This window comes from Nuphar pumila, chromosome 6 (assembly GCF_984573655.1).
Source record: "Nuphar pumila chromosome 6, dmNupPumi1.hap1.1, whole genome shotgun sequence".
NCBI classification, from domain to species: Eukaryota; Viridiplantae; Streptophyta; class Magnoliopsida; order Nymphaeales; family Nymphaeaceae; genus Nuphar; species Nuphar pumila.
This window is the reverse complement of record NC_143254.1, coordinates 105,543,398-105,687,576: the sequence shown is the minus strand read 5'-3', so window position 1 is coordinate 105,687,576 and position 144,179 is coordinate 105,543,398. Positions and strand designations below refer to the sequence as shown.

Sequence of the window (144,179 nt, the reverse complement as noted above, 5' to 3'; positions counted from 1 at the left end):
CAGACAAAACTTCACAGCTAGTACTCCTAAATCAGCTGAGTTTCTTTCCTTTCCCTTTTCAACTGATGAAAAACTTTTTCAGACAGTTCAAATGAAGCTTAAGAGAATATATACAATATTTCTGAAAACTTTGACTTTAGTATGCTAAGAGGTCTACTTCCAAATAAGTTCCAAGAGAGTATTTCACCACTAATTAATTTGTTGTGAAAGAGATGCATGGTTGGAAACAGTACTGCAAGAAGCCAAAAATGCAATGCAAGCATAATAGTTTTTTTCTTTAATATTGACACTTAGTATAAAGTCATTGATTAAGACTACTGTAGTCAAATGAACACTTATAAAAGAATTTCTATACATAAAATGACTTATGGTTTATTTACAAAAATATACACAGCAACACTATGGATTTGATATCAAAAGCATTGAATGCACATGGTCCAGCTAATAGCAAGCCTGAGCGTAACCCATATGGTCTTGAGAACGTCTAATATATGTATCTTTACAAAGAAAATGCAAGTCATAATTCATAACTCTAGTAAGACCATATCTGCCTAAGATAAAATTTCAATACCTGAGACAGACCATTAACAATTTAAGAGCAAACTTTGAGTCATAACCTAAGAAATGCTCAAATTCCAAAGACAGAGGATGCAACAACTAATAAACCCCCTTTTTATATAAGAAAAATAGAAATCTCACATCCCCTTCAGACAACGTACATATAAGATTAAGAGTGAAATCATACAGCCTGTGGTCCAGTTCTTGTATATATATATATATCTTAATCAACATTAATTATGCAAAAATCATAAAGAACGTCCAAATAGAAAACACAGATGGGGAATTTGCTCATGCAGTTCATCAAGAAACAGGGTAAAATTTAATATATTAATGCTAACAAAAACTGCAGACTCCAATTCCATTTGTTTCAATGGAGATTTGGTTTTAAGGCTTATCAAATTCAAATCAATGAAATGGGTACATGAAATATCACAGGATCAGTTTTGTATATACAATCTTTCAAACACCTATCCATAAACATCGGTTCACATGGAATCAACAATGCATGTGAATCATCTTAAAACAATCGATGCCTAGCATAAACCAACAACTCATAAAATTATTACCAATTTATTTCCTAAATAAAACTTAAGATTTCTGTAGCAAATAACGTTGAAACTGGGCATCCTGCTGAAACAAAAACTTAATTGAACCAAGATACAAATTCTTCCATATGGTTTAGCACCCAACATAAGCAAACTCCAATTTCCTCTTTCCCTTTAGTATCTAGGTTATTGGGTCCCAAAACAGAAATCCCCCAAAAATTGGGGTTATCCATTTCAAAGAATCGGAAACCCCACGAATGGGGCTAATTCGATACCACAGCCGAACCCCAAATCGTTTGGGCTAGGGATTTTTGAAATGTAGGGTTAGGTAAGAAAATCCCCAAATCGATTTGGGTTGGACTTTGTTTCAGTTTAGGGTTAGGTACAGTAAATCCCCAAATCGATTTGGGTTTTCGAAATGGGGAAACAACCTAATCCCCGAATCCTCCCCACAAACCCACGCATGGAATCGAACCCATGTTCGATCCCTAACCCGAAATCCAAGAGGCACCGTACCTGTTTCGCTGGTTTTCCGGCGATCTTTCCGGCGATCGGAGGCTGGAGACGTGCAGGCACGGTCGGCTGGTGTCGCTCCACGCTGCTACCGTGAAGAAGGGTGCTTGCTGGAGCTGCGGTGGCTGTCGCAACTTGTCGGCGATCTTCTACCTCCGGTGCGCGCACGCAGACAGGGAGAGAGACGAGGGAGAGAGAAGGACTGAGTGAAAAGGGAGAGGCGAGTGGAGAGGGCTTCCTCTCCACCTCCTTTTATCGACCCGGACTCCCCCTCCTCTGCCGAGATGGGCGCGGGGTCGTTACGCTCTGCGTAACCCCCTGCGCCCCCTTTTGCTTTCTGCTAGGGTTTCATCGGGCAACCCTTATCGGGTTGCCCTTTTCGTTTAACAGGGCTGAAGAATATGGGGTGGGGCTCGGGTCCGAACCCGAGACCCGCAACCCGACCCCAAGTCAAAATGGATCCACAAGTGGATCCAAATGGATCCACTGTGGATCCTCAGATAAATAAAAAAAAAACTTAAAAATTTTATTCATTTTAAATCTCGCATTTTATATAAAACCTTAACCCCCACCAAAAGGGATCCGCAAGTTGGATCCAAGTGGATCCAACTGTGGATCCTCGAATCCGCTTAATATATATATATATATATATTATTTCTATAGTATTACAAATATTAATATTATTTATTTATGATTATACACATATATATATATATTTAGATATATATAAATATATATATGCACATGAATCCAGTATATGGATCCCATACCCATCTACGCACCCCTATTGAATGATTATTCTCCGAATTATTTAGTTAATTACAAATTATTGTACTTATACGTACATATCAAATTTACGAGGTAAATGTATGCGAAAAACCACTTTATGGGTCCTGGATCTGTAATTTGGATCCAGGCCCAATTTGCAAAATTTTATAAAATTTTCGGGTTTTACAATACCTTATCCCTCGCGTTCCGAACTACTTTTTTAGCTTTCTTCTTTGCTATCATATACTTCAAATTCTCATTATCACGACTCTTACTTAGATTTCTATAACACTCTCTTTTAACCTTAATAGCTAATTTGACATCCTCGTTCTACCACGATGTATCCTTACCTAGCGGTGCACCGCCTTTAGACTCACTCAATACCTCCTTAGCCACCTTTCTCATGTCACCCGCTATCTTATTCCACATTGATTCTAAATCCTCCTCGAGACATCAATCAGCTTTCTTAACTACCTTCTCTACAAACATTCCTTTTTTAGCTCCTTTCAGTGCCCACCACTTAATTCTAGGATCTATCCTATGTTTATCCCTTTTGCGGCATTGTCTAATTCTAAGATCTAAAATTAAGACTCTATTGTATTCACTTAGGTAAACACAATAGCCGAAAATAGATCTCTCACCCAATCAACATCAAAATATGCCATTAACATTAACATATCCTTTCCTCATGATCTTTTATACACTAACCTGTCTCTTGTTGTGCCCTTCAAATACCTTAAAATCCTTTTTGTTGCCTCCATATGACCGACCTTTCGTACATGCATGAATTGAGATACTTGGTTCACAACATATACTATATCTAACCTAGTAAATGTGAGATATTGAAGCATACCTACTATACTTCTGTATTCAATTAGATCACCATGCAACTCTCCTTCTGTACCACTTAATCTTTGGCGTACCAGGCTTGGTATGGAGACAAGCTTACAATCTTTCATACCAGTTTTAGCAAGCAGATCCATAGTATATTTATGTTGTGTTAGAACAAGGTCAGCATTTTGAAACATACGTACTTCCACCCCCAGGAAATACTTCAACTTTTGTAGATCTTTCATTTGAAACTTCATGGCAAGAACAAACTTGATTTCTTTAATATGCTATTTTAAATTCTCAGTCACGATGATGTCATCAACATAAATAAGCAATAATGTCATCTTTTTTTTCTCCTTATAAATGAAAAAAGAGTGATCAAGTAGCGACCATTGAAAACCATGATTATGAATTTCTGAAGAAAAACTCTCGAACCAAGATCTGGAGCTCTATTTCAAACCATATATTGCCCTCTTCAACCTGCAAACATGTGTCCTCTGGTCTTCAATATTTTATCCCGCGGGTTGTTCCAAATGCACTTCTTCTTTCAGGCTCTCGTGTAGAAACACAATTTTCACATCCAACTGATTTAAAGACCAACCATAGTCTACAACAATAAAATCAATCTTATGGTACACAGTTTGACAACAGGGTTGAATGTCTCATCATAATCCAAGCCATACTTTTGTGTATAATCTTTTGCCACAAGTATGGCCTTGTACCTCTCTATTGATCGAGTTTATATTTTATCTTATAAACTCACTTTGAACCAACTACATTATTTTCATTAGGCATTGGTATGACTTCTCACATGTGACACTCATGAAGGGCCTTCATTTCTTCATTCATAGCCTCCACCCATCTTCGATTTCTTCATTCATAACCTCCACTGATCACTGATTTTTGGCAGCTTGATTATACTACTTGGGCTCATCATGCTTAGTTATCTCAGTTAAGAATAGTTAATGATCTATAGAAAAGTTGTCATAATTTACCCATCTCTCTATCAAATGTTGAATCCTCTCTGACCTTCTTGGTTCAATAATGTTTTCTTCTTGATGTTGAATCTCTTGGTTTGATGGTTAAGTTTTTGTAGTTTTGGATCTTTTATTTTACACCGCACCTTCTTTGTACCTGTGAAATTCAAGTGAGGGTTGGTTGATCAACAACTTCTTGTTATACATTGTCTTGCTCAACGTTCTCTGTGTGAGGTTCCATCTGTTCTACATTTATTTCAGGTGGCTTCCCGTTGCCCTTTTATAAGAACTCCCCAGAATCAGGACACAAAAATAATTATGCATTCTTCTTTACCATCAGATGGTTGTTTTTTATCATTGGTAGCATTTTAAAAAGTAGCTCATCAAACACAACATTCCGCAATATTGGAATACACTTTCCCAAATGATCATAACAACGATAACCCTTATAATCATCCGCATATCCAACAAATCTACACACACCCTTTGGTCAAATTTAGTTCTCAACAATTTATCTACATGAACATGTGCAGCCCTATGCTTTCAACTCTTTGTAATTCAGACGTTTCCCATATAACATAAAGAATGGTGACATGTTTTGTAGACCTTTCATTGGCAACCTGTTTATCACAAACACTACAGAATGGAAAGCTTTTGTCCACAAGAATAAAAACATATCACTTGCATAAATCATAGTCAAACTACTCTATAATATGGCGATGCTTTCTTGTTGCAACATCATTTTGTTGATGTGTATATGGGCAAGATATATTGTGATTAATCTCATTATCATGCAAAAAATCAATGAATTCCTTCAAACAAAACTCTTCACCCCCATCACATTGGAAATTAACAACAGGAAGAGAGAATTTATTCATAACAAAGGCATGAAACCGATGAAAGATAGCAAGAACTTTATACTTGTGTTTCATAAAATAAATTCATGAATAACGAGTAAAATCATCAACAAAGATAACATAATACTTGCTTTCATACAATGAATTTTTGAGTGTCGGACCCCAAATACCATAATGAATAATTTCAAACGGTCTTGAGGTGCCATTGTCAGATAAAGAAAAAGACAATACATTACTCTTGCAAACTTGACAACTGGAACATAAAGAACTTTCACTCATCCTTCCTAGACTAGACTCGAGAATCAAACGACTAGATACAAGTCTCTCAATAAAAGACCTACTACAACGGGTTAAGCGACTGGAAGGCACGTTCAATTTTGGCTTGACAGGCTTCACATGACTCTCCTTGAGGGCATACATATTCCTACACATTTTCCCTTCAACAAACATCTTCTTCGTGAGAAGATCTTTTACAGAATTAAGGGTAAATACGATGCTAGAATTAGTATCATCCACAAGTTTGGGAATAAAAATTAAGGTTTTCTTGATTTGAGGAACATTAAGAACATTGGACAAGGTGGGGTGTGGGTCATGGAATATGCGAATGAAACACCCTGTTGTAAACCTCCTGAAGCTCGACACTTAGCCTGGAGCATGCCGACAGTCTGCAGGTGCATCAAACCAGTCCATCGACTCTTACCCATGGATACGAAGGGTTACAATGGAGCAGGGCCTAATCAAGATTCATTTGACCCCTAAGGGGCATACGTGAAGCCTTAAAGTGCTGACAGTCGCAAAACGTACGTTGATGTTGTGGGAAGGAAACCTGATGAATCCATGGTTGCAACAATCACAGAAGAAGTCCATATCCCAAGCACGAAGGCTCGTAAAACCAGGTGGAAGGGGCCAAGAGGGAAGATGCTCAATTTCTAGTTGTTTAAGTGGGAATCTACAGCAAACATTGAAAAAAGAGTGGGTGGCTTGCACTAGCGCCAAACCGGCCGTGTTGGAGCTCGCCAGTCGAAATCCCAACAGTTTCTCTGGCCAGTTCTCAATCATTGTAGAGGAAAGAGGGGTGTGGGGTAATGTGCAGCCTCATAACCTAATTGGCCAAAATTCAAATTTGGTTAGGATTGCAAATCATAGCTCTCCCTGGGAGTCGATCTGTGTGGAGTCCCAAACAATATGCCCCTTCAATGCACAAATGAGATTGTTACATAAACCCATCAAAATAGACATTAAAGCAGGAGGAGTTACTTTACAGATTTGCATGGAGAGTGTTTGTGCCTCTGTGGGCCTGGGATGGCTAACACGTGGCGCCATCCTCTTGAATTCATTGTTTCAGCATCAAGCACAACCCCTCATCATGTCTTCTCTCAAAGAAAGGCATAATGACCCTCAAGTTATAGATCCTCCCTCCATTTTCATCCTGGATGAGAGTGGCCCACGTGTCACCCAACCACATTTAAAAGGCCCACCATCTATACAGCTAATCCTTATGGAGAACCGTATGGACATCAAAGACCAACATGGGGACTACAACATTTTGTAGAACGTTTTTGGGTATAGACAGGTATGCCAACTGGAGCTTCAGTACCAGATCCTGCAACGGATATGGATCGAACCATTACGGTGGAGGAGTTTGAGATCTGGATTAACCCAAGACCTATTGTAATGAGCCTAGACCATGAGGAAGGACGTCAGGCGCTGGAGCAGTCATCGACCCAAGCCACGAACAAAATCAAAGATGACCAGCCGCAGCCCGATTGCTCGAACCCTCATTGTCCCGCTGATTTTCGAGAGGGTGGTGTGTGTTCTCCCCGAAACACAAATTCGTGTGTTCTTGTGTATACGAAGGAATAGCTTGGGACCCGCAATAATTCATATGCCAATGTTGCCCATGATGACTTTATAATAAAATAACATATAAAAAATGTAGATATGCGTTTGACGGAAATGTCCTCCCGTAAGATAGATATGCGTTGGATGAAAATGTCCTTCCACTCCCCGTAAATAGATTTGCACGTTTCGCCTTTGTTTTTAGCTTGTGTTACAACACATGGCCGCCTTCTCATTCATGCCTGATGAGTTGTGGAGCATGATTCATAGTTTTTTCTCTTACAAAAAGAGGGGTCCGGGGGTTCCAACTACGCGGTCGGCGGGCGGGGGGCGCCCCTGGCTCGGGGGGGTCTCTGGGGGGCAGCGCCCACCAGAACAAAAAAAAAAGGGCTTATGTTTGAGACTCGGTTTCTTATTGATCAGACCCAACTTGTTTAGGTTTAGGGTTGTCGCCCTTGCCTTGTATAAATTCTTTTTTTTTTCTTTCTCTCTTGTAACTGTTGAAAAGAGCAATAAGATTTCTCTCTTAGCGGTCGTGGTTTTTTTATTCTCTCTTTGTTGAAAAAAGTGATTTACAGTATAAATTAAATCAGATAGTAGCGATTTACAGTAGAAATCAGATCAGATAGTAGCGATTTACAGTAGAAATCAGATCAGAGAGTAGGGATTTATAGTAGAAATCAAATAAGAGAGTAGCGATTTACAGTAGAAATCAGATAAGAGAGTAGCGATTTACAGTGGAAATCAAATCAGAGAGTAGCGATTTACAGTAAAAATCAGATAAGAGAGTAGTGATTTACAGTAAAAATCAAATCAGAGAGTAGCGATTTCCAATAGAAATCAGATCAGAGAGTAGCGATTTACAGTAGAAATCTGATTTGTACTGTAAATCGCTAATCTCTGATCTGATTTATACTGTAAATTGTTACTCTCTGATCTGATTTCTACTGTAAATCGCTACTCTCTGATTTGATTTTTATTGTAAATCGTTACTCGCTAATTTGATTTCTACTATAAATCGCTACTCTCTTATCTGATTTCTACTGTAAATCGCTACTCTCTTATTTGATTTTCACTGTAAATCGCTACTCTTTTATCTGATTTCTACTGTAAATCGTTACTCTCTTATCTGATTTTTATTGTAAATCGCTACTCTCTGAATTGATTTTTATTGTAAATCGCTACTCTCTTATCTGATTTCTATTGTAAATCGCTACTCTCTGAATTGATTTCTACTGTAAATCGCTACTCTCTTATCCGATTTCTATTATAAATCGCTACTCTACTCAGTTTGACGTTGTCACAATTATCTCTGTTGTAAATTGTTATTCTCTATCTACTCAGTTCGACGCTTGCACCCTAGTATCACAATGAACAATAGATAAAATACTGTTTTTTTTAGTAGTTTAACTATTTCTCACAAACAGACGACAACAAAGGCTGCTCCGGCGATAATAGACGACGACAGCAAAAGGTGCTCTGGCGGCAGCAGAAAGTGATAAAAGGTGCTCTGGCGGCAGCAGGCAACGGCAAAAGGTGCATCGTCAATCGGAGCTCCTATTACAGCAGATGGCGCATCGTCAAAGGGTGATCCGAAATGTTTAAGGCGACATATTGCGAGGAGCTCCTATTAAAGCAGAGGAGTTTACTCTTTAGGGCGAAAACGATAATGGTTTTAACCCTTTCTGGCGGGAGGACATTTTTGTCATTTCCTCGAAACGTCGTTTTATGACGCTAATAGAGGGAAAGGGTACTTAAGTCTTTGCAAACGCACCAGACTCCGATGTTAAGTGATGCTGACACACACGGGGAAACGAGCCCCACGTGATTACATGTGTGGTGCTCATTCAGACCCGAGAACACGCACCTGCGTGTTCCGAGGGGGAACATATAACCTGCTTCGCTGATTTTCGGTTCGATGAAGATTATACGCTGCGAACAGTCCAAGATGCGATCAGATTGAGACTCCCACCCACTTCGTGTTCAAAAATCAAACATGAATTGCAGCTGAAGCGAGGTAAGCTGAAGGAGGAAAGGAGGTTCATGCTTGACCAGTTATGTGGGGTGGTTCCATCGCACGGGTGTAAGGGCTAAAGTAGTAAGTGATGAAGATTGAGATGTGGAATGTGTGTGGTCTTGGCGACCACAACAAACAGAATTTTTGGACTTCTCCACGAAAATCTTTCGGAGTTGCCCATGCAAGGCTCCAAGTTCACATGGTCCAACAAGTGTGTGGCTCCTCTTTTGCACAAATTGGACTAGTTTCTTGTCACCTCCAGCATGTTGCAACAAGCTCATGATACGCACCCACATGGATTCTATTTCAGTTTCAGAGGGCTGACCAAAGGTGTAAAAGAAGGAAGGGTTTTCGTATGGAGATGTGGTGGTTGAGAGTCCCGGGATGGGCAAAACTTGTTCGGAAGTGGTGGGAAGGGGCAGCATTCCATGGAAGATAGGCAGTGCAAACGGTACTTGCCAAGCTTTCCCATGTGCAAAAATCTCATTGAATGGATCAAGTCAAAAAATGAGGCTAAATTCAAAGAGTTGCATGATTGAGAGGAGCAATTGAAGGACCTTCATCGTGTAGAAAAGAGTGAATGGAACGGGGTTGGTGCCTTGGAGGTGAAGGCTAGGCGCAAAGCATTGGTTAGAAATATTGGTGAGTGGAGGATTAGGGAAAAGATTAGGTGGAAGCAACGAGCCAAAGCACATTGGCTCCAATCCTTTCATATGTGTGCATCAACAAGGAGGAAGAACACAATTACTTCTTTGTACATTGAGGGTAGGCGTTGGGAATGGCCAGCTATTCTTTTTGAGGCATCCAAATATTTCAAAAACCGCTTTGAGAAGGTCGGTTCGATATCGCTTGACTTCTCGAGCTTCAATTTTACGAAGCTTAGCGAGGCTGGTCGCTCAAGCTTGGAAACCATTTTCTGCTTGGAGGATGTTAAGTGGGTGGTATAAACTCTCCCAAATGGTAAAACCAAAGTTACCGAAAATGACTAGCCAAGTGGAGAAGCGCGCTTCCCCGAAGCGCGTTTCAAAAGCATAAAATATCGCGCTTCCAAAACGCGCTGCGAAGCGCCAAAATTTTTTGGGAAGAGTGCTTCCCCCATTTTCTTTTTTTCTTTTTGTATTTTTTTTGTTTTTTTCTCTATTTTTTCGCTTTCCCTTCGCTTCCTAGGTCGCTTCCGATTCACTTCCTAGGTCGCTTCTGAGACGATTCTTGATTCACTTCTAAGTCGTCCCATGCTTCCCGCTTCCTAAAATTTTGAAAGTACCTCGCTTCCCGCTTCTGCTTCCCATATCGCTTCCCGCTCCCACTTCCTCGACTAGCGACTATGGGTAAAACACCTGGTTTAGATGGCTTTCCTATTGAATTTTTCAAATTTAATTGGGATTGCATTAAACAAGGCTTGTTGGACATGTTACTAGAATTTTACTCGAATGAGAAGGTGTTGGGTATTATAGGTAGATCAGCACTCATGCTTCTACCTAAGGAGCCACAAGTCGAGGAGATTAGTAGATTCCGGCCTATCTCTTTGGTGGGCACTTGTTTCAAGATTATTACAAAGTTCTTGGCCATGAGATTGAAGCACATGATAAATATAATTGTCTTCTCTACACAAAGTGCATGCATCCTGGGAAAGCGATTACATGAGAAATGCATCTTGATGCATGAAGTGCGGGCCCACTCCATCAAGTTATCGGGCAAGCCCTCTTTCATTTTGAAGGTCGATCTTGAAAAAGCATTGATTATTTAGATTGAAATTTTCTCTTATGTTGCTTGCAATGCATAGGTTTTGGGAAGAGATGGAACCATTGGATCGAAGGATTAATTCATGCTACATCGATTGTAGTTTCCATTAATGGTGAATAGGGGAAGCCTTTTAAACCTAAGAGGGTGTTGCATCAAGGGGATCCTCTCTCCCCGTTACTCTTTATTTTGGCAGAGGCTTTATCGGTAATGTTAAAGTTTGTCGTTGAAGGTGGCATTTTTCATGGATGTCGGGTCTCAAATAGCGTTTGCATCTCACTTATTTTTTACGGACGACATCATGGTGTTTGGGGAGGCTACTGAAACATGTTGGTGTTAAGGACCATTCTAAGATGTTTTGAGGAGATTTGGGGACTTCATGTCAATGGGGCAAAAAGTCATGTGGTCGTTATAAATGACCCTTCCGGGATAGTGCAAGTGAGGGCTGCAAGGATTTTTTAATGTGGATTGGGGCCCTTGCCACTTGACTACTTGGGTCTCCCACTTCACTTGAGAGTCATACGTGAAATGCATTGGAGTAAGGTGGAGGACCAGATGATACATGCCAAGGTTCAATCATGTGCGGCTCGGGTTTTATCTAGGGTTGGCCGCATTAATTTGGTGTGTCATAACATATCCACGATGGTGAATCACTTTTTGCAGACTTTTATCATTCCAAAAAAAGTGGAAAAAAGGCTGGTCACTATTTTCCAAAATTTCATATGGAATGGAATGTAGAAGGGGGTTTGAGGCCATTGGTGCATTGGGATGTCATTTGCCAATAGTTAGAGTTTGGTGGCCTCGGCATACATAACCTACATCATTTCAACAAGGACCTAATCTCGTGATGGTTACGGGTGATTTGTAAAAAAGAGGGTATGATATCCACTATTTTTTTAAAAAATTATGATTTGGCGAACTGGCCATGGAATTGGGTGTGGAAGGGGGTTCAGGTATTTGGAAGGGTTGTGTGCTGATTATTACCGAATTTTTTTGCTTTGTTAGGGTGAATATCACTGATGGGTACAACACCTTATTTTGGCATGAGGTTGGGAAGGGTGAGCAACCTTTGCGTGAGGCATCCCCTATTTGTACATCGCTACCCACAAAAAACACGATAGGGTGCATGAGTTTTGGTCATACTCTTCAAATGAATGGGACATTATCTTGAGATGGAACCCTACTGAGGTTACTTTCACTCAATGGATGCTCCTCATGGCTGATTTGGAGTCCACATCTTTGACAAAAGAACCTGACTGGTTGCATCGGACGCTAACTAATGACCAGGAATTCAATACATCGTCCCTCTACAAGGCATTGTCTATTACCTCGGTGCATTAGTTGCCCAAAATTTCGCTTTGGGGGATGGGCTTCCACTACGAGGTTCGTTGGTGGGTTGGCTCATTTTGCACGACAGAATCAAATCAGAAATCAGATTGAAAAGCGGTTGGGTTTTCAACTATGCAGAAAATGCACCCTTTGCCTTTGCAGCGAGGAATCGACTAAGCACTTGTTTTGGGAATGTTCATTTGTGTGTTACTTGTTACAGCAGGCCTGAGGGGACTTTCGTAACAGTCGGGAAACACTTTCGTTTCCTAGGTAGGTTCTTATAGCACAACATCTGCAAGCAAAGGGATGGAAGTGGAAGTTCTCATGGCATGCATAGGTGTTAATGGCCTGGCGTCTTACATGGTGGGAGTATAATCAACGCATTTTTCGCAACTCCACTTCCGTTAATATCATCCTCGAGCAACTGAGATGGGACCTGACCTACAGGGTGCATAGGAAATGGTCAAACCAACCAATGGACTGGATTGGTCACAATAGAATTTTTCACTTAATCTCTAACTCTTGTTTTGTCTTTATGGTTCAATGGTCGTTTACAGGGAGTTTAATTCGCTGCTATACTCTGTTTTTGTATGCCTTTAATCTGAAGTGTGATAACTCATCACACTCAATCCATTGTATTGTTTATCTTCTTATTTAATATGAATATGTTTCTATCAGAGAAAAAAAAAACATTAGACAAGGAAAGAGACTTAGAATTGGAAATAAGGATAGAAATTTGTCCAATATGTGATATGGAACGTCAAGTTTCATCACCAGTTTTAACATTGCTTTTACCATGATAAGGAATCAATTCAGAAAACTTACATCACCACTGATATGATTTGCTGCATCAAAATCAATATAGCATAAAGAGTGGTGTATATATATATATATATATATATATATATATATATATATATATTAAATGGTTGTAATAGGTAATACCCATTAAGGGTATTTTTGTCATTTCACATTTATGTAATAGATTGTGCTCATTAGGGTCACATTAGTCTTTTTGTATTTTCTTTGTTTTTTTTTGTAATTCCCTTTTAATATAGGGGCTTTATGGTCAAATGACCATAAAGTCATTGGGACTCCCCAACGGCTATAAATATAGTTGTTGGAAGCTCCCAACGACTATATGGGCTCCCTTGGCCCCTTTTGAGATGTATAAAAAGGGACATCTTGTCCTTATTTTTGTTAATGCTTTCCTAAGCATTCTAACTCAAACAAGATTTATTATTTTTATGTTTTGTGTTCTTTTCTACATGTCCATTGGTGGCTCTTGTGATCTTATGTATTTGTCACTGATTGGCTTGTGTATTGATTTGTCCCTTTCTATGTCACATGGGTGCGGGTGCGGGTGCGGCGCAATTTTAAATTTTTTGGACATGGGGACTCGGCTATATATATTATTTTTTAAAAAAGTGCACAGTCTGTGACTGCAGCACAGTGCACTGTGCACTGTGAACAGCACTGTGCACTGTGACTCTTTTTATATTTTTTAAAATCAAAAATATAAAAAAAAAATCATTTTTTAGGGACAAATGGACTTTTTTGGACTCGGTCAAAGTTGACCGAGTCCCAAATGTGGACGGACTCGGCCTCAACTCGTTGACCGAGTCTGACTCGGCGTTGACCGAGTCCAGGTCGAGTCCAAAGCCGCACCCGTGTCGGGGCGTGTCGACTCGAGTGCGGCACCTCCCTAGCCGAGCCCGTGTGACTTAGGTCCCTTTGTAGACTTGTGCTTGTGCACTCTCTTTTTATCATTGTATGTTCTTTGTGGCTCTTTTGTACTTCCCTTGCTTTCACTACATAAGTGATGTAGGCAATGAGTGTTTGATCCTTCTTCATCCAATTGATAAACTGGATTTCTAATCTGCCTAGATTCAACAATCTTTCTCTTCTAATCTTTGACTTCCCTTAAAACAAACTCTGGTGGAACCAAGACAGAGCCATCTAGGTGTTCGGATGGATCCTGACTCCTTATAAAAGGGGTAATTGCCTTTTCCAGATCAAAAATTTGAATTATTGAGTTTTTCTGAGACCAACTAAGGAAGAAAGTTGGATGACAGATTTGGAGAAAATTGGAACGTAGGATCCATGATTAACGTAATGAAGACAGAAATAAAGAAGAGTAACATAGGAATAATTCAAAAAAGGAAGAACAAGAAAGTTGAGAGATGAATGGGAAAACATAACCTACTCCACGTGAGCAATCTTTATACAAGCAATAAATGAGATCATAAATACTGAGGGTTTTTTTTTGCAGTACCAGAAATTCAGATCCCCTGCATTGACAACGTTGTTTCGATCAATATGATTGCAGCAACAAAATTTTTAACGCAGGTGGATGTAGGCTTCTTAAAGTTAAAGATACTACCAAGAAAGGGCCAAGGTTCACGCAAATTGTAAAAGGATTCAAATAGTGGACAGATCACAAGAAAAGTGCACGAAGATCTGATCTGATATACAATAATCAAAATCAAATCTGATACGCAAACTTCAAATTCAATCTTGAATAGAAAGAGAAAAAGAACCCTAACTTAAACAAGTTAGTGATATAATATGATAAACCAGCAAGAAAGAACGATAGGGAAACAAGTTAAAGAGTGACAAAAGAACGAATATAAGGAAGAAACAACACAAGGGAGAAACGTGGGGAAGAAGATAGATCTGAAAAACAGGATAGAAGAAGAGATCTGGAAAAGAAACAGGATATATAAGAACTCTCATTAATGGAACCCTGATATGATACCATAATAGACTTTGGTATTTTGTTGTTGATTCAGAGATGAGGAAGAAGAGAATAGAATTCTGGACAGATTTTGCAGTATTCATATTTCCCAATGCGGGAGCGTGTGGATCTCCTATTTTATATTTTCCCTTTTGTGACATTACAACATTACCCCATGATTATACAAAGGAAAACATAACTGATGGGGGTAATAAAGTAAACATACAAGACTAAATAAATGCATGTGGGCATAGTTTGAAAACTCGTCGGGTCAATCTGGTGACTCAGTTGACTCGGCCTAGATCGACCAAGTACTGGGTCAAAATCCAATACAACTCATTTGTGTACAAAACTCTCACGGCTGAGTCAGCCAAGTTTTAGCATGACTCGGCCAAGTTTTCCCATGACTCAGCCGAGTCATGCATATATATACATATATGATATATTTTGTATATAATTACATATATTATATGAAATATAATATAAATATCATGCGTATTATATATAAAAATATGATTATACATGCATTAATAATATTATACATTAAAATAATAAAATTATATAATATAATGCATATTATATATAATATATTGATAGCATACTATAAAATATACATAGTATATATATATATTATATAAAATATAAACTTAACATGACCCGGCCAAGTCACCAAGTTGACTCGGTCGAATCACAAGTCACTCAAGGACGAGCCGAGTGATGAGTCACCGGGTTTTAAAACCATGCATGTGGGTATACAGACTTCAGCACATTGGATCTGGATCTAGATCCAATCACATTACAATAACTCATATGTATGATGGGTATTTTATGTGAAACATAGCACCAAGATAATCCATATTTGGAGAATTATGATGCAGAAGGCCGTGTCAAACCAAATAGGGGTGTCAATGCAAATCATCGCTGAGTTATCATGGATGCAACATTTTTGTACGCCTATCCAAAAACACCCTAAAGAAGAGTGGTCAAGATTGGACACTTCCATATCCACGAATGGGCTTTCCTTACATGGGGAAGTTGCCAAAGCACATTATCAAAGTAATTCTTACTCACTTCAATTAATGCTACACAAATGTTTCTTGCTCAATTCTGTGATGTTCGCTCTAGTATTGGTTACTCTGCCAACTATGGCAACTATCATCAAGAACATGGGCATGAAACCTTTTGATTTCACTATTATCAAGAATATACAATGAAGTTTTATCCAGTACCATTGAAGATCCAACAAGAATGCAAATAATTGCATAAATTCTAGTGATTAAATAGCAACTAGTTGAAAAGGAGTTTATGTAGGGATATTTATAGCATTTTCCTTAGGGAACTAAATTCTAGAGTTTAGCAGCTCTCGAAGCATAATTCATCAACTAATGGATCTAGTAACTATGAATGGCACCTTAAGCCTGGTTGTAGAGGCATAAAGGAAACTTTGAAATGTATCTATTGTCCAAAGCTAGTATCAATTTTTTCATCAGACGGAACTAATCAGACATCAGTTAAATACTCTGCACAAAATTGGGATTAGAACAATCATGAAATCATGTTGCAACCAAACAAGTAAAATCAAGCTTCCACCATGATCTGAAACAACAGAACAACAATCATTGCAGTGTTTCCTTAGAATAGAAGTAAAAATTCAGGAATGGACTGTCTGTACAAAAGCATAATTTCATTAACTTAGTTTAAGGTGAATAACTCAAGGGAAAACCATTTTTTATGACAAAGCCTTAGAGAATCATTTTTCATGAAAAAGGATTCAAAATGTAGAACGGGCTTCTGTCAGCACAATTTCTTTCAAAATGTGATGGATCCTTGGTGCTCTTCTCTCATTAGCACTTAAAGAAAAGAAAAGAGCAAATGTATTCCCAAAAAGCCTTTACATATACATATATGTGTAAATGTGTCTGTCAACAGGTGGGTGTGGATGGGAGCATGGGTGTTAGTATGGATGTGTGTTCATATGTATACTTCTGTTTGTGTGTGTATTAGCATGAACATTTTCCTCACCAATATAATGAGTTTTGTACCTTTTAGGAGCAAAATACAGATTTATAGAGTGATTGAAACACATGGAGAGTGGCTGTGGATATTTCTTAAGATTCCACAAAGACGTCATAAGTTTTTAAGGCTATAGAAATTTGAGTCAACTTCTAGAAATAGTTTGGGATAGCTAAAAAGCTCTATGGAAGGTTTGCAACGATATTGAACTGCCTATGTGAAATTTATTTCAACAATCAAAATATTGCTTTAATAAAGAGAGATGATTTGTGTTATGCAGGAACTTGTGGAAAATGGAAATGCAACTATGCATACATAAAGCTCATGGTATTGTTTCACTAATTTTACAATTCAACAGCAACTCATTATAATGGTAGTCAACATTTCAAGCACCTCCATACCAATCATAAAAGAAACAGAATAATGGGAGGAAGAGTTTAACATCCTTTTAGCCATAGGGCAAACTGTGGAAACTGATAATCCAAACCATGATTGTCTAGTTTCCAAACATGAGACCAAAAATGCCTTGTGCAATATTTGTGAAACCCAGTCTAAACAACATCCAGAAATAAAACTTGCACATTCCTTAACAGTCAGACTCCACAAAAAAAAGGTTGGGATCAAACTGGGAAGGCCGTTCGTTTCATGCATAAGCAATGTCTCACAATGACTAGACACAACCAAATGTCTCAGCAAACACAACGCTGTGAGACTCGTAATTTCTATAACACATTACTCGCCAAGTTCTTGCTGGAGTGACAGGGCATATCAGCAATGAAATGCATCAAATATGCTTAAAGGCTGTGCACATGTACACAGATAATTGGCTACCAAGCTTTATTGAGGAACTTCCCATCTCAGTAGGAGCTTTCCAAAGAAATAGCTTAGTAGCCACATTAGCAGTGCTTGGGATGATTTTAGGTGTGGCATATTCCCTTGGAAACTCTCTTTTAGTTGCATTCAACATGAGTCAGAAAGCACATAGAAATGTTTTTTATAACTGTAAGACAAAAGGAAACTCAGCTTCAAGCAATTCCACGGCGTGAAAATCATTGACACACACACACACACACACACACACACACACACACACACACACACACACACACACACACAGAACCATCGAATTTCTATCAAAAAAGTAAGTTCATTGTTATTACAGCCAAAACCATGGACATGGAGCTATCTCAGAGAAACAGTGGCCCAAGTACTTGACCAAACAAAACTAAAATATTTCTCAGGAACTAGAACCTCTTTACACCTAAGAAAAAGAAGCTCCTGGTCTGCACCAAAAACGACTAGCAGCAAGCAAAAGATTTCTGAATGTAACAAGTCAATGAATCGTTCATTTTAACTTATTCATCAATGTTATGCAGAATAGCACATAGTTAACATAAACTGAAAGAAGTTACCAACTTACCACACATATTTGGTGCTCCGGGAAACAAATGCATTCTCCGCATACAGGAACCTTATGTACAAAACAGTAAAGCTTTGTTGCCTACATGCAGCAATACAAATGTTAGCAGTCTTATGAATGTTTATTAGACAAATAGATTTTCAGAAAGCAGCAACATCGGGAAAGTTTCAAAATCTTCACATAAAGAAGATATCCAATATCTAATGGAACTCACATATTGATGTGTACATAACTTGGGACAAATCTAGAAAACTATTAATAAGTTTAAGCTATTTTATCAACCAGCAGGTAAAAGGAGGGTATGAGAGCTACTGCCCCATTTTTCCCACAGATAGGATAAAGTTCTCGGTGAACAGCACTAAAATAGCTTTGAAGGAATGAAGAAAACCAATTATTATTCTTGTTATTATGTTTCTTATCATTATTTCAATAAAATGGTCTACTGAGCAATATTTGAGAGGAAATGTTATTATACCAATATTTGAGGGGAAACAAACAGAGACCTTGAAATAAAAGACACAATTAATAGAATTTGCAGCTAAGGAAACTCAGTAGTACTGTCAACCAACAGTAGAAGTCACTGAAGTAACAACATTATGAACCAAGAAAAAGTCAAGATAAGAAAAAACGCTTTTACATGCAAGCACGCATGTATACACACACACACACACACACACACATATATATATATATATATATATATATATATATATATATATATATATATATATATATATATATATCGTCTCTGCCTTCTGGAAAAGAAGACACCTATGATTTACCTTACAAACAGGGATATAGCCAAGCACATCCAAAAGCTCAGATGTTCAAGATCGGTCTGCAACACTCCATAACAAGCTTAAACTTAAGCAAAGCTTCAAGGTAAAACTAAGCCATATCATTTAAAAACTAATTATCTTTATTTTTCAACATATTATGGTTTGAACTTGCGAACCCAGATGCAAAAGCAACAGTATACCAGTATAACACCATATTATCATTGGCTTCTCTATGAAATACTTTATCCAAATGTTATACACTTAACTACGCATTTTAATTTTTGGGAAAGATCTTTCCCAAAAAAGAACCCAAGAAAATGAAAATTTTGAAGCCTTCCAAGTAATTTAATATATGATAGAAAATGCTGTCTTAACTTTTATTCTGCAGGCCCATCCCTCGAAAATAAAAAGGGAACAGCAGGTAGTAATCAATGTCCAGCAAACAAAGGATTGTTTCTACCATACGGAACTTCATCTTGATCACCAAAATCCGAGAATATAACAATAGTAGGAACGCGTTTCTTAGGAGTTAATTGATGAACATGACACAGTAGCCATCTTACATCGTCAGAACTTCTAACAACTTATCAATGTGAAGCTCAAGACACAAATTTTATTGATGTCCACTTCGTATCACCGAACCAATCATTAAGCATACAAATTGCAAAATATAAAGCATACTGAAGAAATTTAACCCGCTCAGGCTCCAATTACGCACGGAATCAAAGATCGATGCGTGAATTACGCGTCCAGAAAACTAATCTCGCGCGAGAAGCATAAGAAGCCACCGATTTAGACCAAAAAATTACAGATTATACGCGAATCAGGAACCACATTCCCGTATTCACTCCTCACATCATCACACGATTCGAGAAAAACAGAGACGAAATACCCAAAGATCCAAAAGTGGATAAAAATTTCACACAAATTCGCGAAAAAACAGAAACGAAATACCCAAAGATCCAAAACTGGATAAAAATTTAAGATATAAGATCGGAAGACCAGATCAACGAACAAACACAATCTACAACGGGACGACCCCCAAACTAGACAAAGATAAAACAGCAGGAATGAGCTCCCATCGATCCAATTACCGAAAGAAAGAAGCGAAATTACCTTTCGGCATTTACAAACGACCATCGCATCGACAGGCGGATTCGCACACACACACACACACACACAGATTATATATAGTACGAGAGAGAGAGATGGGATCTGTCGCCTCTCCTGTAAACCCTCCACCGGGAAGAAATTTTATTAAATGAGAACGAAAAATGAAAATTAAAAAATAGAAACGAAGAGGTACGTCGACGTGGGAATGCAAATGGATCGGGTTAGTTCAATCCAGATCCGACGTGTACTGTGGTGTATGGTGTGGGATCTGTGATCTTATATGTATCCGGTACCAAGTCGGGCGCAGAGCAAATAGGGATGGCAGTGGGGCGGGGCGGGGCGGGGGGCAAGGTTTCCACCCCCGCCCCGCCTCAAAATTTTATCCTCCACCCCCGCCCCGCCTCTGCGGCGGGGATGGATTTTATCCTCCACCCCCGCCTCCATCCCCGTTTCATACCCTTCATCTCCGGTCCAAACGGGAATGAGGCGGGGCGGAGCGGGGATATTGCGGGGAAAAGTGGTCGGGGCAGGGATGAGGCGGGGATCGTGGCGGGGACGGGGCGGGGCGGGGAAAAGTGCACGTCCACCCCCGCCCCGCCTCCGCGGAGGGGATGGATTTTATCCTCCACCCCCGCCTCCATCCCCGTTTCATACCCTTCATCCCCGATCCAAACGGGGCGAGGCGGGGCGGGGCCCCTCTTTCCCCCTGTCCACTGCCATCCCTAAGAGCAAATACAGCCCGTGCGGCCCAAGACCTGATGGGTGCTTAATGCACAATTTTTGTACAATTATATTGCACCCGATCCGGACTCTCTATAATCGAGGTTGGCAATAAAGGCCTCTTTGGAATCTTGGCGCTGGGATGGGCATTTATGCATTTGATGTTCCCAAGGTGAAATCTTGTTTGGAAATATGGGTGCCAGGATGGGCGTTTATGCATTTGGAATGGGAAGTGAAGCCCTTTTTCCTTTATATTTACACTAGAGGATGGATTTGGATGGATAAATTCCATAAACATCCATCCCAGATGTTCACGTCTCTGGCTACAATGGAGGTTAAATTTTGACTCCCGGTTACCATTAGGGTCTAGTTTGACTTCCCGATTACCCTTGAGAGTTTTACGTTGTCAATACTACGACAGTAAGTATGGCAGACAGAGTCAGCACAACTAGGTCTATGATATTAGGGTGGCTCAAAAAAAGATGTCAAGAAATTCCATAACATAATTATAAAGGTTAAAGATATCTCCAATGTTTAGAACCATTGTTGTATCATCCCTGGCCAATGATTCAGGTGAATTGGCCGGTACCGATTATTAAGTGAATCGTTTTGAATTGGCTACAAAATAATAACAAATATTGTGTCAATCATAATGTAACACGAGTTAAAACCATTAAAGCAAAATTAAAATAATATTAAAAAATTAATTTTAAGTATTTTGTACATTCATTAGAAAATAGTCTATTCAGGTTAGTATAGTATTGATTTACTATGTCGATATGATAGGTATCAGTCGCACCGATATAGGCAGCATCGTTTAAAACAATAGAAATTGAATGAAACTTTGTCTTCCCCATAAAACTGGAAAAAAAACTATTTATCTTACAACAACAACTACGCCTTCATCCCAAAAACAATTGGGGTCGGCGAAATGAACCAAAAAAGAAAATCATTCTGGGTCCTGCACATGAATCCTTCTCCTCCAATCATTTTTATCCAATGTCATGTCTTCGGTAAGGTTCAAAGCATTCATATCCTTTCCTATCATCTCCATCCAAGTCTTCTTAGGCCTACCTTGACCTCTTTTGACTAATATATTTTTCCATTTGTCCATCCTTCTAACTGGAGCATCATTAGGCCTTCGCTGAATATGTCCAAACCACCGTAAGTGATTTTATGTCATCTCATTTTCAATGGATGCAACGCCTACCATCTTACGTATCTCCTCGTTTCGAATCTTATCTTTTATTGTATTTCTACACATCCATCAAAGCATATGTATCTTAGCTACACTCATTTTTTGAATATGATGTCTCTTGGCAGCCCAGCATTTCGTACCATATAATAAAGTGGGCCTAATTGTCGTCCTATAAAACTTTCCCTTCAACTGCAATGGCATTTTACGATCACACAGCACTCCAGTTGCACTTTTTCATTTCATCCACCCAACCTTTATCTTATGGTTTACATCTCCATTGATTTCTCCATCATTTCGAATGATAGATCCAAAATATTTGAAACAGTCATTCACCGATATTTCTTGCTCACCAAGCTTCACTACACTCTCATCACTACTTCGTTGCTTACTAAACCGACATTTCATATATTATGTCTTACTCTTACTCAACGTAAAACTTCTTGCTTTCAATGTCTGTATCCATAATTCAAACTTAGCATTAACCTCAACGCTAGACTCATCAATCAAAACAATATCATCAGCAAACAACATACACCACGGCACATTTTCTTGAATTGATTTTGTAAGCTCATCCATCACTATAGCAAATAGGAAAGGGCGTAATGTAGATCCTTGATGTAACCCAACTGTTATAGGAAAATTGGTCGTCACCCCTTTACAAGTGCGGACAATGGTTACCACTCCTTCGTACATATCTTTAATTATACTAATGTACTTGAGAGAAACACCTTTCTTCATCATTGTCCACCAAAGAACATCCTTAGGTACTCTATCGTACGCCTTCTCTAAATCAATAAAAAACATATGCAAATCTTTGTTCCTCTCTATATATCTCTCAATAATTTGTCTAAGAAGATGTACAACTTCCACAGTTGATCTTCCAGACATAAAGCCAAATTGATTCTCTGATATCATGACAACCTTCATCAACCTATGCTCAATCACCATCTCCCAAAGTTTCATAGTATGACTCATAAGTTTTATACCACGATAGTTTGTGTAATCTTGTATGTCACTCTTATTCTTATATAGAGGCACCAAAGTACTCTTCCTCCACTCTTTAGGCATCTTATTTTTCTGCCAAATCTTGTTAAAAAGATTTGTCAACCATTCTAAACCATTCTCAACCAAGCATTTTCAAGCCTCAATAGGTATACCATCTGGTCCAACTGACTTTCTTGATTTTATTTTCTTTAACGCCTCTGAAATTTTTTTCTTTTGAATCTTGCGCATAAAGTCATGATTCATCTCATGAGAAGGAATGGAGAAGTCTCCAAGATTCTGAGCATGACTTCCATTAAAAAGCTTATCAAAATAATCTTTTTATCTCTCCTTAATCTCCTCATTTTGACTAAAACCCTTTGAGTTTCATCTTTGATGCATCTAACCATACCCAGATCCCTCGATTTCCTATCTCTCATCTTTGCAAGCCTATAAATATCTTTCTCTCCATCTTTGGTATCCAACTTGTCATAAACCTCCTTATATACCTTATCTCTCGTGTTTCGAGCTTCTTTCTTTGCTATCATATACTTTTCCAAATTCTCATTATCATGACTTTTACTTAGATTTCTATAACACTCTCTTTTAAGCTTAATAGCTAATTTTATATCTTTGTTCCACCATGATGTATCCTTACCTAACAGTGCATCGCCTTTAGACTCACCCAATACCTCCTTAGCCACCTTTCTCATGCAACCCACTATCTTATTCCACATTGATTTTGAATCTTCCTTGAAACACCAATCAACTTTTTTAACTACCTGCTCTACAAACATTCCTTGTTTAATGTCTTTCAGTGCCCACCACTTAATTCTAGGATCTATCTTATGTCTATCTCTTTTGCGGCATTTTCTAATTCTAAGATCTAAAATTAAGACTCTATGTTGTGTAGCTACACTTTCTCCTGGTATAACCTTACAATCGATGCAACAATCCTTATCTCTCTTTTTAAGTAAGAAAAAATTTATCTGACTCGTACTAACCCCACTTTTAAATGTTACTAGGTGAGACTCACTCTTTCTAAACCAAGTGTTGGCTAAGATCATATCATAGGACAAACCAAAATCTAAAATTTTTTCCCCACTTTCGTTTCTTTCTCCTATACCATAGCCTTCATGGATACTCTCAAATCCAACCCTACTAATGCCTACATGTCCATTAAGGTCACCGCCAATGAAAATCTTATCTCCAAGAGATAACCCTTATACTACTTCGTCTAAATCTTCCCAAAATTGACGCTTAATGGAATCATCTAAACCTACTTGAGGTGCATAGACACTAATAATATTAATGATATTCGTACCTAATACTAATTTAATAAGTAAAATCCTATCACCCTTCCTATGGACCTCAACTACATTATCTATAAACTCACGACTAATAACAATCCCTACTCCATTCCTATTACTATTTATTCCTTTATACCAAATCTTATATCCCCAAGGGTCTATCACTTTTGCCTTCTCACCTACCCATTTGGTCTCTTGTAAACATAAAATATCAATTTTTCTCTTACACATAACATCTACTAACTCTACCAACTTACCAGTTAAAGACCCTATGTTTCAAGTGGTTAACCTAATTTTATGGTCTTGAACTATCGCCTTTACCTTCACCCGTCCAACAAAGTGAGGGAACCCTTGCCTATTTGACACCACACTCGGGCACCGGTGTGACCCGACACTTCTGGGCGATGACCTAGCAACCCTTAGCCATTTATCACTGCCTTCCGGCCTATAGAGTACAACACGTCGCTCAGTAAGGAGCGCCCCAACTAGAGTTGGCAATCGTGTCGGGTTGGCGGGTCGACCCGACGGGTTGGCGGGTCAGCATACCTCAACCCGAACCCGACCCGTTTATTAAACGGGTCGGCTGTGGCAAACATGAACACGACCCGTTTAATAAATGGGTAACCTGACATGACCCGCCAACCCATTTAATAAATGGGTTGGGTCGGGTAAACGGGTTCTCAGGTTCGCGGGTCAGGTTGGCGGGTCGGGTTGACGGGTCGGGTTGGCGGGTCGACGGGTTGACCCGAAGGGTTTATTAAACGGGTCAGCCGAGTTGGCGGGTTGGCATACCCCCAACCCGAACCCGACCCGTTTAATAAACGGGTTAAGCGGGTCGACCCGTTTATTAAACGGGTTGGCTTAAGCCCAACCCGAACCCGCCTAAGAGGCGGGTTGGCGGGTCGTGTCAGGTTTTGCCACCCCTAGCCCCAACGAAATTCTCATATTGGTTCATATTCAAAACATGAAATTCATCTTAGAACATGAAATTTATATTTATAAACGTGTTTTTAAAAAAAATCAATTATGGATCCAATTTTAGCGGACCTCAAATTTAGATTGCTTTAACTCTTTAGTTTGAATTTGTGCTTCATATACACTAGCTTGATTTTCAAGGAAACATCTCATATATTCATCTTTTTTTATTTACCCACTTATATAAAATAAATACCAAATTAAATCTTATAAAATTGTTTGGTGATTTTTTTACTTTTTCTTTCATGTCATTTTTCCTTTATCTAGCTTTTCTAATGCAAAAGTTTTAAAGGGCATATTCAGTATTTAAACTTTATTTTTTCATGTTTTGCTACCTGTGTTCCGGATCAAACAAAAACATCCATGGGTCCCTATTGTTTGAGTCCCACACGCATAATGCAAATTGCAGACACACAAGACGCTTGAAACACCATGTCTCACGTGTTGGAGCGTTGATTTTTTTAACACTCGAATTGAGATATATAAACTTTGAACTTTATTTCGGGATCTCTTCATCTTTACAGTAGCCTCTGATTCCTGAAGCTTAGATTACAAATGAGAAGAAGAAAAGAGAGATATAAAAAGAGAAGACGATGAGGGTTTGTGAGTCAATCAGATCCTCGTGTCTTCTTGGGCTTCCTTGAATACATGTCACTTTGGCAATTTATTTTTTCCTTTTTTCTATCTTATTTTTTTCCTCTATGAACTTTCGTAACTTCTCTTTTTTATAGAGTTGTTCCCTTAAGTTTAGCATTCTATAATGAAAGTTATTTCATCATGAATAATGTTTTTGCTAGATGAATGTCATCTGTATTTGTAACCACCCCCATACTTTTTGTCTTCCTATTTTATAAGTATCAGCTACGACATGGGTAAATACTTGAGAGTTAGGGTGATACGTGATTGATTTACTACAACCAGCACAAGTTACCCTGTTTTACCATAACCAGCAAGCACAGTAAGGAAGGTTTACCATAACCTGCGTATTTATCCTGTTTGACTCAAAACTCTATAGTTCACAAATACCTAGCTAAGTGTGCTTATATTTCAAGAGTGTGCATGAAAATAACTTAGAACTTCACCAATATCTGACGACATGTGTGTATACATATGAAGTGCATGTACCAACATTTTAGAATTTCTAACTCAAAATAAGTGAAATTTTTTAACCATTTTTTTTTTTTGAAATTTAATCTAACTCGAATGAGAGGATCGATACACATCGAAAATAGTTTTGGTTTTTGAATTGGACAACCCTGGGCGGGTGACAAAAACTAACAACTCTAAATTGGACTGTATCAAATTCTTATTTAGACTTGGATCGATCCAAGTCTGTATACTAAAAGATTCCATCAAAAATCCAACTCCGCATAAATTGAAATAAAATACAATATCATTTCAACTTAAACAATAATGTATCAATAATCATTTGAACAAAAACATGTTCATACATAAGAGTCAAAATCATCTCAATCTAACTGAGATTCAAAAAAACAGGACATCATAGGATCGATAAAAGAATAGAAACATGGTTATTGGCTTTGCCTTTGTATCATGTCACGACATTGCAGATCATTTCTCACCTATAATCCCTATGAAATGGGGGCAGGCTTATGAAAGTCAGTAAGCTTATACCACTAACATCAAGGTTGTGTATGCTAGAACATTCACCATAAATATGATATTATATTTTAACAGATTAACATAATCTTGTTATAATTAAAGCAGAATATAGGAAACATATATCTCAGTGCCAATGCAAATATCAAACACATATATCTCACCATTAGAGAACAATTAACATTCACTATGACAATGCAAAGTCTTATTTTTCTTAACATCTTCGGGTACATAGGTATCTTCGTATCTGCTTAGGTCGCAATGAGTGTTTATTATGCTATATGAATCATTTTTTTTGAAGTACCTAACAGACCAGATATCCAAAGCGGGCGACCCATGGTCGAGAGATCTTCCGTAATGGCATGAACATTTAGTTAAGATGCATCCAAGTCTAACTACAGTAGTTTGGAGTATATCACCTCGGACACTTGGATATCTTTGGACTCCCTAAGTTCAAGTGATTGAAGGCTAAAAGGAACGTCATTGCTTCTCTAAATGTATTGGTATCACTCAAGGTTGTACCACCTACTTTTTCAAAGGTAGTTCATCAGTGCGAATGAGTTATAAGGTTTTTTCTTAATTAAATGTTTTATCATTTTACGTACATCATTTCACGAGGCAAATCAGACCTCAAAAGCCCAAGTACCATTCTAAAGCAAAAATCACAATATGATGTTGGAATGTATACCCAAACTCATTTTGTGTTGCTCTATCACCTTTAACCCATATGAGCACTCTGCCAATAAAGATCGGTATAACAAGTCAAGGGTGTAGATGTTATGCATGTATTATTCGAGTATGGTGCTTTCTTGCATACCTCATGAGTTTTTATCAGACTCGAGCTTATACACGAGCTATCAAGCAGACAAACATAGTTCACATACATCATAGTATTAAATGCACAACAATACTATACACACAATTGTGCTCAATTGCACTGCAAAGGTTCCTTGAATCGTTTGCTCAATCACATGCAATAATCATTCATCTTATACATAGAACGTCATACATTTCATGACATACACCATCATTGCATATACTTAGTTCAAAATTGCACGTCATGGTTTCAAAACCATTTGCACATAGCTTGAAGCTATATGTATATAATATATATACTTTTGAACTGCACAAACACATATATACATATATATACATATTTGAAACCACATACATACATATATTTTAAAATTATATATATACATATGTAAATATATATATTCTTGTTGAAACTATATATATATATATATTTTAAATACGGTTTAGATTTGAATACACATGGTTCAAATCTGGATACACACACATAGATCGGGATGCATAGATGTTTCTAAAGCATACATATATATACTTTTAAAACTATATTTTATTTTAAAACTGCGTGCTTGACTTGGTTCAGATTTTAACACGCACACTCATACACTTATGCATATGCATATTGCACACATGCACATATGAATGCATATACATAATACGCACATGCATATACTTATATGCATGCATTTGCATATAATTGTACACATGCACATACATGTTCACACACGCATGCATATACTTATTCTACATACACATATAAGGACATATATGTATAATATACTTATTTACTTTTTGCTTGAAACTTTCCTTCACATTTCAGATTCTAGAATATTTGGTTGTTTTTTAGATTTGAAACCACACATAGTTTGTCATCGAATCTGAAAAATATATGTATATATATATATATATATATATATATATATATATATATATATATATATTGAAACTTTTTTTTAAGAACCAATTTTTGTGAAAGACATCAACACTTATAAGATGTATTTAGATAAAATAAATCTCTACATATGCATCTACACGAAATACATATGCATCTACATATGAATGAACTTTTACATAAAATAAATCTCTACATATGCATCTACATAAAATATATATGCATCTACATAAAAACAAATCTCTACATATGCATCTATATAGAAATGAGTCTCTATTTATCCATCTACATAAAATATATATGCATCTACATAAAAACAAATCTCTATATATGTATCTACATAAAATACTTATGCATATACATAAGAACAAGTTTTTACATATGCATCTATATAAAAACAAGTCTCTACATATGCATCTATATAAGAACAAGTTTTCACATATGCATCTACATCAAATACATGTGCATCTACATCAAAACAAGTCTCTACATATACATCTATATTAAAATAAATATCTACATATGCATCTACATAAAAATAAGTCTCTACATATGCATATGCATAATCTAACTATGTTTTTGACAAGTTTTTCCTCAAGTTATATTTTAAGAATAAAAAAATATATTTTTGTAGCTATTGGAAAAAATGTATATGAAAATCTATATCGGTTGCTATTGCATAAAGTATTCACAAACTGGTTTTATATTACTGTTCTATGAACTAAACTTTTAGTAGCTCCTTTTTGTGTTCCTAAGTGCTTACAAATCTGATTTTTGTATATGAGAAATAAACATAAATTTTTGTGGTCCATCCCATTGCAATGTGTATTTGAGAATTTGGTTTAGTACCCAATAGATGAATTAAAATTCTTTTTTAACTTGATGGTAGTTATCAAGAATATTTTATTTGAAATCAAGATTATTGTTTTTAAGGAAAACCCATGTTTTAAAGATAAAATTTTTAGAAACTAAATGTGTAGCAGATTCAATGTGAGAATGGATGTTTGTGCGTATTTCTTGGTTTTATATGCTTCTAGTGGTGTCGATACTTTGGCTTTCGGGTAAAAGTTGACTGAAAATGATATGTATTTGCTTTAAGAATGAAATCAGTTTGAAACTTTGTTAAAGATAAAATCTTGGGTTGAAATATGCATATATGCTAGTTAGAGTAGCCCAAGTTCGTATTCATGTTATGTCTGTTTAAAGTATTGTTCTATGCTTCGAATTTCCTGAATCATATATGTTGTGATTGTTCACGTTTGATGCTTTGCATGTTTGAATTGTGCTTGTTCGGGTAAAACTGCGGTTTCTGTTGGAGCTACCCTATTATACAAAAAGGTAAGAGTCGACCCCTGTTGTTTGCAAAAGGTTGGGCAGACCCAAGGGTCGACTACTACTTCTGGGTGTCAACTCCTCTCTCTTTTGGACAAGATCAACCCATGTTTTTATAACAAGAGTTTACTCTTATTTTTAAAAAATTGACCCATTTCCAAACGAGTCGACCACTTTTTGAAGGACTTGACTCTTGTCTTGGAGAGTCAACTCCTTTCAAAAGGAGAGTCAAACCATATTTCTATTTGAGCCGACTCTTTTTCAAAAGAGTTGACTCTTGCTCACTACAGAGTCAACCCTTTATAGTAGTAGAATCTGCTTTATGTAAAGAATTGACCCCTATAACCTATGAGTTGACTCCTAAAACAAAGAGAGTCGACTCATGAGTGTGATTTAGGTTCTCTTATGCATGAGAGTTGACTCTTGAAACCAAGAGAGTCGACTCACGAGGAGACCTGAGTTTTGTTTGGCCTGTGAGTCAGCTCAAGTTGTGAACTATAGAGTTTTGAGTTAAACAGGATGTGCACACCTAATTTTATGCATACTCCTGATATATAATTACACTTATCCAGGTATTTGCAAACTAAGAATATGCACACTTAATTTTATGAGTACTCCTAATATATAAGCGCACTTATCTAGGCATTTGTGAACCATAGATTAAATAGGATGTGGACACCTAATTATATGCACTCCTCGTATATAAGCACACTTAGGTATTTGCAATGTTTTATAGATTTTGAGTTAAACATGATATGCACACCTATTTTTATGTGACCTAATATATAAACACACTGACGCATTTACTATGTACAGAGAGGTTTGAGTTTGACACGATGTTCACAAATATTATTACCTGAACTTCGTGAAGTGCACGAAAAAAAATGTGCAAACAACATTTTAAGTATCTGTTTGCACCCAAGGAAACACATGAAAGCATCCGTACAGGACGTTTATTTTCCGTTAATTAAGTGTATGACTCATTAGTGGCCAAATGACAAGCACACGTTTTTTTTACAGTAACCATCTAAGAATGCATAAGTATTGATCTTTCAATTGCACTGAAAGTTTTAAACCTTCAAATGCAGTTATGCGTGAAGACGCTTAATTAGACACACAGGTCTTAATTAGATCCGATACTCAGTTTTGATCGTAATCCATCTTCTGAAGAAAATATGGAAGAAAAATTACTCCGACACTCAAAATCATTTGGTGAATGATTAGACTTTCTTTGCTTTGCACACCATGAAAGATGAAAAGACAGAAATTAAAGATAAAGAAATGCAGTGTCAAAAATAATTACAGAAAAAGAAGAGGTGCAGATAAATGTATATATCGTATATGCAAGCTAGCGGCAATGGCGAACAAATCCTGAGATATTGGTTGCTAAGACTATGCGGAGTAGAGTTTGTAGCAACGGCTGCAGGAACAAACGAGGTAAGAGGGCGTGACCTCCTTCCCGACGACTTGGTGATGTTCCCTAGATGATGCCTGCGGTGGTGTTGCCCTAGTGGTATGATGATCCGAAGAAGAAGGAGAAGGCTGCCCTTCTGCGTGACCATCGTTCTTGACTGTCAGTTGCTCCATCATCTGTCCCAGTTTGTGGAGCTTCCCTTCCAGCTCTCTAAGCAACGCACACGCACGCTGCACACGCAGAAAAGAGTCTTTAATCTTAAATGCAGGGACTTCCTCTTGACAACTCAATATATCAGTAGTTAGATTTTAATCATATTTTCATTTCACATGTTTTTTTTTTTTTTATTTATCACACCAAGAAACCGCTCTGGGCTCAAAGACCTGGCTGCGTTGGCTCAGCCTACCATACCTAATTTGAGAGACGCCTGCACACTGTGTGTAGGAAAATTAGCAGCTCCTAAACAGTTTTATGTCATAGAGACTCTAAACACTTGTAAAAGACACAGTTGCAGTTGTTTTTCTGCTTAATTCAAGTTTGTAAATATATTTATTATTGTTTAGTTACTAAAAACCATACTTGGAATTGAATTAGTTTAATGAGAAAATTTGATTTTATTTCATCAAGTTTTTTTGTGGAATATGAGCCGCAGCGACACACTAAATGTGATGACACCTTATCTTTTTACCGTTATAGAGCATGCATTTATAAGTTGAAACTGAGCTGTCGCTCAAAAGTTTGTCCCAGCTGGGTGATTCCAACTCCAAACACACCTTAACCCAAAACGGTGCAACTCCTTCTAAGTCTATGGCCAGGTTGGGTCCACTTTACCCAAGATGCAAACGGGCCAAGCCCACTCAAGTTCTGAACCGGGTTGGGTCTTGAAAACTTAACCCGAGCACACAATGGGCCTGTCTGGATTGGAAAAACCCGAGGCACCATTTCTTGTTATACCTTAACGTAATCCTTGTCCGACTTCTCGCCGGAAATTCCAGACTCCGATGCCGCCTGTGCCGAATCGTCGTCGATCCTCCGTCCTTCAACAGCAAGCCTGCTTCTGCCTCTCATTTCGCCGGTGTTATTATCCGGCGTCTCTACGAAAAAACCGGCCGGAGAGCTCATCCTTTCCGGCGACCTCGTCCTCCTCGCCACCTATAAAATACCAACAAAAGAAATGTAAGCAACCAAAAAAACACCAACCAGAACTCTCTCTCTCTCTTCACCGTTTTGTCGCCGGAAACTTGGAGTGACGTTGCCACCACCGGCGTCGCTCCTTTCATCGGACCATCGTCTCCATTCTCATCTCTCTTCTGAATCTCCTCTTTCTTTTCGGAAGGTTGTGAACTGTCTCTGTCTTCTTCCTTCTTCTTTGCCGCTACCTCTTCCATCCACAGCCTTCTTCTCGTTCTTGACGTTCTCACCTTCCTCCGACACATCTTCGTCTCCCTCGCCGTCTCATTCTTCTGCAGATAAAACCATTTGAACGATGCAAAAAGAAAAGGAACAAAGAAAAGAACAAGTCATTCAAGCGAAGAAACGACTCTGTTACTCCCTCACCTCTTTCTTGACGTGAACGTCCGGCGTCGTTCCGACCTCCGGAGAGGCTGTTTCTCTCTTGCTGTCTTTCCCGTCGAAGACGTGTCTCAAACCGCTCAAGACGTCATTCACTCGTGCAACCGTGAGAAGATCGCTGTGCGTCCTTAAGATGGCCGGATTTTTTTCCGGAGTCGTGGCGCCGAAGATGGGAAACGAGAGCGATCTCTGCAGGGAAGTCTCCGGCTGGTGTGGGATCGCCGGAAAGGGGATGAGGTGGAGCTTCTTGCGCTGCCCGCAGCAAGCATGGAGGCAATGGCGCTTCTTGGTGGCGCAGCGGACGCACGGCTCGGTGAAGCAGATGTTGTCGACGCCGAGGACGCCTGAATCTTCAGCTGCGGCGGGGTTTCCTTGCCGGAATCTCGAAGGGGGCGTCGCCATTCTCTCTCTCTCTCTCTCTCTCTCTAATACTCTTGCAGGGGCGGAGCCAGGAATTTAAATAAAAAAATCATGAAACAAAATAAAAAAACCCTTAAATTATATTAAAAACAAAAATTAAAACTGATGATTAATGCTAATTGAAACACATGGAAGAAAACACTAAATTTTTAAAAGAAATTAAATATAAAATGATTATTATTTCTAATAGAAAAGAAAAAATAGAGAAAATGATCAAAACCCTAATTAAACATTTATATAATTTAAAAGAATGCAAATAAAAAACCTAAATCCTAACAAAAATTATAGATCTTTCATCTATGCAAATTGATAAAAATAACACAAATATTTTAAACAAAATCAAACATTCGTTATTTATGAATTCATGCTTAATATTAATTACAAAAATAAAAATACTTAAAAATCCTAAAACCATAATTAAATTCATGCTCCTTTTACTCCAAGACCATTTTTTTAAGGAAATAAATAAAATAATATATATATATATATATATATATATATATATATATATATATATATATATATATATATATATATATATATATATATATATATATATATATATATGATAATGAAAACCTCCCAAATAAAAAAAATTGGTGTTTTTTTTTCAAAATTTTGATCATACAAATGTGTTTAGCATGATTTATTTAATATAAATCGACACTTGAATCATGAATTTTGGATTAAAATATTGTATTTGAAGCCTCAAAAAATTTATGAAAATTGTATACCTTGATTTTAAAACTTATAAAAACCTATCCATGCATGAAATCAAATGCTCTAAGAACTGATTCCTATAAAAGCAAGCATATAAATCACATCTATATAGTAAAAAATTAGAAGAAATTACCAAAATCCAATAAAACGCCCATTGAAAAGGTTTGGGAGGGTTTTTTATTGGGATGGTTTTCATTTCCCTATATATATATAGAGAGAGAGAGAAAAACCCTTAAGTGCACAGCTACTAGCAGCAGGGTCGCCCATCACAACCTTGATGGATGACATTAAAAAAAAGCAAAAAATGCATAAAAATATTGTTTTTGTGTGTTTTGACAGCCACTAAAGGTCGCAATGAAAAAACTGGGACCTTCAGCGATAGTAAAAAATCTGTCGTTAAAGGACTCAGGCCCTAATTTTCACTAGGGTCTTTAATAACAGACTTATGACCACTCTAATCATAATAAATTAAATACATACATTTTTTTCATTTTTCTTTTGTGGCCGTCCATCATGCCTATGATAGACGGAAAAACGAGTTTCACTCGTGGCTGCACACCTCAGGGTTGCGCACTACACATCATACTCTCTCTCTCTCTCTCTTTTTAGAATCTTTTGGGACTGTGTTAAATCAGACGTGGTGAGTATGTTTGATGAGTTTCACCGTAACTCCAGACTGCCTTATCATTTGCATGTTGCTATTATTTCGCTCATTCCGAAAGATGATGAGGCCAATGATATTTCTCGATTCCGACCTATCTCAGTTATGAGTGCTCTCTATCGGATGTTTGCTAAAGTTTTGGCGAATAGGCTGAAATCGGTGGCTAACCAGATTTTTTCAGACTCTCAGTTCGCCTTTATCCATAATAAGAGGGTCCAACACTCGTTCATCATGGCGTCCGAGGTGGTCCATTCCTTGCAGCATAGCGGTCAACCTTACTTTGTCCTTAAATTGGACTTTCATAAAGCTTTTGACTCTGTGCATTGACCATTCTTATTTCAAATGTTAGCAAATTTCGGTATTGGTCGTCGTTTTTCTGGTTGAGTGAGAGAGCTGGTCTCAAATGCCCAGACCATGTTAAATATCAATGGTATTAGAGGAGACCGGTTCAAGCTAGGGCGGGGTTTGCGGCAAGGGTGCCCCCTATCACCTTTGTTGTTTAATGCAGTTGCTGAGGGTCTTGTGGTCTTGCTTAAGTGAGCTGTTGTATCGGGTTTCATTGATCCTTTGCAGGTTTCCGACTTCCCAGGTCATATTTTTACTTATGCTGATGATATAATCATTTTTTGTCGTGCAAATGTTCAACAGATGCTTAGGTTCAAGCTTATCATTCAGTTCTTTCTCTCCATGTTCGGGCTTTCTCTAAATGAGACCAAATACTCTATTACCATGTTCAATGTTAATGCCAATATGCTTGCAGCTGGAAAGAGAATTTTTAATTGCACTACTTCTGACTTGCCTATTATGTACCTTGGCTTGCTGTTACAAGTGAAGCCTCTATCTTCAGCGGCTTGGGCTCTGACGCTTCAAAAAGTGAAGCGCAAATTGCTTTCGTGACAGTCATCTTATCTCTCTAGCGCTGGATGTCTAACCTTAGTCAGACATGTTCTTTCAACTATTCCAAAATTTTTCATGTCTCTGTTTGTGATGCCTGGGGGAGTAGAGAAGCAGCTGACGCGCTTGCTGGCAGGCTTTCTTTGGTCTGGGTTGTAAACTCACAGGTAAGCGTCACTTGATTGGTTGTCGTTCGGTGGTTCTACCTCGGCGTATGGGTGGTTTAGGCATCCTGGTGCCCAGACTGCGAAGCATTGTTCTTGTCGCCAAGCAATGTTGGTTGGCCCACCAACCGGATAACCCTTGTGCTAGTTTTCTTCTTGCTAAATATGGGGATCCAACTCTTATTCCGATTCGTCTGGGAACCCAAGGTTTGGCGCTCTCGCACTTGCGTAAATCATGGTTGAGGGCTTTAGCCTGCTTTAGAGACCATTTTGAGGTCTCCAGAAATTTTGGTCAGTGGTTGCAGTGGGCGTTGGCACCAAGCGAAGAGTTTCTCACCAAAAAAGTCTATAGATCGTTGCTACCACCAGGGGCTGATTGGTTGCCCGAGGATGTGCTTTGGGCGAAGGGTCCTTCCCCCCGTTCGCGAGTTCTGGCTTGGTTAATTTTGCACGATAGAATCCAGACCCACAGTAATTTAAAGAAGTGGAGCATTCAACTCCCGAGTTGGTGCGTGCTTTGTCAAGCTTCAGAAGAATCTACGTTTCACTTGTTCTGGTCTTGCCCAATATTTATGGAAATCTTTAGTAGGACCTGGAGGCATCTAGAAGTATTTGTTAAGGAGGAGTCCTTTGCGCTAGATCTGATCTTGGGGCCGGTTTGTATTAGGCGCAGCAAGAGGTGGAGGTTCATCTAGCGGATGTGGTTGCTTACCTCTTGGTGGTTTGTTTGGATGGCGCGAAACAATGCTCATTTTCGTCATATTCCAGTTAACATTCAAAACCTGGTGCATAAATTTTTGGTAGATGTTTATGTGATCTTGCGTATGCATCTTAGTGATCTTCCACTCCCTCCTGCTGATGCTACCTATCCTTTGTCACAATCTGGGCAAGCGGCGTGAGCCCATTTTTATCTGTCTAATGTTCTTTTCTCTTGTGCTTTCTTTATTTATTTTGGCTTTTGTTCTTGTTCAGTTCATGGGTTCAACATTTTGTTGATCTTCATGAGTGGTAATGTTGAATTACTTTAGTCTCTCTCTCTCTCTCTCTCTATATATATATATATATATATATATATATATATATATATATATATATTGCATACCTTTTAGCCATATCCATGTCACAGACCACACAGGCAAACGTTTCTCATTCAAATATGCCCGACTATGATCCCAAGCAATGTTATCAATATCAGTGTCTTATTGGCCTATCGACAGAATTTCGTTTTAGTGTTGATTCAGCTATTTTTTAATAAATATAAAAAGTACAAAATATTTTAATATTATTTAAATTTATTTTAATAATTTTAACATGTGTCTATGATTGACACATAATAATTTATTATTATTTTTAGGCCGATACAGAATGATTCAGCTGAGTATCGATATCGATCAATATAGCTGAATCGACATCCCAACAATTGAGGGTCGATACATGTACAGAAAACATTGACCAGGACAACCAACAAAAGAAAAAATATGTGGAATAAAAAAAAAAACCATCTAAAGGCAACCAACCTATGGGCAAATGTACATCCCAAATCTTATTTTCCACCCAAATCTTATTTTCCAAATGTGAAGTTACATGTAGGCTACAAGGAAGCTCAAGGGTGTAAAATGTAATGCAAACAAAAATAGCTTCTAATTGACATTTTATATGCCATCCATCTTCTTGGACCTAACACACAAGCACTTTTTAGTTGACTAAATCTTCCAAGACAATGAACTGTGCTCTAAAGTCACTCAAGTAATCCAACAAAGAGCACAAAAAGATGAAACTTCTTGTCTTACACGTGCATTTTTTTGTTATTCTTGGTTCTCCACATGTCATTTTGCATTCTCTAGACCATCTCAATATGTTTATATATGCTCCATCAGTTTCAACTAAATGACTTCTCATTCATGGATTATTGATTGCCATTTAACAATTTAATTTTGGAGATTTCACATCTCTTAATTCTTTAATAAATATTTTTTCTTATTAATGTTATTCTTTTTCCTATTTTGTTTTGAAAAATAAAGAAAAGATGGTATTTACCAGTTCATTAAAAACTTATTTTTACAGTTCTTATTCTTCTACTTGCTGCTTTCACTAATTAATCTTTTGCTTTCTAAAACTTGATGGGTGTTTTATAAAGTGCTTTTGTTCTACAACTGAAACAAAATAAATGAAGGATGGCAACTCAATGCAACGTTCATCAGACAACCAACACAACATTTCCATTAAAGAAATTTATTTTTAGCCAAAAATGCAGAATCTAATACACAATAATTAGTAAAACTTGCAATATTCAGAAGAAAATAAAGAATATCAATGAATGACGAAATTCTTTCAGCTTCTGAACCATCACAAAAATGTGCAAGAGAAATGATGGGATGTAAGAAAAAAATTCAAGAATAAAAACAATATCTGATGATATAGTAGCCAAAAATGGGACCTTGTTCTTGAAACTAATAAAGATTAATATACAGAATAATTTGAATGACAAAGTACAAATGAATAAAAATAAAAATAATTTTCAATGACAGGGCAGAATTAGCAGTTATTCTCATTCAAAATATATAAAAACATAATAGCCCTTGAAGCCAAGAATCAAAAGCAAGTTGCATATGAACATGAAAAAAGAAACAGGGAACGAGATGATTTTAATATAGAAAACACCAAATCAAGACGCACAGTCGAACGTAAGATACGAAACAAAAAGCACAAAATCAATATGGGTTCTTCATTGAGTAACCAAACAAAGAACACACCATTTCTGGCATCAGAATTTATCTAGCCGGCAAGAAAACCAAAAAAACTCCTTCAAATCTCCTAGGATCTCTCGTATCACTGAAAAAATCATTGAATGGAGATGAATTTGAAAAAGGGAAGGGTCAGGGCGAGCAGGATGGACACTGCCCACGTTTTCTGCGGGTCAGGGTGGCACTGCCCACCCTGATCCATGCCTCTTTGGGGGATTTTTGTGGGTCAGGGTGAGAACGTGTCCACCCTCCCCTTAATGTGACTCTGCCCCTTATCACATCTATAATATAACATAAAAAAAAAACTTTACTTTTCTAAGTTGATGGTGAATAGAATCAATTTTAGCAAATATTAACCGGAGTTAAAATGCAATCATGGACCTACTGCATTGACTGCCATTAGTTTTTAGAGGTCCTACTTTTCTATATTTATTTGACATTTTTTTAATGAACATACCTTGACTACTGAATTGATATCTGTATGCACTTCAGTTGTATCAACTAGGGTTGCAAATGGGTCGGATCAAGGAAGAGGAATTTGTAAAATTTGAGTGTTTGGGATTCGAACTGATCCAACTTCCCAATGTATTTTGGGATCTGGAACCCCCGTTTGCATCCCTAGTATCAACAATTTGCATGTCTAACTTGGTTCACCATCAGCCATGCAATCATGCACTGTGGACCATGCAGGCATACTTGAGTGGGTCAAGTCATCTACTAAAAGACGCACAACAACAATATGATAGAAGCATCGCATACTTGAGTAGATCAAGACATCTAAAAAAAGCACAATAGTGATCAGATATTTTTAGGTAGATTTTCTTTTTCCTTTGTGATCTGGTAGGTGTGTGCCTCACCCCAGAAAGATAAAGATCTAGTAAATATTTCTTCTCAATAAAAAAATTCTCCAATAAGAAATCCTAAAAAGTATGATCAATATTAAGTGATGTTGAAATAAAACATCAACCATGTTTGATTTATAAAGAAAGCAAGTTAGCTGACAAGAAACAATAACATATTAAGCAACACAGTAGGTAGAATAATTAATTTGGATATTTATCCTAATACATAGGGATTTGATATTTCAAGGAAAACAGAATATTGTCATGGTTCATTGTTACAGAAACTTTGAACAAGATCATGAAAACTTTAGTGGAGAAAAGAATTGTGTTTTTTTCTGAATTAAGGCCCTTGGGTTATTCGCTTTTTATTACCAACTCCCTTCACAATACTTTGGTGACTCCAGTCTTGGTTAGATATGGGTAGGGATGTAAATGGCTTGGGTTCAGGTCTGATTTCTGACCGAATCCCAATCAGTTTAGTCAGATTCGGTAGCCAAAGACTGATCTGATTAATAGTCGGGTCCGGACTAGTTATTGAGTTTTGCATCTGAATATGAGTAAAATCTGGATCTGAATAAAATGAGTACTAGCATCCAGATATGATTGTAACTGATCGCCATCTGACTCTGAATCTGAATCTAGATCCGATTAGGTCGGACTCGGTAATGACTAGATCTGAACTGAGTCCAACCCATTTACACCCTAGATCTGGGTACAAGCAATACAGACCCAGATGTTGAAGCCTCACACCGTAACGTGTTTGAGCCCCTTGACACAAAGTGAGCAATCTTGATCTTAAGTCAGGATACTAACAGATTCAAATAAATGACAACATTTATTGCCCCATTTGGGCATTACGAATGGAATGTAATGTCATTAGGTTTAAAAAAATGCTCCATCTGAATTTCAGAATATCATGAATGATATTTTTAATCCATACTCAATATATTTTAACCTACAAAGACGATGTATTAATATTTTGGTCAGGTGACTTGGTTCAAATATCCGAACATTGGGCCAACTCAGTCCAGTCATTTGCGGCCCATGTTTGGTTGATCCCGCTAATATTTAGCAATGGTTAAGCCATTTTTAAGTAAATAAATGAAAATGTTACGACAACAAGGCATTATAACCCACTAAACCACATTAAAATTTGATTTCCCCACATTTGTCCAAACATCCTTCTTGCCCCATTTTTCTGTTCTTATTGTTTTATGGTTTTTTTTTCTTTTTTATAACTTTCTGATAACCATCTCTTTCAACTTTATGCTCACTCTGCTAGCGTGCCATAGACTACGGTTGCAACTTGCTAGGTGTTCCCCCCATGAAAAACCATGAGTTATAATTTGATTCATTGGGGTGTCAACGGGTTGGATCCTCACCAAAATGGCTGGGTCCAGACCCGGATCTAAGTAAGAGGTGCTAGTATCGGGTTTGGATTTTGGCTTGATCGGATCTTTTATAAGAAAAACTATACTCAGATCTAATAAGAATTATGTAAACCAGACACAATCCATACTAGGTAAAATAATATATTTTAAGATTTTTTGAAATTGAATAATTATGGATTTTAATCGAAACTTATGTCAGATCTGAGATTGGTGTAAAATGTTGCTCTCTCTCTCTCTTCCCAACTATTACACGCACACACAAATACGTGCTAGCGCTTTGGAAAACCCATACGGGAAAGGAAGTGCTTAACGTGCATAATTCCTAAACACACTGATCAGAGAGGACTCGAAAGAATCCCCATACTTTCTGGATTTCTTTCTCTACCGCGCTCGCTCGGTTGAGTAAAAGCTCTCTCTCTCTCTCTCTCTCTCTCTCTCTGTTTTACTTTGTTTTATTTTTTCTCATGAAATTAGGATAAAGTGCTCCAATGCAATGATCAAGAGAAATCCAAGCCCAAGGTCTCTTATGAGCTACTTGTAAAGCCGTCAAAAGGGATTTTTGTTCTCTGTAGAGGGTCTAAAATCAAAGTTTAACAGGGCGTATAGTGCTTTTTGGCTGCACACTAACTGTTTGGTAGTATGCCCCAATGAACACTTAGATGAGTCTAAGAAATGAACCGGGTGTGGTGTTTATATGGTGCACACCAGCTGTTCGAAATAACTCAACCACCCGGTCGAGGGCCAAGAAAAGGAAACACAGTATATGTGTGTGTTAAGATGCCTCAAAGAGTCTTGCCTTTGTTCGCTAAAACAATCCTGGTTCTGTTGCAGTGTCAGGGGGTAGCTCAAATCGGATTGAGAGCAGGCACTTGAAACAGGATTGTCAAGATGTCCAGTAGACGCACAAGAGCAGTGAGATCAACTGCGCAGCAGGTCGAACACGAGAGCCCCAAAATCAGAAAAGCAGCAAATCGATAGGGCGCATACTGCAAAGGATTCGTGTGTAAGGAAGGTGCGGTTGGTCTGGTCGAGGATGGTTTATGTCTGCTGCGATACCAATGATAAACCTATTACTAATGGAGTCCTTGAGCAATGAAGGAGAGAGAGAGAGGTACCGTGAGACGGGATTCCCAATGAAAATCGGGGTAATTCCTCATATCTTAGAATTGTTTGGATTCTCTTGCCTATTTTTGTATATATTTTCCATACCTAGACTATTATTTACAGAGCTGGATTTTCGCATGCCAAACGTTCACTAGGAAAACCTTCTCTCTCATTCAATCCTTGACTACCTTAACTATCATTTTGAAAAGTTTTTACAAAATTGAGCTTTTGAAAGGGGTCTTAAACAGCTATTTTTGGTAATTAAGGTGGCCTTGACACGTTATGGAAGGGGCCCTCCTTTCATAACGTGCTCTTCATGGGCACAACATCTCCCCCTTGCCTATGAAAACAAATTTATTGCCACTATTTGCTGCATTCCTGTCATGAGGTTTTTCACGCTCCCAGCGGCTATTCCATAGCGAGAGAGGTGTGCCCTTATGTGCATTGGGGTCAAGAATATCTTTCCCACTCAGTTTAACTGTATGGATGTGATATGCATATTTTTTTAGCAATCATAAAAATTTTGGAACATCGTGTGCTTTTTTATTTTTGATGACCTTGAAAATCCTTCTTACACATTGCAATGATATGATCCAAAACCTGTTTTTTTGATAAGTTACCACTTACCAACATCTCTCACTTGCCTATGAAAACAATTTTATTTCCACTGTTTGTGGCATTCTCGTCTTAGGGGTATTCACGCTCCCAGTAGCTATTCCATAGTGAGAGAGATGTGCCCTTATGTGCATTGGGGTCAAGAATAACCCTCACTCAATTTAACCATATGTATGTGGTAATCATAGTTTATTTGCTAGGAATCATCTCTTGGACCTTATTTTTTCAAAATAAAATCGTGAAATTTTGGTACATGGCGTGCCGTTGATTTTTAACGATATTGAAAATCCTTTTTACACATCACAATAATATAATCTAAAACCGTTTTTTTTTATTACACAAATTGTGTAGATCACATCTATGGGGTTTTTTTGACCATTCGATCATTGATTGGATGGTTTAATATAAGTGTTTATCTACCATTAAACTCATTATATTTGATGTTAGCTGTGTTCAACTGAATGAATTTGCCAAACAACATGAGGGCAGTGGCATTTATGAAACTTTCAAGGTTGATTTAGAGGGTTAAAGAAGATAATTGCTTTTAGGTAGGAGAAAATGTTTTGGATGCGTGAAATGATACCTATTGGTTTATTTTGCAATTTTGAAGGGTATCTTGTGGATACCTAATCATTGGGACTTAATTTCTTTGAACCATTGCAGTAATTCGTTAGAGGGTTAAAGAAGATAATTGCTTTTAGGTAGGAGAAAATGTTTTGGATGCGTGAAATGATACCTATTGGTTTATTTTGCAATTTTGAAGGGTATCTTGTGGATACCTAATCATTGGGACTTAATTTCTTTGAACCATTGCAGTAATTCGATGATTTCTTTGAAGGGATTCTAGAGGGTTGCGGTTCAAAATTTGGGAGATCTCTGGTGCTTTTGAACCTCGATTACAGATTTGTCCTCACACAAGATCCTCACCATTGTCATCTCAGAAAAAAAAGGGTTCCATCGCCTCCAAAAATACTGCCTTAACCATAGTAAAAGAGAATGAAGGCTGTGCCCTTCATATTGTTTCTCAACAGATCTCTCTTCACCAGCAACCCCAAACTATTATTCTTCAGAGTATGTGAGTACCCATTTCTCTTTTCCTCTCATTCTTCACTCTACACTAAGACTACAAAACCCTCGACTCTTCCCACACCATCTCACTCAAAACTCTACAAGAAACACCCATATGCCAAAACATCTCAAAACTCACCTCCAGATTTGTCGCAGCTTCACAAATCCATATCCCAGCTGCCCCCAAGATTCACCGCTCAAGATTTAACATACACTCTTTCTCTTCAGAGCAATCCTCAAGTATGCCTTCAGCTCTTCAATTGGGCTTCCCAGCAACCAAGGTTCAAACACGATGTTTTTACATACCATATCGCCATAAAGAAGCTTGGATCTTCTAAGCTATATGATAGCATGGATATCCTTGTTGATCAAGTGTTGGCTAACTCATGCCTCCATAGCGAGCCTCTTTTTAACACCATCATTTATTTCTATTGTGAAGGCAGAAAGTTAAGTAAGGCTGTTCGTGTCTTTAAGCACATGAAGAACTCTAAGCACTTGGGCTGTAAGCCTTCTTTGAGGACATACAATCTCTTGTTCAATGCAATGCTGAGCAAGGGGAGCAACTCCTACATTAGCCATATGTATATGCAGACCATGAGGTGCCTGTTTAGGCAAATGGTCGATGATGGTGTTAGGCCTGATATCTTCACCTTGAATTTCATGATTAGAGGTTATGTTTCCTCGATGCATTTGAATGATGCATTGAGGATCTTCCACCAGATGGAGGGCGTTTATGATTGTAGGCCAAATGCACATACATATGATCATCTCATACATGGTTTGTGTGCGCAAGGCCGATCAATGAATGCCAAGACAATATACGGGGAGATGATATCTAGGGGCTGCACCCCTAGTAGTAAGGCTTATAATTCACTTGTTAATTGCTTGGCAATTGGTGGGGAGGTTGAGGATGCTGTGAGATTTATGAGGGAGATGATTGAGAGGGGTAGATTGCCAGATTCTATTACATGTCGAACCGTCTTGGATGAGGTTTGCCGGCTAGGGGAAGTTAAAGAAGCTAAGAAGATGCTGTGGGAGTTGAAGGAGAAGGGCATCTTTGATGGTCTCACATTTAGGAATCTCTTTCACCATTTAGAAGATAGTTTTGGTCCAAGTGGATGATCATTGTGTTGCCATAAGCTTCAAATGTACAACAATTGTTGGTCTTTTGTTAATGTAACTTTTTTCTCTGTAATTAAATTTGATGATAGGTTGGAATATCAAAGATCACATATATTTTTTTCTCTTGTTTTTTGTTTTTCTTTTTATATTCCAGATTTTGTGAAGTTTCAAATTTATCAATCTTGTTTGTGGCATGGGGAGAGTGGAAAATGCGAAACAATAAACATACATATAGGAAACTCCTGCACTTCCAGTGGGCAGTAGTGATGTGTGTGTGTGCACGTGCACTGGCACGTGTTTAATCCTTAATTGTGGATGTGCATACCACTTTTGGTGTCAATAAGTATGATTATTTATATATTTTGCAGATCAAACCATTTGGACAGATTTATCATGAATCATTTTCTGGAACACGTTCGATCAATAATTTCACATGTTAAGTTATATTTTATAAAAGGGTGTAATTCCAGATGCATTCTATACAAGAAAAAGAAATCGATCAGCTAGATTGCATCAAAGTGCAGCTGTTAGGGAAAAGTCCCTTCGCACGTGTATTCTATAGAAGAAAAAATATTGATCAGCTAGATTGCATCAAAGTGCCCCTGTAAGGAAACAGACCCTTTGCATCAAAGTCCTTAGGTTTTGGTTAGACTTTGTTCATTTTTTTTTTTGTTTTTACAATTAATAAGAAAGTTTTTCGAGGTCTACATAAAAAGAATAACAATCTACTGCAGAGGCAGATTAGAATCGAAAGTATGTGGTCTTCAACTTGCTTGAAAAAAAATGTTGGCAGCAACATTAATAAGTATAAACACAAAATAGAAACTTTAGAGAGAGCTCTCACTATTGGACGAACCTGTGAGTAAATGGGCCTTCATCTTTGTTAGATACTCAATTATCCCAAACTTTAATCCTTGTAAACCAATTCATATAAACAAATAGATGCAGGTGTACAAGAAACCATAAAGGAAAGTTGGCAATTCAGGTCTTTGCAAAATCCCTTGTTTAACGAGTGTTGGTTCCTGTTTGAATGCCTAAGCACATGGGTAAGCTAACATCATGGATTTTTTTTTTCAAAGGTGCCGAGGTAAAGAAGTAGAATATGATAACAAAGATTCACACACGAGAAAACTGAAAAACATGTGATTAAGGGATAAAATAGGGAGAGAGGAAAAATCAACTATTTCATGGTGAAAGCTATAAGCTTCCAAATCCAAGCTACAATGATTCTATTTAGCTAAAACTCTCTAGACCATAAATTTTTTTTGGGTTTTCTCAAATAATGAGCAGAATCCTTACAAAAAGAAGTTGAGAGTACATTAACCACTTTAGTATACCCTTACATTGACTAATTTGATACCAAAAAATGCATATTGCTTTTGGCAGATCGCTTGCTACTAGGCTGGATCGGATGGCAACCAACGGAGGCATCATTCTTATTACGAAAAATAATCGTACTGTACGGAAAATATGATCTGTTTTAAAAAATGCCTTGCAATTTTTGCTATTCTCCCAATGTCCACAATCGCAAATACCCAACTTCACTATAACCTTTTTAACCCTCGCATATGCAGAACTAGCGAAATTCACGCGATATATCACTCTGCTCTTCGGGTAACACAAACAATCACTTAAAAAAGAGTTTCACATGTTTTTTCTTATAGACAGCATGAAGGTCGCATAAAATTTATGTGTAAACTTCCTGTTAATCTTGAACTTCAGAACATCTCACATCTCATGAAGTTCACAAATAATTTTATGTGTGAACTTTACTCAAACTTTGAAACATCGCACATATTTCATGAAGTTCGCACATATTTCATGAAGCGCCCAAAAAATTTATCTGTGAACGTCATGAGTATAAAAACCGAAACACCACAACCCAGAATTTTTAGGATTATTTGTGGTTTCCAACCAACAGTTCCCAACTAGTGGTCCCCATCCTGCTTCCTTGCATGGAAGCTTTTTTGGCAACTATTCTGGTGGGACTTCTTCTTCAAGTATTCTAGAATCTTCGACAATATTTTTTTCAGTAAGCACATATTTAACTGTTGAACCAGTTAATTTTTTTAAACACAATTTTTTTGAAACATGATTTAACGATGACATGTTGTGGATGTTTACATGCATATAATTATTTGTGTTTGGTTGTTATTGATCTTTTTTTTAGATTTTTTTGTATTTACTGTTTAGGGTTTACTATGTTTATGGTTTATATATATAGAGACATCCTTTTCTCATATGCTAGTTTTTGAAAATAAATGATATATATTATGTGGTTGTTATAAGCATGTAACGATTGACCTCTGAAAGGATTAAAATATACTACTATATCGATGATCGCCCTACTTGGAGATCTATAACAGTCTTTAAAATTAGTAGTTACAAAGAATTTATAGCTTTGATGTCTCTTAAAATCGAAGAGTCAATTAGCCTTTAGTATAGGGGAGATGCCAAATTAGATGGCCAACATTTATTGATAGATATCTTGGATGATGACGACATAGAAACCATGTTATTTAGTGGAAATATTTACGTAGTTGCTCATAAAATTGAACAAAAAGTTATTGTTTTGGGAGTTAAACAAGAAACGGTTAATGAATGGAATGATGGGGATCCTTTGGAGAACGTACATCTATCTCAGGCACCATCGATTGAGCTCAGTCCTTTGAAAAATGTGAATCTTTGAGATGTAGGCAATGAAGAACGAACAATTGATGTTGTGCATGATAAAAAGATCACTGCAGAAGATAGAGAACCGTGTCGACAAATAAGTGTCAGTGATAAAGCTAAGTATAAGTTTTAATTTATGCTTGAGATACATGTATAATTATTATATTTTTGCATATATGCTTAATCTTGAATGTTAGAAATACAAGAATATTGAATTCATGGATGGTTTGGAAGTGATAGATACGATGAATCTTGGCTTAGTTTGTGCAATCAAATAGTTAATTAGTGGTAGTATTAGAGAGTCAAATGATATCGATAATGATTATTAATGGGAGATGAAGATAATGATGACATGGGACAAATAAAGACATATGAAAGTGATGCACACATGATATTTGAGAAGTTGAAGCCTTAGTTTGTTGTAAAAGTTACATGAATATTTATTGGCACAAGAACTATTTTATCTTTTTACACTAATGAGACATTTTTGGATAAGTTCTTGTTCAATGGATTTTCATACAATGAAGAGCAATTAAAAATCATTGAAGTAGAAACATCTTATTTATATGAGCAATTGCATAACGAACCACTTAATGATTGTGAACAATTTCAATAGCTAACAACAAGCTCGAACGATTGAGAAATTGTTATCAGCAAAAGGTTTAATGATTTTTAGCATTGTCGCAAGTTTTTGAAAGGTCATGTCATTAGAAATAACTATAAAACAAATTTCTTAAAGAACAACAATAACAGAGTCGTTGTCGTATGCATAAGACCAAACCTGTATACTACAGTTGTTTGCCCATGGAAGATCCAATGCACAAAGGTGTGTGAAGCATAGTCCTTTCAAGTAAAAAAGTATCAAAGTCAGCATACATGCAGTGGATCATTGGGCAACCTTGTGGTGAAAAAAGTGTCCTCCAAATGGATTTCAGATGTTATTCATGAAGGCATACATGATAATTTGAAGATAAGTTCAAGAGAAATTATGAATGATATCAATTACGAGGAAGGAGTGAATGTCACTTACAAACAAGCATGATGTGGATGGGAACAAACTAAGGAGGTGCTTAATAGTTCATTCGAAGAGTCCTTCAAGATGATTCTCGTCCATTTGGATCATTTGATGAAAGCTAACCTAGGATCGATAGGGTACATTCAGACCGATCAAAAAAATTGATTTTAGTACATGTTCTTATCCTGTCATCCAAGCATTGATGAATTTTTGAAAGGATGCCTTGCGGTTTCCTAAAAAGAAGATACATTGGTATATTGTTGTCAGCACATGGTATTGGTCATTGTGGTGAGATGTTTTCAGTAGTATTTGCAATTATTGATAAGAAGTCAAAGGATTCATGAACATGATTTTTGAAGCATGTAAAAGAACTTATATGCTACAATGAATATAAAGAGAGATTAGAGCTTACAATTATCTTTGATAGACATGAAGGTCTAAAGTATGGTGCCCCCACACATGGCTTACATATCATATCGGATATTGCATGAAGTACTTGACAAAAAACGTTTTTAAGAAATTTGGTTTATCACTCAGTGCATTTTGGTGGAGTGCAACTCGAGTAGCCACGACACAACAATTCACTTATTTTCTTTAAAAAAATTGGGAGCAAGATGAAGTCACATACACTTATATTTCCACTAGCGTGCACTCAAAACATTTCATTAACAGTCACTTTCCAGTGAAAATATATGAGTGTTTAACGTCTAATATAAAAAAGAGCTTCAATGCATATATTTTTGTCATTTGTGATAAGTCTCTAATTCCTCTTATTGGTAAACAATATTTCTTTTACAATGAATGATCACAACTGCAGGGCAGCAAAATGGGGCAATTGTGTGCTTGAAAAGAAATGACTTGTATCAATTCTTTGATGCTGACAACGTATTTGTTCGACAACTTTGCATAATTTCATAATACACAATAACCTTAAACTAGATTTATGTTGCAGGTCTTAATTCCTATCATCTGGGGCAACTACCACTGGGTTTTATGGGGAAATGGACATGCATGAGAATGTGTTCAAGTTGTACAATTTCACTGGGTCTACAGACTGTGTAGATATTAACATCATATAACTGGTATGTTTTTTTGTCGTATGTTATTTGTTTTTGCTCTATGTTGCATAAGTTTGTTAATTTGCTTGTATGTTGTGTGTTTTTTGAATGTTATGTTTTTTGCTTCATAGTTTGGCGTGAACTATTACAGTGATTGGACAGTTGAGGTCATGGATGATATTCCTCAGCAGAAAAAATATGTAATTTCTTTTCATATCTGTTAACTTTTATTGTGTGTTGTTCTTGACTTTGTATATGACTGTTACAAGATTGATTGAGGTATATTCGTCCTCACGTAAATGAAGTATATATCTAAAAACTAGGCATTGAAGTTCACACATGTATGTGTTTATATGCCATGTTGTCTTTATTTCTCTAAGATATAATCTACAACTAGCCTTTTTCTTATAAAATCATGAGAGTCTCAACGACGTATGATAAAATTCTATCAACACCTAAAGAATACTGAGGTACCGCAATAGAACGGAGATGGTACAATCAATGAGGCACTGCAATAGAATGAAGATGATATGAAAAGTGAGGTACCCATTCGTGAGGTCACGAAAGCTAGGTTGTGGACACTAGCATCGTTGTTATTTTGAATTGATAATGAAGAACTGTAATTTGTATTAATAGTCTGTAAATTTCATAGTTGATTTTACATGAATTTTAATTTGATATGATCTATAATTCAAATATGTTAATATCTATTCACAAATTTGATGATATGTTCTAAAAATATGGTAGATATTGTATAAATTCTTAGCAATTTTGTTTCTATATTCTAAGTTTTGATTCTGAAAAAATGAAGTCCGTAATAAATTTATGTAAAATCAGAAAGTCTGCAACAAATATATGCAAAATCAGGAAGTCCACAATAAATTTGTCTCAAATAAAAAAAGTTTGCAACAAAATATATGAAAAAACAAGAAGTCTGTAAACAAATATATGCGAAATTAGAAAGTCTGCAAACAACTTTATCATGAATAGAACAAAGTTCGTAACAACATATATTTTGTTTGTGGACTTGTTCTATTTGCAATAAATTTGTTTGCGGACTTCCTAATTTCACATATATTTGTTTGTAGACTTCTTATTTCATATATATTTTGTTGTAGACTTCCTGATTTCACATAAATTTGTTGCAAACTTCATTTTTTTATAATCAAAACTAAGAAAATAGAAACAAAACTGCTCAAAATTTATAGAATATTCAATATATTTATAGAACATATCATTAAAAGTACGAATATATATATATATAATAAAATCAACTCTTAATTTATATTTAGAATTTGAATTTATGCAAAATCAAAACCTACTCAAAAGCATATATCATTTACAGAATAAACTTTGAATTTATAAAACATTTAACATATCATAGAATTTATAGATCATATCAAATTGTGAATTTATATAAATAATACATGAATATCAATATTGTTTGTATAGAAACATATAATTTACACTAAAAAATATAAAACAATAAAAAAATCCATAATCATTGTTGTTGTAGATACCTTATATGTGCTTGTAGTTCCTCGTTGACCTTATTTGCATTTTTGCAAAGGCTAGATTGAGTTTGTAACATCTCCTTCATCATGCTGATTTCTTCTAGTGTAAGAGTTAACTAAGAATCCACTATAGAATCAGTCTTTCTCTGCTTCACATCATTTTCTTTCTCCTCAATGGCGCTCTTTGCGAAGGGATTGGCTGAAACCTACTGAGATACATCAGGTACATCCTCATCATCGGTCACATATACCATAGATAATAAATCGATGTATTTTTTATCATTGTGACACTCTTCAATTTCGATCAGGAATAAAGTGAGTTAACGTTTCGTCTGATCCTTCGTTTGCAATGAAACAAATTTGGATATTGTGCAAAGGAGACAGGGTTGCTAAGCAAACTTAAATTATTGGGCGACTTGCCTGGCCATTTAATGTTAAACTTCATTCATGTTATGCAACCAAATGTATGTCATCACGATGTCCTTCGCCCCCTCAATGACATTGGCATTCTCCTCCTCTACCATCACATTTTCATAGAGGCATCACTTTACCTACATAAGCTTAAAAAAATCATGGTTAGTCATATATCACATTATGTTTCAAAAAGTAGAAAAAATCATCAACAAAACTTACATCTACCCTACTCGGCTTGCACAATAATTTTATAATTTGGCCACGTGATAAGTGATAACTCATCAATCTTCGACCAGTCATCTCTTCGCTACGTGATCAACAAAATATTGCAACATGTGAAAATTCATGTATATAATCATGCATTAGAGGCCTTGTAATTGTTATGTACTCCCATATCCAAACCTGCTAGGATTAATACACAATATAGTAATCAACAATTTAAAATAATGTTTGATTAATACACAGAAATAAATATTTTCAACAACACCAACATCCCAGTTGTACTTTTCCTTTCACTCCTTGCGCTACTCAAACTTGCATACAAGTATGCAAGTGAGACTGCTCCTCATGCATATTTATCGATGTGATCCAAGTCTTGTAAAAACTGCATGTATAATGCATAGATCGAATTTCCATCGGTGTCAATAAAAACACATGTCCCAAAGAAGCAGAGTAAAAATGCTCTCACTACGTCCTTCAACATGATGGACATTCCAAAATCTTTGAAATGGAATGTGTTGGTTGCCAGATTTCAAAACTACACAACGGACTCTAAGAGGGGTCGACCAATCTTTCATGGTGTGATCTCAAAAAAAATATCAAAAATGCATCCCATGTAGTCACTCATTTTCTTCCTCTATTAGTTTTATCTACCATTGGTATGCTTAGAACTAGTAGAACCATTGAAAGTGAGACAATAAATCTTTTGAATATTTTGGTTGTGGAACCTGCAATCATAATTGATTTTATTAGAATCATCCAAATGAATCATTTTACGGAATATATATAGCAGTTTATATATTGTACTGCAAAAATCAAACTAGTTATTCTAACATGTTTCACATATACATGAATCAACGAGAAAATAATAATTCATGATTCACACACACACAAATATATACATATAACATTTTAAACATTGAATCAAATTAGAAGATAAATATATAATTGATACATGTCCAAGAGCACCAGACCTTGTTCCTCACTGCAACATATTCTTTGGAGCTTGCACTTTCTCATCTAGGATCAGATGCTCTGACTCATGAGGTTAATCCCTCTTACGATCATTTAGTGCACTTTTCATCTTAGCCTGATCATCATCGTCAGCATCCAAAATAACCATGGGACCTTGAGATACATCTACTTCCTGAAACTCAACCTTGGGTTTCTCATCATCCACTTGGTGAGGCACCACCATCCTAATCTCTCCACTATCATAGTAGCTAACCACATCTACAACCTTATCTATTTGGGCATTCAGGTCTGCAACAACATCAGAGCGAGCTAATGGGCCACTCTTCTTTACCACTGAGTGACCCTCCTGCTCATTACATATTTTTGGGATGAGTGATAAGATTGTGGTCACAAACTCTTCAACTTTTTCTACACATTCTATCTTAAATATTGACCACTGTGAAACAACTAGCTGTTGTTTGGCCAACTTGCTTTTCATTTCCTGCTTAGTGTTTGAGCACCATTTTTTTAGTTTACAATTGGTGTTTTCTTCCATGAAAATTGTCAGATACCCAAACTCTTGACATTGGATGTAGCTCCTTCTCTATCCATGCATCAAGCAAGCTGTTTGTTTCATAGTGCCATTCATGAGTCAATTTATATTTTTTTTGTGCACTAACAGTAAAAGATTATCCGAGTGTAGAACCCTCTCACATAATCCTCTCAGTTTTCATATTGTATTAAATAAATTGAGAATTTTCTATAATATCAAGACATGGAATATAGGTAAACAGACGTGCAACAGATATATGTCAACGAAAAACCCAAAACGTTAAGGAAACAAAAAAAATCGTTGTGCCAACATACCATGTTTATTGTATGAGATCCACAAAATATAAATAACAAAACTAGATAATGGAATAGAAGCATACGAATCATCGAAACAAATGAAAAAAAAATATGTTTAAAAAAATTGGTTCAGCAGTTAAATATATGCTTACTTAAAAAAAATGTCGTCGAAGATTTCAGAATACTTGAGGATGAAGTCCTACCGAAATAGTTGCCAAAAAAGTCACCATCGAGAAGCAAGTTGGGGACTACAGATAACCCTAAAAAATTCTACAAAAAGATTTTGGGTTGTGGTGTTTCGATTTTTATAATCACGACGTTCGCACATAAATTATCTGTGAACTTCATGAAATATGTTCAAACTTAGTGAAATATGTATGATGTTCCGAAGTTTGAGCAAAGTTCACACATAAATTATTTGAGAACTTAGTGAAATATGTGCGAACTTTGTGAAATATGTGTGATGTTTCGAAGTTTGAGCAAAGTTGGCAGATAAAATTATTTGCAAACTTCGTGACATGTGTGATGTTCCAAAGTTCGAGATTAACAGGAAGTTCTCCCATAAATTTTATGTGACCTTCATGATGTCCACAAGAAAAAATGTATGAAACTTCTTTTAAATGGTTGTTTGTGTTACCCAAAGAGCAGAGCGATATATCGCACGATGTTCGCCAGTTTCACATATGCAAGGGTTAAAAAGGTTATAATGAAGTTGAGTATTTATGATTTTGGACATCGAGAATAGTTAAAATTAAAGGGCATTTATGAAAACAGGTCATATTCACTACAAGAAAAACATGGAATAGCGACAAACATTTGCGACAGATTTTTTTCGTCGCAAATGTGCGACAAATTAGCGAGAGAAAACTATTTGTCCCTAACATTTAAAATATTTGCAAAATTAGTGATGAAAATATCTTCCTCGTAATTTTGTCGCTAATGAGCGACGAAAGTTTTCCATCGCCAAACACTACAAGAAAAAATGGTAATTAGTGAGGGAATTATTCAATAGCTAATCTGTCGCTAATTAGTGAGGGAGTTTTTATGTAGCTAATCTGTCGCTAATTAGCGACGGATTAGCAACGGAAAAATTCCCTCGCTAATTTTTTATTTAAACCACCTCATCTGAGGCGTACAATTTTCTCTCTCTCCTCATTCAAATTTTTTTGATTTACACCGTCTCCCACCACTCCCCCTGCGAGGTCCTCCGCTCCTTCAAGGAGCTTCGTCGACTCTGCATCGAACTCCCTGGTGGAAAGCTCGGCATCGACGGTGTCGACGGCAACGCCCTCCTCAAGTGGAAGACCGAGTTCGGAAGCTCACTCGAGAGTTGCGCCATCCTCGTTGCCCCCTCCTTCTGTCGGTGGCTCACTGTTGGCTATGATCTCCCCATTGATCCTACCATTAAAGCTGAGAGAGACCCCAATTGTGGCTCTGAGGACCAAGGAGGCATCCCGGAGTCATTTTACATGAACGGCGGACTGAAGCTGTGTGTCATCTGGACGATCACCTTGCTGATCGTCGCCTCAGCCGGAGAGCGTGCTAGAGAGCACGCTGGAGAGCATGTCGGTTCTGTGCAAAAGACCCCGCAGTGGCGGGCCGGGCCGCTCGAGTGCAATGCATGTGTGGTGTGGTACAAGTCTGGCCTATTGTTGTCGGAATACCGCCCGACAGGGAGCATTTTTTATTTTTTATTTTAAATTAGCGACGGATATTATCCATCACTAATTTAAAATAGCGACGAACTCATGACAGATAATATTTGTCGCTAATTTAAAATAATGATGTACTCGCGACAGATCATGTCTGTCACTAATCTGTCGCAAATTAGCGACGAACGTAGCGACATATAAGTTCTATCGCTAATTAGCGACTAGGATTATGCGCCGAACGTTATCCATCGTTAATCTGTTGCCAATTCATCGCTAAACTGTTTAGCAATGGATTAGAGATGGATTAGCGATGGATAGTGTCCCTCGCTAATCCTCATCTTTCTTGTAGTGTTTTTTCATGCAATATAATCAATTTTTGTTCTTATTATTGAACAAATTTCTTCAATGTTTTCTTTTTGTTTTTCCAATTAGTACACCGACACAAAACTTTTCCATGCCTCTCTTTTTTATAGATTTGCCAACAATGGAATGCAACAAAGCTTGACCAAGCATGTTGGATGCCCATCATTTGGCAAATCCTTCCCTCTCGATGCCAAAAAGCAAAGTATGAGGATGCTAGAAAACCTTAACTTTTAGAAAAGGCCATTTGATTTTTATTTGGGCATACTAGCTCACATGTTCTATGAAAACATTTATCATCAGAAGTACACATCCAAATTAACATCATGCTCAATCTTAAAGCTTGTAGTTCACAAAAATCAGCAGGTTAACAAAACACAATTACGTGATATTGTCAAATTTTTTCTTTAAAGCACATGAAGCCCACCTCATGCATTTGAAGCAAAGGTCAACATAAATCATGTTTATCTGTCTCCCTAAGGAGGATGGTCAAACAGGCTTAAGATTGATATTTTGGTTAAGTCAAAGTCCTCAAACCCACAGCCAGGATATGATCCAAGCAAGATCAAGTCTTTTTGAAGTCACCCTATAAAAACAATGCATGAACACACTTGGCATGGATTCAAATGGTTCAGTTACAGTCTTTAAGACTTGAGTCCTTCAAAGTTGTTGGACTAAGCTAAGTCCAAGAGTCCACCCTAACACTATCGAGCCAAAACCAGCCCAGGCTCATTGGCCTTTGTTAGCCATTTAGGAGTTGTGTCCTAGGAACACGCCATTTCGACCACGTGTCATTGGTGCCATTGATACAGAGGCAGACACGTATAACTATTATTTTAATACATTGCATAATTTTATTACTTTTTAATATTTTTTAATACTAAAATATTAAAAAGTTTTGAAACGATTAAAAAATAAAAAATTCCCATTGTCTTTGCATCTTTTTTTCCAAAAAAAATCGACATTTGGCTGCGTGTCCCTGGGATACACGGACATGACACATACAACATTATTTTAATATTTTTTAAATAATATGTTATTACATTTTAATGTTATTTAAATAAAAATCTATTTTAGTGTTAAAATATTCAAAAATTTGCTTTTTATTAATTAAAAAATTAATAAATCATGTCCTCGTGCCCCATTTTTAAAACAATTTCAAATTTTTGAGTCGACACACTATCTTTCAAGTGAATCTACACGCGCTATCTTTCAAGTGATAATTACCTTATGATCAAGTGTTCAATGTAATGAGTACTCGTGCAATTATGCTCTTAGTATACAACTGAGTTTTCGCCTTCTTACAAAAAATCAATCCATGCACTGCACCAAGTGAGCTTGATAACCCCAACACGAACCACTTTAAAATGCCTCTTAACTACAATAAGAAGATTCATACTCGAATTAGGTATAAATCTTGGGTTTAGATATGAGTATGAATCTTGGGTTTAAATATAAGTATGAATCTTGTATATAAGTGGGTATGGATTTTGACAATAAACAAATTGAATCTAAACAATAACCAGATCTAGATCTTAATTATGGATCCGGACTGTAATCGAATTTGGATCCAAACAAAAACTCTAAAATAAAAAAAGGAGAGAGACTAGAGTTCATGGCAGAGGAGGAGAGCTTGAGAGAGAGAGGAGAGTGGTGAGTGATGAGAAAAATGAGAGAGGTATGGGGTTTATATAGGTCGAAGCCTCTAGGCCACCATAAGGGGCTTTTAAGAGGCCCAAAACGATAAACCTTAATGGGCCTAGGCTAGCCAAACGGCCAACCATAAGTGCCCAAATGGCTAGCCCAAGATGGTTGCCAAAAATAGACCAAAAGAGCAAAAGAAGGGTCCAAAATAACTCAAAAAAGGTCAAGTATGTCCAAAACTGGGTCAATAGTCAAATAAGAGGGTGTTTCGTGGGCCGTCAAAACCATTAAAGCCCATGCAAAAATATTGAGTAAGATTTGAATAGAAATAATTGCAAGGTTAATGATAGTTTTAAGGCTTGGTTAAAGGTCGGTTTTAGACTTAGGGATTAAATTTCTCAAGTACTAAAAAGATAGTTCAAATACCAAACTCAAACCTAAACTCAAGGTTCAAGATCCAAATCTAAAGTCTAAAGTCTAAGGTCAAAGGTCATGAATCAATAGTCAAAATCAAGATCAAAGAGCCAAGGTCCAAGAATAAAAAGATGCAAAAGCCCAAGATCTAATACCCATGAGGGCCTTACCTTTTAAGGCACCACAACTCTATGTAAGGACACAAAAAGTTCTTACAACTTTCAATATGAGACTAAACTTATAGGAAAGACTACAAACCCATAAACTTAATAAATAGAAAAAATCGTAATAAACTTAAAAAATAGTTTTGAATCAAATCCAATAATTCCACATGTGAAACAAAACTAAGAGGACTCAAAAAACTGTTTATGAAGATTCAATGCATAATTGAATCTACATTTTGGGTTTGAACCTTCATATTAGTGCTACTTAGTCTTAGTCAGTTTGATACCCCAATAGCGTTAGTCTTGAATTGAGAATTCTAATTAACTTTTCAAATATTGTAACACATACTTTCACTTAAGATGGTTAAAGTGTTATACTAATATATAAAAATCGTACATTAAGAGTCATGTGTTGTTTTTCAGTTTCATGAGTGCTCTAGAGACAAAGTCTAAGTCTCATAAAAGGTGATCTCACATTCACACTCATATAGGTAAGTTCATCAAGGGTGTAAACCTGTTTCAAACACCCCAACTATATGGTCTATGAATCTTATTAAGAGTTCAATTTAAACTCAACCTCCATACATAAGTTTCGAGCACTTAACATCAAGAATAAAAAAATATTAAGTGTTTCATCCAATCACTTAGAGACTTGTTCTTTCCATTGAACCAATAGACATTGTTTAACCTTTATTATATGAATGGGTTTTCATCAACAATGATTGCTTTTATAGACTTTAACCTCATACTCCTCGATGTCTTGAAGATAATTTCTCAAGAAAGTTTCTTTGTCAATGGATTCGATAATTTTTGGCATGATTTTAAATATTCAATTGATATTACTCTTTGATTGAGTAAATTATTCACATAATTTTGTTTTAAACTAATATATCTAGATTTTCTATCATAAATATTATTTTTTGCTTTGTATATAATTGTTTTATTATCGCAACACACAGCTATCAGGGGTACAAGTTTATCTCCTAATGGTATCTTCATTAAATATTTTTTAGTCTCTCAGCTTCCATACTAGTTAATGCTAGTGCTATCAACTATGTTTTCATTATAAATTGGGTTATTACAGTTTGCTTCTTGGATCTCAAAAGAATTGCTCCAGATTAAAGGGTAAATATCGAACCACTTGTGGATAATGATTCATTGAAATCAAAATTTCAGTTTGCATCATTGTACCCTTCAAGTAAAACGAGTTTTTCCTCATAGAATATTCCACAATCTAGAGTTCCTCTTAAGTACTTTAGGACTTGATATATAGCATCTCAATGTTCATCTTGGATTACTAGTATATCGGCTCAACTTGTTCATACTACAAGTTATGTCTGATCTAGTTTCATTCATAACATACATGAGGTTGTCAATAATACTTGCATACTCTAATTGAGATATACTTCTTTCAACGTTAATTGATAGCTTAATACTATGATCAAATAGAATAGCAACAGGCTTACAATCATAATGATTATATTTTCTTAAAATTTTCTCAATGTAGTAGGATTGAATTAATGCATAATCATTCTCATGTCTAGAATTGAGTTAATGCATAATTATTCTTATGTCTAATTAATTTAATATCAGGTATAACATCAACTAAACTTGTATCTTTCATGTCAAATTTAGATGAAAGAAAACTTTTGGTATTATTTATGCATTTTACATTATTGCTAATGATTAGCATGTCATTCACATAAAGATAAATAATTATAACATGACTACTTTCTACTTTGTTATATATGCATTTATCAAAGCGTTGAATTTTAAATCAACATGAAATGATTACTTTATCAAATTTATCATGTCATTGTTTAGGTGATTATTTTAAACCATACAAGGACCTTAACAGTTTGCAAACTTTCTTTTCTAAACCTAGTGTTATATATCTTTCAGGTTGTTTCATATAAATTTTATTTTGTAAGATATCATTTAAAAAAACAGTTTTAACATCAATTTGATGAATTTCAAGATTGTGAATTGATGCCAAAGCAATCGTAATTCTAATAGATATAATTCTACTTACAAAAGCATTGGTGTCAAAATAATCAAATTTAGGTTTGAAACCTTTAACTACAAGTCTAGCTTTAAACCTTTCAATAGCACCATCAGTTCAAAGTTTTCTTTTGAAAATCTATTTGCATCTCAAGGATTTAAAACCAAAGGGTAAATCAACCAAAATCAAAGTTTTAATTTTTATAATAGAATCTAATTCACTCTATAACATTTTTCCAAGAAGGGGCATCTGAAGAGGTCATAGCTTCCAAAAAATAAGAAGAGTCACTATCTATCATATATAGATAAAAATCAGGACCAAAATCTTTTAGTTTTCTAGAACTTTTACTTTTTCAAATTTTAAGATTTTCAAGTTCACAAATTATTTTTCTTGAATTATTTTCAATGTCTTTTTGGAGCATAAAGTGATTTTAAAGTTAAATTTTCATTAAATTTTGCTTAGATAGATTCTAAAATCACTTTAGTTTCAATATTTATAAATTTATATATATTATTTTGAGAATATCCAATGAAAACACGTTCTAGTTTTTGGACAAAGTTTAATTAATTTTGGTTCAATAAGCTTTACATAACCAATACAACCTCAAACTTTTAAATAATTTAAATCTAGTTTTCTACATTTATAAAGTTTATAAGGTGTAGTGTTAAACTTAGAACTATAATCTTTGGCTCTGATCTACCAACCACCACTTTCTCAAGACCCTCACTCACCTCCAATTCTTGAGGACCCACCACATTAACCTCAACTTTAAGGTTCACATTTTCTCATTGTTGAGATATTGTCTTCATCTTGTCATTGTAACTGCAGGTGGTCGCATCTTCAACTTCTTTTATCCCGAGATTGAGGTTAGTAACAACTTTATAATAAGACAATGGGTGAAATTTCTTCACCACTGAGTCTCCCTACCCTCCTTAGATGCTCCTGGGATGAGATACATCAATGTAATCACATACTTGTCAACATTTTTTTTTACTTTAATCCTTAGATTTGGGCTACACTTGAAGTATTTGTTGTTGTTTGGCTGGTATTAAAGGTGTTAGATGTGAGTTTGAGCGTAAAAGTTTGGGTCTTAATTTATCGATGTTGAATTTTCTATAAAAAAAAGGTCAAACACCCCGACTTTTGGCAATGAAGCAGATTTTGTCTCTACTCATGTGTCAAGCCTTATTCCATACATTATAATACAAACTATCGCCCAATAGGTAATTTTTCCTCTTTTGCATTTTTTATTGTGTTCTAAAACTATCGATTGTTGTGGGTATGGCCCCCTTCAAGTCAATATTCTTAGTCGTCATATTAAACAAATTCTGAATTTTCTACCATAACAATACAAAGAATATAGATAAACAGACAGGCAACAAAGATAGAGCATAGGCTATTGAAAAAATATTGCAAAAAACAAACATAGTAGCATATAAAAAAAACTTGAATCATTAAGGAAACAACCAAAATAAACAAAGTGTTTTCCTTAATAATATTTATAATACAAGATACACAACATATAATCACACAGACACTCCCACACAAATGATTTAATCAAAGAAAAAAATGGAATACACTATTAAAAATTCAAAGATAACTCAAAAACCATGCAATTCTTACACAACATACTAACTCATGCCAATGTTTCAAAAAAGTAACTGATTCAAGCCGCAATTTCAAAAAAATAGCAGGTTCATCTATTAAAGATGTGCTTACTGGAAAAATGTCTGGGTTTTTTATTTTTTATTGGTGAAGTGTTATCAATGATTTGCTGAAAATAGACATAGAAAATTATTGTCAAGAGAAGCACGTTGGGGATAATTGGTTAACTTTTTTATGCAAAAATGACCTCGGGGTGCGACAATGAGTTTTATATAATAAAAAATTTTACATTTAATGTTCGTAAGGAAATATGCAAACAAGCATATTCACAATGACATGATTTGTGAAGTTAGTACCTAATTTTATGACTTTTTGAGGATCATAAGAAGTTTGCACTATATCCTGTAATTTAGTATAATATTTGTAATGTTAAGATATATTAACATGATATCCACACTATATCTTATGAATTTCATGTTATATATGCAAATTTAGTATGATATTTGTGAAATTTTCATGTTTCAGTTTAGCGGAAATTTTACAAATTTGCTTATGCAAACTTCATGAGGTCTACAAAAAATTTTGTGTGAATCTACATTTAAGTGAGTGTTTGTGATAGCCGACAAGGGAACCGATATATTGCGTGAACCTCAAGAGGTCTGTTGTGTGAAGGGCAAAATAATATTTTTAAAGCTGGTCATTTGTGATTTTGAACATTGGGCAATTTTTTTAAAAATTAGAAGGTTTTTTGAAGAAGGCATTATTTTTGTTGTACAATAAAACCATTTTTCGTATTTAAAGTGGGAGCAACCACATTCCTACATGCATCACAGCCATTGGATAAGAGAGTAGGTGTTCCAAGGGCAACATATCATTACTATATATATATATATATATATATATATATATATATATAGAGAGAGAGAGAGAGAGAGAGAGAGAGAGTTGTGCAGCCCTTAGGTGCACAGCTACCAGTGCAAACACAGTAGCCATCCATCGCGGCCTTGATGGATGGCCAAAACATGTGAAAGACACAAACACATTTTTTCGTGTTTTAGACCCTTTAGTGACAATTTTGACCATCGTTAAAGGTCCCAATGGAACCTTTGGCTGTGGTCAAAATACTATCATTAAAGGCCCCAGCGGAAAACTGAGGTATGAAAGTATTTTGACCACAGTTAAATGTCTCATTTTCCATTGGAACCTTTAACAACGGTCAAAACCATCGCTTAAGGGTCTAAAACGCGAAAAAAAATGTGTCAGCTTCTTTTCACATTTTTTTGTCATCCATCATGTCTGCAGTCTGCGATGGATGGCCAGCAGAGTCCCATAAGTAACTGCACACTTAAGGGTTGCAAAGCTATATATATTGGTAATGAATCTAATGATCCGAAGCTCCAACTCCTTAATTTATACCATTAAATTATTTCCAAACCAACGGTTTATATGAGGTTCCAATTTTGTATGGCTTGACATCTAAAACGGCTCCCAAAAAGTAAATGAATGAGGTGGAGGCGGCATTAATTTTGACCATTATTAGCACCTTTTTGAAAACTAAATGAGGGAGGCGTGAGTGATGGTGGGCAGATTCCAAAGTTACAAAATAAATGGGGTTGACTTATTAACTCTCTCTCGCTCTCTCACACTCTATCTATATATATAACGTTTGCTACGCCTGACCCTCCAGATATGATCTTATTATATTATGAACCACTTGATGGCATACAAATATGACATGATGTTTGATTTCCGAGCTATCTCTGTTGTTCTACTCAATGGTTTCTCATGGAAAGCTTTTGGGAAGTCATTGGATTAATATATGATTTCATTATTTAGAAAGTTCATGTTGCAAGCACAATCTGATGCAATAATGTGGAAAATTTTCGTGAGGCCTTCACTCGCAGGTATTCCATTTGTGTGTTCATGGTCAAGGATTAAGGACACCTTGATCTAGTTAAAGCGTGTAGCAGGATCAGTAGAGTTGCACCATATCAGCAATCACGTCTCAGGTTTCAATCATACCAGGAATTTTCACCAGCTTGCTTAAGAGAGGGGAAAGTAAATAGCTTGGTCACTATAAGATCAAAAGAATGACAATCGATTGCAGCTCAAAGAACATTTTTCTCCTTCACATTTACATTTCTAAATTTCTGTTAACACTATGTTGCCCCTTGGAAAAGGTAATTACAACAAAAAACATACAAACAATAAACACTGAAACTAAATTATGGCTATCTATAACACAAAATTCAGAGACCAAGTTTACCAAAACTGGGTGAAGCATAACTCAAGAAGATGACAGCATACAGATACAGAATTTTCTGTCTCGTATCATAAGCTTATTATGCATATAGGCTGAGGATCATACCCAGTCGAAGTTGGTTTCCTTAGGTAGGACCAGAGCAATGAGGCATTCAACAGGTTCTGGGTTGATGGCAAGCATCGTGCACATGTCAAGGGAGTGAGGAAGAATGAAGAGCAATCTTGCCCACATGGCTGTTCCAGCTGGAATCTTGATCACTCCAGCACATTCTCTCCGTTTTAAATATGAAATGAAGTCCCGAAACTGCAGCCAAGTTATACAAATACATCAGAGCTAATGAAAATAATCACCAGTTACACAACTGGCAGGCTTCATCCATTTTTTCCCAAAGTTCTGTCAATGCTATTATAGCACTTGAGATTCATATATAAATATAAATGATGCACAGGAAGGTTCCACTAATATTCCTAAATAGGATACGACTAAAAGAAGCAATTTTACTTCTGCAACAATTTAGCAAATTGACCAAAAGAAGCAACTTTACTTATGCAACAATTTAGCAAATTGACAAAAAGAAGCAATTGAGAATAAAAAGACAGTATTCTCCTGTAGTTATACCAGAGTTACCGGAAACGCCTAGGCAAGTGGGGAAGCGTGCTTCCCCGAAACGCGTTTCGGAAGCACAAAACGCCGTGCTTCCGAAACACGCTGGGAAGCGCCAAACTTTTTTGGCAAGCGCGTTTCCCTTTTATGGGAATCACGCTTCCCATTTATGGGAAACGCACTTCCCCCTCGCTTTTCCCTTTTTTTATTTTTTATAATAAATCAAGCTCAAGCTCACTTCCAGTAAGCTTGAGCAGAGCCAAGCCAGATGTAACATATTACTTGATAAGGTAGAGGAAATGAGATTGGAACCTGTCATCTCTCATTTAAAACGAAATGTCCTTGCACTATGATTCAAAACGCTTTATAGACTAATTTACTCCAAACAAGTTTAATGAACCAGGCTCAAGCTTGAGCTTATTGAGCTTGTTTATTAAATGAAAGGGGATGAAGCCATGCCTGAGCTTCTTGCAAGAAGATCAGCACCACCTTTTTGGCAGCAAGACACCCATTTGATTTTTACTATGTAAGCAATCACCTCAAAACTAACCATAATACTTCAGATGGTAGTCACTGTCTCACTATCGTGGAAAAGAAAAAGAAAAAAAAGCTATGGAGAAACATTACACACACACACACACACACACACACACACACACACACACACATATATATATATATAGTTAGAGAGAGAGACTATAGGATTACACTCTGTTAAAGACCTTTAGACAGCATACACCATCAGAGATTGGGCATTGTGAGATCAAAAGTGGGATCTGTGTGACATTCAGCTGTAACCAATAATAAAAAGTATAACAAAGTGAATAATAAAAGAAAGAGAGATATCAGGGCTATTATCACATATATCAGTGGTAGTTTGCCTGTATCAACTATCGTAATACACACTGAACAGTAAGTTCTTCGACCATCATGTGAATCAAGTACCACCAAATAATCAACAAACAAAAAATTCCATGACAGTAGCCAGAAACAGGCATAGAGGCAGTAGGGTATATCATCTAAAGGTTGAAAACACAAATCAAACGGGAATATTCACAACTAAGATATGTGCCACCAAGCAAACAAAATAACCATTATACACAATTCACTAGCTGTCAAAACAATGTTTTATCAAATGGAATCTGATGTGAAAAAAGTGATTACTTTCACTAGACTGTTTTTTCATTTTTTTTGTATTTTTATTTTTATTTTTATTTTTTTCTCTTTTTCGCTTCCCCCTCGCTTCCGGTTCGCTTCCGAGACGATTCTTGATTCGCTTCTAAGTCGTCCCTCGCTTCTTAAAATTTTGAAAGTGCCTTGCTTCCCGCTCCCGCTTCCTCGACTGGAAACCATGAGTTATACAATATTTATGCAGTTTCAATCCAAAATATGAAAAATGTTTCACCTTTACTCAGAAAAAAGTTGATATTGTTGGTTAATAATACTTGATGTCAAAGATTAATAACCACTTTCTTCTTCCCCAATTTATGTTCCCCACATCATCATCATCAAATATAATAGGAAATTTGCAGGTGTTAATTTTTGTATGACTAACAAAAGCACAGGATCCACCCTAATGGTGTCCCACCGCTTATGAAGCTGCAGCTTAGAAAAACACATCTGCAGAAAGAATAAACAGTTAATGGATAATTGACATACGAAAGCAACATAAGACGAATACTGTTTCCTCAAAGAGACAATTTCCTCAAAAGGAGAGGCACAGTTTCATCAAACTCATCAGAGTGCTCCCAATGATTGTGACGAGCCATATTTAAGATGGATAAACTCCCATAAAAAATACATCCTTTTTCAGGCTTCATTGATAACAGCAGTTGTACAATTTAAAACCCTGAGTTGCATCTTAATGTAAGACATGAAAATCTCCAATTGCACCTCACTCAAGCCAAAATTTACAACTGTTCCAAATACTACAATTTTGCCTACGTTTAGAATGTTGAAATCATTGATACTTCTGGAATATTTATATACATTCCAATTGAAATCTCCAGATTTGTAAGGGGCTCCGACCTGGGGTCTAGCCTATATCAGGTAAACCAAACACCTAACTTATAAAGTGTAAGATCGTGTGTTTTTCCATGATTTTAAATTTGAAAGCTGCGAAATTTTGGCTAAGTGTTTTATGAAATGTGATAAAAATCATGAAAAATATCCTCAAATGTAGGTGACGTCAGCTGGGTCTGGGTGTGGCCCAGGGCCCACTGACAAGACCAAAATGAGATGATTAATATTTGTAAAACTTTTCTTTTTTAACCTTTAAATTCAAGTGAAATTCAGGTTAAACTTAAACAAAATTTCAGAGGCAAAAATCAGGTAAGTATATAGTTAGATGCGTCTCGTAATTCTGAGAACATTGGTATTTCATTTTTCTAAATTTGGGCTACGGTTGGCCCAAAAATTGTGTTTTTCAAGAATGACCAACCTCTATTTTTACCTTTTTTTGGATTGGATCGAGCTGGATCCGATATGTTTGATCCGAATTGATATAGATTTGGACCCAATTCAGGAACGATATTAACTAGGATCTGGTCTAGGTTGGGATTCATATGGATTTTGGATATAGATTTTGATATTGGATATGGATTTGGATCTGAAATCCAAGTGTAACCAATTTTAAAACTTTAAATTCAATTTAAAGGTTAAATTAAGAGAAAATTTCACTATGAGAGCATTTCCAGAGGGACAACACCCTATGGAATATTCTTAAAATTAATAATTTAATAATTAAATATTAAATAATTAATTAAATTTCAAAATTTTATTTATTGGATAAGGTGAAGTAGAACTCTACCTAGATAGGTCCTCTAGAGGGGACGTCACCCTCTAGATAGGCCTTTAATTAAAATAATTAATAAAAAAATATAAGATAATAAGAGATAAGAAGAAGAGGTTAGAGAGATAGCTACCCTCTATGGGATAGAGAACTCTAGAGGGGGCCGTCACCCTCTAGAGGAGTCCTTTAGAGATAAAACAAAAAAGAAAATAAGAAAAATAAAATCAGAAAAGATTATATAAGGGGCTGGATTTTCCCCTCTCTAGAATTGACATTCTAAAGAGAGAGAAAGGGAGTGAACTCATGAAAGAGAGGAAGGAAGAAGAAGAGGAAGGAGGAATCCATTCTTCTCATCAAGAATCCGACGATTTTTTCGGTTTATTTTCTTTTCTAATCTAAGGTACGGATTTCTCTCTAACTCTTACGGGAAGAAAAGGGTGTAAATCGGGTTTGATGTATATATATTAGAGGAAAAAGGAAAATCTGAAATTAAATACAAATATATATATATATATATGTGTGTGTGTGTGTAATGTCAATTATTTATATATATTGGTCGAATCCTTAGTGAAAAATCGATTTCCCTATGTGCGCAAATCTGAAAATATATGTAAATATATTTTCCGATTTGTCGATACTCATGATTTTAATTTTTACATGAGAAAAATAATAATAAAGGAAGCATGCAGGTAGATCCTTTTTGATATTTTTGTTCATGTTCATGTGGATGTGCATGAAATCTGTCATTACCGAGTGTAATCCTTGCTAAATATATATATATATATGTGTGTGTGTGTGTGTGTGTGTGTGTGTGTGTGGTGCCCTACTGATTTTCGGGTGGACTGTTATTACACTTATTATTTTTTTCTGACTAGTAATCAGTTTTAACATGCTGTCTCAAGGACTGTTATTAAACCTAGTTCATTGAATTGAAAATCAAATTTAGCATGCCATATCATGGACTGTTATTAAAGTTATTTTATTCTGGCCGGCTGTCATCAGTTTGATTTCATGAAACTCTGTTTTGACGTCACTTTGTGACTGTCATCAGATTTATGTTTATTTGTTTAGCAGCCTATCAGAATATATATATATATATAGAGAGAGAGAGAGAGAGAGAGAGAGATCTATTTGTTGTTAAAAATGTTTTGAACTTATTTTTACTTCTAGCCAGCTGTTATAAATATGTGACTGTCATTAGTCTGACTTCACATCATAAAAAATTTCTGTTTTGACTCTACTCGATGGGTTGTTATTAGCCATGATATCGCATTTTCAAAACTGTTTTTTAATATGGCTGTTAGCAGGCTGAGTGGGCATGTTTTAATGTTGTTATGTCGTTTAATATTGTTATGTTACTGATTAGAAATCGGTTCATATGCTGTTATGCATAACAAAATTTGATTTGTTGTTATGCTTGTTAAACTGTTTAGCTGTTATATACATCAAACTGTCGTGCTAATTATGCATAACAGACTGTTTTGTTGATTATGCAAATCACTGCTTGGTTGATTATGCATATTGACTGTTTTGCTGACCAATTATGCATTTAAGTTGTTTTGCTGCTATGCATTTGGCGAGTTGCACCCTTTGTGCAGCCAATATGTGTTGTGCACAGCACTACTGTGCACTGTTGGCAGCAAGCTGTTGTGCACTTTGGCAGCAGAGCATGCTGCATGCTTTAGCACAGCACTGATATGAGACTAACCGCATGTCTTGATGATAGATGATACAAAATATATATAAAATGAATCAGATTTTATGGTGCACAGCCTTGTACATGAACCAAATTGGCAGTGTTACGTTTTTTTGAACAATGTAGCTATGTTTGGATTTGAATCATATGGACTGCAAGGTGCCATATACATGTGTAAAATATTAATTGTGCATGTTATACGTTCAATTGTTATGTTGCAAATATTCATATCATACGCATGGAAATTCTGAAATTTGTTTTGATATTTGCATAAATATGATCATATAAATGTTTGAGAGTTTATGCATGAATTGGATCATGTTAATATGTGTTGCACTCATCTATTTGCATGTGTATGCAAATTTATTTTTATGTGCATTCTTGTTGTATGATTGAATGTGTATTATAGACATGTTTATGTTGCAAATATTCATATCATACGCATGGAAATTCTGAAATTTGTTTTGATATTTGCATAAATATGATCATATAAATGTTTGAGAGTTTATGCATGAATTGGATCATGTCAATATGTGTTGCACTCATCTATTTGCATGTGTATGCAAATTTATTTTTATGTGCATTCTTGTTGTATGATTGAATGTGTATTATAGACATGTTTTGAACAAGTGTAGGCACGTTCACTAAGAATTTTGCATTAAATGCATATATCACTTGAGATGCTTATGTGGTCAATTGTGAACCTCTGCAGGTCAGGAGCATGTGTTGCTCCAAAGTTATTTTTATGCATCGCAAAATTTGTTTCTAGAATTATTGGCTTTCTAAAATTAATTGAACTGTTAAAATGTGGCGGGCCAGGGCCTGAGTTAGGTTTTGCATGTGAATTTGCAAAACGGTTCTTGTTTAAAGAACTTTAATTTATTTAAAAGGGTAAAAGAGACAAACAGTGTAATTAATCTCTTCTTTGATGTTCCTTCAACAGTGTGAGAATCTTAAATGGCGGTTTTAAGGAAACCGTGAGGATACTAAAACTCTGTGCGTGATTGTGCCCCTGAACCCGATATGGTGGTTTACCTTCCGGCTAAGGTTTTAGGGAGATTTCAACCACTTTGCCTAAGGGTGGTGGTGTTGACACAGTTGTAGTTATTGGTATACCAAGAAAATGTCATCAGTGGATGTTGATTTCTCTGATGTCCCGGCATTAGATGTTGATTTCTAATATTCCAATAGATGATGTTGATTCTTGATATCTGTAGAAGATGGACCGAGCCCTAGAGGGAGACGAGAAGAGAGAGAGAGAGAGAGAGAGAGAGAGAAAGCTGCACAGAAAATCGAGAGCATCGTCTTGTTATTAGGGCCTCTCTCTATGTTAAATAGAGAGAGGCTTAAAACATAATTACAAGAAAGCCCCATTATAAACGTAAAATTGCAAAAAGCATCTTACTATAAAATTACTTTACTTAAAACCACTTATTCTCAACACTCCCCCTCAAGCTGGAGCATAGATATCAATCATGCTCAGCTTGTCACAACATTTTGAGAAATTTGGTCTGGCAAGAGGTTTTGTGAACATATCTGCAACTTGGTCTTCCGACTTTAGATACTTGGTAGTGATATGACCAGCTTGAACCATATCCCTTACATAGTGACAATCAACTTCAATGTGTTTTGTTCTCTCATGAAATACAGGATTGTTCGCTATATATGTTGCAGCTTTGTTATTGCACATCATGGTCATGGGAGAGGAAACCTTCACCTGAAGATCAAGAAGAACAGTACGAACCCACATCAATTCAGCAGCTGTTTGGGCCATAGCCCGATATTCTGATTCTGCACTCGACCTAGAAACCACATTTTGTTTCTTACTTCTCCAAAAGATCAAGTTGTCTCTCAAGAACACACAAAATCCTATGGTAGATTTTCTATCCACTACAGATCCTGCATAGTCAGCATCAGAATAGGCCACTATCTCTAGAGGTCCACCTTTCCTGAACAATAACCCCTTTCCAGGGGAAGATTTTAGATATCTGAGAATCATAATAGTTGCATTCCAGTGTACCTCAGTTGGTTTGTCCATAAACTGACTAACTTTACTTACTGCTAAAGCAATATCCGGCCTGGTCACAGTTACATACAGTAGTTTCCCTACTAGGGAGCGATAGCTTTTGCTATCAACTAGTTTTGACCCTTCTTCAAACAACTGAACTTTATGGTCCATGGGAATATTTGTTGGTTTAGCTCCCAACATTCCTGTTTCCTTTAATAAGTCAAGAACATACTTCCGTTGAGACAAAACCATCCCTTCACGGCTCCTGGCAACTTCTATACCCAGAAAATACCTGAGTGAACCAAGATCTTTTGTAACAAAGTGTTTTTGAAGATGAGCCTTTGTGGCTTCAATAGCTTTCACATCATCGCCTGTAAGAATGATGTCATCCACATATACCACCATAACAACTATGCCAGAGCTAGTTTTCTTTATAAATAGTGTATGATCCGCTGCTGACCTATTAAAGCCAAAACGTGACATCACTTCAAACAATTTTTGAAACCATGCACGGGGACTTTGTTTCAAGCCATAAATCGCCTTTTTCAATCTACACACCTTCTGACACTCCCCCTCAACCTCGAATCCTGGAGGTTGTTGCATGTAGACAGTCTCAGATAAGTCCCCATATAGAAATGCATTTTTCACATCTAATTGGGACAAGCTCCAACCATGTTGAACAGCTACTGAGAGAACAAGACGAATGGTACCCATTCGTGCAACCGGAGAAAATGTTTCAAAGAAATCAATACCATATGTCTGAGTATACCCTTTGGCTACTAATCTGGCCTTGTACCTTTCAAGTGAACCATCCGATTTGTATTTGATAGTATATACCCATTTACATCCAACAATGTCAGCATCCGCTGGGGAATCAACTAGATCCCATGTATGCTGAGATAGTAATGCATCCATTTCTTCTTGCATAGCTAGCTTCCATCGAGAATCAAGCTCTGCCTGTTGATAGTTCAAAGGAATAGTTTCAGCAGATAAAGCTGAAATAAAAGATTTCATCTGATTTCCAATTCTAGCTTCGGAGACAAACTGAGAAATGGGATATAATGTACATTGTCGTATCCCCTTTCGTAGAGCAATCGGTCTGTTATCATCATGAAGATCACTATTGTCAGTAGAACGTACATCAAGGGAAGAAGAAGATGGAGGCGCTTGTGGAGGTGGAACTCTACGCACATATACCAATGGAGGATTATGAAATCGGGAAGAGGATGAAGTGTGGTTCGGGAATGAGGGCACGGATTCCAAAGGAAAAGGAGGTATAGGTAATGGACAAGATTCAGTGTGATCAACCTGCAGCAGGGAACCGGTACTAGAGTAATATGGAGTGGATTCCAAGAAAGATACATCCGCACTGACATACTCTCGGCGAGAAGTAGGATCATAACATCGATATCCCTTTTGATTTTTGGGATAACCGATAAATATGCATTTTGTAGCTTGAGCAGCTAATTTATCACGGTCAGGACCAAGTTTGTGTACAAAACAAACACATCCAAATACTTTGGGCGAGAGGGAGAAGAGGGGGGTATTGGGTTTTAGGATATGAATTGGAATTTGATCACCCACAAAAGAGGAAGGCATGCGGTTGATCAGATAGCAAGCAGTTGTAATTGCATCTCCCCAGTATAACGCAGGAACATTGGAGTGAATCATAATGGTCCTGGCAACATCAAGTAGGTGACGATGTTTTCGCTCAGCCACCCCATTCTGTTGAGATGAATAGGCACAAGAAGTTTGTGGTTGGATGCCATTATCTTGGTAAAACTGTAACAAATTGTGTGATTTAAACTCGAGAGCATTATCAGTGCGAACAATCTTGACACTAGATTCAAACTGAGTTTTTATTTCAAGAATTAAAGATTTGATAATACTGGGAACTTCAGATCGTTCCTTTAGTAAAAACACCCATGACAACTTAGAGAAATCATCAACAATAACTAAATAGTATCGACACTGAGTCCTAGTAGGAATCTTACTAGGACCCCATACATCTGCATGAAGAAGTTCAAAGACTTTATTACTAGACTGACTCTGACTCGAAGGAAACGAACTTCGATGATGCTTGCCCAGCTGACATGCTTCACACTGGAAGGATGTGGTGGAAGAAATCTGAGGAAAGACCAAACGGAGCTTTGACAATGAAGGATGACCAAGACGATGATGCCACTGAGCAGGACTGAATGAATGTTCCACTGCAGCATGAACAGTACCCATTGGATGATGTAGGTAGTAAATTTCATTTTCTTCATAGCCTCCACCAATCTTCTTCCCCGTCAGCAAATCCTGAAAATGACAACCCATTGGATCAAATATTACTCTACACTTTTGTTCTTTTACAAGGCAGCTAAAAGAAAGTAAACTTTGAGGAAATTTTGGAGCATGAAGAGCATTTTTCATCTGTAATGAGGAGGATATAGAAATATTTCCCTGACCAACAACCGGGGAGGTGCTCCCATCGGCTAATGAGACTCCAAGCTGGGCCTTAATACCCTTTAGTTCTGAAAAGACAAGTGAATTTCCACACAAATGTCTGGATGCACCAGAATCAATAATCCACTTACTGTCAGTCGGATGAAGAAGATTTCCGGTTGAATAGGCAACACCAACTATAGGAGAGGTAGAACTCAAAGGACGAAGAGCTATCAGCTCATCGTACTCAGCACGACTGAGGGTGATACTACTGTCACTTGCAGAGATATTTTCCTGTGCCTTTGTTGCCTCGAGAGTAGTAACATGTGCTTTAGGAGCATATGACTTTGATGAAGAGGAGGTTGGTCGACCATGCTTATCCCAGCAACGATCTTCTAAATGTCCAGATTTTCCACAGAATGTACATTGAAGCTTTCCTCTACCGCCCATACCTCGTCCACGACCTCGTCCTCTGATGTTCTGAAGATTTCCACATCCATAACCAGATGAGACAACCAAGGCAGATGACTGAGTCACAGGCTGAGAATGTGGAAGAGATATCGCAAGTCTGCTCAGACGATTATATGCCTCAGCAAGAGTAGGTACATCTGAACCAGTCAGCATTTGGACTTTGGCAACAGAGAAATCTGAAGATAAACCTGTAAGAAACCTGGCAACCATAGTTTGTTCTTGATGATCCTTTTGTTTCGAACAACAGAGGGGTCTGTGAGCATTAAGTCTTTCAAACGCAGCTTTTACAGAGGCATAGTACTGGGCGAAGGTTTGATCTCCCTGCTGTAAATTATATATTTCTTGTTCGACTTGTAGGATAAGACTCACATTAGTCTCTTGTGAGTATGTATCTCAGAGATTGTCCCACATCTGTTTAGCTGTATTATAGTAAATTAAACCATCTGCAATATGGGGTTCGACACTATTCATAATCCATGACATAACTATGTCATTATCTTCATCCCAGGTAACATATTTTCCCACCTTTTCAGTGGGTTCCACTTCCAACAAGATATGTTTTCGACGATGTCCAGATACCGACATCATAAATGTTCTGGACCACCTGGCATAGTTAGTCTCATTCAACCTAACAGACGAGCCGTACGAAAATGGATTGGCAAATGCCTTATATTCTCCAATATTTTCCAATTTTGAATCACATTTCGAAGTTTCAGCCATACTTCTAATTTCAAAACAAATAGACAGCCTCCAATCAGAAACAGGGATAACCGTGTGTTACACTCACACACCAACTGATAATACAATCAGCAACTGTTCCCACACGAACAAAACAAAACAAACCCCACGACAGTAGTGAGCAGCAGCCCACAAACAGAAAACAAAATTTCAGCACATCAGTGAATCACGACTAACAGAACTTCTGCATATGTAGAAGTTGTTTCATAACACCACTACGTGTTGGAGTGTTGTTTCCAAAACAAAAAAAAAAAGGAAGTCATGACATGACACCACAAAAAAACACTCAGGACCCAAAAATCAGGGTATCACGAGCTGAGATAGAAGCACTGATTTCTTTTAAACATTCTCAGCAGGTTAGAAGGCAAAGATAGTAACCCACAGAAACTGACGTGGGTCAGTGCACACTGTACCGATGTCCACGATATCAAGATCTCACGCAAATTTAAAAAAAATAGGGCCCCAACCATATGTAGAACCACCAACAGCAGGAAAACTCCCAACAACAATCATCCACGATATCAAGATCTTCACGAAAGAAAAAACAAGGCCCCAACTATATGTAGAATCACCAACAGCAAGCACACGCCTAACAGCAATCAAACTCCCAGCGTGGGTAGTTACCAGAATCACGGCAGGAACTACCAACGATACAAAATCCACAGCAGGCATCCACGACCAGCAGCATGCCCAGATCTGTCATCAGATCTTAAAAAAAAAAAATAATTTAAATCGCTGACCTGATTAGAAAAACTACACATTGGATCGAGGTTTGATCACGCTCAAGAAAGCCTCCACGATCGACTGTGCTTTGATCTCACTCGATCACGCACCCACGTCACAGTCGATACCAATGTCACAGTCGATCACGCTCCCACGATCGGCCAAGCTTTGATACCATGTAGAAGATGGACCGAGCCATAGAGGGAGACGAGAAGAGAGAGAGAGAGAGGGAGAGAGAGAGAGAGAGAGAGAGAGAGAAAGCTGCACAGAAAATCGAGAGCATCGTCTTGTTATTAGGGCCTCTCTCTATGTTAAATAGAGAGAGGCTTAAAACATAATTACAAGAAAGCCCCATTATAAACGTAAAATTGCAAAAAGCATCTTACTATAAAATTACTTTACTTAAAACCACTTATTCTCAACAATATCGATCGAGGAATAAGTGGGAAACCTAGTAACAAATTACAAATTGTGTATTAAACTACAACTGAGAACTTACCTTGAGCTTCAAAAATTGTTGTGTTCATTTTGGGTACCTGTAGGTTTAAGAAAAAGTACACACTAAAATTATGTGCATTTACTAGGGACATGCATTGGATAGAAATGATTGGAGGAGAAGGATTCATGTGGAAGACACATAATGATTTTCTTTATTGGTTCATATCGCCGACCCTAATTGTTTTGGGATTAAGGCGTAGTTGTAGTTGTTGTTGTTGTTGTTGTTGTTGTTGTACTAGGGACATGCATACAAAAGTAACTGATAAATAACTTAATAAGTTATTCATGAATGTGCATTGAAGCATGCATCTTTACTCTTCTGCATTACTTCATGCATTCATGTTTATTCTGTTTTACATGATATTTGTTATCGCATGATACTTATGTTAAATGCTTGAATGATAAATTGATCATAAAAATTATTGTTATATTTCTCTAAAAGTATGCATGAATTTGGTTTATGATATTTCTTTTTTGTTTGTATTTTTAGAAGAATTCGTAAAACGCTTATAAGACAATGTATTTTCTATATATATTTTATATATATAAAAGAAGATACATATACGTATATGTATTTCATATATATGTATATGTATTTCATATATATGTATATGTATCCATCTACTTGTATATATAAAATATATATTTCTTTCTTGTATTGGTTGTAGGGGTATTTTAGTCGTTTCTACATTTTACGCATATTCATGCTTTTGAATATGATTGTAATTCCTCCTTTTTATTTTTTCTTATTTTTGTAATTTTTTCATTTCATATTTTTGTTTTTTTTATATAATGTTTTTGTACACAATCAGTGGCTGACTGTGTACAGTGTACAACAGTCAGCCACTGACTGTGTACACAGTTTTAAAAAGATAGATGTTGGGTTGATTCCCAACGTCTCTAATAAGAGTTGTTGGGAATAGCCCAACGTCTCTTAAGTATGCTTATAAATAAGGGCTATGTGAGCCCATTGTATGCATGTGTTCCAGTAAGGAGTTGTCTCCTTAAGCTTATAAACATTGTGCATTTATTGCACTTTCTTTGGTGTAAAGCTTATAAACATTGTGCATTTATTGCACTTCTTTTGTGGTTTAAAGCTTATAAACATTGTACATTTATTTTGTGTATTGAGTATTTGAAGTATCAAGTTATTTGAGAACTTGATTGTTTGCAAGGATTCTTCACATGGTATCAGAGCAAGGTTGGAGAAAAAAAAATATTGTGTGGATTATCACTTTTTGGGGTGCCTCGAAAAGCGTGCCCTCAATTTTTTTGGTGATTGAAATGGATTCGCTTGTTCATCCAATATTTTAGAAGACTCTTCTATCAAGAAAGGTCTAAAAATCCTTTGTGATACGTATTCTTTTTCATCATCTTTCCTCTCTAATGGGTGAAAAAGATTCATTTTTCTCTCGGCTTCAAACTCAATGGGTCCAACTATCACGTCTGGGCCGGAAACATGGAGGCTCACATTAAAGGAAAAGGGCTTTGGGGTTATGTTCAAGGCTCGATTCTAAAATCGGAGCCAAAGATAACCTTGACGGAGAAAAGAGAAATAAAAATCATTGAAGGCGAAGAAAGAGCCAAGGCTCTTGAAGACTACACCAAAAAGCATGAAGAATGGGAGATGAGGAATTTTAAAACCCTCTCATGGATTTTCTCATCCGTAGAAACAAGAATTAACGCCAATATTATAAAGTTTAAGAAGGCTTCTCAAGTGTGGGAGTACCTTGAGAAGATGTACACCTCTAAGGACTTGTCTCATAAATATTACCTCCAAAAGAGAGCTCTAACTCTTCATCAAGGAGAGATGACTATAAGGGAGTATTTTGCCGAACTCTCTTCTATTTGGGATGAGCTGGGTATGCTCGAACCCAAGTTGTAAGATCTCGTGTTTTCAGACCTTAGTCGCTTCATGAAAACTGTGAAATTTGGCTAAGTCTGGTAAGAAAATCGTTTGAGGCTCGAGTTTAGACCAAGGTCTTAGAGTTTGGGTTTGACCCAAGTCTCATCATCAGGGTCTAGGCAAGCCAATCGAAGTGTGGCAAAGATTTTTAAATTCAACCTTTAAATTCAAGCGAAATTCAAGCGAATTTCGGGTTATTTTCGGGCGAAATTCGGAATTTGATATTCATGTAATATATTGTTGGATGCGTCTTGAAATTCTGAGTGCAATGGTATTTTACTTCTTCAAATCCGAGTCCCGGTTGGCCCAGAATTCACGTTTTTTCTAAAATTTTAGCAGTTTGTTGGAACGGATCCGAAATTGGATCGGATTGAATCCAAGGTATAGGATCCAAATTTTTATGGATTTGGGTCCTAGTTAGATCCTCTAAAAATCTGGAATGAATATAAGTCTTAATCCAAATCTTGTATGAGTATGGGTTTGGATCTTGGATCCGGATCCGATCTAAAATCCAAGCTTAACATTTTTATGACTTTAAATTCAGCTAGGAGCTTTAAATTGGGGTTATTATTATATAAAAAGTCTCCAGGGTCAACATGACCAATTTTGGGAACTTTTGAATACCTACTAATAAGTAAATTCAAAAAAATATATTTATTAAATTAATGATTTTTATTAATTTCGGGAATAGAGTTAAGAGGGTTTAGGGTTAGTCCTCTTCCCTAATTAAAAAGGGTATTGAGGATTCCATACCTTTTAGGATTAGGAGGTCAAATAGTCAACCAAATGTTAATTAGTGAAGGAGTCTAGAATTTGGAAACTCCCTAATATGGGAGACCCAAATCTGGAAACTCACTAAAGAGTTTCCAACTTTATACAGGAGAAGGAAGGGGGGGGGCAGCCCTTTCCCTTTCTTTTGGCTGGAGAAAAAAAAAACAGGAAGAAGAAGAGAGAGAGAGAGAGAGAGAGAGAGTGAAGGAGGTAGAAGAGGAGGTTGGAAACAGCGGAGCTCAGCCACACGCCCTCCACAACCTCTATTCTCCTTTGTTTTCCAAAAAGGTACGGGTACTCCTTCTTGAAACGAATGAGAAATAGGGTAAAGATGGGATTTTCCATGCATCTTTTGATGGAAATCCCTAGAGGAACAGTGGACCTCGATTTCCACCGTTATCCCGTTTCGTATAGGCTGTATTTTTGCTGTTTCAGGAAAATAAATATATAGATACATATATATGATATACTAGGGGCAGATTTTTCAAAATAGGTGTTTTGCTGTTTGTTTTTTGACAGCATGCACAGGTCCAATTTGGACCTGTGTACATGTATCGGACCCAACCGACAGGGTCGGCTGGGCTGGATATCTTAAAAAAAAAAAGAAAATTTCAGTTTTTGCAAAATAAGTTGACAGCATACACAGGTCCAAACTTGACCTGTGTACATGCTGTTGGACCCAGCCGACAGGGTCGGCTGGGGCAGGTGTGTGTTCTCAAAAAAAAAAATCCAGTTTTTGTGGGGTGGGTTTTGCTGTCACCTTTGACAGCCTACACAGGTCCAAACTGGACCTGTGTGTATGCTTTTGGACCCAGCCGACAGGGTCGGCTGGGCTGGGTGTTCTTCCCCTTTTCAAAAAAAAAAAATTCCGCATTTTTAAAGGGGATGAGTTGGGGTCGTTACAGGTTTGGTATCAGAGCCACCACAAATACTTGCAATTTTATCGTCTTTGAGTGTTTAATTTTCATAATTGGTATGTGAGCCCTGTCCTGAAGCGTCAACAAGTTGTGACTCGTCCTCCAGAGCAGTCTTCTTCACTGGTATGGTTGCTTAATACTTTTACTTAATTTATATAAGTTCTGTGTGATTATGGTAATTATAATTCCATGTTCTTTGGTGTGAACTTTAAAAGTCTGATGTGATTCGGGAACGAATACTGTTCGTGATCAACCCTAAGGGGGTAGTATCAATAATAGTCTAATTTGAAAAAGGTGGTACATTGTAGATGTCGCACAATACCCGTAGAGGCGCTTCGTCTTCTACTGCTGCTCCCACGAACTGGCAGGAGGAAAGAGATTTCATGATGGAGGTCATCCATACCCTGACAGAGACTATGACGGCTCAAGCGACGCAGACAGCGCAAGCGCTGCAAGCGACTCGGAACCTTCAGGCGGCACAAGCTGCACAAACGGCCCAAGCGGCACAGGCCGCACAGGCAGTCGCGCAGTCAGCGACTCGTGACCCTCCGGTCAATATTGTTCCCAACGCAGGTGGCGTTTCTTTCGAGCGGTTTCTGAAGTTGGACCCGCCTTCCTTTTCAGGAAAGGCAGACCCAGAGGCTGCTGCGAGCTGGGTCGAGGAGATTGAGAGGGTGTTTGACGTCTTACTTGTCCCTGAGGAGAGAAAGACACCCTTTGGCACGTACCGCTTAAAGGGCGATGCCAAGAACTGGTGGGACACCTTGCGAAGGGTGAAATTTGCTGATTGGGATGAGATTCCTTGGGAGACATTCAGGGAGGAGTTTCTGGACGCCTACTTTCCTCCTTACGCCGAGGAGCAGATGCAACAAAAGTTCCTCGATCTGACTCAGGGGACCATGAGTCTCGTGGAATACACTACTAGGTTCCGGAGTCGGGAGAAGTATAGCCCAAACCTCTTCAAGAATGAGAAAGCAAGGGCGGCTAGATTCGTGCGTGGACTAAAGGACGGGTTACGGACTCGTGTGCTCGGGGGTCGTCCTTCTACCCTGGCCGAGGCGATCGAGTCGGCCACCGTACTGACCAAGGACTGGGAACGATCCAAAGGTGGTTTTCAGAAGAAGGGTGGCAGCGGAGGAGGTTCTTCAGGCGGGACCAGGAAAAATCCTCCAACAGGAGGGGGAGTGCAGAACGGGAAGAAGCAGCGGACCTGGGACGGCCGACAGCAGGGCGCGCAACAGGGCCGACCTCAGCCGCGGAGACAACAGGGGAAGGCCCAACCGGCATGTCGCAGATGCGGTAAGAATCATCCATTAGGTTTTTGCCCATCGTTTAAGAGGGTATGCTACCAGTGCACATTGCCCCCTTCTGTCCGAACAAGCCTGCGGTTCCGGGTGGACAGCCGCAACAACCACAGCAGCAGAGGCCTCAACAGCAGCAGGGTCAGCGCAAGACCAATGGACGGGTCTACGCAGCGACAGCAACCTCCCAGGATGATCAGGCTGATATGATCGAAGGTATATTCTTAGTTGCCGAACACTTTGCACGTGTTATGTTTGATTCGGGTGCAACACACAGCTTTATTTCCTCTTCGTTTGCAAAGTTGCTTGATTTGGTTCCATCTAGCCTCGAAAGGGCTCTTGATGTGATGTCACCTATGGGTGCATCCTCTTCCTGCGGGAAGTATTTTCCGTCCGTATGCGTGGTGATAGAAGGCCATGAGTTGTCGGCCGATTTGGTCATTTTGGATATGATATTCTATGATGTCATCTTGGGCATGGACTGGTTGTCCAAGCATAATGCGACCCTCCAGTGTCGGGGCAGGAAGGTAATCTTGGAGCACCCCAAATTGTCTGCATTGTTGTGCCATTCAACGAGACCAACCGATGGGGTGAAGATCGTGTCAGCTTTGAAGGTCTCCAAGTACCACAAGAAGGGTTGCATGGTATTCTTGGCCAGTGTTTATGCTCAAGACAGTCAGGAGCCGTCTTTGGAGCAGTTAGACGTTGTCCGCGAATTCCCGGATGTTTTTCCTGAGGATTTGCCGGGTTTGCCTCCGCATCGAGAAATTGAGTTCTCGATCGAACTAGTGCCTTGTACAGCACCAGTTTCTCGCACTCCGTATCGCATGGCACCTGCTGAGTTAGGGGAACTGAAAAAGCAGTTGCAGGAGCTTCTTGACAAAGGATTTATTAGACCGAGTGTATCCCCTTGGGGTGCCCCGGTCCTCTTTGTTAAGAAGAAGGATGGTTCAATGCGACTTTGTATTGACTACCGCATGTTGAATCAAGTAACGGTGAAAAACAAATACCCTTTGCCTAGGATCGATGATTTGTTTGATCAGTTGAGAAGGGCCAGGTGTTCTCGAAAATCGATCTTCGTTCAGGATATCATCAGCTGAGGATTAAAACCGAAGATATTCCTAAGACAGCGTTCAGGTCCAGATATGGGCACTATGAATTTCTAGTGATGTCATTTGGACTTACAAATGCCCCTGCGGCATTTATGGATCTGATGAACCGGGTTTTCAGGTTGTGGCTGGATTCTTTTGTCATCGTGTTCATAGATGACATTCTGATATATTCGAAGAGTGTGGAAGATCACCGAGAGCATTTGTGACTCGTGCTGCAGACACTGAGAGAACATCAGTTTTATGCCAAATTCTCAAAGTGTGAGTTTTGGATCGATAGGGTGATGTTTCTTGGTCACGTGATATCCGAGAGAGGTGTAGAAGTTGATCCAGCCAAGGTGGAAGCCGTTTTGTCATGGGAACAACCGAAGACGGTGACAGACATTAGGAGTTTCTTGGGATTGGCGGGTTATTATCGTCGATTCATTCAAGATTTCTCGCGTATAGCTGCTCCGATGACTCGGTTGTTGCAGAAAGGAGTGAAGTTCGAGTGGTCCTCTCGCTGCGAAGACAGTTTCCAAGAGTTAAAGAAGAGGTTGACCACAGCGCCGGTTTTGACATTGCCTTTCGGGACAGGTGGTTTTGTGGTATACAGTGATGCGTCGGGGACTGGACTGGGTTGCGTTCTTATGCAGCATGGAAAGGTCATAGCATACGCTTCCCGACAGTTAAAGGTGCATGAGAAGAATTATCCCACACATGACTTGGAATTAGCAGCAGTAGTGTTCGCGCTGAAGATTTGGCGCCACTACCTTTATGGGGAAACGTTTGAGGTCATGTCCGACCACAAGAGCCTCAAATATATCTTCACCCAGAGGGACTTGAATTTGAGGCAACGTAGGTGGTTGGAATTCCTAAAGGATTACGACTTCTCCATCGCTTACCATCCGGGTAAGGCGAATGTGGTGGCTGATGCACTTAGTAGAAAGGCGTCAGTCACAGCAGCTAGCTTGATTGGACGCAGTTGGAATCTGGTCGAGGAGTTCGTGCGATGGCAACCTTTTCCTGACGACTCCGAACGCATCCTTTGTGCCGGGATGCAGGCACGACCAGAGATCATAGATCGAATCGAGGAACTCCAATCAGAAGATCCGGACTTTGAAAAGTTGTGCGATAGTGCTCAGAAACCAGAAGCGCAGTTTCGCCGGGAGGAGAGCGGAACCATTATGTTCGGAGACAATGGTGGGTTCCTAAAGCATTACGGGAAGAGTTGATGAGTGAAGCTCACAGGTCGAAGTATTCCGTTCACCCTGGTTCCACCAAGATGTTCAAAGATCTTCAAAGGACTTATTGGTGGAATGGGATGAAACGGGACATCGCGGAGTTCGTATCTCGGTGTCTTACTTGCCAGCAAGTGAAGATTGAACACCAGAGACCGGGTGGACTTTTGCAGCCTCTTGAGATTCCAAAGTGGAAGTGGGATGATATCTCGATGGACTTCATTGTAGGGCTGCCTAAGACCCGACGACAACGAGATGCCATATGGGTGATTGTGGATCGTTTGACAAAGAGTGCTTATTTTCTTCCGATCAGGATTAGTCAAAGCTTGGAAAGCTTGGCCGATCTCTACGTGGAGGAGAATGTTAGGCTTCACGGAGTGCCTCGTTCGATAGTGTCAGATCGAGATCCGAGGTTCACATCTCGATTTTGGTGCCAGCTTCAGAAGGCCCTTGACACTACCTTGAAGTTTAGTACTGCTTTCCATCCGCAGACAGACGGGCAGTCAGAGCGAACGATTCAGACGCTCGAGGACATGTTGAGAGCGTGCGCTTTGGATTGGGCCGGTGATTGGGACAAACATGTGAAGCTTGCAGAGTTTTCTTATAACAATAGCTTTCATGCTAGTATTGGTATGGCCCCGTATGAGGCACTGTATGGCCGACCGTGTAGATCTCCGGTTTGTTGGGATGAGGTTGGAGTAAGATCAGTAGAGTCTCCAGAAATCGTCCAGCACTATGCGGATCAGGTACGTTTAGTTCGACAAAGGTTGATTGCAGCTCAAAGTAGGCAAAAGAGTTATGCCGATCAGCGGCGTAGAGAGCTCAGTTTTGAGGTAGGCGATCACGTGTTTGTTCGAATCTCGCCTACGAAAAGTATCTTCCGGTTTGGGAAGAAAGGCAAGTTGAGTCCTAGGTATGTGGGACCCTTCGAAGTCCTTGGACGTGTCGGAGAGACTGCGTATCGAGTAGCCCTTCCTCCTCAGTTTTCGCAGATTCACGATGTTTTTCATGTCTCGATGTTGAGAAAGTACGTGCCTGACCCCTCACACGTAATTCACTATGAGGCGATCGAGGTACAACCCGACTTAACAACGGACGAGAAGCCGATAGAGATTGTGGAACGCCAGGAAAGGGTACTACGCAGTAGGACGATTCCATTTGTAAAGGTGTGTTGGCAGCATCATGGGCTAGATGAATGCACTTGGGAGCCTGAGGCGGATATGCGTCAACACTATCCTCTTTTATTTGGTACGTTCTAATTTCGAGGACGAAATTCTTTTAAGGGGGTAGGGATGTAAGATCTCGTGTTTTCAGACCTTAGTCGCTTCATGAAAACTGTGAAATTTGGCTAAGTCTGGTAAGAAAATCGTTTGAGGCTCGAGTTTAGACCAAGGTCTTAGAGTTTGGGTTTGACCCAAGTCTCATCATCAGGGTCTAGGCAAGCCAATCGAAGTGTGGCAAAGAGTTTTAAATTCAACCTTTAAATTCAAGCGAAGTTCGGGTTATTTTCGGGCGAAATTCGGAATTTGATATTCATGTAATATATTGTTGGATGCGTCTTGAAATTCTGAGTGCAATGGTATTTTACTTCTTCAAATCCGAGTCCCGGTTGGCCCAGAATTCACGTTTTTCTAAAATTTTAGCAGTTTGTTGGAACGGATCCGAAATTGGATCGGATTGAATCCAAGGTATAGGATCCAAATTTTTATGGATTTGGGTCCTAGTTAGGTCCTCCAAAAATCTGGAATGAATATAAGTCTTAATCCAAATCTTGTATGAGTATGGGTTTGGATCTTGGATCTTGGATCCGGATCCGATCCAAAATCCAAGCTTAACATTTTTATGACTTTAAATTCAGCTAGGAGCTTTAAATTGGGGTTATTATTATATAAAAAGTCTCCAGGGTCAACATGACCAATTTTGGGAACTTTTGAATACCTATTAATAAGTAAATTCAAAAAAATATATTTATTAAATTAATGATTTTTATTAATTTCGGGAATAGAGTTAAGAGGGTTTAGGGTTAGTCCTCTTCCCTAATTAAAAAGGGTATTGAGGATTCCATACCTTTTAGGATTAGGAGGTCAAATAGTCAACCAAATGTTAATTAGTGAAGGAGTCTAGAATTTGAAAACTCCCTAATATGGGAGACCCGAATCTGGAAACTCACTAAAGAGTTTCCAGCTTTATACAGGAGAAGGAAGGGGGGGGCGGCAGCCCTTTCCCTTTCTTTTGGCTGGAGAAAAAAAAAACAGGAAGAAGAAGAGAGAGAGAGAGAGAGAGAGAGAGAGAGAGAGAGAGAGAGAGAGTGAAGGAGGTAGAAGAGGAGGTTGGAAACAGCGGAGCTCAGCCACACGCCCTCCACAGCCTCTATTCTCCTTTGTTTTCCAAAAAGGTACGGGTACTCCTTCTTGAAACGAATGAGAAATAGGGTAAAGATGGGATTTTCCATGCATCTTTTGATGGAAATCCCTAGAGGAACAGTGGACCTCGATTTCCACCGTTATCCCGTTTCGTATAGGCTGTATTTTTGCTGTTTCAGGAAAATAAATATATAGATACATATATATGATATACTAGGGGGCAGATTTTTCAAAATAGGTGTTTTGCTGTTTGTTTTTTACAGCATGCACAGGTCCAATCTGGACCTGTGTACATGTATTGGACCCAACCGACAGGGTCGGCTGGGCTGGATATCTTAAAAAAAAAAAGAAAATTTCAGTTTTTGCAAAATAAGTTGACAGCATACACAGGTCCAAACTGGACCTGTGTACATGCTGTTGGACCCAGCCGACAGGGTCGGCTGGGGCAGGTGTGTGTTCTCAAAAAAAAAATCCAGTTTTTGTGGGGTGGGTTTTGCTGTCACCTTTGACAGCCTACACAGGTCCAAACTGGACCTGTGTGTATGCTTTTGGACCCAGCCGACAGGGTCGGCTGGGCTGGGTGTTCTTCCCCTTTTCAAAAAAAAAAAAATTCCGCATTTTCAAAGGGGATGAGTTGGGGTCGTTACACAAGTGGAGTGGAGAAGCCATAGCGATTCGTCATAAACAATTGGAAGAAGATAGATTTTTTAATTTTTTAACGGGCTTAGGCCTGAATTCGAGCAAATCCGATCTTCTCTTTTGTCCACCTTCACTTCCCCCTCTCTTCAAGATGTAATTACTAAACTAAGTGGGGAAGAGACTCGTATGGGTATAAGCAAGAACAACCCAAGTGTTCTAGCTACACCTTCCTATAATGAAGAAAATGAAGGAGTTAATGTTGTCTTAAGACCGGGGAGCAACTTAAGGACCTACAAGCCTCCTCACTTCAAGAATCAAAACTCAAGTGGTTAAGGAAAGAAGAAGGATTATAGCAAGCTTTTATGCCATTTTTGTAAGGAACCGGGGCATATCAAGCCTACTTGCCCAAAGTGGAAAAAGTTATTTGTCATGGCTACTACATCCCAACCTCAAAAGGAAGAGTGCTCGTCATCTTCAAATGGAGCTCTTTCATTGCAACAAATCGTGGATGCACTTCAAGCTCTTCTAAAAGGGGCTATTTCCGGAGCCGCCATGTCAACCTCTTCTTCTCTCGGTAAGACCTCTTGGCTTTTAGATTTGGGTGTTTCTTTTCACATTACCCCCAAATTTTAGTTCTTTTTCCGAATACTCAAAAAATCCCTCTCCATCTTTTGTTTCAACCGCGGATGGAACATCTCTTGAAGTAAAAGGAATAAGAAATTTTGAAAAACAAGGGTTCTTTATTCCAAAAATTAAATTTATACTCAAATTAAACTTAAATTTGCTTTCTGTTTTTCAACTCTCGGATCATGGGTGTGATATAAAGTTCTCATCTAACAAATGTTGGATACAGGATCGCCGGTCCGGGAGATTGATTGGGGAAGGCTCTAGGAAGGACGATATATATTATGTCGATTCCCTTCAAATTCCAAAGAACCCATTTTTGTAATGTTGTCCAACAAAAGGATATTAATGTGTGGCACAAGAGACTTGGACATCCAAATATTGCAAAAAATTCTCATTTATCTTTTGTTAAAAGTCTATATAAAAGTGATTTCACTTGTAATGACTGTATTCTTGAGAAAATGAAAAAATGTTTTTTTGTCAAAGATCTATGTTTACAACAAGGCCTTTTGAAATTATCCATTCGGATGTATGGGGACCGGCACCCGTCCTATCAAAAAGAGGATTTGCATATTATGTCATTTTTTATTGTTGGATTTATTTTCTTAAACACAAATATAAAGTTTTCTCGATTTTTAAAACCTATCATATGATGATTAAAGATCAATTTAATGGGAATCTAAAAATTTTTAGAACTGATTCTGGTGGAGAATACCTTTCAAGTGAATTCAAAAATTATCGTGAAAGTCATGGTATTCTTCACCAAAGATCTTGTCCCAAAGCCCCTCAACAAAATGGATTAACCGAAAGGAATCATAGACATATAATAGAGACAACTCGAACATTATTTGTTTCTCAAAACATCCCAAAAGGTTTTTGGGCTGAAGCGACTTTAGCACCTGTCTATCTGATAAATCAGCTACCTTCTAAAAACTTAAACAATATCTCGCCTTTTGAAAAAATGTATACCAAAGAACCCGACTATAGTCGGTTGATAATTTTTTGTTGCAAATGTTTCGTTCTTACTAACAAAAAAGACAAACTTTCACCAAAAGCCATTGTTTGCGCTTTTCTTGGATATTCTGAAACCCAAAAAGGGTTTCGTTGCTATGATATTAAGAATAACAAGCTATATGTTTCCAGAAATGTGAGTTTTCTGGAAAAATGTTAATGGTTTTAAAAGGAGTGAACCCTTTGAAGAAAACATGGATTACTCATTTTTATTTGAAATGTTAGCACATGATGATGATAGTGATGACGATTTCATTCATAATGACGTCAATGATAAAGAAGATGGCTCTTCTCATCTACCTATCTCCCAACATAGAAATGAAGGAGCATTGAGATAGAAACAGTTTTAGGAGTGCAATTGAAAAATCCAGTGAACCTAGTGGGTCCAATTCAACAATTGATGAAAACCTACGAAGAACTGAGAGAAGTATAAAGATGCCTTCTAGGTTTATTTCATATGATTCGTTTACTCCTAAACATAGAGTATGCCTTAGCGTCGTTCATTCCTATATAGAACCCAAAAACTTCGAAGAAGCAAAAAAAAAATAATGAATGGCTAAAAGCAATGGAATGTGAGCTTTCAACTCTCAATAGGGCAAAGACTTGGGAGTTTCAAGATCTTCCTAAGGGTAAGAAAGCAATAGGGTGTACATGAGTATTTAAGGTAAAAACTAAGAGCGATAGATCTCTTGAGAGATATAAGGCTCGATTAATTGCAAAGAGATATAGTCAAGAATACAGGATTGAGTATGAATAAACTTTTGCCCCTGTGGCCCTAATGGTCATTGTCCGATGTCTCATTACCGTTGCCCCAATCAACAAATAGAACATCTATCAAATGGATGTTAGAAACGTCTTCCTAAATGGTGATTTGAATGAAGAGGTATATATGGATGCTCCACCAGGAATAGAGACTCCCAAAGGGAAAGTGCTTCGTCTTCGAAAAGCACTTTATGGCTTAAAACAAACTCCTAAGGCTTGGTATGATAGATTTAACTCCGTAATGTTAGAAAATGGTTTTTCTTCCTGTTTCACTGACACTGCCTTATTTGTTAGAAAAACCAATGCAGGGATTGTCATTCTGCTCTTACATGTGGATGATATGCTTATAATCGAAAGTGATTCTAAAGGGGTTAAAAGCATAAAATCAATTTTGAAGGATAGGTTTGAAATGTCTGATTTGGGATTTCTAACTTATTTTTTGGGTATTGAAGTAGCATACTCTCATAGAAGGTATTTTTTATCTCAAACTAAGTTTGCCTCTGAGATTATTGACCGGTCAGGTATTACAGATGATAAGGTTTGTGAAACTCCTTCTATAGTAGGAGCCAAAATAAAGATTGATGACGGTATTTCTCTCTCTGATCCCACCCCTACAGACAGCTTGTGGGATCTTTGATGTATCTGAGTATTACTAGACCAGATATCTCTCATGCAGTTCATACTGCAAGTCAGTTCCAACATGCACCAACATCAGTTCACATGAGTGTCATCTTGCGAATTGTGAGATACATAAAAGGCACACTAAACAAGGGAGTATTCTTATCCTTTTCTTCTGAATAAAAATTAATTGCTTATACTGACTCTGACTGGGGAGGTGACCCAAATAACCATCACTCCACCACTGGTTTTTGTGTGTTTTTAGGAGACTCGTTGATTTCATGGAGATGTAAGAATAAGCAAAAAGTGTCTTTATCCTCAACAGAAGCTGAATATTGTTTCATGGCGACTACTACCATGACAATTGTATGGATTCATCAGTTATTAGAAGACATGGGGATCTCAATAGAAAGGCCCATCAAGCTATGCTGTGATAACAAGAGTGCAATATACATTGCCAAAAATCATACTTTTCGTGAGCGGACTAAACACATTGAGATGGACTGTCACTATTTTCGGAAAGCATATCTGAAAGGAGTTATAGATCTTCCATATGTAACTTCAGAATATTAGTTGGCAGATTTCTTCACCAAATCTTTGTGTGCTCCGCGGTTCAATTTCCTTCTTGGCAAACTTTCGGTCATCTTGCCCTAAGTTTGAGGGAGGTGTTAAATTGTAATTTATAAGACAATGTATTTTCTATATATATTTTATATATATATATATAATAAGATACATATATATATATATATCATATATATGTACATGTATCCATCTACTTGTATATATAAAATATATATTTCTTTCTTGTATTGGCCGTAGGGGTATTTTAATCATTTCTACATTTTACGCATATTCATGCTTTTGAATATGATTGTAATTCCTCCTTTTTATTTTTTCTTATTTTTGTAATTTTTTCCATTTCTTATTTTTGTTTTTTTTATATAATGTTTTTGTACACAGTCAGTGGCTGACTGTGTACAGTGTACAACAGTCAGCCACTGACTGTGTATACAGTTTTAAAAAGAAAGACGGGCTGATTCCCAACGTCTCTAATAAGAGCCGTTGGGAATAGCCCAACGTCTCTTAAGTATATTTATAAATAAGGGCTATGTGAGCCCATTGTATGCATGTATTACAGTAAGGAGTTGTCTCCTTAAGCTTGTAAATAATGTGCATTTATTGCACTTTCTTTGGTGTAAGCTTATAAACACTGTGCATTTATTGCACTTCTTTTGTGGTGTAAAGCTTATAAACACTGTACATTTATTTTGTGTATTGAGTATTTGAAGTAAGTTATTTGAAAACTTGATTGTTTGCAAGGATTCTTCACAGTTATTACCCTATTTTTCAAAAATGTTTTTCAAGATCGAGAGCTCAGTGATGGAGTGACTTGCTACATGGAGCCTGCGACTTTAACGTGATATGTTCTGAGTTCTTGATAGAGTGGCTCTATGTTACAAACTATTTATTTATTTATGCTATTATGACATTATTCTACTGATTAATAAAGTTGTTTATTCCTTCATTAATTCAACACATTGTCTCTTGTGATTTGGTATTTATTAAATCTGTGAAACCCCGAATCCTTGGGTTTTGTTTTTGTAATTGTTTAAAAAAAAATCACTTTTCACAAAGATAAGTTGGGGTCATTACATAAAGATCACAAATAAACAAAACAAGTAACATAAAGATATCATTCAAAGTTGACTCAGACAATGAGACCGTATAATATCTCAAAACTACTCAAAGGCATGCTAATAAATGAATATGTACTTCAGAAATCACAAATTTATTGGAAAGATCTTTCCAATTCTTGAATAAATCATCACTTCCCATTTGGACGAAGGGGATCCGCTATACCATCTTAAACGGAACCAAATAACAGAAGAAACAAAGCAATGCAACTTCAAAGGTATAACTTTCTAAAACTAAAATAAATAAATAATTGTGGTGGGGTAAAACCATATTTGAAAATTTGTTGCAAATGACAGCCCAAAGTAGACAACCTGGTAACTCTGCCTAAAACCCTTTGAGGGTTTGATGCCCCCTTCCAATTGCAAAAAACTAGGCAATTTTTAGGTGAAGAATCCTCAAAAGATGCTTCTAAGTGAAGTACACGATTTGGAAAATCATTTCTGAAGATATCAGAATAGGTATCAGGATAACCTTTAGGATGCAAAATTCTCATTGATCATTTCACTCTGACATTCTAACTCAAAATAATCATGTGTTAGTAAAGGATACATAGTTTCCTCTAGTTTATTTTCCCATGTTGCATCAAATAACAGAAGAAATGTTCATTAGAACAGACAGAACAGAAACTGTGGGTTAACTATTTACGTATGCATCTTGATTGCTTCAATATTGGGCTTGGTTAAGTGGATTATTTATTTGAAAAAGGTTAGAAGATATCATTTTGTCTTCAGATGGACTTTTGGTTGCGACTTGTAATATATCTAGGATCCATTGTGTAAAGAAAATGACTTGCAATAAAACATTTGAGAACATAGATCTCACTCTGCTGAAAAGGAATTCTTCAATAACCAAAGACCTGACAAGTTGGAAGTACTGAACAAGCTTACAGTAAGGTATAATAAAATAGACACAGAAAACCTGCCAAGTTGGAGCTACAAGGAACACGCTTACTGTAAGGTATACTAGAAGAGCTAGGAACAAACTTGCAAAAAGGTTTGCTAAAATAGCAACAAAATAGTACAATGCTATAATAAGGCAAACTTTTGAAACAAGGAAACAATCAACTTACTCTTTTTTTATCATCAACAGTTGAAGGTAAAAGGCGACAAACCTCTCTCTGCATCCAATACCAAATAAATAATCAAACATATAATATGAGCCATAATGATCACTAATGAAGGTAGTAGAACCTCTGTGTGTGTTGTGTGCATGTGTGTGGGTTAGGGTGTGTGTGCATGCACGAGTGTGTGGGTGTGTGCTCATGCAAGCCCAGCTGTCACCTGGGTATGGGTGCGGGTGTGGTTATGGGTACGACATGGCAATTCCAAAAAATGTGGGTACGGGGACACAGCTATATATAAATTAAATATCACATAAATACAAAATAAATTCAAAATAAACTGAATATAATCTAAATATATATGTTATATCTAAAATGTATATTACATACTGAAAATATAAAGTTACAAATTAAAATTTGATAGGAGATCAAAAATGGCGTGTCAGGTACCCGTACCCGTGTCGACGCAGGTACGCCACCTAAAATGGCATGTCCCGGTAACATAGAAGTGTGTGTGTGTGTGCGCGCGTGCGCATTTAACTTCCACAGTTTTTTGTGGGCACTAACAACTTCACCACAAATTTATACCCTTGACAAATTTGAAAATGACCTTGTGTTTTTATTGCATTAATTGCCACCACCATGGGCATTTGAGCAATTTTATAAAGAATACGAAATTACATTTGTTAACTTAGCGTAATTCTAATGCATTTTCTTTACAAACTTAGGTAACCGTCCATGATGGTGCAATTAACGCATCAAAAACATGATGTCATATCTTTAATCTGTTAAGGGTATAGATTTATGGTGAACCAGTTAATGTCCAAGAAAGGCCATATATATATATATATATATATATATATAGGATCTTCTATATTAGATCTACTCATGACAACTGATCCAACATAAGAATTTGATAAGATGTTCAACCATAACATAGATTGAGCATAAAGAAGGAATGGTTAATGCTAAAGGTGTCCAGGAAGAAGGAAGCTAGCCACCCCAAAATAAGCAAGATCAACCACTACTGGAACAAAATGTATGTCATTCATTACCACCACAAGTCAGAAAAAAGTACTCAATTGTATGAAACTGGAGGGAAAGTTCCCCAAGAATAGGAAGATGTGACAAGTAGAATCAATGAAACAATGCTAGAGACATATTTGAGAATGATCCGAAAAAGCTAGAATAGTTTTAGGGTCTTTAGAAAAATTGATAGCATATATCTTCAAATTTCAAGACTCATCATAGGAATTTCCAACAGCATGAAGTGTGGTAAATAGAATCAAACAAAAGATGCTAAAGATTGTACATGAATTTGAAAAAGCTACAATAATAGGGTCTTCAGAAATTTTGATATGAAAATTTGATCTCTCATGCTTTTTTCAAGTTTCATGGTATCCAATGTGTATGGAGATACTTGTCATCTATTTTTCTCTACATATTCCATTATTCATTTTACTGGATAATAGACTTTTACGTGCATGATACCTCATCATGCCTATGCCTAGGATTTGGATAGATATAATCATTAATCGCTAAATCTAGCTTTTGAGATGTTCTATATGGTCTATCTGCCACTTTGCTATGTTCAGTGAAATCTGAAAAGATGAACGGAATCATCAGACGAAATTTCAATAATTTGACTAAGATGAACAGATGATACTAATCAGCCCACTCTTAAGAGTACCCAAATAGCTAATAGTCTTGGGCATACTCAAATGTTTAGACCTAGCATTTTAGGATAGGTTCTATCTGTTAAAATGTCATGTTTCTTATATTTATATATATATATATATATATATATTTATTTATTTATTTATTTATTTTTAATTACCCGATAAGGGTATTTCTATCATTTTACCCTTTTACGCATATTCTCATTTGAGAATATGATTGTAATTTTTATTTTCTTTTTCTTTTTGTTTTTTTCCTTTTATTTTTTCTTTTTTATTCAATTTGTATCATGGGGGGGGGGGGGGGGGCACAATATAGACGTCGGAGCCCCCTCCAACGGTTATATTTATAACCGTTGGAGAGGCTCGAAAGTATATGTTGGAGCCCCCCACCCCACCCCACCCCGCCCTTCTCCACCTTGTATATATAGGGGGTGCTGCCCCTTATGCTCTTTAAGCTTTTTGTAAAGCTCCTTTGGAGTTCCAATATATTGAAGATTATTCTTTTTAAATTTGTACATGTGTATCCGTACCATTGTGCACTTGTGAGAGTTCTCCTTGGTGCCTTTGTGCACACTTCGTGTTTCTAGCATTGTGTTTATACACAAAATCTCCTTTTATAGAGATTTTTACATGGTATCAGAGCAAGGTTGCCTGGAGAAAGAAAATTGTGCGGTTCTCCACAATACCGAGTGCCTCAAAAAGTGTGCCTTAAAGTTTTTGGTGATTGGAGCAAAGACTTCTCTTCATTCTATATTTTAGAAGACTACTACAACAAGTAAGACTCGAAATCTTATTGTGGTACGTATTCTTTTCCTTCATCTCCCTTCTCTAATGGGTGAAAAAGACCATTTTTCTCTTGGTTTCAAGTTGAATGGCTCCAATTATCACGTATGGGTCAGAAATATGGAAGCCCACATTAAAGGAAAAGAGCTTTGGGGTTATGTTCAAGGTTCGATTCCAGAACCGAAGCCTAAAATTACTTTGATTAATGAAAGAGAAATAAAAATCCTTGAAGGGGATGAAAGAACTATGGTTCTTGAGGAGTATAGTAAAAAGCATGAGTGGGAAATGAAGAACTTTAAGATCTTGTCATGGATCTTCTCCTCCGTTGAGACAAGGATCAACGCCAATATTATAAAGTTTAAAAAGGCATCTCAAGCATGGGAGTACCTTGAGAAGATGTACACTTCTAAGGACTTGTCCCATAAGTACTACATTCAAAAGAGGGTGTTAACCCTTCTTCAAGAGAAAATGACTATAAGAGAGTATTTTGCCGAACTCTCTTCCATTTGGGATGAGCTCGCTATGCTCAAACCTAAGTGGAGCGGAGAAGCCATAGAGCTTCGTCATAAACAATTAGAAGAAGATTGGTTTTTTTTTTGAATGGGCTAAGACCCAAATTTGAGCAAATTAGATCTTCTCTTCGATCCTCTTTTACCTCTCCATCTCTTGAAGACGTTATTACTAAGTTAAGTGAAGAGGAAACTCGTATGGGCATTTGTAAAAAAAATCCAAGTGTTCTTGCAATGCCCACAAATCAAGAAGAATGTGATGGAGCAAATGTCGTTTCTAGGCCCGGAAACAACTTTAGGACATATAAACCTCCTCACTTTAAAAATCAAAATCAAGGTGGACAAGGCGGAAAAAATGACTATAGCAAAATTGTGTCATTTTTGTAAAAAACCAGGGCACATCAAACCGGTTTGTCCCAAGTGAAAGAAATTATTGACTATGGCTACCACATCCCAAAAAGAAGAAAGTGTATCTACTTCCACAAATGGAACTCTCTCCCTAAATCAAATTATGGAAGCTCCTCAGCCTCTTCTTAAGGGAGTCATTTCTGGTACTGTCGTGTCTACACCTTCCCCTCCAGGTAAAACTTTTTGGCTTTTAGACTCAAGTGCTTTATTTCATATGTCTCCAAATATTTTCTCTATTTTCGAATATTCTAAAAATCCGTCACCATCTTTTGTTTCAACTGCGGATGGCACTTCTCTTAAAATTAAAGGAAATGAAAACTTTGAAACCCAAAACTTCTTTATTCTTAAAATTAGATTTATACCAAAAATGAATTTAAACTTACTTTCCGTCTCTCAACTCTCGGACCTTGGATGTGACATTCAATTCTCATCTAATAAGTGTTTAATACAGGATCACCGATCCGGGAGATTGATTGGGGAAGGCTCTAGGAGGGGAGACTTGTACTATGTGGACTCTCTCCAAAATCCTAAAACTACTTTTTGTAATGTAGCTCAACATAAAGACATAAATGTTTGACACAAAAGACTTGGTCCTCCCAACATCACCAAGTTATCATATTTACATTTTGTTAAAAATCTTTGTAAAAGTACTTTCTCTTATAATGATTGTATTCTTGGAAAAATGAAAAGTATCCCTTTTGAACAAAGATTTATGTTTACCACAAAACCTTTTGAAATTATTCATTCGGATTTTTGGGGACCGGCACCCGTCATATCTAAAGGTGGTTTTGCTTATTATGTGATTTTTGTGGATGATTTTTCCTGATATTCTTGGATATATTTTCTTAAACATAAACATGAAGTTTTTCGTGTTTTAAATCATATCAAGTGATGATAAAGAACCAATTTAATAGTAATTTAAAGATTTTTAGGACTGATTCCGGAGGTGAATATCTCTCTAATGATTTTAAAAAGTATCTTGAAGACTATGGTATTGTCCATCAAAGATCGTGTCCTAAGACTCCACAACAAAATGGGTTGGCCGAAAGAAAACATAGGCATATCATTGAAACCATTAGAACCCTACTTATATCCCAAAACATTCCAAAAAAAATTTGGGCCGAGGCCGTTCTTGCATCCGTCTATCTTATTAACCGTCTTCCATCCAAAAATTTAGATAAAATTTCTCCTTTTGAGATTTTATATAAAAAATAACCCGATTATAATAGATTAAGAGTTTTTGGTTGTAAGTATTTTGTCCTTACGAATAAAAATGATAAACTCTCACCAAAAGACATCCCTTGTGCTTTTCTTGGCTATTCTGAAACCCCAAAAGGATTTTGATGCTACGATACTAAGAATGATAAGTTATATGTATCAAGGAATGTGACTTTTTTGAAAAATGCTAATGGTTTTGAGAAGAATGAATCACATTTAGAAAATACTGATTATTCTTTTCTATTTGATTTGTTATCAAATGATGATAACATCTCTAGTGATGATGAATCAACCTATGAGAGTGACAAAGAATTAGTTGAAAACAATAATGATTCTAACCCTTCTTCATCTCAAGAAGAAAATATAACTAGAGACCCTATCACCTATTTTCATAGAGATAGAAATACCTTTAGAAGTGCTATTGAACAATACAGTGAACCTAACGGACCTATCTCTACCCATGATACAAATCCTAGAAGAACTAAAAGACAGAGAAAAATTCCATCTAGATTCGTATCATTTGATTCTTTCTCTACTAAAAATCAGGCATGCTTAAGTGCAATCCACTCATATTTTGAACCAAGAAATTTTAAAGAGGCCAAAAGATGTGTCGAATGGAGAGAAACCATGGAAAGTGAACTCAAAGCGCTTAGGAAAGCCAACACTTGGGAATTTCAAACGCTTCTCAATGTAAAGAAAACTATAGGATGCTGATGGGTGTTCAAAGTCAAAACCAATAGTGATGGATCTCTTGAGAGGTATAAAGCTCGCTTAGTAGTTAAAAGATATAGTCAAGAATATGAGATTGACTATGAAGAGACTTTTGCTCCAGTAGCACGTATGGTTACTGTCAGATATCTCATCACCATTGCTTCAATTAAAAAATAGAATATTTTTCAAATGAATGTCGAAAATGTTTTTTTAAATGGAGATCTTAACGAAGAAGTTTATATGGATGATCCACCTAGTATGAAAATCCCTAAAAATAAAGTTCTTCGTCTTCAAAAAGCTCTGTATGGTTTGAAACAAGCTCCAAAGGCTTGGCATGACAGGTTTAAAAATGTAATGATAGATAATAGGTTTTTTTCATGTTATACTGACACTGCATTGTTTGTTAAGAAATCTGATGCAGGAATTGTTATATTAATGATACCAAGAGAATTAAAAGCATTAAATCTATCTTGACTTCAAAATTTGAAATGTCAGACTTAGGATTTCTGACCTATTTTTTGGGAATTAAGGTTGTTTATTTTCACAGAGGTTGTTTTTTATCTCAAACTAAACTTGTTTGTGAAATTCTTGATAGATCAGGAATCACCGATGACAATGTTTGTGAAACTCCTGAAGTAGTGGGATCAAAGATGAAGATTGATGATGGGATTCTCCTAAAAGATCTCATACCCTAAAAGCAATTGGTTGGATCTTTAACATATCTCAGCATTACTAGGCCAGATATCTCTCATGCAGTACATGTGGCTAGTCAATTTAAACATGCACCTACTACAGTTGATATGAGCGTCGTTCTCCGCATCATCAGATACATTAAGGGTACAAAATAAGTAAGGGGGTATTTCTATTTTCTTCTTTTGAATTAAATTTAATTGCTTATACTGACTCTGATTGGGGAGGTAACTCGAATAACCTTCACTCCACCACTAGTTTTTATGTCTTTTTAAGAGAATTTCTAATTTCTTGGAGATGCAAGAAACAACAGAAGGTCTCCCTCTCATCCATGAAAGTCGAATATAGAGTCACGACAACCACTATCATTGAGATTGTTTGGATTCGTAGCTTGCTGGAAGATATGAATGTTCATGTTCAAGGGCCCACAAAACTATATTGTGATAATAAGAGTGCAATTTACATTGCCAAAAATCACACATTTCATGAGTTTACGAAGCACATTGAGATGGACTGTCACTATGTTCGTGAAGAATACTGGAGAAGAACCATAGACCTTCCATATGTTGCATCAGAATATCAACTTGCAGACTTCTTCACCAAAGCGTTGTGCTCTCCAAGATTTAACTTCCTTCTTGGTAAACTTTCGGTTATGTCACCCTAAGTTTGAGGGGGTGTTAAAATGTCATGTTCCTTTTATATTTATATATATATATATGTATATTAATTACCCGATAAGGGTATTTCTGTCATTTTACCCTTTTACGCATATTCTCATTTGAGAATATGATTGTAATTTTTATTTTATTTTTATTTTATTTTTATTTTTCTTTTTTTTCCTTTTATTTTTTCTTGTTTATTCAATTTGTATCATGGGGGGGGGGCACAACATAGACGTCGGAGCCCCCTCCAACGGTTATATTTATAACCGTTGGAGAGGCTCGAACGTATATGTTGAAGCCCCCCCCCCCCCTTCTCCAACTTGCATATATAGGGGGTGCTGCCCCTTATGCTCTTTAAGCTTTTTGTAAAGCTCCTTTGGAGTTCCAATATATTGAAGATTTTTTTTTATCTTTGTGCATGTGTATCCGTGCCATTGTGCACTTGTGAGAGTTTTTCTTGGTGCCTTTGTGCACACTTCGTGTTTCTAGCATTGTGTTTATACACAAAATCTCCTTTTATAGAGATTTTTACACTATCTATATTCAAGGCATGTGTGTGAAAACGTATCATACCAGTGTTGTGAAAAGCGTTGAGGCGTAGCGAGGTGCTCCACCAAAATCTGAGGCGAGGCATAAGCCTCGAGGCGCAAAGCGTAAGCTCAATTTTTTTTTTTAACTTAAAAAAACTATAAAAATGATCTAAAATTATAGATAAATAAGAAATGCTTTATTGATGAAGCAACAACCAATAAAAAATTAAACAATCTCAAATAAATACGGAAAAATATGAGATTTTTGCTAGATTTATTTTGAATCTTTTAAAATTGTACAGTATAGATAAAAAAATCTCTAATGCGTAAGTAACTAGATGCAAAGGGGTTAAATGGGGTTAAATTCATCTCTGTTGTAGGCATTACAGAATCCAACCTAGTAAGATCTTACTTTAAATTCAAATTCGGAGTCATATGGGAAAATATAATACGAAGACCACATTGACTGGTAATTAGATACATTCTATATGTAATTAGTTCATTATCCTATGGGTTTAAATTCCGATTTGGTTCAGATTCAGATGTAAGACTGCATATTGAACTCGAATCTAATTATTTACTACCTGCTAGCTCTACTGAATCCTGCTAATTGGATATGGATTTGTTAGATATCCAACCTAAATTCGAACCAGAACTAAGTTTGAAACCTGATCATTCCAATGCCCCTAAGGCCACACTAAATCTATTGTAAAGAAGTGTAAAATCTCTTATTGCTTAGGCGTTTCATGCACAACCAAAATCAATACAAGAGTGCAAATGGATCGCATTTGAATTTTTTTCCCAAAGAGAAACCTTAATTAAAATAAAATCAAATTTGTATATCTTGATACTTTTTCAGATTCATGATCTCAGGCCATTCCCTTTTTTCTCAGTTAGAAATTTTGGATTTCTAACGGTTTTGAGATCTCAGAGATCCCCCAGTTGAATGAAGGTCGGATCTGGGGTGGTCCGCATGTCTAGATCGGATCTTGAACCGCAAGCCATGCAGACACACCCTAAGTGTGTTGGTTCTTGTGTATTTCATCTTCCCATCTCCCCTTTTTTCCTTCATCAGAACATTTTGATGAGTTTGAGCATGCAAGGCAGTGAAACAAGCCGAGCCACTCAAACTCATAAAAGAGGCTTAACAAGCTGAATGTGAACAATAACTACTTGGCTCAGCTTGACTCGTATATGCTCGTTACAAATTTTAACACTAAAGGAGATTAGAACTCAACCGAACTGCAGCTTGAAATTTCGCACAAAAAACTAACATAAAAGAAAAATATATACAAATATATAAAACATGTACATCTTCTTCTTCTTCTTCTTCTTCTTCTTCTTCTTCTTCTTCTTCTTCTTCTTCTTCTTCAACCCAAGCTCGGGTTAGGTTGACAGACGAGACGAAGAGAGGTGGGAGAGACCGAGACGAGAAGTGGGAGACGAGTGAGGGACTGTGAGAGAGAGATGAGTGAGAGACTACGAGAGACGAGTGAGGGACTGCGAGAGAGAGACGAGTGAGGGACTGCGAGAGAGAGATGAGCGAGAGACGAGAGAGAGACTGTGAGATGTGAGAGAGAGACTGCGAGACGAAATGAAAAATTAGGGCTTAGGGTCGGGGGGCTGATTTAATTACATGTAAGTTTTGGTCAAATGGGGGATTTGACCCCTGTTTGACCAACAAAATGAGGCGCATACGCCTCTCATTGAGGCGCATTTCGCCTCAAGGCGTATGAGGCGCACGCCTTGAACCTTTTGCACTTTATATGTGCGCCTCAAGGCATAAAGCCCCTCGCCTTGAGGCGAGGCGCGCTTTTTGTGCCTTGAGACGCGTTTTTAATAACACTCTATCATACAGAGCAATATTACATGCACTCATCAACTCTTTTATATAACACTCAATAAGAGATTTTATACACCAAAGGGTAGACCAATGATTTAAGAAAAATAATGACCAGATAATATGACATTGCAATCAATTACATCAATTTGAAGGCAACTCTTTTCTCACAGATATCCAACATAATCATTCAACTACTGCAAAAACTAAGCAAACTGTGACTAAGTTATTAGGATAAGGCTGTCAGATGTCTATGGGCAATTCTCAGGTATACCTTCTACAGAGCCTATGAAAACACCTGCATAGCATTGTGTTTTTGAAAGAAAAAGCTCATGCATTCTCTAAGGTTGCCAATGCCGACTTCTAGGCATACTTCAATCAGAAGATAGAAAATAACATGGAAACCAAGGAAACAAATAAAAATCCACTTACAAAAACATACAAAAGTCTCACCTTATGAGGTGGAATATTGGCAAAGGTTGATTTCACATGCCTAAAATCTGTCCGTTTGGTGACATCCAATTTAGCAGGCCACCTGGTTTACATAAAATAATGGTTTAAAAAACAAAAATCCCAAGAATTTCCTTTCCATAAAGAAATTTTAACATGGAATGGTGTAATAAAAATTTATAATCACATACTCTGCTGGCTCAGGCAGGGAAGTTGTATATTTACAAGCATCAGAGTCCTCTCTTCTTGCAAAAATGGTACAGTAATTAAGACCGCTTTTGCACAAAAGCCCTTGCCACTGATGTTGCAAAATATGTCCACTTGGCACATTCAGAGGGTCTGAAGAAGGTTGAAGAAGGGGAGGAGGAGAACTTGGTGGAGGTGGAACCATTGGTGGCTGTGATGGTGGTGGAGGTGGAGGTACTGGAGGGGGCAAATCATTAGGAGGAGGAGGTGGTGGTGGGGGAGGTGGTGGTGATACAGGTGGAGGAGCTGGAAGGGGAATCATTTGTTGGAAGTGATGCATGGGACCTCCAGTTAGTTGTGCAAGAGGGGTCACAGAAGGCAACAAGGGAGGACGGCCATAAATATTTGCATGAAGGCTAGTATTGGCTACTAGACCAGCTGAAACCTGGTTCATTGCTGAGGAATTCTGTCCATGAGCAACCCATGAACTGCTTGCAGGCATATAGCCAGGACGTATGAAAGATGGAGCCTGGATTGGTGGAGGCATAATAGGGGGGGATGGAATTAATGGTGGAGTGCATAAAATGCCTCCAGATGATGTTACTTGCTGCTCGAACCCAGGTTGCTTATATGACCATACATGGTCACTGCTCTGTCCAACTGTAGAAACTTCTAATATGTTTCTTGCTGAATCTGCCACTGCAGGAGTATTAGGATAATCATCTAATGTGTTAAGTCTTCCAGTTTGAAGTTTTGATGTTGATGGCCCTTCTGATGCCATCGTGTTTTCAAATCCATCAAAAATTTCAACTTTCCTCCTTCCACCTTCCACCATCTCTGTGTAGCTTGAAGCTGACCGTGTGGACTGAATGGAATGATAACTATGTGCACACGTAGTTCCTACACCATTATTCGCTGTTTCAGGTGGTCTGAGTTCACGAGTTCTCTCTGAGCTGATTAATAAAGGTGAAGGTTGGTGCTTTGTTGCATTTTCCCAACCAGAAGAATAGAAGTCATTATGAGACTGTACATATCCAGAAGCATTTGTGTTCCTGGTGACAAGCTGTCTTTCACCCTGATGGAATGGAATACCTGGACTGTCGTCATGGAAGAAAATATGAGAAAAGCAAAAAGAAGGAAGACATGCATAAATTTCCATGTTTTCCAAATTAAAGCTAACATAGGATGTGGAGATAAATGTAAATTATTGTTTTCCAAAAACTCAATCATATTACTGTCACCAACTCAAGTATACAACAGTATCACAGGTTCACATAAATTTGACAACCTCAAAATACTTGGCATGCCTTTCAAACAAGTTCCTTAATAAAAAAATGCCCATAAATAATTGAAAAATAATGTAGCACACAACAACAATAGGCACCTTCATAACTAATCTAGGCCTGCCTACAAAAGTGTTCCCAGTACTATATGGATTCATAGTTTCATACCCACCCAATGGGGATAAATAATAACAGTAAATACTACTACTCAATGTTTACAAGCCATGTCCAAGTTCAAGTCAGTCCATTTGTGATTCCTCTAATAACAAGGTTACCACACAAAAGGCTTCGCTCTTGATTTTTATTCAAGTAACATTGTAACAGTAAAACAGTAGCAGAACATTTCCCTTTCAGCCAGAATAACTAACTAGTGATAAAGGCGATCTGGTAACTTAGTTTTGGCGACTGTACACACACACAGACACAAGTAAAAATGCACAATTATACTACATTTCACAAGACACTACATATGAAGTTGTGGACTGTCAGTTACAAAATAAAAGTTCAAAACATGTCAAAGATGTAAAGTTAACTAACTAATAATCAACAAATATATAGTTATCAGTGGATATTTTTGGTGCTGAGCATTGACTACATGTTAACTGGATGATAAAATGGTTACAATGGATCAGATCATGTCCAAAACCTTGACCCATAACCAAGAGTACCTAGAACCAGTACTCATGTCCACGCTGGTAGGGAGACTTGGTACCCAGGGGCGTAGCTAGGAGGGGGCAGGACTGGGCTGTAGCCCAGTCCTGCCTCCCCAAACAGTTAATTTTTATATTTTTTTTAAAAGCCCAGTCCTATCCCTGCCCTTATTCCATATGAAATAGATTTTTATCCATTTTTTAGCCCAGCCCTGACTGCAGCAAATAGTTTGATTTGTCCATATGAAATAGATTTTTATTAATAATTGTAGCCATTTTTAATTTTATCTCAAAAAAAAAAATTTTCGGGGGTGCTGCCCCCGAACCCCCGACTATCACACACATAATTTTTTTTTTCTAAAACCCTGTTTGCCCCCCCCCCTCACATGAATCCTAGCTACACCCCTGTTGGTACCAGTACCCAAGTCACAGAGAGCTAAACTAAAATGAACCTTAGAAAGAAGATTTATCCGATTGACCCATCTTGATGGAGCACTTATTTAATCTTCATTGAGATGTAAATAAATCTTGAGCTCCTCCACAGCTGACTAATTGTTAGATGCTGTACTTTGTGAGTGTGCTGTAACCAACCAACTAAAGGAAGTATTTTGATCGTCATAGATGTATAAATGCATTAAAACAAAGATGTGTATGAAAAGATCACAGACAGACTAAATAGGAAATTCCCCGTTAAATTTGAAATTCAGATAAACTGTTAGCTTAGAAGAAGTTGCTTTTATGGATGCTCAACATGCCCCTGACCATAAGTAGAACTGATTCAAATAGTGTTTACATGAAATAGCGACAAAGTATCCATTTTTGAACATCAGAAAGTAGTTTTTTTTTAACATGCAGAAAACCTGTGAAAAAAGAGCCATCTTAACCTGTGTTATGGTGAAAATATTTATATTTTAAGCCCATAAGATCTCTGCACATCTCAGACTCTTGAACAACAATTTCTCCTAAAAGATCAGATCTTATTAGTCCAAGCAGTAAATCGATAAGCGTCATTGCTGATAACATAATACACATTTACTGAACTGAAAACAAGGGAACTAGATTTGTGTGCATTCCTAGAAGTGATCAGCATGGCAGGAGGCTATAACGGACTCCCTTGACAGTGTGATGAACACAATCGTTGAGAAAGTTATGATCACTCTCATAACGTTGATAACAAACAGTGATGAACATCAGCATCATGACTCACTACTTTAACTGCAACCAAAAGATTCTGTCCAAGCAATGACTATAATAAGAAGGAAAACCAAGCTTAACAAGCCCAGAAAAAGTATGAGAAAAGACAAAGAAGAGAAAAAGGTAGAAGACAATGAGAGTAAATTAACAAATTTCTTTGTGGCAAAGGCATTGAAGCACATCATCTAAATAGCATGAGAAATTCAGCGAGTTGAAACTGATATCACACTTTTATGGAAAATCAAAACAAAAGTTGCAAAATTAAATTATTTCATGTATGGACAACATTTTGAGCCTTACGGAGACATTGGAAAAGTTACCAATATTATTCTCTGCAACATCTTAGTGGCATGTTTTGGCCCTTTGGGGAATATTTTTGGCTTTTCATAAATAGAAAACCTCGGAAAATTTCTTGAGTATCAAAAAATTAAACTATTTCAACAACAACTACGCCTTCATCCCAAAACAATTGGGGTCGGCGATATGAACCAACAAAGAAAATCATTCTGGGTCTTCCACATGAATCCTTCTCCTTCATTCATTTCTATCCAATGCCATGTCCTCGGTGAGGTTCAAAGCATTCATATCCTTTCCTATCACCTCCATCCATGTCTTCCTAGGCCTACCCCGACCTCTTTTAACTAATATATTTTCCCATTTCTCCATCCTTCTAACTGGAGCATCATTAGGCCTTCGTCGAATATGTCCAAACCACCGTAAACGATTCTCTCTCATCTTATTTTCAATGGGTGCAACGCCTACCTTCTTACGTATCTCCTCGTTCCGAATCTTATCTTTTATTGTATTTCCACACATCCATCTCAGCATACGCATCTCAGCTACACTCATTTTTTGAATATGATGTCTCTTGGCAGCCCAACATTCCGTACCATATAGTAAAGCGGGCCTAATAGTCGTCCTATAAAACTTTCCCTTCAACCGCAATGGCATTCTACGATCGCACAACACTCCAGTTGCACTCTTCTATTTCATCCATCAAAAAATTAAACTATTTCAAAAATAAAAAAAATATAGATTTTACTCTTGCATTTCACAGATATAAAAAGAAAGTTACCAAAACGTAGGGCTTGTTTGCTTGCACTTTTCTTGTGTGCAAAATGAATCAGATGTGCAAGTTGAGTCATCTGAAAATCAGAATGTGATTCCAATCCATATGGTTGTCTATCTTGAAGTTGAAGCACACCAGATAATTTGATTCATTTACACATAAAAAACATTATTACCACATGTTTGCAAACCAGTATAAAATGGAGTCATTTACACATTGCAGATTTTCACATGTTTGTAAAAGAATGTGAAAATGACTAGGGGGATAGTTGTTTACATCCCATGACAATCATTCTCTCATCAAATGAATGATTCTCATTGGCCCCATTCTCTCGCATCAAAACAAATGTGACAAAGTGTGGCTTGAGAAAAAGACTCTAATTTGCTTTTGCAAATTAAGAATTGTTTTCTCGTTTGGGCGAGAATTAGAATAGCAAGGGGCCCTTTGCGACTCCAAAACACATTTTATCTGGAATCATGCCTGGGCCAGCAAATGAAATGTACCCTGAATGTGAATTAGACACTCACAATTTCGAGAACCCGATTCACATTTGGGGACAAGCAAACATGTGGGTAATATACAAATAAACAAGAAAAACAATCATATTTAAATTGCAGATGTGAATCAAAAACATGATAAAACATGAGCTTTAAAATAGCCAGCATTTTGAACATAATTACAGTTTACCAAAATATTATGAAAATATCAAGTTGTTTTTGACATATCACCAAATCTGTCACTATGCTCCCACATTATCTCTAATCAAGTCAAGTGAGACATCCAATAAAGTCCATGCACAATAACTGCTGCTAATTCAGGACCTCAATGATGCAAATAGTTGCATCATAACTCAAGTATGACATTGCATAATCTGAATATATAGACATACCTAGATGAAACCAACTGGGCACTCTGAGATGCCAGGATTCAAGTGCATTCCAAGTGCCTAAAATCATATTCAAAGAGGACGGTCACTTAAAACCGCCATAATTTTCCACAGATAAGTAACAAGTCACAACAGTTGTATGGGTATTGATGCAATGGTGAGTGAAGGTTGACGGCAATAAAAATGAATTACAAGGGCACCCGGGTGAAAGAATGGCTCAGTCAGAACAAAGTAATACAAGACATTGTGGTGGAGGCAACCAAGGTATACAGAGACAAGCTGGGTTTTGACCAATCCATGGTTCAAGATGATCAAGCTAAGACTTATTTATGGGAGGTTGGATGATATTGCAGATTAATCAGCAAGTTCAAGGTTGCAAGAATGAGGCTTGAATTGAGTCTCTTGCTTCTAACTCTCATGGATTTGGAGAAAATGAATATTTAGTAAATAAAAAAATACTATCTTAAAATTACCCAATGTAAACAATCTTATCTTGCACATGAAGTCCATATACTGAAAGAACAAAACTAAAAGCTTATCTTGACTTCAGACACATTAGATGCAGGCAGACTAATTTCAATACGATAGGTGACAGATCGTGCTTTCTTTATAGTGACTGTTGCTCAGGATGACAAAGCACCCTATTTTTTCTCAAGTTTGGGTCAGCCAAATTAAAATCAGAAGCTCACTTCAAGGAAAAGTTACTTCCTACCACGAACATGAATGTTCATAGGGCAGTATAGAATTGGATCCTTATACATAATATAAGATTCATTTCTCTTGTATCCAATCAGACTATAAACATGCATTGGTAAAGAGATTTCTGAAACTAAAACACCTTCCATAGGAAATAATCATGACTTGCTAATTCAATATAACTCCCAAGATGCTAACTGAACTTCCAAATTTAAGCATAAACCACAGAAACACTAGTTCATTGAGGGTGTGTTTGATTGGGCATCGCGTGCCTGCAATCAAACACATGCAATCAAACAGCAGACGTGCAGGACAAAATGGACAGTTAAAACATCCCCAGTCCAGGACAAATTGGACAGCATGTCCTGGACAGGGAAACTGTCCTGTCTGTCCAGGGAAGATGTTCTGTCCTAACATGGACAGGGAATCAAACACACCCAAATATACTTTTTGGTTGCTTGAAGCTTCAATATTTTTTTTCCTTTTTTTGGTCTCCACTCATACATAATATACACAAAAGAAGTCAAGTAATGCTTAGCAATTCAGTAAGATTGAGGTTGAGCCAATTTGTGCAACCATAAACTATTGCAGAGACACAAAAAAGCTGAAAAAACTCACCATAACAGTTAAAAGGGTGGGAAAAATGGGGAAATACAATCCAGAAAAGAACGCTGAAAAAGACATTCCTCAATAATTACTTTGCTTAAGGATAGACAAAAGGCAACAGTCACATTACATAAACAAAGTGAAACAATGGGGAGAGAAACAACAAAAACAGACCTGAAATCAATATTAAAGAACAACACTGGATATCCTTGAATATTCTTCAATGCTACTGCTGCTGCATCTACACCACTGAACTCAACAAAAACACCAGATCCTTGGGGTAAGCTTGCCCTTGTTAATCTGGTAATGGACCCAACATGCCCAGCAGCAAGACTGCAGACAGACACGATTTCATCATCTGTTAAGAAAGGAGAATTAATATCAGGCAAACTAATCCTTAACGTGTTTGATGGTACTCTGTCCTCGTCCCTCGAAGCATTCATGTGAAAATTTCTGGGTGGCTGAGTAATGCTGTATTTTGCACACAGAGATGCTAATAATGATGATAATGGAGACATTTTAGACATAGAATAGTCAGTTGTGCTATCAAATACTGCTTTGACATGTGGTGGCTCAATCAAACTGTTTTGTGAGACCTTGGGGCTGTTTGTTCTAAACTCAACATGTATTGGAACAGGCCCAAATCTTGCACCATCCAAACGTGATCTTGCAACATCTGCAGCTTCATGTGAATGGATATCTATCAAGCAGCATCCATTTTGTCGGAAAAACTTCCATCCAGTAAGTTCTCCGAACCTTGAGAATGCACCAATTATCTCTTCATCTGAAACAGAAGCATCTATTTGGGATACCAAAAGCTGACAGCAGGATGAAAATCCATCATCCAACCTAGTGTTCATACTCATGCTTCTGCTTGATACATAATGGAAACCTTTTTCTTTGCGCTGCCTTCTGATGCAAGCCATTGCAGCAGCAGCTTCTTCAGCAGTTTGAAATACCAACAGCAATGCACCTTCACTGGTCAGATCAGTAACCATGTGAGGTCTGATTGAGCATACTGCAATCAGGTCATGAAGAATCTCTTCCTTGGAATACTGGTTGGTTACTTTGCCAACATAAACATGGCAACTACCTCCAACTGCGACACCACTAACAATTCCTCTACTACCTAATCCTACATCTAAGAATCTTATACGAAGGAAGGTACCCCAAACAGAAGATCCTTGCATACATTCACGAGCTTTTATAGCATCTAATATTTGCCTGTACTCAACCACACCAAATCTCTGAACAGGAAAGAAAGAAAAATTTTCAATCGGACCAAACTTCTCAAACTGCAGCCTTACCAAACTCTCTGTTGCATCATGTCCAACAGAACCAAACCAAAGTTGCTTTGAAGCAGATAAAACATCAATGGCAGCAGGATCTCCATCCAGGTACCAGGTAACATGACTAGTTGATGCTGAATGGGACTGCAGATTGAATGGCTGTTTGGGAGATGTTAAACTTCCATATGTAGCCCTCACCGCTGGAGAGCTGAACTCCAGATCGGAAAAGTGGTTCTCATCATGAACTGTATTGCTGACAGCAACTGATAAAGTATTTCTCAAGTCCAATGGTGGCTTGAGAATTGAAGATTGTGACTGTTGGCCCCCAAAATCCTTCTGTATAAAGGGACTGTCCTTGTTGTCATTTTTAGCAGTCATTACATCACTCATGGAGACTGCACCTCCAGACTCATGCCTTACACTTCCATCAACCTCAGATGTTGCAGAGATACCAAATGTAACATTTTGCATTAAACCTTTGTCAGTAGAATCTCTTCTCTCATGGTGAGAATCCTTTGAAGGTGTGTTATCTATGAATTTAGTGTGATATTTGAAGGACAGATCAGTTGAATCATCATGGAAAGTGGAGGCATCATGCATTAAATACTGTCGGCTAATATAACTTGAAGGATCAGAGTTATCACCATCACTATCTTCATCACTCTCAAGGCTAGAAACCAGATCTGACAAAGTTCCAAAAATTGATCCCAGGAATGATGACACTTCTGAGGCAATTTCAGGGGAGGCTGTTCTACAAAATTTCTTATATCTTGAAAGGATCCAATTTCTCAATAAAGGATCCTTATTGATAACCTGCATGATGAAGACAGACACCAATAACTATACAGCACTCAGGTCATCAAATAAATAATGACCAAGATGTTTAAAGTTGCACTGCAACGAGACAACAAAAGGAGATGGCATGCAGGTACCAAAAATTAGAGCAACACAAGTCTTATAAGAAGCAGTTGCTTCATTTAAAGGGCATAATGGCACTATTTTTCTTTTTATCTTTTTTATTAGTCAAATCAGCACTCATTTTCTTAAGAACACTCAGCAACCAATGCAGCTAATAATGCAATTGACCGACCGGGAATTTCTTTCATTTTCTAATGCCAGAGCACAGTTTGATACACTATCATTAACCCCTAGTGATATATTTCTTTCATGGGGAAAAAGGAAAATGATAGACCTAGTAGCATTTTTTCATCATGGCATATATTCATTCTTTACCCTTTCAAATAGGCCAGAGCCACCAGCAATTTTATTTAAGCACTGTGGGAGTACTATGACTGTATCAAGTGAGGTGTGAGTCCTGGCTTGAAAACTTGGTCAAATTCAAGGTTGTCATCAAGCAGACAAGAAGTTCCGGACTTTTAGAAATGGGTTTCAAATATGTACGTATAAAAAATAGAAATACTTTCTCCATAAGAATATTTTTCGCAGTTTAGGTAAAATAATTGAGTTGAAGTGTTTGAAGTCATATAGATGCAACCTCAATAGCCAATATTACAAAACCGCGAATCAGAAATAGCACCTCCTAATGCACTAAACTTACAAACATGCCACTGATTCTAAGAGTGTCCCTTAAACTGTACTTGTGCTCTAACACGTAAAGTTCTTGAGAAATCTTTTCACAAAGAAGTGCTTCTAAACCCTAATCTAGTTGCTGTGTTCTGTAAGCCTTCATTACTTAAGGTTTTTCCCTTTAGCAATCTAAACAGTGTACAATATCTGATGAAGCAAATAGCTAATGAGGTTATCATAGAAGAGGGTTTCCACTAGATCAAACGTATCCCTGTAGTGAAGAGGAAAATCTGACACCTACAGAATGCAGATAGGTTCTGTACATGGCATGCATAGCTGATAGTGTCACACTCAAATATATGTGATAAAGTAAGCACATCTTACCTTTTCCATCAAGCAGTCTGAAGCCAACAATGCTTTCTCAGGCAAATGCTCACTAGTCGAGGATAGTCCATCTTCAGCAATATTATTGGATTCTGAAGTAGCTGAAACAGCATCTGTGCACAAAGTAGCCCCATCATCCAGCTTATCTGAGTGATGACCAGTGTCTTGAGCATCAACTCGGCTTGTTACCTGCCTTAAAAAGTAATGTCCACCTTTCTGAACTCCAACATCCTCAGAATCAAAGAGCTCAAAACAAGCTGCAAGTGTTCTCTTAGGGCAAGAAAAGAAAATTCTAATCAGGCTTAGTGCCCTAAAGATAAATAACTTTTCTGAAACAGCAGTGCCCTTTTCAGCCATTCTCTGCTTCAAATCAGAGTAGAAGTCTTTTGAATCTTGAACGTTCTGAAGTCCCATATCAGATACTTGATATATGTCCTTACCCTCAAAGGTTGAAATGAAAAATGACAGCACATTAAGAAAGACAGCAGAACAGATGCCCCGAATAACAGATGAGGTAGGTGCCACAGTTGACGCGACATTACATATATCAACCAGACCGAAAATGCAAGCTTGCGCGGTCTGAAATGCAACACCATCATCATCATCTCCTCTCACAATAATCAATGAGTTCCAATTGTACATATTAATGGCAACCTTCGCAGCAGCTTCCAGAGCAGTTGGACAGTACAGGGCATATCGAGGAATTAGCTCAGCTACAATACGTTGCACACTTGTGCAACCTGCAAGTGTGATTTATATGTTACAAAGTAATACTAGAGAAGTAAATGGAGAAATGGATTTCTGTGACAAACAAATTAGCCATTTAAAGCAAACCATATGATGGATAAGTGACCAAAGGTTATAAATTTCCGAACATATAGATATACTGAATAAGATATTCAAAAAATATCATGATAATAACATGTATCTCAATCACAAATATTAACTCAGATATCATAACAACATTTTCTGCAAAGATGTTAGAAGCAATCACTGTAGTGATATTGTCCACAACTTGAAAGAATGTGACAATATTATGAGGCATGTCAAGCTTATTTTTATCATTCCATTACTATTTTCATACTTCATTTTTATTTTGCCAATACTTCTCAAAAATAAATTGCCAGCAGATCACAAATTTTAGATAAACTGTGATTAAGATTTTGGAGAAGTAGAAATCATAAGGCATCTCATATCGGTGCTCATCTGCGACCAATTCAGCTAGCAGGGCTAGCACATCATGAGAAAGCAGAAGCCTTCTCCATATACAAACTGAGGTGTTGGTCCAAGACTCCAAAATATTTTGTGTTCACTACTTTCTACGAGCCATTTTTCCCACTATATTCCAATACACCAAATTCTGCAAACCACCTCCTCTCACCTTCAAACGATTTAACCCCACATAAGCCAAATGAAAGACATAAAAGGTCGATATAAAAACAAGGCTTCACAGACCTCAATTTAAAATAAATCACAAAAAGTGATTTTTTTTTACAAGATGGGGTTAGGCAGATCACAATCAGTTTACAAAGTGATTACATCATTCTGCTCTTCAACTAAAGACAGGAAACCAGTATGGAGGTTTATCCTTCCAGATTCTGTCAAACCAAACCAAAGTGAGATATTCTGCTCTTATCATTTGCACTAAAATCCATGCATTCGAATACTCTCTTATTTACAGTGAGGCAAGGCAAGGAGGCACGTCCCTCACTTGGACCTATTTAAACTCAAAAGGGCGACTGAAAAGGTGAAAAAAAAGAGAATTCAGTGTCTTGTAGTACAAAATGAGATATTCTGCTCTTATCATTTGCACTCAAATTCATGCAGCTTCGAGTATTCCAAATAGAGTGAGGTAAGATCAAGAAGCGTCCCCGCACTTGAACAGATTTAAATTCAACAGGGCCACTGAAAATGTGAAAAACAAGAGAATTCAGTGCTAATCACTCTCCTTAGGCATTTTTTTTAGCTTAGAGGAATAGCCATATAAAATGCTGTTAACAACAAAGCCTTAATCAATTTTCTCATTCACAAAAGATAAATAAAAAATGAAAAAGGAATAATAAAAGGATGGTTCTTTTTTTTTAATGAAAATGGTTATAGTTTAAACTAGTAAAGCACGATCACCAACAACACGGGTATAGTCAGAAAGTATAGCATCAACATAATTGAGCAAAAAAAAACACTCAAATAACCAAAATCTATCAACATACCATAACCTATGACGCAAACTAGCAACATCCCTTTTTGTTTCCAGTGAATAAAGCAGCTCAAGTTCCATTTCCAAACCATTAAACACGATCAACATAATCGAGCAAAACACACACATTAAAACAGACCCAAAATCTATTAACACACCACAACCTGCGATGTGAGCGATCCTTTCCAGCGAACAAAAGCAACCCAAATTCAATCCTCAACTCAAAATCGCACACACCCATCTCCTCAAATCGCGCCACGAACAAAACCCACAAATCGATTCGCGTCGAATTCTAACAAAAAACAAGGAAAGAAACAAGCCCTAAAGTTCAGAAACCGGGACGCCCGCAACAGCGAAGAAGGGGTGCGGGAGGAGGGTATTAGTATACCTCTGGAGGCCTTGATGAGGGAGAGGTAGGCCTGCTCGAAGTCGGGCATGAGGCGGGAGTCCTTCTGGGAGACGTAGAAGCGGATCCTGCGGTAGCACTCGTACAGGCCCCTGATCTCCTCCCGGTTCCTCCTCCGCCGTAGGATCTCATCCTGCGAGAAAGGAGGAGGAGGAGCGGTGCTCGTCGTCTTGGGATGGCAATCAGCGGCTTCGTATAGCTTTCTCTTCTTCAGCGGCTGCTCCGCCGTCGTCATTTTCCGGCTCGCTCATGCAGATATCTCTCTCTCTCTCTCTCTCTCTCCTGTGAAAGGGATGCTCAGCATAAAGGGTGGGGGGGGCTTATGGGGCTGGACCATGTGTTGGATATCCGATCCAGACTGGGAACCATTGTCAGAAATCGGGGTCTAGCAGCCCAGAACTTAAACGGGTCCGCCTCGGTTCGGATATAATCTGATGCAAGTTCATTTGATTCTCGTTCTCGGGATTTTTGGGCAAAGGAAAAATCTCGAGACAAAGTTTAAAAATTTTCCTTCTTCAAGAAAATCTTGAAAAATATTGGGAATTTTAAGACTTAAAAAAATATTTAAAAATATAACAAAATTATTGAACATATAAAAGTATAAATATTGGCATTAATGACATGATAATATCGTGATACAAACACAATATTTTCAAAATAGGCGATATTTTAAAAAACTATCATATTTTTTAGGATTATATTGGTTTTAAAAAAATCTCACAAGTCTCAATAAAATCAAAAGATTTCCAGTAACTGGGATAATTGAATTTGCTGACCAACAAGCTGAAACTTTGTCTGTAGGACAATAATGTTCTGAAAACTCGGTTCTTTAAAGTCCAGATCAGAAATGTTGTTTGGGCTTTTTCTTAAATACTCGAGGCTGGATGGTTTCCCCGTCGATCCGTTTTGGGATAACATGCTTCAATTGCTTTCGGATTTTCACTACAACCGCTCTCCTTAAAGCCTTCAATTGATCCAAATTGATACTTATTTCAAAAAGTGCTACTCCTGATCCAAATGGTTTTGGGATCTCTCGATTGGGTGCCATATCAATTTTTTTTTATAGGCAAGCTGGGATTCGGCAGACCCACAACAGTTACACAACGTACCATTTGGGTTTTGAACTTGCAATGTCTCAACATATGGTGACGTGCACTAACAGCTCCTACCAAACAAGCAGAGCCCAATTGGTAGGTGTCATATATCAAATTGCTGCTAAGATGTTAGCAATAAACGCCCATCCCAGCTACCGATCCCAAACAGGCCTTAAAAACTATTACTGGAAAAATCATTGACTCATGCGTGAAGCTGACTGCAGGAATGACGTTGCAAGTTCGAATCCCAATGGTATGATTGTATGGCTAGTAGGGGTCTGCCTAACCTCGGCTTGCCTATAAAAAAGAAATATGTGTGTGCCAATCAGCCAGCCTTCATGCTGAAACTTGACCTTACAAAGGTAAAAGGCATTTGATTCAATTTACTACTTATATTTGTTTGATTCTACGCAAAGCATAGCATGGGATTTGGTGAGTCTTGGTGCAAATGGATTAGGAATTTGGTCTACAATGCTGAAGTTGTGGTCAATTTTAATGATAGGTAAAAAGATGCATTCAAAATCCATAGTTGCTTAAGATAGGGTTGTCTTTTTTCTCTGCTGCCATTCAACATTGTTGTTGAAGGGCTTGCCGCAGTATTCAAGTTGGCTTCTGCTTCTGGCTTCATCACATCGATCTTCTTCCATGGTGCCAACATTTCTCTAATCCAATGCATTGACGATATACATCTCTGCCCCAAATGTGTATATTTAGCTAGGGATGGCAATGCGGGGCAGGGGACAAGGTCTCCACTCCCGCTCCATCTCAAAATCTAAACTTCTAATCTCGCCTTCATCCCCACATAGGGATGGATTTTAACCTCCACCCCTACCTCCATTCTTATTTCATGTCCTCCATCCCCAATCCAAACTGGAGCGGGGCCCCATTTCCCCGCGGTCTATTCTCATCACTTAGAAGGATTGGGGATGGGGCAAGGTGGGGATGGGGATGGGGATGGGGGAAAGTGTAAGTCCATCCCCGGCTTCATCCTTGCACGGAGATGGGTTTTAACCTTCATTCCTGCCTCCATCCATGTTTCATGCCCTTCATTCTTGGTCCAAACGGGGCGGGGTCCCGTTGTCCTCTGATCCACTACCATCCTTATTTATCGCCTAACCGTCTATTGTTCTCGTGTGACCTACATTGTACAGTTGTGTCTGTCATGATGTAAGTATTGAGTCACTTGTAACTTTTTTCGGGCTATCCTTGTACTTTGGTTCTGGTTGATCAATACCCTAAAGAGTTAGCTCATAGATCTAAACTGTAATGTGCGTGCGGGAAAAATAGTGAATGAATGCAAATGCATTGAGCTTTCTTTGTTCACCCTCGTTGTGATTACCTTCAAGTGATTGCAATTTCTCTCATCTCTTTTTTTCCGCTCTCTTGCACTCTTTATACTCAAAGCTTTCACAACGGCATGCAAACGACCGAAAAGGTTTGCGGTGGTAAGAAAGGATCACCGTGTCATAATGGCCTATTGAAGAAATAGGCCCATGACAAGTGGTATCAAATTTTATTCTTGAGCTGGGGAAGGGACTCCGGAGTCGGTGACGAGAGACATGCAGACAGACCGCGATTTGTGAGCAAGATATCGTGGGGCCTCAATACAACTTATGAAGCACCAAAGGTAAGGCAATTGTCAATGCCGATGAGATGGGTTCACCTCGAGGCCATGAGCAAATGACCGAGACTGCCAATAGACTGGTGGTTGATGTGATTTCGCATGAGGAAGCGATTTAAAGCACAATTTAGTCATTCAGAACAATGGACAATGAGGTAACAAGCCTACGAGAGCAGGTGAACTTGTTAATGGGGCAAGTTACATCACTGACTGCGATAATGACCATCATGCAGATTGAAGTAGGGAAGCTTCAGTTAAAGAACCGTACTTTACATCGGACGATGACCCTAAATGGCAGAAATGGCGATAGGCCAACAAAGATAGATGTGTCGAGGCTAGCGAAGTTCAATGGTTCCAAAGATAGCAAGGCCATAAAAAAATTATTCTAAATGGAAGACTATCTAGATATTCAGAACGTACTCGCCAAGGACCTTAGGGTGAAGGCTGCAACAACTTTGCTTGACGGAGATGTCATAGCCTGGTGAAGATGGAAACGTAGCAACATGGGAAGAGGGCATTGCATAATTGATACATTTTAGGCTTTCAAAATTGAGCTACAAAACTACTTTATGGCACAAAATGTACAACACCAAGCATATCGGATGGTGTCAGAATACTAGAGCCTTGATAGATTACATAAAGATGTTCTAGAAGCTCATGTTGGACGTACCCAATATGTCACATAAAAACATACTCAACTGGTTTATTGTAGGACTACAACCATGGGCACAGTTCGAAATGGAAAAGAGCAATCCCAAAACTTTGGAAGATACATATGTGACGACTGAGCGCCTAGTGGATACTCAGTGCAAGACCTTCACTCCATCGACCAAGGCCGGAAAGAAGCCAGACCATAGAGGCAAGAAAGATGATCGACGCAACAATAAGGGTGATGCATCTACCCAACACCATTTTGACAGAAAATAGAAGTGCAACAATAACGACAACAAAAGGCGAGTTGTGGCTTGTTGGTTCTGTGGCGATAGGCATATCACAAGGCAATGTCTTAAGCGCCCCGTGAAAAACGACGGACAGACAAAGGTAGTACAGGTAGAGAGTAGCGACACCGAGGTCATGCAACCAAGGATATGAGCTATGCAGTCGATTAACGCGGTCATAAGTTATACAGTTGAAAGCATGCCGGTTAACAAAGAACTCATGTATTTAGAAGTCATTGTGAATGGAAAGTCTACTATGGTAATGGTAAACTCTGTGACCACGCATAACATCATCTCACGGGAATAGGCAGAGCGGTTAGGCTTGAAGCTCGAGCCAAAGAAGATGATCATCAAGATGGTGAACTTTGAGGCCAAGCCCATCCTCGGTGAAACAAGGGATGTGGTTATCCAAATTGGGAGTTGGGCCGGCAAAGCCAACTTCTCAATGGTGTCACTAGATGATTTTTTGATGATTTTAGGCATGGAGTTTCTATGCAGTTATAATGCAATGATGTTGCTAAAGGTGAACTCATTAACATTCATGGCACCAAACTCTTCGCACACAGTGCAATGCCTTACTCTTGAACCCAAGACTTCAATGTTGTCTGCTATGCAATTGAAGAAGGATGTCAAGCGGGAAGAGCAGTCATTCTTAGTTGATGTGTGCACCGAAGAAGGGAAGGTAGAAACAACAGTGTTGCCGACCCTTGCCCCACTGTTAACGGAGTTTTTAAGAGTGATGCCCCCGAAACTACCAAAGCATCTGTCGTCGAGATGTGAAGTAGATCACAGGATTGAGTTGACCATGTTAGCAAAACCTTCTGTCATGATCTCTTATCGCATGAGATCGACTAAATTGAAGGAGTTGTGCAGGCAACTGAATGAGACGTTAGAAGCAAGCATCGTTTGTCCTTTAAAAGCATCCTTTGATGCCCTTATACTCTTCCAGGTGAAACATGATGGTTCCAAACGACTATGTGTGGATTATCGTGCATTGAATAAGGTCACGTTTAAAAGCAAGTATCAATTGACACTGATAGCGGACTTGTTCGATCAACTAGGCAACACCCATATCTTTTCAAAGTTGAATTTACGATTGGGTTATTGGTAAGTGAAGATTGTAGATGGTGATGAGCTAAAGACAACTTGTGTCACTCACTATGGTGCCTATGAATTTCAGGTGATGCCATTCGGGTTGACAAATGCCCCGACCATATTCACGATATTGATAAACAATATTTTTTACCTTTAGACAAGTTTGTGGTAGTCTATCTTGATGATATCATGATCTACAACAATAATATGGATGAATATGTCGAGCACTTGCGAACAATGTTTTAGGTGTTGAAAGTGAATAACATTTGTGTCAAGTGAGAAGAAGTGTCTCTTCGATCAGGAGGAGATCAACTTTCTTTGTCACGTCGTGGGGCGTGATTTGTTGCGTATAGATGGACAAAAGATAAGAGTCATCTAGGAATGAAGTTCACCAACCAAAGTGCCAGAGTTGCGGTCATCCTTTGGCTTGGCAAACTACTGTCGATGGTTCATCAAAGGCTACTCACTCATTGTTGCGCCCCTCACAGATTTGCTGAAAAAGAATCGGGTATGGCTCTAGACAGGAGTCTGACAAGATGTCTTCGATGGCTTGAAGAGAGCCTTGGTGAGGAAACTTATGTTGTGGTTGTTGGACCACACAAGACCCTTTGAAGTTCATACAGATGCTTCAGACTTTGCCATCTGTAGAGTTATCATGCAGGAGGGTCATCCGATTGCCTACGAGAGTCGAAAACTAAAAGATGCAGAGAGACGCTACATTGTGCACGAACGTGAGTTGACAGTCATCGTGCACTGCCTTAGGACTTTGTGGCACTATCTTTTGGGTGCCCAGTTCATCGTCAACACGGACAATGTCGCCATGAGCTATTTCCAGATGTAGAAGAAGTTGACACCCAAATAAGCTCGATGGTAAATGTTTCTGGTTGAGTTTGATTTTACTTTAAAGTATAAGGTGGGGACGACCAATATTGTTGTTGACGCTCTAAGTCGCAAGGCTAAACTGGTAGCTGTGCAGGCGAAGCCTTTTAAAGTTCACTTGGAGGGCGCATTGATGGACCACATCTGCGAAGGTATGCAGCATGACATGATAGTCCAACACCTTGTCTCCTTGGCGCACGCGAAAAAGACTCGGTGATTCTGGCTACGAGATGACCTCTTTGTGACTAAAGGGGACATGCCTTCATACTGTGATAAAAAAGCCTTCATCGTGAACTTTTTAAGGAGTGTCATGATACACTATGATCTAGTCATCCAGGACATGAGCAAACCTTAGTACTCCTTGAGCGCGACCATTATTGGTCATAAATGAGATACGATATGGAGGGGTACATGCAAACATGCATCCTCTGTCAGCAAGAAAAGAGGACCAACCAGAAGACTATCGGTCTCCTTAAGCCTCTGCCTATTCCAAAACATCTTTGGAAATGCATTTTCATGGACTTCATTGTTAGTCTGCCAAAGGTAGATGACTTCAACTTCATCCTAGTGATGATGAATCATTTCTCTAAATATGGCACCTTCATTCTGGCTTCAAAGAAGTGCCCTGCAGAAAAGACTGCGAAGTTATTTGTCAAGCATATTATGAAGTACTGAGGTATATCAAGAAACATTGTGAGCGATTGCGATACTCGCTTCACTGGCAAATTTCAGCATGAAGTATTTCGACTACTCGGCTCTGATCTGCTATTTTCAACAAGTTTTCACGCACAGACGGATGAGCAGATAGAGTGCATCAACAGATTGTTGGAGCAGTACCTTAGGTACTTTGTTAGTGCCAATCAGAAAGACTAGGTAAAGCTCTTGAACGTGGCTCAATTCTGCTACAATCTTCAGAAGAGTGAGTCTTCATGCCACAACCTATTCGAGATAACTACGGGGTAGCAATTGCTGACCTCGCATACTCTAGTCGCACAGGATAAGGGAAAGCCATCATTTGCCTATCAGTTTGTTCAAGACTAGCATGAGCAGACCAAGTTGGAGAAGGAATTTTTGCACAAGGCGGCTAAGAGGATAAAAAAGTGAGCGAACAAGCATTATCGACCTGTTGAGTTTCGTGTTAAGGACCAAGTATGGTAAAGCTTTATCTTGATCGCAAAAACATCTTTTATGGACGACACTATGGACTGATCAAGAAATATGAGTGAGCACTCACCATCATCAAGAAAGTGGGCAAGCTGGCATACAAGCTGGACCTGCCCCCATACTTCAAGGTGCACTCAGTGTTTTACGCGTGCAACCTAAAACCGTTCTATGGAATAAGGGAGATGTAGAATGTCGTGTGCCACAATGCGCTCTTATCCTGTAGAGGGCCCCAACAATACAACAGGTCGAGAAGCATCTCAATAAGATCCTTCGTCACAAGGTCAACTACTTGAGCGAAGTGAAGAAGCATTTTGTGCAGTGAGAGGAGATAACAGAACCGGCATAAAAGCTAACATTCCAGATGAAAAGTCGCTATCCATATAAAGTCAGGGCTTACCATGAAACATATGGCGTTGAGAGCGGCACATGATTTGAAGGAAGAAGCCTGTTCTTTTGTGATTTACTTTGTACAGTTGTGTCTAGAGTTTGCTTTACTTTGGTTGAGTTATGATATAAGTGTTGACTGACTTGTAATTTTTTGCGGGCTACCTTTGTACTTTGGTTTAAGTTCATCAATACTTTGAAGGGTTAGCCCATAGATTTGAACTATAATGTGGTTGTAGTCAAAATAGTGAATGAATGCAAATGCATTGTGTTTTCTTTGTTCACTCTTGTTGTAATTATTTAAGTGATTGAAATTTTTGTTTTTTTTGCTTCCGTGCGCTCTCTTTACTCAAAGCTTTCTTGACGGGTAAGAGAACAATAGAAAAAAAGCTTGTGGCAGTAAAAAAAAAAAAAAAAAGGGACCGTCACACTACATTAGCCTGTCAAAGAAATTGGCCTCTGACATCCATAATACTTTTTAATAAGAGTTTTTTTGAAAATTGGTGCCTACCTTATCATTGATTTGCAAAATGGTTCCTGCCTTCTGCTATTTTGCAATTCCATCCCTACCTTTTATTCCAAAGCAGTCCTCATGTTAAGAGGGTGTTAGATCAACAATTGTTAGACAGTAACCATCAACGCAAACTCAAAATTGAAATTTCAGCTCTGCTAGGGCTTCCTCGTCGTCCTTCTTTTTGAGATCGCCGGCCATCGGCCAACGATCTACTCGGACTGAGCGGCGTACCCTAGTGTTGGCTCCCTCCCTCCCACCGGTACAGGGTGTTTGGCGTCCAAGTTGGTGGTGTGCGTGCAATCAATGGTGTTGTCTTTCTCGTGGTTGGGTTTCTTCGGTTGTGGTCGATAGACGGTGGCATAGGTCGATAGATTCCTGCATTGTTGGATGTCTTTCTCCAGGTGACATGGATATCCTGGATGGGGCAGATCATTATAGCACTCCTACTGATTTGAAGGGAAATCAATTACGAAGTCATCCTGGCGATAGTGTTGATGAGGGCAGATCCCTCAGGCTTTCTATAATGCGAACAGAACGAAGTTTTAGCACTCGTTGGTTTGCAAGTGGGATTCTCGGTCGATGGAGAAAGAATTCTACGTCTCTGAATTGTGTAAGCAAATCAAAACCTATTTTTTTAATCGTTGCTGGATAGTGAATTTCTGGTTCGCTTTGAGAATGAGGATGATTTACCCTATGTGCTTTGTATAGGGCCCTGGACACTAGCTGGAATGACTTTGTTGATGGAAAGGTGGGATGGTGCGGGCATCCTGAAGTAAAGTTCCATGTTCTTCTATCTCTTCCCTTATGGGTTAGGGTCTTTGGTTTACCTCCTGCAGTTTGGTGCAACGGCATATTCCTTTTTATAATTGAAGCCCTGGAGGGTAAACTGATCGTTGTTGACAAGAGAACGATTTCTCAAGCTCGCGTTCACTTTGCTCAGTTTCTTAATGAAGTGCAAGTGAATTCTTCTCTTCCAGTTTATGTTCTTATCACCTTGGGTGATTCATTTAGTGGACATTTGAGGCTTAAATATGAATTCTTCTCTTCCAGTCTCGTTCTCATGCAACGGATCGCTGTCTATGATCTAAACCAAAGGGGAAACCAGTGGAGAAATCTAGTGTTGCGAGTGGGTGGCAAGAAGCTAAGAAGAGGAAGAGCTCCAAAGTGTGGGTTCTGAAGGCGGCCAGTAAGGAGAACTGCAACTCTTTTGCGGTGTTAGAAGATATCAAAGTAGAATACGTGGTTGTTATTCCACCTCTGAATCAGTCCCTTCGATATAATGAGATTAAGGTGGAGGCTCCAAAACAACTTTGGGAGATTGAAGCTCCAGATCACGCTTTCAGCAAGGATTGTCTATCAGGTAGAGTAGCCGATCTCATTGAGGGAGAGGGTCGGTCTGACTAGCTTCTCGGGAGAGCCATTAGATGTGCCTTGTGATGTGGTCTCAGTGAGTGAGGTGCTACCTACTCCGCAACCTCAGGGTAAGATAGATGATACACCTATAATTAAACCTTCTGGCTCCAGTTTGTCAGAGGCCATGTAGCTAAAAGTTCCATTAGCCAATTCAAAAGGTAAGAAGAAAGTTGGCAAACCTAGAAAGACTACACAGGAGCAAGTCACTCGAGAAGCAAGTTTTATGACTCTCTGGTTTAAGGTCTTGCTTAAAGATGGTGGCTCTAAAGTCGGTTCATGTAACCCCCAATCCCAATAATGAGGATCTTTTCCTGAAACATCAGGGGTTTGTTAAGGACTCTGCTCATAAGGAGCTAGGTAATGCTATTCGATCTTACAGACCAGAAATCTTGTTTATTCTTGAAGCTACGATGATTTCTTCGGTTAGATTCAAGTGTTTCAATCATAGGTATAAGGACTTTAAATTTTCCCATGACACTTTACATGGTGAGGAGTGCATGCATATTATTTGCTTCTGGGATCCTTCTTAAGTGTCATGTAATGACATTCATATGAATGATAGCTATATTTGGTTTTCAGTAGTGGAAGTAGTTAAATCTCTGAGATTTATGGTGGCTAGAATTTATTTAAGTATTTAAGGGCAGTTGGCCCAGATGGTATACCTATCGAGGCTTGGAAATGCTTGGGAGAGAAAGGTTTAGAATGGTTGACAAATCTTTTTAACAAGATTTGGCGGATAAATAAGATGCCTAAGGAGTGGAGGAAGAGTACTTTGTTGCCTCTATATAAGAATAAGGGTGATATACAAGATTGCACAAACTATCGTGGTATAAAACTCATGAGTCATACTATGAAACTTTGGGAGAGGGTGATTGAGTCTAGGTTGAGGAAGGTTGTGATGATATCGGAGAATCAATTTGGTTTTATGCTTGAAAGATCAACTATGGAAGCTATACATCTTCTTAGACAACTTATTGAGAGATATAGAGAGAGGAACAAAGATTTGCATATGGTTTTTATTGATTTGGAGAAGGCATACGATAGAGTACCTAGGGACGTTCTCTGGTGGACAATGATGAAGAAAGGTGTTTCTCTCAAGTACATTAGTATAATTAAAGATATGTATGAAGTAGTAGTAACCAATGTCCGCACTTGTGGAGGGGTGACAACCAATTTATCTATAACGGTTGGGTTACATCAAGGATCTGCTTTAAGCCCTTTCCTATTTGCTATAGTTATGAATGAGCTTACGAGATAAATTCAAGAAAATGTGCCGTGGTGTATGTTGTTTGCTGATGATATTGTTTTGATTGATGAGTCTAGAACTGGGGTTAATGCTAAGTTAGAATTATGGAGGCAGACATTGGAAGCAAGAGGTTTTAAGTTGAGTAAGAGTAAGACAAAATATATGGAATGTCGGTTTAGTAAGCAACGAAGTAGTGATGGGAGTGTAGTGAAGCTTGATGAGCAAGAAATACCGGTGGATGAGTGTTTCAAATATTTGAGATCTATCATTCAAAAGTATGGAGAAATTGATGGAGATGTAAATCATAGGATAAATGTTGGGTGGATGAAATGGAAAAGTGCAACTGGAGTGTTGTGCGATCGTAAAATGCCATTACGGTTGAAGGAAAAGTTTTATAGGATGACTATTAGGCCCACTTTACTATATGGTACGGAATGTTGGGCTGCCAAGAGACATCATATTCAAAAAATGAGTGTAGCTGAGATGCATATGCTTAGATGGATGTGTGAAAATACAATAAAAGATAAGATTCAGAATGAAGAGATACGTAAGAAGGTAGGCGTTGCACCCATTGAAAATAAGATGCGAGAGAATCGTTTACGGTGGTTTGGACATATTCGGTGAAGGCCTAATGATGCTCCAGTTAGAAGGATGGAGAAATGGGAAAATATATTAGTTAAAAGAGGTCGGGGTAGGCCTAGGAAGACATGGATGGAGATGATAGGAAATGATATGGATGCTTTGAACCTCACCGAGGACATGGCATTGGATAAAAATGATTGAAGGAGAAGGATTCATGTGGAAGACCCAGAATGATTCTTTTTTGGTTCATATCGCCGACCCCAATTGTTTTGGGATGAAGGCGTAGTTGTTGTTGTTTATTATGGTTTTCGTTTTCAGCAATTTAATTCCTTATTGGCTGCTTTAGATGCATTTAAGGATCCTCTGGTGGTGATTGGTGTTTTTAATTGTCATGAACAGTGTTGTGAAAAACGTTGAGGCGTAGCGAGGCGCTCCACCAAAATTTGAGGCGAGGCGTAAGCCTCAATTTTTTTTTTTAAACTTAAAAAAACTATAAAAATTATCTAAAATTATAAATAAATAAGAAATGCTTTATTGATGAAGCACCAACCAACACGAAATAAAAAATCTCAAATAAATACGGAAAAAATATGAGATTAACATGTAAAAGTAACATTAATGTAACTAATGCAAATGTATTTAATTCTAATATCTTTCATATAGAAAAGCGCCACTGACTGGCCTGAAGTAAGGTCATTCAAAATGTGGCCACTGAACCACCAACTCAATAAGGGTGTACCCACAAACGAAAGAGTTTGAGATGGGAGTTTGTAAAATTTTTGAAACATAGCACATGAGAACACCATTTTTTTTGACTTTTTAATCAATACACAAGAATAATTTTGTGATATTTTACTGCATCTTTTATACATTTCTATTGAAATAATTCAAAATATATATTAAAAGCTACTTTTTGTATTCTTACGCAGAGAAACCGTCCCCAAACTTGAGCTCCCCAACATTTCCTATGGAAAAAAAAAGATTAGTGCAACTTTACCATCCAGCTATCTCATTCACCCCACTGTTAGGGATTGTAAGCGAACAGAGCAACTCACTGCTCGGCTTAGTTGGCTCGCACAAAGCTCATTCAGACTTGAGCTCAGTGAGCTGAGCAATAAGCAAGAAGCAGTTCGTGCAATATAAGTGAAACGAGCACGATTAGGTTTATCATATGCCAACAAACATAAGAGTAAATGAACTGGTTATGCAGATATGATAAAAACAATGAGGTCACTGGTTCATTTTTGTTGTGGCTTCTTGTAAAAAAAAACCTATTTCTGCTTAATGAGCCAACTCAGTTTTGGCTAACTCGAGCTTGTGCAAGCTCATGTTCAGCTAGGCTGTAATCGAACCGAGCCCGAACAAGGCTTTCAGTTTGGTTCGTTTACCCACTGCTCTCTCTATAAACATTGGTACAACCAACTTCCCAACCTTGGTCTCAAGGTCTACGAAGGGGGTCGGGCCTGCCGGAATAAGTCGCACGACAGGGGTCGTGCCCCTGCCTGCTACAAAGATTCAAGAGAGGGAGGCAGACACGAAGGAAAAAGAATGAAGGGGGTCGGGTTACCTGGGGTATGGCTGCTTCCGGCGTCGCAGCTGCTTTCGGTGTCGCAGCGGCTTCCGGCGTTGCAGCGGCTTTCGGCGAGAAGGAGGAGGCCGATAAGGGAGAGACGCTAGAGAGGGACTGCGAGAGACTGTGAGAGAGAAGGAGAGGGGCTGTGTGAGAGAGAGAGGGAGAGGGGCTGCGAGAGAGAGGGAGAGATTGTGAGAGACGAGAAAGAGAGGGGCTGCGAGACATTAGGGCCCCCGACCCTCGTTAGGGTCGGGGGCAAGAATTTAATTATGGTCAAATGAGGGCTTTGACCCTCATTTGACCATAATCACGAGGCGTGCGCGCCTCACCGTGAGGCGCGCCTCGCCTCGAGGCGTACGCCTCAAGGCCTATGAGGCGTACGCCTCTATGCATTTGCGCTTCAAGCCTGCGCCTCAAGGCACAAAGGCCCTCGCCTTGAGGCGAGGCACGCTTTTTGCGCCTTGAGGCGCGTTTTTAATAACACTGGTCATGAATGTATCAGAGAAAATGGGTCTTCCTCCTATTGTGCAGTCTTGTTCTCAGTTTCTCAATTGTATTTCAGCAAGTGGCCTATTTGAGATTTGGGATGCTTTGCATAGATTTACTTGTTCTAATAACCAAAAAGGTCTGGATAATGTTCAATGCAAACTTGATAGATGTTTTGTTAACTATCAGTGGATAGAGGATATTGGTATGGGTAGTTCTCTGAAGATCTTGCCAAGAACTATAACGGACCATAGTTTGCTTATTTTTTATGTTGATTCTTGTGTTCATCGTAAGAAAGCATACCCTTTCAAATTTTACTCTATGTGGCTAATTGAAGACTCTTGTTTTAGATTTGTATTTGACAGCTGGAATTCACTCTGTGTGGGGTGCCCTATGATTCGTGTCTTGAGTAAGCTAGATGATGTCAGGGTAAAGCTTATTGATTGGAAGAACTGTCACTTTTTGGACTTGGCTAGGATAGTTAGTAAAATTCACGATGATCTTCAAGCTCTGCAAGGTCAGCTAGATTCAGTGCCCACCAATCCGGTCGATGTTGGATAGGAAATCCACCTTAAGCTGCAGTTAGAGAGGGCTTTGAATCCAGAGGAGTTGTTCTGAAGACAGGAATCAAGAATCCAATGGCTTAGGGAAGGGGATAGAAATACAAATTTTTTTATGGCCTCTGTAAAGTGTAGGGGTTAATTGAATAATATTGCTAATTGGATGGTGAATGGGCAAGTTGTCTCTGTTAGGAGGCATAAGCTTCTTTCAGAACCTCCTAACAGAAGATGTTGATAGAAAGGATGTCATGCCTATGACGGATGATCTCTAAGTTTTCGATGAAGAGAATGCTCAACTGCTTAGTCCAGTGACAGATGAGGAAATCAAGATGGTTGTATTTCAGGCAAATAAAGACAAGGCCCCCGGGTCTAGACGATTTCACAGGTGTCTTCTATCAAAAGTTTTAGAGCATTGTAGGTCCTAATGTTTCAGCTGTCATTAAAGACTTCTTCCAGAAAGGTAAAATTGTCAGAAACACTAATTCTACTCATGTGGTGCTTATTCGGGTTCCAGGCTCTCTAACTTTAGACCAATCTCCTTATGTAATTTTCTAGATAAAATTATTTCTAAGGTGATGGTCAATAGGATGAGGGGCATTCTTACGAGGATTATATCTTTTAATCATGGAGCATTTTTTTAAGGTAAAGATATCAATGATAGTATCCTTCTTGTGCATAAAGATGTGGATTCAATAATGAGACTTTATATTCTAGCATTATGTATTAAACTTTATTTATCCAAGGCATATCACCGTGTAAATTGAACATTTTTGGAAAGCTTGCTTATTAGGTTTGGGTTCAATGCAACATGGGTGCAGAAGATTATGCTTTGTGTGACTGCGACCTTTTTCCAGGTTGTGGTCAATGGTGTTCTTGGGAAGAGATTTGTGAGTTCCAGTGATATTAGTCTAGTGGACCCCATATCCCCTTGTTTATTTTTGGTGGTTATGGAGAGGTTTTTGAGGAGGTTTGCGATGGCGATTCGGGATAATCATATAGGGTCGCTTTCCTTCCTGCACTTTCAAGATATCATGTCTCACTTGTTCTTTGCAGATGATGTCATTTTACTTGCCAAGCTGGATTTAAGGTACCTTTCTTATCTCAAGGATATTTTGAAAGAATTTGAGCTTTTTGCTGGTATGAAGGCGAATGATAATAAATCTCTCATCATACATTTTAATATTGTTTCCCCTTTGGTTCATAATATTGTTGGAGTCCTGGGATGGCCTCTTGTTGAGCTTTCAATCAAACACCTGAGATTGCCTCTATTTGCGGGCAAACTAAATTCAGATATGTGCCTCCCTGTTATCTCTAAAGTTTAGAAGATGATTGATTTGTGAAAGTCTAAGTTGCTCTCATACTTAGGAAGGATCCTTCTGATAAAAAATACATTGAGTTCTATCCTATATTTTGGCTATTGTCTCTGAATCTCTCGGCCAAAATCATTTGTATGTTGGAGACCATGTTCCACATCAGTGGGTAAGAGACCTCATCTTAATGTGTGGGATGTGTTATGTAAGCTTAAGACGAAAGGTGGGGTAGAGATTAGGCATGTGAAAGATATTAATATTGCATGTCTAGCCAAATTAGCTCTTGATGTTCGCTGCAAAGATTCGGTTTTGGGTCTCCTTTGCAAGAGCCAAGTATCTTTGAAAAAAAAGTTTGTGGGGTCTTCAAAAGTACCCTATTGGTTCAAGGATATGGAAGGGCATTGTGTGGGGCTGGTCGCACATTCAGTTGTATGTGTCTTGTGAGGTTAAAGATGGGACAACATCAAAGTTCTGGACCGACCCATGATTTGGGACGCCTCTTGTTTCCTTTCTTGATCAAAGTGACAAATCTGATCTGAGAAGATCTAAGTCGATGTCGGTAGCGAAGGGGCTGCATTCAGTTGAGGCATGTAGGTTTCCACCTTTTGCTTCACTTCTGCTTATTTGGAATCATGTGCATTCGCTCCCTAGCACGAATAGACAGTGATGTAATCTGATGGAAAGCCAGTTTGAGAGGGGAAGTTGTTTCGTAGAAGGAGATTTGGAATTCTATTAGATTGGCTACACCTCAAAATACATGGTATAAATTTGTATGGCGGAACGGTGTCATACATAGAGCGTGTTGGGTCATATACTTGGCATGTTCTCAAAGGTTGCTAACTCAAGATAGATTGAAGCGATTTGGGATAATTTTTCCTAATCAGTGCTATTTGTGTTGTGAAGAGGAAGACCACATGCACCTGTTCTTTTCTTGTCATATCTCTCAAGAGGCGTGGCAATTTATTTGCAGCAGATTTGAAAGAAAAATGATTCCTCACTCATCTGTTATTTCAGAACTTTCGTGGTGGGCGACCATTAAGTTTGATCAGCCTTGGGTTCAAAGATGTTGGGACTCGATCTTCCATGTTATTTTGTGGAAGCTATGGTTAATAAGGAACAATATTCTCCATGATAACAAAGTGTATTCTAAGGATAAGATCATCCGAAGAGTGTGGCTTGCATGTGCGAAAGGCTTTATGGTTCATCAATAGCCCTCAGAGATGATTCCTATGTTCAAGTTTTTTGTTGTAGGTGGCCCTATGGTGCAACCAAATTTTATGGCAGATCCAGGTATTGTTGTGTTCATTATTGCATCGTCTCCTTATGGGCAATCTTCATTGGTGGCTTTTGTAGCTTACACCCCCTCTTCGATCCTCCTCATTGGTGGCTTCAAAAGGCATATGCATTTAGATATGGTGGTCTGAAGGCTGTCAATATTTTGTTGATGTTTTTTCGAAGGTCTCAGAGGTACAAGTCACGGCCAACAACAGGAATTAGTGTGCGTATGTAAAAACTATTTTGGAAGGGCGTGGAAGGCAGCAAAACCTTGTGCTTTTTTTATCATGGTTTAACATCAGGAGGGTGTCTTGTAGGGTTCCCTCGTCGGCATTTTGCTCTTTGTTATGTAGTCATAACTCTTTGTATTAGAAGGATAAACCCCAGTATTGGCTCCCATCCTTGGGATGATCATATGTAACTTCTTATACTATTAATAGATTTTAGAGCATAGTCTCCAGTGTTTCCTCTCAAAAAAAAGAGAGACAGTAACAAGCTACATAAAATGACTAGTTTTCCATTGTCAAAACCAAACTATTGATTACCCTCGTGCTGAATGTGCACCCATCACCCCGTGTAGCTACTCAAATCCCTCTCATGTAGGCGAGAAACTCTCTCTCTCTCTCTCTCTGTGAGCTTTTCCCTTTCTTTTTTACCCCTTTTTATTTGTTTCTTTCTTTCAATTTCTTTATGTAATCACTTAGTAGACTATTACCTGGTTGTGCCTGATTTGCCTTCGTGGGTTTTATATATTTCTCCTGTGATGTTAGTGGAAAGTTCCGAATTTTGATCTTTGTTTTCTGAGGGGCTCAAATATCTCTGATTCGTCCTCTGCATTTTGAGTTCTTGGCATTTATGTATTAATTTTATATTGCATTAGTATTTTTCTGGGTGTCTGTTTTTTTTCCAACATCAGAGAGCAACCCTCTGACTCTATTCTTTGCACTTCAGGGTTTTTAGCAGAAATCATCTCTATCAGAACTTGTAATAGAATGGTGAAGCACTACTCTCTTCCATTCTTAAATTGATAAAGGGGTTGTATATTGTGGTTGTTAGGTGAGAAGAATATGTTTTGAATTTCTATGGGCATTTACTGGCTTCCATGAGAGGGCAGGGACAGTCCTTAACCCCAGGGATGACTTTGCAAGGGTTAATTAAAAGGGAGGGACTGATTTGCAAAATAGCATAAGGCAAGGACGATTATTCAAATCAGTGATAAGGTATAGTGGTCAAGTTTTCATGAATATCAACATTTTCTAATAGTATTGATAAGGTATGTCATGATCATGATCATGGTGTTGAAGTTTTGGGGGCCAATGCCCAAGGTCACTATAGGTTGTATCTGATATCAATAATATTAGAAAATACACACAAACATAATAAATAAAAACAGAAGCAAATGGTCACGGAACACAAAGATTTATCGTGGTTCAACAATTTACCGTTCATCCACTGAGAGTGTATCAAGAGTTGTAATTATAAACAAAATCAATAATTGATATAAAAGAGAATCAACAAAACCACAAGTGAGAATAATCACACCTATCATTACCCACCAAGAAGACCTATGTGTGCAGTTAAGGCCTTCCTCTTTGTCACCAAGAATAAGCCATCCTACTCTTCTCTCCACTCCTTCAACCACCTACCCAAGAGAAGCTCAAATCCCTAGGAGCCACCATAAGACAGCCAAATACCTCACTTCTCGTCACAACAAAGGCTAAAAAGAAAAACCCACTCTCACCTCTCTTAATGTGAGCCTTCAAAACCAAGAGAGAGAGAGAGAGAGAGCTTTTCTCATTCCTCTTTCTTTTTTCTTTTTTGCCAATATGCAAGGAACCCCACATAAGTTCAATGTTTCCCTGATGATGAAAATCGAGAGGGCTTGATTTACGAGGGGCCAATTGATGTAAATTGAGAGGGTTCGATTTACAAAAAAACTACGAAGTATGATTACCTATATTGTAGATTTAGGAAAAAACTGAAAAAATAAAAAATAACTAAAAACTTAACAAAAAAAGTAACTGAATATATCAACTCTCTACTGTCATCCTAGATCTTCTCTATATTTATAGGAGAATAATTTTAATCCTAGTAGGCTCAATTTTACCTTTTTTTGATAAACATCAATTAAGAAAAGAATCTTAATTCTACTAAACCACTAAAAGAAATATTAATCAATTATTAAGATCTAATAATAAAAAACTATCACGGATCTCAAATGATCCAATAGACCATGTTGATCCGGATATGTGTCACTCTGCTCCTGCACCAGGGGGAAGGTCTCGGCCAGTGCTCGGCTGTCAGCTGAATCCAGCCAACCGACACACCCTTCCTGCCATTGTTGTAATGCCCACAATTTTTTGAAGGAACGCTTAGTAGGTTCCGTCAACCCTACCCTCTTTTATGCCCTCGCGCGGCTTTCTTCCCTCCCCAGTACGAGACCTCCCTTGTGGGACCCACCCAAAAGCCCCTCCCCTAAGTGGGCCCCACTCGGCCATTTCTGTCAGGTGACCGATGATGTGTCTGTCTGTCTACGTCTACTCAGGCACCACGGTGCCCTAGATACCGATTAACACTCTTGTGTTTGTAAGTAAGGATCTAACAGAGCGTGTTCTGACTTGGCTTGTTTTACCAGTGGATTGAGCTCGTAGCTTGGCTTGTGTTCATGTTTAGTCGAGATCAAGCTCGACTCATCCTTGAATGAGTTGAGCCGAACATGAGCTGGCTTGTGTAAAAATAATTTATGTTATTTGTATATTATGTATTACACTTCAAAATATATAAATTTTTTATATATTGTACTTAACCATTCATATATATATATATATATATATATATATATATATATATATATAAAAACTAAAAGAGCTGCTCTTAGCTCGGCTCGCCAACTACAAGAACCAATCACGAACGAATTTGTGATGAGCCGAACCAAGCTGAGTCACGAGCTTCTCAGTTCATTTACCAGCCCTAGATCTAGCCATCAAATAGTATATCTAACCGTACAGATGTGCTTAGCAGGGTTAGTTTACTAGGATAGAAGGTTTCATTATGTCTGATATATCATAAGATCTTATATTAAAAATAGTAAAAAGAACATGTCAAACAGGATCCCCCGCTTACCACATGGGATACCACCTCGGTAGGTAAGGCATACCTACTTTATCAAGTAGTTTGGTTGGAAATATGACCATAACACAGAGAAGGACGGTCAATTATGGCCCAACAAATATTCCAAGGCACTAAATAGAAAATGGCAGGCATTGAAACAACTAGAACCCTGATGCAACTGGCCATGGTTAATGTCGTGGTTTTCATGTAATAACATCATACATTTGATTTTTTCTTTAGGTAAGCCAAGTTGGGGATTGCCAGACCTTTCATTGAATACATGCATTAAAGGAAAGCAATTATATTGCAAGGAACTTAGCTTCACTTAGAATCTATGTCACAATGATTCGTGGACTCAAAGGTACGGGATTTGGATTCGACTCGAAAGTATGATTTTTTTTTTCAAAAATGGGACACGAGGACATGGACTTTTTTTAGCTTTTTTTAATCAATAAAAATTGCTTTTGGGTTATTTTAACATTAAAAAACAACTTTTTTCTTGAAATAAAATTAAAATGTAATGGAATATTATTAAAAATATAAAAATATAAAAATATTGTTATATGGTTGGGTGTTCGAGCGTGTCCGCTTGTGTCACCAGGGACACACAGCCAAAATGGCATGCCCCTGTGACGTAGCTTAGAATGGTTGGTTTTGACCAAATTGGGAAGGATATATCCCTTTCTCTCTAACATAGTTAGGGCTGAAAAACAAGCTGGGCTGCTCATATCTCGACTCATGTTCAGCTTGTAAAGAGCTCTTACAAACTCATAAAATAAGTTCCACAAGCTGAATATGAACAATAGGTACTAGACTCGAGTCGGCTCTTATGAACTCGTTTAGTAAGATATATTTTACATTATATAGTTGATGTAGAATATATGACTGAACTATTTGATCTAAAAAAACTAGGTAGCTTGAAACAATACATTTTTTTTTGTAATCCTACTTCTTCTATTGTTAAAAAATGTTTTTTTTTTTAACAAGCCAGCTCGAACTCGACTCATTTAATCCAGGCTTATTATGAGCTTGAACTCGACTTGGCCCGCCACAAGAATGAGCCAAGAGTGAACACTTCAAGCTTTGTCGTTAGACTGACTTACCAGACCCAATTTTGTGATTTTTTGTAGTTATGATTAGAAACTTTACCATTACTAGTAGTAGAGGAGATGATGGAGTTTGCCAACTTGGTTTTGTTACATTTGAATGGTGCTGAGCTTATTTTAGATTCTTAAACTAACAAATTATGTAAAAGCTCTCATTAGATTTTCCTTGTTAAGAAAATACCAGAATTAGGGTGTTTGGGTGAGGGTTCATGTCTGTGCATTATGTGTCGTCTTAGTTAAGAAAAATTGGCCTATGCTAACTTGTTACAGACACTTTGTTGGATTAAATGCAAATTTTCCTAGAAATAAAAAAGTAATGGGAGCCCACTATTTTATAAATCACAGAAGGTATAGTAGACATTGCAAGAGCACTTAGAATATGCATTGAAAAAAACTGAAGGACGTTATCTAAACCTAATTGTTCTACACTCACTTTCAATCAAACATAAACCTAATTATTGAAGAAACAATTATTTCCCAAGCAGTAATCATTGCACTGTTGTCCTGTTAGATAATTGAAGAAACAATAATCAATCTTAAATTCTTTCAACACACTGATAAACATCATGATATATATATATATATATATATATATATATATATATATATATATATATATATATATATATATATATATATATATATATATATATAGAGAGAGAGAGAGAGAGAGAGAGAGAGAGAGAGAGAGAGAGAGAGAGAGAGAGAGCAACCTACATGCATGTTGTGATGTAAATCATGAGCTAGCACAACTAATAATTCAACAACCCAAACCACTCTCTCACGCAAGCATTCCAGAGGCAACTTTTTTTTTTTAATTTATAACCGGAAGAAACAGCACTTGGCACCAAGACTTGGTCGTGTTGGTTCAGCCAACCATACTTACTATCATCGTGCCCGCAACTTAAAACTTTGAGGTTAGGAACCCTGCCCCCAGGGCCTATGCTAGGCATTGACTTGCACAGAGGGGTAACGCCAGAGCCGTACCTGTGTTTTATGGGGCCTGAGGCAGAGGGAAAAAATGGCCCCCCTATTAATGGTAGGAGTTCGAGGACAGCGCCTCCGATTTTTTTTTAAAGAATCAAAATAACAATAAAATTTGCATTCACATCAAATAAATATAATATTCCAAATATTTATATTATATTAAATAAAAATATATAAAATATTTATATAAACTACCTAAACAATACTCATTGGCCTTAAAAATGGGCCCCTAATTTTTTTTGGGGCCTAGGGGCCCTGAGGCCCAAGCCTCATTGGCCTCTTTACAGGTCAGGCTCTGGGTAACGCCCATGAGAATTGAACCTTGACTGCCCCTCTAGCAGCCAAGGTCCCACCCTACTAAGCCAAACCCCCTTAGGCTTCCAGAGGCAACTTGATGTTAAAATTCTTAGAATTCCTCTCTTTACACACAGGAACTAGTTTTGGGGGCACCAACCGGGGCTTAGCTTGTATGGTAGGAGCAACTAGTTCCTGTCAGGTTGTGCTGGGACATTGCAGTTTCAAAACCCAATGGTATAATTGTATAACTGGTAGGGTCTGCCTAACCCCTGTTTGCCTTAAAAAAGCATAAAAAACAAATAAATAATTTTAGGGTAGCTTGGTCCCAAACTTTCACAAAAGGAAAAAACATCATTTCGTTTATTTCCAAATGTTATTTTCATGTTTCAGAGGACATTCTCGTCCTTGACCATACTCAATGTACGAGGTATTTTCAGTAAGAGATTTCTCTCCCTTTTGGCTTCGCAATCGGCGATCACCGGTTCTCCGTCGAGCGAAAACCTCACGATTTTCAACTTCTCTCCTCTTCCAAACTCTTCAACTACGGAAATTTAATGACAAAAGTACCCTTGGAAAGTTGCTCCTATACTTATATTTCTATAGTGTCATCCCGCTTGCGTGATATCTTAAGAATATAAAGGGTAAAATGGTTCTTGTACTGGCACCCACGCGTGCCGCTTTCTCTTTAAATAATGTTTTCCTTTAATAACATAATTGCCTTTATAACAGGGTTTGGTTTTGGAGCGGGTCGATAACATCATTTTTTAATACGGAACAATAAAGCAAGGGATCCAAATTATTTGAACTTGCTCATATTGGATCAAGCGAGTCTTAAAGTCATTGGATTCAGACCAATCACTACAAGAAAAACGTTAATTAGCGATGGACATTTGTGATGGAAATAATCCATCATAATTTGCGATGAAAATAATTTGTTGCAATTTTGTGACGAATTAGCGAGAGAAAATTAGTTGTCCCTAAAATTAGAATTAGTTACGAATTTTGTGACAGAAAAATTCTATCTCAAAATCCGTCGCTAATTAGCGACAACTTAGCGACGGAATGTAATCTGACTCAAACTTCGTCGCAACTTCATGACGGATGAGCGGCAAAATTTTTTTGTTGCTACTTCGTTCTAATTGGCGACGAATTTTGAGATGAAATTTTTCTGTCGTTAAGCCATCGCTAATTTCTCCCGTAAAACCCTAATGTGAGTCCCTTTGTTTCATCCCTCGCCCGTCGCTCGCCGCCCGTCACCTCCTCCTTCTTCCCTCACTCCTTCTCTCTCATCATCGTGTGCCATCGCCGCCCGTCGCCTGTCACCCGACCACCACCGTGTGCCCTCCTCTTCTTCCTCTCCCTCCCCAAGTCCTCTCCTCACCTCCTTCCTTCCCCCTCCCTGAGTCCCGCCCAAGCCGTCGTAAGCCGACCATCGCTACCGACATCGCCGACCTCCCATCCCCTCTTTTCTTTTGTCCACCCTGCACCACCGTTGTCGTCGGGACGCACTTCGTCTCTCTGATGAGTGTCGACCTGGTGGCCCTCCACTATCGCGGTTCTAATCGGCCGATACCGGATTCCCCATCGGCCCTTTTTGTATTTTTTTCTTCTTCTTTTTCTTTTCTGCCCTTGTTCATGCGGGAATAGCGATGAACGATAGTGTACCAGTCGAGCTCTATCCATCTCTTCAGGCCTCTGACCCGTATCCACCAATCGTGAAGGTTTGTTCGGGTGACAAAAAGCTGGTCGTTGTGTGTGTGTGTGTGTAGCTGTAGCATTCTCTCCTTGTGAGAGGGATGAGTAAATCGTTTGGTATTGTATTGTTTTATATATTTATGCTTTGCAGGTACGTAACTGAGCTAATTGCGTGATGCTTAGTGCTAAGCATTGCATGCGGCTAAAAATGCAATGCAAAAAGAAATAAGCAAAAAAATACAAAGGCAAAAGCAATGCAAATCGTGTAAATACCCATGGTGAGTAAGTGATGCAGGCACATCACATGTTATTTACTTTCTTGGATGCAACACTTTCATATTCACACACTCATTTAGTTGTGGATATCTAGGACTGCTTTGCTGGAGTTTGGAGATCATGCTGAACATGATTTGAATGTATGAAAATAGAAGTGCTTTTATTTTTGTAGTTCGAAGTCGATGCTAGTCATGGTAGTAGTTAGCGGGATATTGGAGTGTGTTTGCTGCATGTACATGTTTGACATTATTGTGATATGAATGATTGAATGTATTGTAATGTTTGACATGATTGTATCCATGCTTGCATAAAGTTATTTTCGAATTAATTATGCCTTCCATGTGAAATTATATTATGAAAACATGCTTAAATTGAATATATCGTATTTATGAATGTGATTTCATCTTTCTAAATATCTTTGTGATATATATATATATATATATATATATATATATATATATATATATATATTATGTATCGTGTATCCATACTTGCATGAAGTTATTTTTGAATTAATTATATCTTTTATATAAAATTGTATTATGAAAACATACTTAAATTGAATGTATCATGTTTATGAATGTGATTTTATCTTTCTAAATATCTTTATGATATATATATCCAACAATGCATGATAAATTTGATATTTTTTTTATTGACACATTATTATAATTCTCTTTTAACTAGTGAAGATAATATTCGTAATATTATAGGATAAAATGACTGCAAACCGTGAATGAATGTACTGTAGGATAGTTGATAATGAGGTATCGTTTGAATATATGGATGGCGTTGACAATTTTATTGAATTTACAATGGCAAACGTCAGTACAATGGATCTCATCGGTCAGATTAGGTGCCCTTGCATGATGTGTAAGAACAATCAATTTGTAAAACCTCATGACGTTAGACATCACCTATACAGGAAGGGTTTTGTGAGTGGTTATCAGAATTAGACGCTTCATGGTGAAGAATTTTAGAATAATTTTGACGTACGGGTGAATGTGGTGCACGATAATCCATATGCGAATTTGATATTTGATGTTGTAGGATCAAAACTAGGTTATGCTATGGGTCCTAGTGATGTACTAACTGGGGTAGAGTAAGAAGCAATAAATGATGCAACTAGTAGATTGTATGACTTACTTAGAGATGTTGATGAGCCACTGTGAAATGATTAAGAGAGTCACACTATCTTGTCTGCAGTTCTTCAACTACTGAATTTGAAGTTAGAGTATAATTTGAGCCAATCATGTTTTGACCGCCTATTCTCTATTGTGAAGACTATGTTGCCCAAAGATGAGAAATTACCATAAAATTTCTATCGTACGAAGGTTATGGTCAATGCTCTAGGTATGAGGTATCAAAAGATAGATGCTTGTCCAAATCACTGCATGGTGTATTTCAAAGATCAAGAAAATAGCAGATCATGTCCATCATGTGGGCATCCTCGGTTCAAGCCAAAGACAAGAGGCAATGCTAGCACGAGGTCAAAAAAAGTGCCATACAAGTCACTTCGCTACTTTCTACTCACCCCTAGATTGCAATGATTTTATATATTTTCGAGGACAGCTAAACACATGAGATGACATGTAAATAAAATTCGACATGATGAAGACAAGATCACGCATCCTGTTGACGCGAAAGCTTGGAAGCACTTTGATCGTACTCATCAGACCTTCGTAATGAAAATAAGAAATGTTAGGCTAGGTTTATGTACAGATGAATTTAATCCATTTAGGGGTAGATCAACCCCATACTCGTGTTGGCCAATATTTGTCATCCCATACAACCTTCCTCCAAGCTTGTGTATGAAGCGTAAAAATCTTTTCTTGTCTCTATTGATCCCTGGTCCGACCTCTCTAGGCCAAAATCTTGATGTATATTTAACGCCGTTGATTGATGAGCTGAAAATATTGTGGGATGACAATGTTCTCACGTACGATGCCCACAAAAAATAAAACTTCAATATGAAGGTTGCTGTTCTATAGAAAATTAGTGACTTTTCTGCGTATGATGTGTTATCTGGTTGGAGCACACATGGGAGGTTGGCATGTCCATACTGCATGAAGGATACAAAATCTTTTAGATTGACGCATGGAAGGAAGCCGTGCTGGTTTGATTGTCACCATCGATTTCTACCCAGCGACCATCCATTCCGACGATGAAGGAATGCATTCCGAGCATGCACAACTGAAATAGAAGATCCACCTATACGGTTGTCTGGCATAGAGATTTTAAGACGATTGCAATACTTTCTATATGAACTGATAGATGCCCGCAGTTTGACACCTTTACTTGGATTTGGGAAGGATCATAATTGGACAAAGAAATCTATATTTTGGGAACTACCATATTGACCGACCTTATTGATACAACATAATTTGAATGTGATGCATGTAAAAAAAAAAATGTTTGATAATGTGTTCAATACGGTAATGAATGTCAAAGGGAAAATGAAGGATAATCCGAAGGCCTATACAGATTTCAAAGTAATATGTAAAAGATCAAAATTGGAACTCCAAGAGTACAATGACAAAGTACTGAAATCAAAGGTAAGGTACATGCTTGGACCAGATCAAGTAAAACATGTATGTCAGTGGTTGAGACAGTTGAGATTTTTAGATGGATACGTCTCTAACATTACTCGAGCTGTGAAGATAGACGAAGGACAATTATATGGGTTGAAGAGCTATGATTTTTATGTTATTATGCAACGGTTGATTCTCCTAGCATTCCATGATATGTTAGACAAACTTATATGGGGGGTATTGTCCGAGTTGAGTAGATTTTTTAGAACATTATGTGCATCGAAAGTTGTAGTAACTGAGGTAAAAAATCTTAAGGATTCTGTCGTCACTACTATTTGTCAGCTAGAGAAGATATTCTGCCAGTATTTTTCAATGTTATGGAATATGTGATCATACATTTGCCATATGAACTTAGGGTTGGAGGTCCTGTGCAATATCAGTGGATATATCCATTTGAAAGGTATATTTTTATTTATACTTTTCTCTCTAATGCTATTAAAAATTTATTGTATTACGAGATATATATTATTGACAGATGCATGTTTGACCTCAAAAAAAATGTTCGAAATAAAGCAAGAGTGAAGGGTTCAATTTGAGAGGCATACACTTTAGAAGAGATTTCAAATTTCTCATCTATGTACTTTGAACCTCACATTTCAACACGTTACACTTGCCCACCTCGTAATGATGATAGAGGACAATTTACTGTGGCTGACAAACTATTAATATTTCAACCACTTGGGCATGCCTTTGGCAGTTGCCGGTTATGACGCTTGGAAGATCGAGAGCAAGACACAACACAAATCTATATCTTTTTTAATTGCTCAATGATCGACCCCTACATCGAATAAGTATACTTAATATGTAACACTAAGTTCTATACATGCGTACATGGTTCGGTAATATAAATATTTGTTAAGTGCAGACGATTTGATCTGAAGTTGCGGAGAGAACTTCCACATCTCACTGATTCAGAAGTATAGAAAGAACGTGAAAATAAGTTTGGGGCATGGTTGAAAGAGTTGGTAAGGAAGATGACATGCATTTTTTTCGTGTAAACAACAATATGTTACTTAATTGGTCGTGATTATAGTAATTGTTTATGCTTGTCGATCCGCCATGGTGATGTTAATGATCAAGGAATATGTGATTTACAAAATGATCTGATCAAAGTTGTGCAATGTTACAATGGGTACATCGTAAATGATTATCGATTCCATGCAAAAGAGTATGGTGTAAACAAGTCAATGATGAATAGTGTCGTGTGTGTCAAGAATAACAGTTATGGTGAAAATGAACTTGACTACTATGGTATTATTGAAGAAATAATAAAGTCGACTTACTTAGGCATAAATAACACGGTAACTTTATTCAAGTGTCATTGGTTTGATCCCACAATAATAAGAGTCGACAAAGCCTCAGGCATTGTGAAGGTGAATCATAAATCAAGGTTTCGAACATATGAACCATTCATATTAGCCTCACAAGCTCAACAAGTTTACTATACTTCATATTCGAATACAAGGAAGTCAGATAGAAATGAATGGTGGGCGGTTTGGAAGGTGAAGTCTAAACTATACCTCGAGTATGATCAGTTACAAGAAGATAAGATTGCTGAAGAGGGTGATTACTATCAATCAGATGATATGTATGACTTCTCTTATGGTCACGATGTCACACATGGTTTGCATGTCACATCTCCATTGTCTGATGACACACGTATGGAAGAATGTGATCCAAATGATATACCAAGTGGATGGGCGCCCAATGAAGAAGACAACAAAGAGGACGAAGATGAGGAGGAGGAAGAAGAAGAATATAAAAGTCAAACAAGTAATGAGGAAACATACTCAAGCTAGTTAAGTACATCTTGTAATACATTCAACATCAGTTTCACATATGCTCTTATTTTTGTAGTTCGGAGTCCATACTAGTCATGGTTGTAGTTAGCGGGATATCAAAGCGTGTTTGCTGGCGGTACATGTTTGACGTGACTGTATCCATACTTGCATGAAGTTATTTTTGATTTAATTATATATTTATGTTCATGAAATTACATATCATGTTACATTTCATGCATACTTAGCATGTACATGCATAGTTATAACACTGATTTATGTAGGACCTTTAAATCGTTATATTTCATGCATATGTCATGTCCATGCTAAGATCAATAGTTATATAACTGATCCAAATAACTTTTTTATTTATTAGAATATGGTTCATGGAGGTCACAGTGGTTGAACACTCAATGGTTGAGGACCAAGTGAAGGCTGTGGGACATCATTAGGTAGATGTCTTTGTGTTATATTTAAATATAGGAATTCATTATGTTTTTTCTTAACTACAAGAAAAACCCTGATTAGCGACAGATATTTGTGATGGATTTTTTCTGTCGTAAATTAGCAACGGACTTAGCGAGAGAACATTATCCATCGCCAATCTTTGAAATATTTTTGAAATTAGCGACAATATAAATTCTGTCTCAAATCCGTCGCTAATTATCGACAGATCGACGAAAAAAAATTTTGTCACAAAAACTGTAGGAACTTAGCGACGGAAAATTTCGTCGCTAATCCATCACTAATTAGCGATGGATTAGCGGTGGAAAAATTCCCTCTTTAATTCCGTCGCTACTTTTCGATTTAAACCATCCCACCTAAGGCGCAAAATTTTCCCTCTCTCCCCCGTTTAAAATTTAAACTGATGTTTGATTTTCCCAAACGAGCATTCTTGTGAGCAAAATTTTCCCTGCCTCCGTCATGATCTTCCCCTTCGGCCCCATCGGATCCCTGGTGTCGAGGAGGTCAACCGACCACTGGCAAGGCTCGCCGGACGATCCCGCTGGCCGATGAAGCAGAGCCTCATGTTCATAGCCGTAAGGCTCGCTGGATGATCCCGCTGGCTGATGTCGACCGCCCGACGGTCGTCGAGCCGTCGCCCAACTCCGACGCAACAGAGGAGGGCAGAGGAATCTCGATGAAGGGCATGCAGATCGTGGGGCGGCCGCTGTACCTGGATATGCAGACGACGTCGCCGGTGGACCCGCGGGTGCTGGACGCGATGCTGCCCTTCTTCACTGGCCGCTTCGACAACCTCCATTCCCGCACTCACCTCTACGGCTGGGAATCGAACGAGGCGATCGAGTGTGCCAGGAAGCAGGTCGCTTCCACGCCACCTACCTCCCCGTCGGCTTTAACGACCTCCTCGACCCCAACCGCCTCCACGCCGCCATCCACCCCGACACCGACCTCATCTTTGTCATGGCCGTCAACAACGAGATCGGTCCATTCCGACCTCTGCGAGACCCAATCGAAGATCTTGGGGCCGAAGGAGTACGACTTGCTGGGATCTGGTGGTGGGTCATCTTCCTCCTCCTCCGCCGTCGACGAATCGGTCCAAGTTCGGCCTATTGCTGCCGAAATACCGCCCGTGAGGGAGTAATTTTTTTTTTAATTTTTTTTTTAAAATTTAACGATGGATTAGTGACGAATATTATTCGTTGCTAATTTAAAATAGCAAAGGACTCGTGACGGATATTATCCATCGTTAATTTAAAATAGTGACAGACTCACGACGGATCATTTCTGTCGCTAATCCATCGCAAATTAGCGACGGATAAGTTTTGTCGCTACTTAGCGTCAAAAAAATTATGATGGAAGCTATCCGTCTCTAATCCGACGCTAATCCGTCACTAAACTGTTTAGCGACGGATTAGCGACAGATTTAGGTCATCGATGATCCACAGGTTTCTTGTAGTGTATGTTGATATAAAAATTATTATTTGTTAATTATCTTTATAGGATCCCAGCTCAGTGATAGCCAGTATCAGCTTTCGTCTTCACGTAATCCTTCAATAGGTATATCATTTAAATAAATATACAGTTGATTAGTTTATATGTGCATTGTGTGAATTTTTAACTTATTGTTTTGTAGATGATGTTTCTCCTGCACATAACCCACCTACACCAGGTACTCATACACAACATGAGACAACGCCGGATACATGGTCTTCTCAGTTTGACACACGATGACTCATTCAAATAGTGTATAACAATAGTCGATCGTAAGTATTACATTGTCACTTGTCCAATACTTATCTTATAAATAGTGTATATCGATAGTCGATTGTTAATGTATATCAATTCATGTACAACGCGAGGTTCGAGCCACAAGAAGTAATACGAGAAATTAAGAAGTCACTACTTCAGCATCTACCAGGACCGGTCGCTCAATGAAAAGAGTACCCGAAGGAGTTGTTGAAAAGATTATGGTCCTCATTCATGGTATACAATCATTTATCGTACCTAATGTGTTTCATATATAATGTTTTGTTATAGTCATGTGCACTAACTTTCTGAAATTATTTGTAGGCTTCGAATCGCTTTGCGATCGCAAAGGAGGAGCAGGACGCAAGGATAGTGTGACAGAAGGTGGCTGACAATCAATTTGCTGACACGCTGCACAATATAAAGATTGCAGTAATAAAAGCAGTTGGTGGGATAGATGATCCACTGCATTGGAAGGGCCATGGCCCTTCTACTATCAGGATAGATTATTGGGATGCAATGTACGATAAGTGGGTGAGCCATGAATTTCGAAATCGCTCAGCAAAAGCTGCACAAAATCGAGCGAAGATGCCCGATGCCCTATACACAGGTGGTTCTAAGACTTTTGGGAGCCACCAGAAGAAAATGAGAACTCATCAATATATATAGTCAAATTTATAAGTATTTCTGCATACTTTCTAATTAATTTTTTAATCATTTAACCTTGCAGAAAGCCAAAAAGGAGGCATTGTATCTTACAAGGATGTGTTTGTTGAAA

At 37.9% G+C, this 144,179-nt stretch overlaps 3 protein-coding genes across 5 annotated transcripts in view; 1 reads left to right on the top strand and 2 right to left on the bottom strand.

Annotated features, from left to right (window-relative positions):
- The window catches only part of LOC149835546 (uncharacterized), a 59,626-nt gene extending 39,450 nt beyond the window's left edge, over positions 1-20,176 (bottom strand). The window contains exons 1-2 of the mRNA XM_090008572.1: positions 20,043-20,176; positions 18,148-18,228 (exon numbers count right to left, since the gene is read on the bottom strand). Of these exons, the coding sequence (XP_089864698.1) occupies positions 18,148-18,228; positions 20,043-20,066 (105 nt within the window). The 5' untranslated portion in view covers positions 20,067-20,176. The remainder of the gene's footprint in view (positions 1-18,147; positions 18,229-20,042) is intronic.
- Positions 20,177-40,967: 20,791 nt separating this feature from the next.
- Positions 40,968-44,730, top strand: LOC149835545 (pentatricopeptide repeat-containing protein At2g27800, mitochondrial-like). 2 transcript variants are annotated; one of them, XM_090010571.1, is made up of 3 exons: positions 40,968-41,101; positions 41,531-41,844; positions 43,235-44,730. In XM_090010571.1, exon 3 carries the CDS (start codon positions 43,415-43,417, stop codon positions 44,606-44,608), a length of 1,194 nt encoding a protein of 397 aa, XP_089866697.1. In that variant the 5' UTR covers positions 40,968-41,101; positions 41,531-41,844; positions 43,235-43,414; the 3' UTR covers positions 44,609-44,730. The 2 variants fall into 2 exon arrangements, with proteins under 2 accessions (XP_089866697.1, XP_089866698.1); XM_090010572.1 differs by lacking the exon at positions 40,968-41,101 and having other exon boundaries at positions 41,396-41,844.
- An 18,548-nt stretch (positions 44,731-63,278) lies between these two features.
- LOC149835544 (nucleic acid binding protein) lies at positions 63,279-113,505 on the bottom strand. Of its 2 annotated transcripts, XM_090008564.1 has the most exons (7): positions 113,198-113,505; positions 110,613-111,352; positions 107,587-109,514; positions 101,034-102,125; positions 100,846-100,927; positions 91,372-91,419; positions 63,279-63,711 (listed from the first exon to the last, which is right to left on the bottom strand). In XM_090008564.1, exons 1-7 carry the CDS (start codon positions 113,448-113,450, stop codon positions 63,508-63,510), a joined length of 4,347 nt encoding a protein of 1,448 aa, XP_089864690.1. In that variant the 5' UTR covers positions 113,451-113,505; the 3' UTR covers positions 63,279-63,507. The 2 variants fall into 2 exon arrangements, with proteins under 2 accessions (XP_089864690.1, XP_089864691.1); XM_090008565.1 differs by lacking the exon at positions 91,372-91,419.
- Positions 113,506-144,179: the final 30,674 nt, after the last annotated feature.

What these genes read in the sequence shown, in the direction of transcription:
- LOC149835545 (XM_090010571.1), top strand. Translation starts at nt 43,415, where the DNA reads ATGAAGGCTGTGCCCTTCATATTGTTTCTCAACAGATCTCTCTTCACC.
- LOC149835544 (XM_090008564.1), bottom strand. Translation starts at nt 113,450, where the DNA reads ATGACGACGGCGGAGCAGCCGCTGAAGAAGAGAAAGCTATACGAAGCC. An exon ending in CAGACTGCTTGATGGAAAAG is followed by an intron (nt 109,515 to 110,612) that starts GTAAGATGTGCT and finishes TTCATCATGCAG; the next exon opens with GTTATCAATAAGGATCCTTT. An exon ending in CCAATATTCCACCTCATAAG is followed by an intron (nt 91,420 to 100,845) that starts GTGAGACTTTTG and finishes TATTGGATGCAG; the next exon opens with AGAGAGGTTTGTCGCCTTTT.